General features: G+C 36.0%; 6 protein-coding genes across 7 annotated transcripts in view; 1 reads left to right on the top strand and 5 right to left on the bottom strand.

Moving 5' to 3' along the window:
• Positions 1 to 1,549, bottom strand: part of slc48a1b (solute carrier family 48 member 1b) — a 3,674-nt gene extending 2,125 nt beyond the window's left edge. The window contains exons 1-2 of the mRNA XM_019095808.2: positions 1,375 to 1,549; positions 1,128 to 1,277 (exon numbers count right to left, since the gene is read on the bottom strand). Of these exons, the coding sequence (XP_018951353.1) occupies positions 1,128 to 1,257 (130 nt within the window). The 5' untranslated portion in view covers positions 1,258 to 1,277; positions 1,375 to 1,549. The remainder of the gene's footprint in view (positions 1 to 1,127; positions 1,278 to 1,374) is intronic.
• A 688-nt stretch (positions 1,550 to 2,237) lies between these two features.
• LOC109080786 (bridging integrator 2-like) lies at positions 2,238 to 9,389 on the bottom strand. The gene is made up of 12 exons (XM_042758521.1): positions 8,957 to 9,389; positions 8,341 to 8,421; positions 7,504 to 7,558; positions 6,463 to 6,557; positions 6,283 to 6,378; positions 5,828 to 5,935; positions 5,643 to 5,728; positions 5,418 to 5,493; positions 5,113 to 5,195; positions 4,144 to 4,753; positions 3,959 to 4,057; positions 2,238 to 2,963 (listed from the first exon to the last, which is right to left on the bottom strand). Exons 1-12 carry the CDS (start codon positions 9,059 to 9,061, stop codon positions 2,850 to 2,852), a joined length of 1,608 nt encoding a protein of 535 aa, XP_042614455.1. The 5' UTR covers positions 9,062 to 9,389; the 3' UTR covers positions 2,238 to 2,849.
• Positions 9,390 to 12,285: 2,896 nt separating this feature from the next.
• stk35l (serine/threonine kinase 35, like) lies at positions 12,286 to 23,214 on the bottom strand. The gene is made up of 3 exons (XM_042758520.1): positions 22,408 to 23,214; positions 17,099 to 17,847; positions 12,286 to 14,700 (listed from the first exon to the last, which is right to left on the bottom strand). Exons 1-2 carry the CDS (start codon positions 22,868 to 22,870, stop codon positions 17,123 to 17,125), a joined length of 1,188 nt encoding a protein of 395 aa, XP_042614454.1. The 5' UTR covers positions 22,871 to 23,214; the 3' UTR covers positions 12,286 to 14,700; positions 17,099 to 17,122.
• A 10,439-nt stretch (positions 23,215 to 33,653) lies between these two features.
• Positions 33,654 to 39,985, top strand: cnga3a (cyclic nucleotide gated channel subunit alpha 3a). Of its 2 annotated transcripts, XM_042758518.1 has the most exons (9): positions 33,654 to 33,921; positions 35,359 to 35,496; positions 35,949 to 36,065; positions 36,312 to 36,488; positions 36,873 to 36,932; positions 37,231 to 37,383; positions 37,534 to 37,635; positions 37,715 to 37,821; positions 38,322 to 39,985. In XM_042758518.1, the coding sequence occupies exons 2-9, from the start codon at positions 35,396 to 35,398 to the stop codon at positions 39,725 to 39,727; spliced, it is 2,223 nt and encodes a 740-aa protein (XP_042614452.1). In that variant the 5' UTR covers positions 33,654 to 33,921; positions 35,359 to 35,395; the 3' UTR covers positions 39,728 to 39,985. The 2 variants fall into 2 exon arrangements, with proteins under 2 accessions (XP_042614452.1, XP_042614453.1); XM_042758519.1 differs by lacking the exons at positions 36,873 to 36,932; positions 37,231 to 37,383.
• An 876-nt stretch (positions 39,986 to 40,861) lies between these two features.
• On the bottom strand, positions 40,862 to 52,476 carry ube3a (ubiquitin protein ligase E3A). Its single transcript, XM_042758517.1, has 11 exons — positions 52,318 to 52,476; positions 51,272 to 51,354; positions 49,344 to 49,657; positions 47,194 to 48,440; positions 46,937 to 47,081; positions 46,491 to 46,696; positions 45,314 to 45,478; positions 45,054 to 45,209; positions 44,882 to 44,955; positions 44,281 to 44,424; positions 40,862 to 42,292 (listed from the first exon to the last, which is right to left on the bottom strand). Coding segments are annotated over exons 2-11 (2,574 nt in total). The 5' UTR covers positions 51,274 to 51,354; positions 52,318 to 52,476; the 3' UTR covers positions 40,862 to 42,171.
• A 14,158-nt stretch (positions 52,477 to 66,634) lies between these two features.
• Positions 66,635 to 109,534, bottom strand: atp10a (ATPase phospholipid transporting 10A). The gene is made up of 21 exons (XM_042758516.1): positions 108,784 to 109,534; positions 100,019 to 100,223; positions 99,375 to 99,460; positions 96,219 to 96,325; positions 95,344 to 95,475; positions 94,619 to 94,749; positions 94,141 to 94,393; positions 92,986 to 93,203; positions 92,694 to 92,888; positions 89,918 to 90,479; positions 85,312 to 85,415; positions 84,255 to 84,381; positions 83,625 to 83,809; positions 81,288 to 81,639; positions 79,187 to 79,263; positions 76,407 to 76,532; positions 74,639 to 74,839; positions 74,053 to 74,133; positions 73,489 to 73,593; positions 71,674 to 71,861; positions 66,635 to 70,800 (listed from the first exon to the last, which is right to left on the bottom strand). Exons 1-21 carry the CDS (start codon positions 109,209 to 109,211, stop codon positions 70,065 to 70,067), a joined length of 4,599 nt encoding a protein of 1,532 aa, XP_042614450.1. The 5' UTR covers positions 109,212 to 109,534; the 3' UTR covers positions 66,635 to 70,064.
• Between the last annotated feature and the right edge of the window lie 34,645 nt (positions 109,535 to 144,179).

Genomic DNA, 144,179 nt, shown 5'->3' with positions numbered 1-144,179 from the left:
TCATTTCAATTTTAAATAACTATTTTCTATTGTAATGTATTTCAAAATGTAATTTATTGCTAAATTCAGTTTTGGGCAGCCATTATTCCAGATGATATCTTCAGAAATGATTCTGATATACTGATATGCTAAATATGTATTTTATATATATATATATATATATATATATATATATATATATATATATATATATATATATATATATATATATATATATATCAATGTAAAATTATTTACTGTCACTTTTGATCAATTTAATGCATCCCTTCTGAGTAAAAGTAAAAATCTTACTGGCTCCAAACTTCTTAATGGTAGTGTATGTTATGCATTTCAGTATTTAGTGATCCCACCTTTTTCATCTATAGATTTTGGGTAGATTTTTCATTATAAAATGTGTTATTGTAACTGTAACTGTTGTTAAATAAGGGAAAAGGTTTGGTCAGCAGCATTTTAAACTACATTGTCCATATTACACACAATGTTTGAAAACTAATTCTGGACCATTAATAAAAATGTGTTAACTACTCCAGGAAAATTACATATGAAGCAACTTGTTGATTAGTCACTTAAATACAGGTTAAATATTTAGTGTATTAAACCTGCATTCATTAACACACCATCCAACAAACATGTTGATAATTTACTTACAGTGGACACAGCTTTGATCACTTCCACTAAAACTGATAACAAATTTTAAATCTATAAAATTAATGATTTTTTTTATAGATTAAAATATAACATTTCTTGTGCCGCACATTTGACAATTAAATAAAAACAATAAGTTATAAGGGAATAATAGTTCCCTTACAGAAAAAAACTGAATAATAATAATAATAAAAAAAACTTCCCCATCTCAGAACTCGAAAGAATACTTAAAAGTTACTTTAAGTTTCCTAACTGGATGAAAGGCACACACAAAAAAAAAAAATAGCAGCAATAATTACTTTAAATACATTTCAAAACACAACAAAATTATGTTTTTCGTCGTGTCCTAAAACTAGAGCTTTGCCAACCTAGAAAACATTTAGGCATCAGAGGCGCGTTTATGATGCCCAAAAATGCTGTCTAGGTAGGCAGCTCACCTGCGTTTGAAACACTACCAAAGAATTTAAATTACGTTGATTTACCGGATAATCCACCCATCGCGGCTGTCCACGGCTGTTTGTAAGCGATGTTCCACACCAGAAACGCCGAAAATCCCATCAACATCCCAACACACGAGTAGCCCACGCTTAAATATGTCTTATTGATCGCCATTCTTGCCGTCAAATCCAAACCTGAATGAATAAAGAAAATATTATTTAGAAATCCCAAAACAACAGAGAATTATCCAGATACTAAAAATAGTTGTTGTGGAGCCTCCGCTCTTTTGACCTGGAGACAGCGTTGATCCAGCTGCAGCAACAGCTGATGAATGTCATTCACCGGGCTTTTATGAAGGAAAGTAAGACCGCCTCAAACGATCGATACACATTTACTGCTCCATAACCCGCCGTGTGTTCTTGTTGCTCTTCGCCGAGGTAACGTTAAAGCACAAGAGCAAAAGTGAAATTATGCCTCCGTGTAACAGCGACCCCTACGGGGATGGATGAAAATGACACGTCTTTTACGACAGATTGATGTGAGGCTTGAATGTGCAAACCAATAAGCGAACTAAAATGTTCCAAAAATGATATGTAACATTAAGAGAAGCTTGCATTAAAATAGTTAAGATTAAATAATGCCAAATCAGGTTATGTGAGAAACAGTACGTTCATGTAAGATTAAATTTATATTATCTAAGTCTATTTTTTATTTATTAGTCGTAGTTGTATCAGTGACAGAATTGCATTAGTGTTAAAACTAAAAAAGTAGTAGTGGTATTAATAGAATTTATAATACGTGGGACTTAGAAATATAGCTAGTGGTTGCAAAAGCAGTATTTAAAAAAAAAAAAAACTTCAGGTTTTTGACAGTTTACATTTATTCCATTTAATAATATTTATTTTTCTACACTTTTTTTTCATATACTCAGTCAAATGTTTGGTAATTCTACTATGTCTGCACTGGAGGTCACCAAAACTTTAAATTTGGTACTGTCATGCACGGTTTCTCATTCTAATTTATTATGTCTGTGGAGTAGTATCAGTACTAATACAGCCAGTCAACTTTAGTTTACCTGCTACTCATGTAAACTTGCATTTTTCCGCTTTGAGCACTGGACATACATTAACAAATCAATATAGAATTTTTATTTATTTTTTTTTCATCTGTCAACTTTATTGTAGAAAACCAATAATAGATTTTCTCTGTACATTTAAAAAAACGGTTTCACATTAATACTCAACACTTTTTTGGGTCCTGTAAACATTGTGAAATCTTGGTAGTCAATCTTTAACACTGAGATATGTGAGAAACATAGACATCAACATTGGCTAACACACATAGAGAAGAGACCATTGGAACAGCCACACTAAAAAGTGTTTTAATACTCATTGCTTAGAAAATGTTTTTGAAATATTTTTGCAAAATAAACAATATTTTCCTGATATACAATATGTGGCTACATTCATGCGAATGAAAGTGAAGATAGAACTGCAGAACTATGAACAATGTATAAATCTAGTGATCAGCATTAAGATCTATAAAAATCAGAATGACACAGAAAATCTGAAAACACAGACTGTGCAGCTGTCAGGAGTCTTGAGGCTGCATCAGGAAGTTGTAAAGACATTGTATACTAAAAAAGTCAGAGTGTCTTTCATGTCTAGAGAAAAGGGCAGACAGAGAGTGCATATTACAACATCCAGTCACAAGGGCACTTAAGGGACCTCTGGTTCACATGCCTGCATCCCCCACATCATGACGTCTTAATCAGAGGTGATGCTCTGGATCATGGCCTCCTCAACAATGCCAGAGAGAAGTGTTAGATCCTTGTACTGGATCCAGTCCTGCTCTCTCACACCCCATACAGTGCTCTCCGGCTGCAATATAATATTTCCACAACATTACCAGAATGTTGATGAGCACTAGATTACAGACTGGTTCATTAAAATGAACAATGAATTATTCATAAAAGCTAATAACAATAAATGATAAGAACAAATTCACAAAAAAAGGACAGAGAAAGCACTAATCTCGTCCATATGAGCTATTCATTGAAAAACTTCCCCACAGCCACAAATCAGTCTCTAATTCTATTTCAAAATGGCACCGCACACTAGGTTTGAAGGCGAAGCTAAACACAACTAGTTTTTTAGAACGTACGTGACTTGCAAAGTGTGAATATATACGAAAGCATGAATGAGCCATAATGTAAAGCATCTTATCAATATATATTACTATTATTTACTACTATAAATTCCTATTTTTGAAAAACTCTCTTATGCTAAGGCTGCATTTATTTGATCAGAAATACAGTGAAGCAGTAATAGTGTGCAACATCACTATAATTTATAAGAATTGATTTATAAGAATATATTTGAAAATGTAATTCAATCCCTGTGATGCAAAGCTGAATTTTCAGCAGTCATTATTTCAGTCTACAGTTTCACACGATCCTTCAGAATTCATTCTAATATGCTGATTTGTTGCTCAAGAAACATTTACTATTATTATTATCCATGTAAAAAAAAAGTTGTACTGCTTAATATTTTTGTGGGAAACTGTGATACATTTTTTCAGGATTCTTTGATGAATAAAAGGTCCAAAAGAACAGTATTTGTTTGAAATAAAATAATCTGAAGCATTCTAAAATGTCTTTACTTCCACTTTTGACCAATCTATCCATGCTGAACAAAAATATTAATTTCTTTCAACAAAAAATAAAATAAAAAAATTACACAGTGGTTTACTTAATGGTGATAGAACCACCAAACTTCTGATTTCAAGCCCTGTTCCAAGTTGCAAGAAACTCCTTAAGTTAGGAAAACCCTTAGACTGCTATTCCATACAACCTTAAGCAAACTCTATAACTCACCGTTTCTTCTTCTTTGTCAGTGTATATAAGGATCACATCTCCCTTTTCAAACTGCAGAAGCACACCTTCATCTGAGTCCTGACTCTGCAGAGCAACAGCCTGAAAACAAAATCCAAACAAATACAAATGATTACCTACACAAATACAAATCAATGACAGTCTCAACCTCTCCAAAGACACTGTACCTTATAGAGGAAGCCAGGAGGATTTTCATACTCTGTGTTTTGGACTTTCACATCTTCGCTGCATCCCGTGGTATTTTGATCAGTCTCTCCTTCATTTTTCTTGGAGGTGCTGGATCTTCGAGGGGTTGGAACAGGTGTAGATTTGTCTGTGGTGTCTGATAAGGGCTTTCCCTCATTGTCTCCATCTGTAGATGTTTGGTGGGTTTCTTCCGACGATGCTGCTGATTTAGTTTCCTCCTCTTCTCCGTGCTCAGTGGACACTGAATCTTGATGTTCCTGGCCGTTCGCTTGCACAGACTCATCATTGGTAGTTTCTGATGTGTTTTCAGTGACTCCTTCAGACCGAACCCCTTCACCCTCAGAACACAAAGACCGCCGCTTGGGTGTGTTGGGTTCACTGTCAAAAGAGTTTGACTCCGAGTCTGATATTTCAGACGCTGTGCTTCCTGTGCTCTTTGAGGGAGTGTCTGAGCATGTGTCCGTGTGTGTGAGCGTGCTGGGCATGCTGGGCATGCTGAGTTTGCTCAAGGCTGGATGATCAGGAGGGAAGGCGGTGTTACAGGGGATGGGTGCAGAGATCGTAACAGACTTTCTCTTCTTTGATTTAGAGCTAGACACAAGAGGAATAAAACAAGACACATAAAAAGACAATACAAACTATGAAAATTCTTAGATTTGCCTTTAATTGGTAAAATATCTTCCTGCTTTTAAGGACATGCAATATACAATAGTCAGAAAAAGTATAGCATAGATGATGTTCATCGTGTTTCATTAAGCTGGGAACCACAGAGTGTACAAATACTTTACCCACAAATATTTTTCAGAAAAAGTGCTTTTGCTATCCTTTTTAAAATCATTTTCTTCTTTTATGCAATGCCATTTATTAATTTTAAGTAGGGCTCAATAGTCTAAACTTTGGGGCCACTGTAGTAGATCTTTATAGAAATTAAGTATTTGCAAATACATTACCTGTCAAGGCCTTTGATGATAAAGGGTTTGGTGGAGTGCTGATCCTCAAGCTTCTTCATCATATTATAGATGTTATGATTCAACTGAAACATGAAATTAAATTGTCAATCAGCAACAATGTACTCATTAAACATTAAACGGTGTTAACTGAAAAGCAATATCGTAAGTCACACTGAGGTGTAGTTTTTAAGTTAAATAAGTTAGACAGAAAGAAAGTCCATCCAAGAAGTACTCTAGGCTTATAGTTTGCTGTTGTAATGTAAAAGAATGAGCATCACAGTAAAATAATAATGATATATTCATACCATACTCATTTCCTTGTAGAACACATCCCGTAGGTTTGAGATGTTCTGGAACATGGTGACATAGCAGCTTATACGGCTGAAAGCAGGAAGAGAGTGTAGCCAAATTAAGTTACCATCAGTATATATACATTTTTTTTTTTTTGGTGGAGACCTCAGCGACAGGAAGGAGTTGTCTGAACGCATTCATCTCTTTTATCTCATTTTTGTTAATAAAGCTGTACTAACCTCTGATAAAGAACAGGCAGCTCCTCTCTCAACTCTTTGTTAATGTCTTCAAATACCTCCTGCGCTTTATTGAACTCCTCCTCAGCCTGAAAATAATCAGCATCAACGGTCATACAATTTAGTTGAGCTCTAACCATAAACCATTTCTAAAATGGGATATTTAAATTGATCAAATGTTGGCTGACCTTTGATATTTTGGCCTCATCTCTCTTCTTGGCGTTCTGTAGCGCCTCCAGATGATGTCGAGCTGAATCGTAGTCAACCAGCTTCCTTCCTCGTTTAGCCACTCTTTCCTGCAAGATCACAATATTAGAAAAAAATTTAAAGCTACAGTAACTTTTTAAGAATTACATTTCAAGTACCATGTAAACACCATGTGAATTTGCTATTAATTCACCACCAAGATGCCATCACTAAAGCTGTAACTAATGAATATATAATATAACTATTAAGTATTTTCAGTATCAAAAGGCATGAGAAAACTTCAGCTAACACCTAACTTGTCAACGTTAAAACCGTCATTAAATACTAACCCTGACAAGCTTGCAAAAACACTGAACAGACTTAAACTATAGATAGTGAATAAATAATTGCAATCATTCTAGCTTATTCAGGTCTGTAATTAAGCAATTGCACAAACTTTGACATCATTGAACTGTCCGGTATAATTCTCCATTGTTCGAACAACTTGATCGCTCAGCTTCTCCTCGTAGTCATTCCACAGGAGATCCTCACTCTGTAATTTAAAGCCAGAGAGATGGTGAAGACAAGGAGGGCAGAGATTTTTACTATGAAATGTCACAAAAGAGGCCTGGTTTACCTCCATTATGACAGTCAGATCTTCTACACCGTGCCAGTCTTGTTCATAGATATCTTTAAGAGTCTGGGACAGGCGCTTGGATGATTCATGCATCACTGAGAAACAAAGAGTGTACAAAACATCATGTGACAACTTCTTTTTAAACTGTTACACAATCTGGCAGTAGTCCTAAAAATCTGCATCTACCCCTGACAAGTCATTATAAGTTACAGAGATATGACTATATATTAGCAAGAAATTATGAAATCAACAATATTTTATAGTAGTCATCAAGCACTGAAAAGCATACACTATTTCAAAGAAATTCATTATATTAATAATTCTATTCAATGAAAAGTCCAAATGTGATCTTTATACACATTCTCTGAGAATCCAATCTTTAGCATTACTAGTGCCATGCTCTACCAGTTAAGATACAGAAAGATACTCTACACCTTCAGAAACACTTAATGCTTATTCCTTTGTTTAGTATATGGATGAATAATAAATGAACTTTTTTTTTAGATAGCAAAATTCAGAGAGGTAGCACTGATTTTAGATGCTGACAACCAATTCATCTATTTAGAACACCTGGGGGCTAAAAACACAAGCGGTGGCTTTGGATTCCATCAAAACTATGCGTATGGTTTGAGCAATAAGACCACAAACTTCTTTAGTCTTCCTCAATCTCAGTATCTCTTTCATATTTGCATAAACCTCTGCAAACTGACATCTGGGCAGTGCGCCCACAATTCAAGAAGGAGCGTCAACTATTCTTTTACACAATAAGCATTTTCAGTTCCATTAATAAGAGACATTCACTTCCCCAAATGCTGAATCAGAAAAACCCAACCAAAACTATTTTTGTCGATTTATCTTCTCATGCTTAAAACAAGACACCATCTCACTTTTACTTTCACCCTGCCGCCAACAGGCCAACCAAAATATATCTGAGCACAATTAGCAAGCAATTATAAACTGTGCTATTCACTTAATCGGAATCTTTTTTTAAAACAAGTATCAAGATTCATGGCTGTACTTGATCAATTAAGAGTGAAGTACCTTTAACAGCATTGTGGTAAGCTTTAACATCCTTATAGAGTCGGATGCCATCTCCCTGGGAAGAGAAAAGAAATTACTTGTTGTCTAAAGGCAAAAGGTTTAAGTTTTTTTAAAATATTTTTTGATGAAAGTGAATTTTTAAATATGCATTAAAGACCTTTAACAGGCATATTTTGGGAAATGGAAATTTTTCAGAATCAAAATAGAAAATGTGTAGGTGGTAAGGAAATTACTTGCTTTAGATTTGATGCACTTTCAGATGCCATGGATTTTACTATTGAGGGTCATTAAAGCTGTTGTAAATGGTTCTTTAAAAATCTAAAAATTTTCTATTCTATAAACTATTTTATTTATGGTTTAAAAAGAAAGCTCTTAAATTATTAGGTTGATTTGATTGCATCTATAGAGCGTAAACCCATCTAACATAATTAAACAAATACAATACATTCTTAGTGGAGCAACACATCCAAGACATGGAATAGAATGGAATGTTGTCAAGTGAGAAACTAGGTCAACGCTAGACTAATATGATAAAGTTTGTGAGTGTTAACAATGAAATGTGGTACCAATCCAAAATAGAATTTTAAAAGGGCTTCCTGGAGTTGGTTGAGAGCATAAACCTTATCAGAAAAGAGCCAGAAAAGGTCAGCCTCTGCTACTGTACTGCACACAGCAGCAGTAACATTAACATTTTCAAAAGGTGGAGTTTCCTGTGCAACTTTCAATGATAATTCTTTCAGTGTTCGTATAACACAATTCACCTAATGCAGTCCCGTTAAATCAAAATCTAGGTGGGTGCATGTTTGTCCTTCTCTCAGACATATACTGTTGAAGTACCTGCTGTTTGTTCAAGTTGGCAGAGCACTCCTCAAACTGCTCATCTTTTGTCTCCATGGTTTTCCCCAGCTTCTGCAGGACCTACAACCAACACCATCATCAAGACTCACTACTGATCAATCATTTCAAATGAACAATCAAACATGATATCAGGCAGAGGAACAAGAGTTGTCACTGTATGGCCACTGAAACGTGACTCGCCAAGCGGTTCCACATTTATTCTTGAAATATCAGTTGCAGCAATTGTTCCTTGTGCTCAGGAAAGGTCAGAAATGCCCAAGGGATGTATTTAGCAAACATAAAAAAATAGTGATTTGAAGTTAGGAAACACTACTAAAGTGTGCAGTCTACTAAACAGTATAATTTAGAAGAGGAGGTAAGCTTAGGGAGGAAGTGAATGAGGACAGGAAGTGGCAATCTTTGTGTTCACACCAGTGCATTTCAGAAAGCTCTACAACTCACAATATTGTCCTATCTTGTGAACATTTGTACAAGTTTGCTTTAGGGCTCTAAACATTTTGGAGCAAATGTGTTGGATACTCACACACAAAATACACATTCAGAGCAGCATGACATGAGAGCCAAGGTCCTGAGCTCACAAAAAAACCCCACCTACCTTCTCTTGTGCTCGGTTCATTGATTTCTGAAAGCGTTTGGCCAGGATGCCTGCTCCCGTGCCAATGTTGCCCCCAATGTTGGCACCTAGTTTTCCCTCTGCCATGTTCACTTCTGATCTGCTGTCACACAAGCGATCCTTCTCTCTGATGTCTCAGCGCTTCCTTCTATAAACTTACGGTTTCTGGGCGGAGTGAGCAGAGCGAGTGGGTGTCAACGCGTGATACAGTTAGTTTGTCCTTGAACAAAAGTGATTCTGGTAGCTACACTAGACAAATGCGTACTAGTTTTAAAGACTGAAACTTATAGGACCCCACGTCACGGCGGTAACAGTTACATTAACTGATTGTGCAACAAAATATTATTCCACCGTCTGGCCAAACGTGTTTGGTTAATTGTCATCGACGTGCGACTGCATCATGAAGAAGTCAACTTGTCATCAGTGTTTCCTAATAAAAGTGACGGCGACGTTTGGATAAATACGTGTAAAACAAAAAACTTCTGCCTGCACTCTGAGTTCTTCTATGAGTGCTTGACACTTTGGAACTGTTAATGTTATCACACCCGCTCGAGCATTTTATACAACAATATAAAACTCCTTATTAATTGACTAACGGTGATATAGCCTAGTTTCTAGAGTGTAAAATAGAATTCGGAATAGCATACTAGAATACTTTCTACCATAAAGCAGTTAGTATAGTAGGCTATGTTAGTACGCAGTTTTTAAAATATTGAAAATAAATCATTAAATATGTTAACAATATAAAAAAGACCCACACAGTATGTTTGTTTAATATTCTTTCTTTCAATTTCTCCTGTGTTTGTTGTAGCCTACGAGATATTAGGCCTACTCCGTTGCATTACAAATCCCATAAATACCACTCCATATGCAAATAACAAGCCAAATCTGAGATGAGATCTACATTAAACTATTTGTTGTAGCCTAATCTACAAGAAGCAGATAGAATTTCAGCTGTTATTTGCAGGCTAAGGAACTCTCTAGTTCTCTGTTTCTCTGCGCTGAAACATTATACTGTTTACACTATATCCACAGACAACAATATTTGTATTGTTATGGCAAAGGTGTGGGAACAATGTATTTGCGTTGTAAATCATTTGGTGTCATAATGATTTAAATTCCCCTTTACTACATTACAATGCGTAGAATCTAGTATATATATATATATATATATATATATATATATATATATATATATATATATATATATATATATATATATATATATATATATATATAACTAGATTCTATGCATATATATATATATATATATATATATATAAATCAATCAATCATTGTGTTAAAATATAATAGTCAGACTCCAAACTCCATCAACTCAGTATTAAACATAGACTCAAACTGTAGGCTACCATATCAGTACAAATAAATATTTATTTGTGTGAGAGTGGCTATTATTAGTGGCTGGGCATTCTGGGTCTCACAATTACATAAGCAGCATTATATAAGCCTTAAGCATAGTCAGCTCCCCATCAGTTATTTAAACTGCTCAGGGCTTACATTTTTAATTCAATATGATAGAGCATAGCAGCTCTGTAAGTCTTTACCCCGCACTTTACCCTACCTTTACTGTTACTGGGGCTGTTAATAACACTGGATTTAAACAAATACAGCATTAAGTACTGCTCTAAAGTCACCACAAGGTGGCAGTGATGGTCATCTTTAATTGAATACCATTCATTTACTGTAATGTAAAAGCAATGTGATTTTTTGGATTTAGATAATTTATAAATCATTTAATTGACAAATCACACACATGCATGTTTTGTTGTATTTAACATTTGATTCAACAGTACAGTGCCCGTCAACTGAATAACTTTCCACTTGCTAATTAGATGATCTGTTCCTTTTACCTAGAAGCATTCAAGATGTGAGACAGAGAGAATGATGAGTCAGGGCGGTGTATCAGATATTTCACTTGGCACAGCTGGTTTCTCTCCTCTGAGCTTCTGTGAGGCTTAAGGACACAAAAATGGCAGACGCAGATCATTCTCTGCCTGTAACCAACCTACATCAGAGAGAACATATTCAATGTTGTTGTTTAGACATCTTAAGTTAGTAAGTAGGCCTGCAATGTTAACTGTCTATCAAGGGTTAAATGAAAAGCAGCTGACACTTTTTTTTAGAGTGACCTAAATCCAGTGACGCATCACTCATGATGCTGCATTCTAAGCTTCCAGAAAAGCTCATAAAACAAAACAAAAAACAAGAAGCATATTTACACAAAGTGACATTTACTTGTCATATTTATTATTTAAACACTTATTAGGGTGTTTAGTGGAGGAGCAATCAACAACCATTATTCGGAGACATGCATGACCAGTTATATAATAACCTGAGCTATTTGCCTTCCATCCTCGGGGTCAGTGAGTACAAAGACGCCCCTGTCATACAATTCTATCCTACTAACATACAAATAGAAGATCCTCTCTCAGTACACAACATGAGTATAGACTGCACATTCCCATCCCCCATGTCTCCTCATGCTCTTCAAGTCTCTTTCTGTCTGTCACCTTATTCCAAGCTTAAATATGCAGCAATTGGACATGATTTCCTCCTCTGGTGCAGCTGATATACTTAACATTTTTCATGACAATGAAATGGCGTTATTGTGAGATTTGACACTAGGTTAGGCCCAAAATCGGCAGAACTGATATTGTCGGGCTATACACCCAGGCAGGTGTTTGGGTGCTGGATTGAACAAAATGTCCTCTCACGCATGACTGCCTAATACAATAGAAAACAGCAGTCTATGGAGGGTGATCATTTTGTTTTAAGAGGGATTTATCTTGTCTGAACTGATTAGTGTAATGTGGCTGTTTGTGGTATCAGACGACAAAAATCAAACAAGTATTTAGTAGGTGGACTGTGGTAATCAAACTGAAGTCTGATCACAGTACCATGACTGTGGACTGAAGAATTACATTAGGATTTATGTTTTGTCTGTCAAGACTGAATGTTATGAGACTGAAGGCTTGAACAAACATCTAGTATTAATGAAATGCTTTAACAACAAATACATTTCTATTTAATGAGTAGAATTTACAGCCGTTTGTCTTTAAAATGTTGAACAGGATGGTAATATTTTTACACTGCATCTTTAAAACAACTTTCTCTAATGTAAATATCCAAAACTTGATAGCAGTTTGTAAATTATCATCTCATTCTTATAAAATCTGTAAATAAAACAAAGATCAGGGTATGTGTTACAAGGAAATATAGCTTCAATCTTAACTTTTGTAATTATTTTGTTAAATTTACTTCAGTGTCACAAACATTAAAAACACATGTAGTTTATGCTTTTACATGGTTTATTGAACAAAATCAACATCAAAACAATGAAGGATGACACCCAAATGAGTGAAGCATCCGAAAGCTCTAGTGTGCTTTACGCAAAGTAAAGTCAGTTCAAAAAATATTCAACATTTGCACACAAAAAGCACAAAATGCTCCACAAAAAGTCATAAAATGAGCACAAAAAAGCAACAAAAATGTCAAGGTCTAAAGAGGAAGCTTAGCAGAGCAGCATCATACAGTGTCAGAAAAGGAGAGGTTGCATAGAGTGTGCTGTATGCTCAATGTTGGACAACAAGGAATACAAAGAAAAAACAGAATTTGAGTAAAAAAGATGATAGAACAGGAAGTGAACTCAGTTCACTCTTCTCAGTGCCATTGCAGTCTAATACTATGGTTTGAATGACTGCTATGACAAAATTCTCTGAAAAAAAAAAGCTATTTGAAACATTCAAACTGAAAAGATCCCTAATTAAGAGGATAAAAAGCAAATGTGAAAACATTTACCAACTCTCTCCAGGATTAACTGACCCTCATGAAAGATACAATCATTTAAATAAGGGGATAACGAAAGTGGGTTTAAAAGAATCACAATGAATGTTCCCATTAAAAATAAAAAGAATTAGCTGACAAATTGAAAACATAATTGAACATAAAAAGTAACAGAACACTTTTTGTTCCCAAGAGAAGAACCATGCGGTCCAGAATATTACAGCTCAAAGTACCTGAAACCTGAGGGTGATTTAATCTTAAAAAAAAAAAAAAGATCTTGATCTCACAAGCCTCAGCTTTCTTCTACAGTAGACAGCAATAAGCAGTTGCAAATGGAAAAAAGGGAATAAAAAAGAACTAAAAATGCTTGACACTAAAAAAAATACATAAATAAATAAATCCTTCTGAAAAATACTGAACTAGTCTCTCCAAAAAACAGAAAGCACTGCTAGTTAATTTAGTGAGTTAGTAACTAAAACACAAGAGTGCTGAGGTAGAACTATAGCACGCACAAACTGTCCGGCAAAACCACATCTGGAAACACACACCAATTTCTTCTCTATGAAGCAATTAGGATAGAGATGAAAAAGAGCAATGGTACCACTACTGAGCTCCCGTCCTGCTTTTGAGAGCATCAAGGAGTCAGTTAACAAAAAGGAAATACTGGATTTTAATAATAATAATAAAAAAAACAACAACCCCCCCAAAAAACAAAAACTGTTTTACAGTGGAAATGCATTAGTAGATTTTATTATATAAAACACAAACAGCACTCACACAGTCTTTAACTGCTCCCTTCAGTCAGAACTAAATCCATATCTTAATATGTCAGATTCAAAAAACACTACACCATGAAACTGTATAAGTGTGCGTGTCTGTGAGAAAGGGTTGTTCACACCGTTTTTTCCATAAGTGACAGCAGCATTGTAAAAGGGGCACCAGAATCAATCAATTTGTTTGGCCAAAAAATAATCTCACACCATGTAAAATCTAGCACATGAATGGGTAAACTGAACATGGCTAATATATAAAGTGTTTAAATATTAAAAGCTCTAAAATATTTTTTAAAGATTAAGCTGTAAAACAAAACCCTACAAGAAATCTCACTTATATCACTAGAGTTCAAGGCATCAGGATAAATCTGCATTCAAGGAGAAAAATATCTCAATATTGGTTTTAGGCTTAAGATCATGAGCATTTTCATGGCAAATGAAAACCAAGTTCTAAAAGTCTGTCTTGAAATATCAGTTATTGTGTTGTGACAGAGGAAAGAAAGATGATCAAGTTCTGAGGAGTTTTATGTTTAACTCAAGTAAGACTATGGTAATGACATGATTTATGACATGTGAGGAGCATATATGTAAAAATGCTTGAACTCAAAATGTAGTCAAGTATCTTGTGTATGTATTTGTACTGCAAACAATGTTTGTACATGCAAAAGCAGTTTTCAAAAAAAGAAGACTAATGTGAACTACTTGCTCACTAAAACTGAAAGCTTCACTTCTCATAAAACTAGATAAAATAACTAAAATACTTTTCTTTATTTGTTATGGCAAAAGATTGTTTTGAGAAGATGAACAAGTAGGGAGGATCCATGAACAGAATTTTAAAGTCCCAGTCCCTCAGTAAGACTAATAAAGAGCTTGCTTGTTTTAGCTTGATTGTACTCATTGCATCATAACATTGTTGACTCTTAGTGATGTAACTGCTGACTGATTTAGGCTGAACACTTCTGGGCTTGCTGAATGATTCATATAAATTACTACTGTAAACAAAAAAAGTGAATGGTCAGGGGAAAATCTATTTGTGGCAAACTTTGTATTGGTGTTCAAGTTGAGTACTTTGTACTCTTCACATTAAATCAGCAATGGAAGATTCACAGTTTTCCAAGTCCCTTCTGGTCTGTTATGGAAAGGGAATACCTAAAACAGAATAAAAAAATACAAGTCATTAGAATTAGTACTTGAAATTTGATTTACACACATTTGACTACTGACATTTAGTGAGAACATTAAAAAACCTAAAAACGCAATTTTTAGCCAGAAATTCCTAGCTAATTAAAAAATAAATAAATAAATTTTCAAAACAATTTCCAAGCCTTTTCCTGATTTTTCCACTGACCGTGGGAACCCAGAAGAGAACAAGCAACACTGGACACACAAAATGAACAGAAAAGAGGAGCCATGTATTTTATAGCATTTTCAGTGACAGTCTAAAATGATGTCATGATGGCTGGCGCTGTTGCATAATGCCATCAGACGTGCAATCTGGGGTATATGAAGCGATGGAGTATTCTGACAATGACTTTCATACCTTTTATGAACCTTGACACTGTTATTTACTTAGCAGTCTATGGGACAGTCACAGGCCTCCAGGTTTTCATCCAAAATATCTTAAATTGTGTTCTGAAGACGAAAGGAACTTTTATGGGTTTGGAACGACATAGGGGTAAGAGATGAATGACTTAATCAGATTTACAAGCATTCAAACACAACACAAATAGAAAAAAAAAAATCTTTGCAGGCTATGCCATTAGTCAGCATGACTGCCGCTTGATCTCAGCTGCATACAGTATTAAGAGCCCCCCCCCCCCCCATATCCTGCGGCTCAAACTATCTGCTGAGTCAGGAAGAGCTACTAACACCCCTCTTCAGTCACTCAAACTACACAACGCACGCTGTTTCATGTGCAAACCAACCCTCTCTCACGTCCCACACATACACACCAGAGAGAGAGCAAACCAAGAGGCTCCATTCAGTATTCTTTTCCTGTCTGAACATAGCAACAGAAGGAGAAGGAGAGGGGGATGGTGAACAAAAGACGACTGGAGTGGCAAACAGCTGTAATGTCCTCATAATGCCTGGGGAACTCATGAGCCCTCCAACCCTAAAATACATCACTTTAAATGCTCTGCCAAACTAATCCAACTGCAATAATACACACACACAAGAACCAGTGAGGTTTGTTTTAGCATATGGTGTACAAATGAGTTTTGATTTGCTCTATGTATATCTGTTTATGTGAACAACAGCCTAAATTAAATCTGCTCATGATATAAAGCAATCGAATCTCTTCATAAGACTTGTATTAAACCAATTGATTCATATGGATTCGTTTTATGAGGCCTTTATAACCTTTCTGCATCTTTTAAGTTTTGGTTAACTGGACTTTTTATGGAGGGACAGAAACCTCACATCTTAATTTGCGATTCAAAGTCAGGAATTTAAGGGTAAGTAATTGATGGCAATTAAGATTTTTGGGTTAACTATACCTTTAAACATTCAATATCAATACCAATATTAAATATCGATATTTAAAAAACAAAAAAGATATCTAATTTTGGTTGATAACATAAATTGTGACAATACATTATGCACCCCAAAAGCAATAACACTTTTAGATTAAACTGATCTTTGCAAGGAACTGTCAGTTATGTGTGGCATGCCAAAACAAAAAATCTTTCCATTTCAGGACTAGGAAGAACTCCCAGTCACCTGGTCTGCCTGATGAGGGTTGTCCCCTCGAGCAAAGGGTATGGAAAAGAAAAAGAGACGAAGGGATGGGGAGTGTTACAGGAGGGGTGGTGGTGAATGCATGCGGTTGTATAACAGCTATCCCAGCATGCACTTTTAAAGACAAGAGAGGCTGTTATATAGCATGCAAACAGAAGCTCTCTGAAAGTCATGTCATTAAACAAATCATATGATGATAGAGTCCTAGCAGAGCACTCATAATAACCGTAAAACTGATATGGTCAAATAAAACACTAGCAATAACACGATAATGTCAATTTGTCCTTCACTGCTGTGGGAAAGATACTGATGCTGTTATCCAATACTGATAATACAATGAACTTGTACTATTTATGCAAAAAATTGCATGATTTCACTTGGATTTAAAGCCTTATGCTTAATCTCGTGTCATATTGTTTTCCACTCGCCACCCATAAGCTTCCTCAAAATAATCAACACCCCTGGGACGGCTGTATGGAAAAACACTTGATGACTATTTTAAGTATGCATTGATACTGAAATTCTGGCTGATATGCAGCTGGTAATAATTAATGTTATAAATCTATACTACTTTGTTGAAAAACAACTTTAAAACACTAAAAATTTACATGCACACTTCAAGAAGCAGTGCTTTCTTGATAGCAATTTCAATATCACAGCAAAAACTAATACTAGTATAAAAAATAATGTAGGCCTAAGTAAAAAGTCCTCAAGCTTATTGAAAACAAGTAAATAGTAATAAGAATGAAGAAATTTATTGCAAGCAGTAGGACAGCTTCAGTAGGAAGCTTCCCTGGCAAAGGCTCACCTGTGTGGGCATTTAGGTCAGAGTTCACGCTGCGCAAGTGACCTGTCCCATCCTGCTGTGCAGTTCTAATGCATCTGGTCGGTCCTGAGGATTGACTGCCAGCATGTCCTGCAAAAGTTTCCGGAGTGCCTCAGGCATATGCGAGCGCCTGCGCTGAGGAATACTCAACACCATCTTTGGGTTCTCCAGAAGCGCCTCTCCAACCGGGACAATGTCAGAACCCTGCCGCACATACGTCCCGAGAAGCTCCCGTTTTGAGTCGGCGTCAATGAATGTGATTCTCTCTATCATGGCCCAGATGATAATGCCTAGAGCAAAAATGTCTGCTTTGGCTGTGTAATGTCCTTCCCAAACCTCCGGGGCCATGTAAAAGTCTGAGCCGCAAGCTGATGAAAGCCAGAACTTATTGATGTTAACACTGTTTTTGTTTTTGTCCCGTCCCTCCTCTGAGTCCCGTACTCCAGCAGCCAGACCGGCACACACTTTACTCAGTCCAAAATCTGCCACTTTCAACACAGGCATGCCAGAACGCTCCGAGATGAGGATATTATCTGGTTTAAGGTCTCTGTGAACAATATTGTTTTCATGCAGGAATGCCACAGCGCTACTCAGCTGCATCATGAAGCTGGCATTGGTGCGGGGATTGGGCCGTCGCGACAGGATGAACTGATTCAGATCCCCTCCCTCGCAAAACTCCATAACAAACCACAGGTAGCAGGGCTCATCAGGGCATGACAATATACGCTCACCTAAAAAGACACACATGAAAAAAAAAACAGATGCAGAGATGAATATACTTTCATTTGAATGTTTTGGAGGTGTTAGTTAATTGGTACGAAACATATTAATAAAACAAAAAAAAGTGACTAATAAACAACAACCACAGTTTCAAAGGTGAGGATCATGCCTCTTTCGGAGAACCTACTCAACACTGTTGTTGACTGGTGGAAATCTTAAATGACTTCACCTTCAACAGAAATAATATGGTTTAAACTACCAGTAGTTGCTTATTGACTTTAAAGGGGTCATGGACTGAGAAATCAAAATTCCCTTGGTTTTTTGACATAAGAAATCATTGTACTTTAAAAACATTCTGTAAAAAAATTGTTCATATTGAAGCCAATCTGCCAAAATGACAGGTTGTGGAATGTGTCATTTAATGACATAATAGTGTGACTAATCACCGCCTCAGCATCTACATCACTGCCTGTTTAGCTCCGCCCACCGATACGCACATGTAGTGTAAATGAGGAAAGGCAAACACAGGTCTACACAGAAACCAAATGATAAAGATGCTCCAAAAATAACAAGATTCTGTGCAGTGCCAAGTTGTGGAAAAACAGACTCTGCATTCCCTTCCTTCTGATGCCAACATTAGGAAAGAGTGGATGAACTTTATGATTAATGAAGTTCCAGACCACGTCAGTAAGAACTTGGTCGTTTGTTTCTCTTCATTTTACTGTGAATTCATTCACAAACAAGGCTCATTTCGATGCAGGATTTTCAGAAAGACTGAAACTAAAATGCGATGCTGTGCTGACTATATTGGATCTGACAGCAATGGCGCACACACAAGAAACTTTTTTTTATGTGGTTACTATTGCTCTGTTATTACAGATCATTTGATATGTTCTGAGTATTTATGTGTTATTAACTTAAATCACAGCAGCGTCCATCTTTGAAGGATATAGGCTATCAGACAAACACAACTGTTAGCCAATCATAGAAGTGGGAATTTACTTCAGAGTCTACAATCTGCCACGCCTATTCAAACAGAGCATTCAGATGAGGGTGGTCAAAACAGAAATAGCGTATTACTTCTAAATTATGATGTTTTAGGTAAAAATCTTAACATTATAAGACCTCAGAGAACAGTACGAAATATAAAAGGCAGTTCATGACCCCTTTAACTGGCCCAAGTTAGATTACATATGATGTTTAAAGTAGGCATGAAATCAAAAATGGAAATCTGTAGCTTTTAGTACATGCATTTTTGGCTTTGATGTCATTGATATGCTACTGCATTCCTATAAGTCTGAAAAATCTGAAAAAACAAACCAAACATACTGATGAAATAAAATGCTCTATTAAAATGAGAATGTCCTTTGCCCTGATATTAAAGGGGTCATATGATGCTGCTAAAAAGAACATTATTTTGTGTATTAGGTGTAATGAAATGTGTTTATGCGGTTTAAAGTTAAAAAAAAAAAAACTTTCCACATATTGTACATTATTGTTTCTCCTCTATGCCCCACCTACTGAAACGCATAGATTTTCACAAGGCGAGGTGTACCGTGATTGGCCAGCTATCCAGCGCGTTGTTATTGCCCGAATGCCTCAAGCGTGTGACGGAAATGTTACGCCTCTTAACATATTGTGATGCTTTGTCCGGCCGGAGCGATGAGACATAAACATAAAACCCATTATAAACGTGATATAAACATGAATTCTAGTTGTGTCTTCTTTTGGAAGGCCAAACAAAGTAGTTTCACTTTCTGAACAAAACAGCGTCACACACCGCGGCCTTGAGTGAGCAGAGGCCGGAGGCCTAGAGTGAGCCGCGGCTGGCTTGAGTGAGCAGAGGTGGGCGGCTTGAGGCGGATTCTACAAGGCGCGTACCTTGTGCTTGCGGCAACCACGTGACGACCCCGGGCTGGACACCGCTTCGTCCACGGTGAAAGCCGATTCGGTGATCCACAGTGCCTTTTAGAAGGCCAAACAAAGTATTTTTGCTTTCACAGTGAAACACACAGCGTCTATACGACATGGTGGTGGTGGCAACAACAATACTACAACAAGAATAAAAGATACACCTTCTTTCTTTGCGTGAACATCTGGGCGGCGTTATGCAAATATTCCCACATAATGACGTAAATATGTGGGGGCGTGTTAGAACAAGATGTTTTAGGGGGACGTGGACGAGTCTCAACTTTTATAAAGAATATATCTTTGGATTTGAGACTTTAGTATTTGCAACTACACAGATGTCTTCTTTATTCACCAAGAGCTTGTAACACTCCTAAGAGAAGGGAAATTTTTTAATCGCATCATATGACCCCTTTAACTTGCCTCCGACTAATATAAAGTATTAAATCATGATTTTAATGTAAACCAGAGGCTGTGTAAGGCAGAGAAGATCCACTTGTAGATAAATTGTAATGCTCAATATGGCAGCTGCAGTTTCGCCTTACAGTTAAATCTACCAGTGTTTTTTTTTTTTTTTTTTTTTTTTTTTTGCAGGAATGGAAATTAGGAAAATGGAAATTAACTGCCCTGCAAATAAAATTACGTAGTCTGCTCTAAAATGTGAATGCACATTAACACAATTTATGAAACCAGGTTTTGGTCTTTCACCATTCAAGTAGACAAGAGCTGTGCATGCATGCCTGGAAGTAGCTGCTAGAGGTGTTACAAATACAGCTATCAAGTGAACCAACTTGTCTTAAAGGGACTTTGAGATAGACTAAAGTCTTTAAAAAAAAAAAGGGGTTTGGCCCTTCAATATGTTATTCCCCCAACCTTTTTTCTGCTTTAGGAAAAAAAACACAAAAAAAAAAAAACAACACAAACAAAAACTGTGGAAAAACTTTGCATATAACATATTTTTGTGTTATAGCAGGTAAACATAAATAGATAGAGAATGAGAGCACCAGAAAAACAGTGGAGTTAATGTAATGGAAAGAATTGCTTTGTCATCAGTTTCAGAGGCTGGATTGCTGTGGAACCAGTTTGAAGCTGTTTAGGTTTCTTTACAGAGGACTAGACTAGCTCCCATATGAACAGCAAACACTGACTTGTATCTCCTGATACAAGCCAAAATGTAATTTTTAAACTTGATCCTGTGTTTTCATGGGCTTTATTTTTATCGCTCTACCTGGTTTTGTTGAGCAAGCACGATGTGAATCTGCACATCTGCTGTAAATACAGCATACTGTGAATGTCACAGGTTTTTTTAAGTAGGGGTGCTGCTAGCATCACCAACACGCAGACAGACAGTGAGACACACAGTGTCTAAAGCTATATCAACTTGATGTTTTTATTCACACTATGAAAAATATGTGAACTCATGTTAACATTGAGAAAAAAGCTTGAAAACCATTTAAATCTGCGACAAAGCAGTTTTCTTTTCATACAAAAATAAAAGTGCACTACATTTCTGTTTAGGTTTAGCTGCCTCTAATTCCATTGGTTTTAAACGTTACGCTAACACCTATTTGCCTGGATGTATGTTTGTTTTGTGTTTTTGCTATGTAAACAGCCTTGAGTACTGTCTGGAAGCACTACATTAAGTTACTTTTGCCATTATTGTGTTCAGTTACTTTGTCAATGCATGACACAGTCGGTCACATTTTGACAACATGTTAGGTTGAAGACATTGGACTTTTCAGCTATTTCCACATAACCAGATGCTTTTAACCCAACATTTTCAGATATACATTTACACAAAAACTCTTCACTACAGCAACATTTAACAATGTAACCCCCATTTATTATAATCAGTAGCCTATATATAATCAGCTATACTCAAGTAGACAGACAACTACCTCATCTAAACTCAATTCAAGCCTATACTGTCTCGTGTTCCCACCAGAGATTAGGTGTGTCAAGCATTTAAAATCATTTCTTTATTCATAGTATAAATGTTAAACATCTTTTCCTACTTTCACTTCCATTTACACTAAATATAGACCAGACCAACAGCTTTCAAGTAAATGCATCTAGCAACACTACTGCATATAATACAGTAGAAAAACCCACGTGATGATTTGGAAGATAGGAAAGCAGTCACACAAAGAAGGTACCCTAACACATTGAGATTAATGAGATCAAATTGTTCTCGATTATCATCACTGTCTCTTTTTCACTTTAAGATAATTAACACAGTTGTCATGTAAGGAATGACAATCTTTCTTCATTGTTATTACTTGGTATAGCGGGTTTGGAGAAGGTTTGACCCCAACACCAGCAACCGAGAGGAGCATGGGGGAGGGCATATCTGACCGACATTTGTCACATTCTTACATAAAATGTAAACAATCTTAATGTAGAACACAGACATGCGCAATATCAACGTCCGGTGTCATCGATGAAACGCCACATGACTCATTGCCAAGCAATGGATTCTCGCAGTTTTGTTTCAGATTACAAAGAAAAACAAATAAAAATTGATATTACGTAGATTTTGAGTGACCAATATGTCATTGTTACCAAATGAGTGAACTGTCACAAACAAAAAGTTAGTTCATGACAAAGCGTTCTTCCAACGCTGACCGGAAAAAAATGCCAGAGCTTGAATAAAAACATCTTACCTTTCAACGAGGTCTCCACCAACCTCAAATACTGCTTTGAACGCTTATTGCCATGGCTCATTTTCTGGGCCATCCCGTTCCTTTGGAGAACACACTCCTCCAGCTGCACCACATTCTCATGGCGTTTCTCCAGACTGGTCAGAGCCCAAAACTCCGCCAGCGCCAACTCCACATTCTCAGGCGCGTCACAGCGCAGCTTCTTCACCGCCACTCTTGCACCTGATTTACGGGCAATGGCTTCATACACAACGCCATAACTGCCCTTGCCAACTTCACGGAGCAAACTGTACCGCGGTGCAATGAGTCGCCGTTCAAGACTGCCATGTTTAACCAGGTCCAACTCGTCTGCCATTGTCTCATTATCGTCTACGTTATCGACGCTGAGCGAGCGCAGGACACTGGAGCTGTCGGTTCTTTTGCAAGCGTTCCGTGTCCGTTGCCGCTCTCTGTCCTTTGCATCCATCGCGCCTCCTCACGTTTTGTGCGTGCGTTTGGAAACACCTTCCGCGTTCATATTCCTCTAAAGCTCCAGGAAGTTCAGCAGCGCTTACATATTCGTTGACACCTGCATTTGTTTTCATTCAGTGGGGTGTAGTTATTCAGTTAACGTCGACCTTCCGGTCTGAACTGAATGAACCATGAATGAAGTGAAAACTTGACTGGATCGTCCCACTTTCCCGTACAAGGGGATTCTTGACCTATGAGGACACACGTACACAGCAAACGCCTATTCTGACCTTAAGTTAAATTAGTGGTGTTAAAATGGTGAGGTGAACCGAATATGATAAATGAACTTCTTGTGTAAACATGTTTTTAAATAAAAATAACTTCGTATGCTTTATCTGCGTTTGTTAGTTTCATGCATTCGAAAATGTACGAACGTTTGTACCATTTACACATGAGAATATAAAATCAGTATTTTCAAATATCATTGTTTTCAAGCAACGGTTTATTTATTAATTTCAAATATCATAATTCTTTGAGTCATGAATATCAAGACTAGAATGGTTTAGTCCCTCCAGCATGAGCGTGCATGTGCTCTATAAAGCTCAGCGCACACACGTGCTCTGACACGACGGAGAGCATCTGGGGTTTTTGAGGTTACTCATCAGTAAAACATTAATGAGAAATTTTGTCATTTTAATATTGTCACTATTTTATTTTTTCACAGTTCTATCTATGATTCATATACACATTAATTTTTTTATTTATTTATATTTTATATTTAACCATAAAAAAAAAGTTTTCAATAAAAATGTGTGAACAGTGAGGGAGAATTAGTACACAACCAATATCATCTGGACCACAGCTTTTTAAAGTTTATAATTGTATTGATTTTTGTATTATTATTCTTTGCTGGTTATAAGAAAAGGGTAAGCTTAGATAAGACATCAACATTCAAATATTAATGTACAGGATTTTTCATGGATTACATAAGATGACAGCATTATGAGGCAGCTGTTACTGCTCACAATCTCCCTTAAGAATAAAAAAGCAACACTGTCTGACTCACTGTCTTTTTCAGTGATAAATTCTGAAAATATTTGTATAGTTAGCTATTTATATGCACCTGTACATAACAGTGATATACATACATATATATATATATATATATATATATATATATATATATATATATATATATATATATATATATATATATATATATATAGAAGACGACGACCATCCTGAAACAAACCTCTAAAATGACCTCAATTGTCATCATCCATCCACATTCACATACAGGCATGAGGGCATGTCTGAAAATGCTGCCAACATCAATGTATCACTGCTTACATGGGTCAATGTTTTGTTTGTTTCCAGTGAGGAAAGTATGAAACTGCACTTTGTATGGGCTAGCTAGTTAAACGAAGCAGTTTCTTTCGTTTGGCAGTTCTGTTTAAAACTTGCAGCTTGCCTCTAAGGAGAATGCATGTTTTTCACTAAATGTTTTCATTTAAATATCGTAAGTGTTAACAATTGTACAGATAATGTAACTTAGGTTCCTGACCAGCTGGCGTGCCTTATTGTTGATCTCTGATCTGACCATCCCAAACCATTTCTGAAGAAGAGGCAGAGAGTAGTGAGAATCTGAACTGATCTAAAGTCAACATGGCATTTACAACCCATTTTACTCCCGCAATAGGGAGGGAAGCACCTGATAAAGATAAGTCAGCTCGTAAACTTCTGGTGAAATGTTATTTGATGTTGTGGTTTATATGTGACCCTGGACCACAAAACCAGTCTTAAGTTGCACGGGTACATTTGTAGCAACAGCCAAAAATACATTGTCTGGGTTAAAATTATCGATTTTTATTTTAAGCCCAAAATCATTAGGATATTAAGTAAAGATCATGTTCCATGAAGATGTTTTGTAAATTTCCTACTGTAAATATATCAAAACTTCATTTTTGATTAGTAATATGCATTGCTAAGGACTTCATTTGGACAACTTTAAAGGCGATTTTCTCAGTATTTTGATTTTTTTTGCACCCTCAGTTTCCAAATATTCAAATAGTTGTATCTCAGCCAAACATTGTCCTAACAAACCATAGGCTATATAAATGGAAAGCTTATTTATTCAGTATAAATATGTATTTATCTCAATTTTGAAAAAATTGACACTTAAGTTTTGTGGTCCAGGGTCATATATACATAAAGACTATCACTATTGAGACACTATTAAGACGTCATAATTTTGTTTTAGTTTTTATCACATTTTGATAATTGATAACTTACCTTTCATAGTCATGAATATAACTGTACACAGGGTTGCCAACTTTGGTTGCCAACTTTGTTTGCCTGGCTGGAGTGAGATAAGTTACAGCTGTAAAGTCACTTTAAAGATTAATTTTTTCTTTCAAATGTGCCAAAAATGTGTCTCCTGGCGGAAAACAAAGACTTTTAAGATGAAAATTACATGAAATTCCCCAGTGTGTGTGTGTGTGTGTGTGTGTGTGTGTGTGTGTGTGTTTACGTCTTGCTTTTAAATTTATTATAAAATTACTATTGTTACACATTTCAGTACTTTTACTGTACTGTAGTATAAACTTTACTATACTATAAAGTATGGCAAGTCACAAAGTCATTTAAAAATAAATAAATTAAGCCCAGACACCAACAGCCTTGAAGGGTTAACTAGGCTACAGATTAAATAAGTTAATTGTTAATGGTATAACAATTAAATAATAGTGCATTCACTATTTTGAAATATTTTTAATTTAAAAATTAAATTTTAAATTTCTAAATTTTAAGTTTTGTCTTTAACTGCAGAAGCTGATAAATACATTCAACAAAAACAGGCTTGCTGCTGTAGTTTTATTACTCTGAATTTTGTCCAAATCACTGAATGCACCATGTCTATTTTGACATGTTGATGTCAGATATTTCGTTACGTCCATAGCTACAGTCATCACTGTCAATCAAAGCAATGACTCACAGAACTCGCTTAGTTTTTGTTTTTTTTACACTCGCGTTTGTTATTCCTGAAACAGTATACGGTAGTATTAAGTATGGTCCTCTTGGACAAAAATGAATAAATAAAATAATTCATTGTTAATGAAATAATATAGAGAAAGGGCGCTCCCCTTATAGCAAAGATGATTTTGACAGTAGACCAGAAATGACTGAACTGGCTTATCTATAACCAGGAAGTAACCGTGACTATAAAAGTCCAAGTTAACAATGGAGTGAAAGAAAACTTGATTAAAGAAAGAAGAAATGCATTTTCGTTTTAAGTAAGTCAGTGGGAACAAGGAATAATGAGTAAAAGTTACACTACTTAGTCTCTTGCACCACCTACTGTTGTAGTTTTAAATTACATCGTTAAAACTTCAGTTGCATATTTTCATAATGCATACATTTACGTATTTATATATTATGTATTTAGTCTGAATAAAATGTAATTACATTTTAAATTTAAACTAAAATAAGTAAAATAAATAAATAAATAAAAAAATTCCACTTTCAGAAATAAGGGTACAAACTGTCACTAGTCAGGTAGGCTACCCTTTAAGTATTAATGTACTTTTAAAGTGCTTCTCCACGTTTCAGAAATGTATCATTTAGGGATAAATAAGGTACAAAGGTTTTTATCTTTTTTTTTGTACTTTAGGATACCACCCCAGTAAGAGTTTTGTACCTTTTTTTTCTTAGAATGTAGCTACTTTTTTTAAAAAAAATATATAAAATTACAATTTCCTACAACTCACTATTAATGAAAAGGTTATCAAATATGACGTCGTATGATTAAATGGTTGGATACAGTCGAGATTTTTGTTTTTATTTTTATAGTAAATCAACTTTATAGTCAGGTTGAAATTAAATATCTTAATAAAACTTCTATAAAGAGTAGAGTGGTAATCTGGAATGGCTTCAATAATAAATAAAAATCTCTATGTACTGTAAGTTGTAAATCTTATCCATGCTCTTTATTATTTTGCAGAGCATCCTGTAGATGGCAGTGATGTTATTTTTGTACAATTTGTCCTTCTGAAGAAGTGCTGCGGTCATTGAATGAGTAAACATTGAATAAACCTTGAATCTTTTTCATGTGATAAATAAATATTTGTAAGATTACACGAAACATTTTCAAAGTGAATACATTTTTAAACGCCAGAGCAGGCTTAAATGATATAAATAAAACAAATGACATTCCTGTTTAGTGAACCTTAATTTTTGTGAAGGATCTTGTCCTTCACCAGTAACAAAGGATCCAAGGTTGTATGTTGTATCCTTTTTTTTTTTTTACACAGATACAGCTAATATCTACTATACTAATGTGTAATTATGCAAATGATGCGTAGGAAAAACAGCTCTAAATCATTGCAACCTTATTGCTTTGCATCTCTAAAGGAAAGAACATATTGCATCACATTATGGCTGAAGACAGAGACCACCAACAAGTGGCGTAGAAAATGAGTGTGCGGTACAATAGGATTTTGTATGCTGCTCTGAAGTGGGCAATAGGGTGCAGCTCTCCATGCTTTTGTGTGGCTGCCATGGCAACTTAACAATTATAAAGGCCAGCTACATTTCTGCATGTTTTTGTGAATACTAACCTCTTGAGAAAAATAAAATAAATAAAACAGTAGTTTATTCTAATGATGTAATATAATGGCCAAGTCCTGTTTTAACTATTCCTTCAAAAATAATTAATTTGAATACATTTGAATTATTTTTAAACCAATAGGACCTACCCCGTCATTGGGATTTCATACTATAGTATAGGCAACAGATTTCTAAGATCAACATAAGCTTGTGCTTTAGATCTACTCAATTGAATATCAAGCTGTTAAGAGAATACGTCCCCCCCACCCCCCCACCCACAAAAAGTGCTGAACATGTAGAAACAAACTCATCTGACCTGAGGGTTAGGAAATTTTCATTTCTGAAGTGCCTTATTTCCCCATTTTATGTTGTAAATAAGGGTTATTGTTTTAAAGATTTCTGTGGTAATGGAAAGACATGGTGCTGTGAGGATGTTAAGGGATCTGACATTGCTCTTGCCTCTGTCCACCACTTCAGCACTCCGCTGAGAGATTGTTCAAAACACAATCACCAAAGGAGTAATCAGGACACAAGAAGTAGAGAGAGGCTTGATGCTGGTGTCTAGGATTAGGGTTACACACCCACCCACCTCCACACACACATCACTTCACTGCAATTACTGTCCTCTTGAATTTGAAATGCAGAGTGATTGGCCTGATTACATTCATTCCTTCATAATTTTACCTATATCATTACTGGAGGAGGGTCGGGGTTCTTGTTGGCCTCAAAAAGAGATAAAGAGCTCTGATTTATAGAGACATCTTTTATGTCTGTATAAATCATCTCCTTTGGCAACTGAATTCACGATTATATTGTGTAGCTTGTGTGGAGACACAACACACAAGCAATGAATGTCTGAAACAGTCCCCCTATCCCCCCGCCCCTTTTTATTATTTCAATATTATGTGACATTTCAATGCTATATTTCTTATATACACAGACACACACACAGGATGAGATTTGTTTCTTCTTAGAAAATACAATCTATTCATGCTCTCCTAAATCTCATTCTAATTTAGATATTCATTCTCTGTGTTGTGAAATCTAATAGATTTTCAAAGCCTTAACTGCAGGCTTCTAATCAGCCCAGCTGAAATGAATCCCTGTGATGAGTTCCTTTTTGCTGCTGTGGGAAGGTTGAGGCAGGTGATCATACAAGCCTTATGGTTGCTATGGCAACCTCTCATCACCCTAAGAACGCTGTTGTCATAATCAGCAAGTCCATCAAATGAGGAAAAGCTGTCAGACTGAGGTTTGCATGGAAATGCCAGACGCCAAAACACACGGGTGAACCATTGCAACAAAAATCATATAAGATATCCTAATTCAATGAAAGATTCAAAGCTCTGAAGGAATAGTTTATCCAAAAATAAAAAATATGCTGAAAATGTACTCACTCTCAGGCCATCCAAGATGTACAGTATATGAGTTTCTTACTTCATCGGAACAGATTTGTAGAAATATTTGGTTACATCACTTCTTCACCAACAGATCCTCTGAATGAGGTGCCATCAGAATGAGAGTCCAAACTGTTAAAAATTTTGCAATAATACACAAGTTATCGACACAACTCCAGTTGATAAATTAATGCCTTAAAGTGAAAAGCAGCATGTTTGTAATAAACAAATCAATCATTAAGATGTTTTAAACTTCAAACTGTTGCTTGTTTATATATATATATATATATATATATATATATATATAATATATATATATATATATATATATATATATATATATATATATACATATACGTATTGCTATCATTTGTAACATTTTCATAATGGGCAGGTACTGTATGTGGGTATTGCTATCATTTGTCATAATTTTGAGTGAAGCTGGTTACACAACTCTGATTCTGGTTGCAGGTTTGCATGAAGCACACTGGAAAAAAGTTTTAGAAGTGCACAGGGTGAAAGCTGAGTGAGCAAGAGAGAGAGACAAAGATAGGCAGACCGAGGAGAAAGATGTGTTTAGAGATAGTGATTACCTTTACCTTCTTGCTAAGAGGCTTTTAACTGAGCTGAACGTTTCTGTACGTGATTCCAACCAAACACAATGAGACTCTGTAATAGTTTTATTATCATTAAATAAATTCTCAGTTATTACCCATGAAGATGTAATTCACCCCAAAATTAAATTCTGTCATTTACTCACTCTAATGTTGTTTCAAAAATGTATGTATTTCTTTGTACTGTTGAACACAAAAAAAGACGTTTTAATGAATGTTCAGTTTTGGTTCCCATTGATTTCTAATGCATTTTTTGCCACACAATGGAAGTCAAAGGGAACCAAAACTATTTGGTTACTAACATTCTTCAAAATATCATAAGAAAGAAAGGCATACAGGTTTGGAACAACTTGAGGGTGATCAATGTTTGGAAGACTTTGGAAATGTAATAGGTTACAGATTACAAGTTACCCTATTTAAAATGTAAGAAGTAGTGTAACTATTTCGATTACTTTATTAAAGTAATGTAACTGATTACATTTGATTACTTTTTAATTACTTTTCTAAATTTCTAATGAATGTTTTCAACTGTAAATCATTTTGAAACATTTAAAGCAGGCAGGGTTAACCTTACAGTAGGACCCAAATCTGATTACTGTCAGACTTTCAAAATCCTTTATCACTTGAAATAAGATTATAATAATTTAAAGGGGTCCTGTTATGCTCGTTCACAAAGTCTTAATTTTGTTTTGGGGGGTGTACTAGAACAGGATCTCATACTGGGTTGTTCGAAAAAACACATTATTTTTCACATATTTTACATTATTACAACACCTCTCTCCCCAGTCTGGTATGAACGGCTTGAATAGTTCCTGTATCAAATGAAGGCCCGCCTTCTAAAATATGAAATGTGCTGTGGTTGGTTAGCTGAGCCAGTGTGTGTTGTGTTTGGCAGCGCTCGGCACCTGGTCGGGAAATGTCATGTCCCTTACCATAGCCGCCTGCAAGCTTCAGTGTAAATATTGCATCAAAATAAAATAAATTTGAGCACGATTTAAACCTGGATGATTGTTATCACTCTAAGTTTGTCTGCCTTGGGAAAGCTAGCATGTCTTCGACATAGTGATAACACTCATTGCCTTCTCTTATGCAGCTCAACCAGGTCTCATCCCATATGTCGATATTTGTGATCTCACAAATCCCTGAAAATATGCGTTATAGTCCAAACAATTTGTTAATTGTAGTTTAACAAGCATAATAGCACCCTTTTAATTTTAAAGCACAGCCACCACAAAATCAGACTACGTCACCACTTTTTACTTTGAGATCGTTCTGAGGTTAAATACAGATTTGAAATCATAATAAGATATAGTTTAATAGCTACGATACTGTTTTTGAAATCAAATCTTTGCATAGAAAATGTCAGGAAACACTGGCATCTAACAATGCCTTGGAAACAACAGATTATCTTAAAAAAATAAAGCTATCGAATAAAGTTATTGAATAAGCATGTGTCCTATTTTGTGTCCTAAACTCCTTAAACATTGGTGTCTCATATTTTAGAACAGTGAGTGCATTTGGGAAATAAATAAATTACATCTGTGTGTGTATGTGTGTGTACTGGTTTAACTGTTCACACTTAAATAGTGAAAGATCATGACAACCCACTAGTGAGGACATTTTTCTGGTCAAAAAGGCTTATAAATTCTTGGAAACAGAGAATCATGTAAAACAAACAAACAAACAAACAAACAAACAAACAAAACAAACAAACACAACAACAACAACAAAAAACACTGGATTTAAATAAAAACTTTTTTAATCTAGTGTTTTGCACAGGTTTCTGTGAGGGGTAGGTTTAAGGGTTGGGTTAGCTGATAGAAAATATCATTAACCTGAAATAAAATCAACAGAAGTCTATGAAGTGACTTTACTAAGATAGCAAAAAGTTTGTGTATGTGTAAAAATATTCATATGTAACCCGCTTTGTAATTGTTAACATTTTCATGAGTAACTGTAATTTAATTACACTTTTTTTCAGTAACTGTAACAGATTACAGTTACATTTATTTTGTAATTAAATTAGGTAATTCTGTTACATGTAACTAGTTACTCCATAAAACTGAGGGTGAGTAAATGATGACAGAATTTTAATTTTTGAGTGGACTATCCCTTTAGTAAATAATAATTATTTGAGTATCTGATTATTGAGTATCTGTTTATTCTGTCCACAGTTTAACAGTTTGTTGTCTGGAATATAATCAATAGACAAAATGTGCATTTTAGATCAGTTAAACACTACTTTAAACGGGCATCCACTAATTAATAAATAGGTCGCAACACTGACTGGAATAGGTGTTGACTTAATCTGTGTGTAAATACCGGCTGCAGTAGCAACACTGCATTAAGCATCACCAGAAATGACTTCAGCAGGGTTTATTTAGAGGTATTATGCAAACAGTTATCCAGCTAATTATGGAACCTGTGTGAAAAGCAAATCGGCATTTGTCCACTCTGACATCGCAGTCATAGTTGTGTGACTATAGAGAGATTTTATTAATACAAGTTATTTATTTTTGTAGGTTTGTATTACAGTAGGTTACATCATGGTGTTTCCCTAAAGGCTGCAGCAGCGACATGCTACCTCTGTCATTCAGTGAAAAGCTTTGCTGCAGCTGAGCTGAAGACACTTAGCTTCCCTTGAGATAAAAGGAAAGAAGACTAGACTATAAGGGTTGCATTGCAGTAAACAGATTGATGGAAATTGATTGGTTTCTGACTGAAGGCTGTGCCAGATATTATTCTATATTCTATATGGCTTCCACTTGAAAGAAAGCTAGTGTGAATAATGTGTAGTACATTTTACTTGTTTGTACAAAATTGGTTTCATGGTGTGAATAAATTAATAAATAAATAAAAATTGAGAGAACACAATCTCTCAGAGCTCAAAAGTGTGTCTTTCTAGATTTCCATGAGGTTAGAACAAACACTGATATAGTAGTTTATTTAAAGTTATGAGTTACAAGGATCTACAATGCTGCTTCTGCAATACCAGATATCTGAATTTCATATATTCCAAATATAAATATATAAAACATACAAATTTTCAATTTTGTCTTTAGTACAAATGGGGCAAAAACAAATGTGTAAATGAGGGGATAATGTGAGACAATTGCAGTTATTAGCTATTGAAACTAATTACAACAGGGTATTTTTCATGAACCCTTAGCTTGAATTCAAATTTTGTATTTTTGTATTTTGTTTTTACTTAAGATCAGATCTTATGGAGATCTGTGACAGATGGCAGATGTTAAAGGGCATCTTAGGTCTTATAAGGGGAACTTAGAAAAATGCCTTTGGCAGGTGACATGGCATCGGAAATTATGTTGTCATTGCAAATGCTGCTATATATTATATTGTTTGTATATTTGATATAGGTATCAGTTTCTCTCTCTCTCATCTTACACCCACTCAAAAGCACAGAGATCCCTTGACATCAGGTCTGAGTTTTCGTTCTGTCTTTAGCTATGGTCCTCTTTGGTCCCAGTCCAGTTTAAATAATGGGGGAAAAAAAGAAAAAAAAAAGCGTAAACCCATGTATGAAGCAAGTGCTATGTGAGGTCAGCTCAGTTTAACTGGCGAATACATAGTATTTCAAGGGCTGAGGCCAAGAAAGAGTATTAGGTGGCTCAGATAGGTGCTCAGGCCTAATCTGGGATTAACAATGCAGCTCCGCAGATTGCCTTAAGGATTTCTCAGGTCTCATTAGCATGGCTGGGACGACCATGTTGATGTCAGAGCTGGTGATATCGGTATAGTGCCACCAATGCTTGCCACTTTTTTCAGTGGATCACTAATCTCTGAAAGTGCTGTTTCATCAGGACAAAAATACTGCCTGGCAGCATAGAAATGGTGTTCTCACAATGCAGTTATACACACGTAAATAAATTAAGATAACAAATAACATATTTTAACATTATTTTCAAGAAAAAAAGGTGAAATAAACAATGTCAATTACAATGAATCATAAAAAAGAGAGAGAAAAAAAGTGCTATTTAGAAATAAATATGTCCTAAAGACAAAAAGAGGAATTACAAACATTAACGTAACGTTCCAGTCTGTTGTAAAAATGGCAGCTCCATTAGCCATTTGTCATTGCTAATGAATAGTAATGAGAAGACGAACACTACGCCCCGCCCACGTCCACACTGAAAGCTCGGAGCTGTCAGTCATCTGAGGAGCTGAGGACTCCTGGATGGATCCTTTAGCTGTCTATTAAAAATCGGGACATCTAAGAATCACACATCTCAGTCTTACGAAGACTGGTAATAACATCAAAGTGGGTGAAACCTGATGGCCAAAAATGCAAAGTCGAATTAATTCTTTAAAGATGGGATTTGACATAATACTGAGCAGGATCACCAACTGCTTCAACCAAAGAGGAACTTGAACAGGAATTTTGCCTGATCTGGTGCCCTAAATCTGTTGGACTACTAAATATTGTTTCTTCACAGGTAAGTTAAATAAATTGCATGGTTACTAGATTGGATAGTGTAAAGGATATATATGTGATATGAAAGTGTCAGTTTCCCATACGAGTGCTTATTTGTTGCATTGGTGTTGGTGTTTGCGTGAACTGATCGATGAGACGATAAATAAGTCGTCAAGATACTAAAATATTGCATAGTGTTATTGCATTATTGCATTAATAATAACTAAGGCTCGTAACAAATGTAAATAAGTTAACATGATTCTCTCTAGCCAGAGCGTTTCTGGCGCACGTGCAGCAGTGCTCAGCTTTCCAACTAAACCGTTTAGTGAAAATAAACCAGTCCAGATTTTCACTCGTTGTTTGCGGGAAAGAACGATACAGTAGTGACACTTTACATTACAGTGCCAATGGTATATATATACTGTAAAAAACTGCCACCTTGACCGTCAATTATTATTTTTACTGTAAAATATTAAAACATGAATTAAAAAGACTATATACTTATACTTAACGAAGAAAATGCATTACATTATTGTAGCCTACTATTCATTTAACAATAAATACACAGTTAATTTTTCCTATGATTTAGCATAAACACTAAGTATTTACAACAAAAGGATAAACAGAGACTGTTTGTCTGTGTTAAATGTATGATGACAGTACAAATTATTGAAAGAAAGACCACACTTTATTTAGGGTGGGCAGTGGGGACTTAAGATCCTCAGATAACAGAACCCTGGTGGGTAGAAATCAGGACTGCAAACAAGAAGTTGCTGGGTGCCCTCAGGATAAGCATCATTCTGGATTTGGAATAGATTACACAAATAGCGTTGGTGCGTTAGTCTAATTACACTAATCTTCCCTCAACAATACGATAAAACTAAACATCATTAGATAGAGAAAGCGCAGCATCACCCTTTTGGACGCTGAAAGCACACAGCAATAGTGTGGTGTATAACCGGGTTAGGAAATTTCTTACCATATGATTAAATAAACATAAAAAAAAAATCAATTTACCACTCAGTTTAACCAAAAATCAGTTTACTGCCAATCCTTGCTATATGCAGTCACACTTTTATGTAAGAGTTCTGTATAAATGGTGGCTTGATATCAGGTGGCTTTAAAGTACATCTGGGTCACGATCTACCAGAGAGATGATCTTGTTTAGTGTGTAAGCAGCGAGTATTTTTAGGCGACGTGTTCAGATGGCAATGCTCTCAGTGTGAAAATGAGTTTGCAGAGATCAAGTTAAAAACAGGTTCTTGTAATCTCTTCAGATTTTAATTCCACTGGTTCAGATGATATAACATTATTATCAGCAATAACAGTAGCCCATTGAAAGCCTTATTACATTATGCTTTTGAGCATTATTTCTAGGATCAAATACATGCTTTAAATTTTTTAATAATTCATGACCTTTTGTTATGGTGTTGTCCTTTGTTTGAAATGTCTTGTCAAGCGCTGGATGCCTTGAATAGGCAAAGAGAAGAAAGACAATGGCGAAGATTTGTACAGAACAGTCTTACCCATCCCAACACAGGCTTCCGGTCCGAGCCTCTGAAGATGAACTGGACCGGACTGAAAATGGTGCAAGCAGGTTAGAATAACAAGAGGATCTTAAAGGGGTCACCTTTTTTTTTTTTTGAGCACCAGATAAGATGTTTTGCACTAAAATAAAGTCAACAATGAAAATGAATTTTCAGACTTTAATTTAGTATTTGTTTTTACTTTTTCCAAACTGTAAGCTGTCAAGCACAGGATGTGGTTTTGTCGTCAGACAAATATATTTTTGACTCCCCCAATTCTTTAATAACACCTTTTATAAGATTAGATTGAAATGGTCTGGTATTTTGTTAAAAATAAACTTAGCTAAAAATCTGAATGTTTGGATTCTTCAGGAAGATATGTGGAGCTACAAGTGCTACACTTTGTTTTGTTTGGAGAACTTTATCGTGTTTTATTCTAAGTTCTGGTGATTTGATGCTTAGTTTCAATAGATGGTCTTTTTGGAACATTTTTGAAACATAATTTACCCCCAACTTTTCCCAGGGCACATTCTCTATGTGAGGACACTTCCTCTGACATGCAGGGGATCATTTCTTCTGCAGCCAGCCAGTTGCAGGAATCCAGGAGAAGCTCATTCACAGGTGCTGGGGCTATGGCAAGGTAACATCAAATCCATCCAAACCAAAGCTCGAATGTAGTTTACAATGTTAACCGTGGCTACAACTATGCTAAGTCAAATGCACACTCAGCCTAAGTCATTAAAACATTTGATTTTACCAAACAAACTTTATGAAGGGAAGTGAAACACATCAACAAAACTTGAAAATGTTAAGTGTGCATTTGACATGGCTTGAACAGAAAGCTACATACTGTATAAAGTATTTTTGACTTCTTTCGGTCTCACAGGCTCACCCAGTTTCTGGTAATGCTGAGGAACTGGGCATCACACAGGCTTCACAGAGAGGATGAGCGTCCCGACTCTTTCTTGGAGCGATTCCGTGGACCTGACCTCAAAGATTTATCTAGTCGAGGAAGTAATGCCCAAACCTCTATAGGCCTTCCTGACAGGCCTCATAAGAGGAAGTAAGTCAAGAAACAGATTTTCTGTATGGTTTCTTTATACAGGCAGAAATGCCTTTGGTATGGAGTCCTTGAAAATGAAAAAATCATGCAAAGAATCACACTGCATCTGTGCAAAAATACAGTATATCCATACTGTGTGCAGATGATTCATAAAACAGATCACAGAGCTGAGAATGAATTTAATAATAATAATAATAATAATAATAATAATAATAATAATAATAATAATAATAATAATAAAAAAGAAAACTGGGTTGGATCAGAGGTTAAAATCTGAAAACAGTATGTAGATTTCCATGTAGAAACCCCCTTCAAGTAAAACAGTATCACAATAAATTGTAGAATAGAAACAAATGAAAACACTAATGCCTTTTGCTCCTTAAGAAAAGCCAATCACTGGCCTCTGGCAGCTTACAATATGAACAACTGCAACAACACAGATGAGTAAGTACCACGTAGAGACAGCTCCTTCAGATATAAACCCCTATATAGTGCATTATAAATCGCATAATAGTGTGGATATGATAGATGCTAGATTGTAGAATCCTAAATAATAAATGTATCTCAAATATGAAATTTATAACAACAGATGATAGTCTGACATGTTTAGTACATTGCCTTAATAGAGTTCAGTGAATATAGGTGCTGCCCTCTGCAGGTTAACATGAGAGTTTACTAGTGGTAGTTCACACTCACTAGTTTAGCTAATTCAAATAAAAACAACCCAAAATATTACCTTCAGCAAAAAGGAAGACAAAAAGGAAGACATAAAAAAAGACGAAGACAAGAAGGAAGAGAAAAAAGATGAAAAACAGGATGAGAAAAAAGATGAGAAAAAAGACGAAAAGAACGATGATAAGAAAGATGATAAAAAGAAAGATGCTCCTCCTCCGCCGTGAGTATGCCACAAATGAAACTTTTAATGATAGTGTAGTTTTAGTACTATTTATCAGACAGTGATATTGATTATTCACAGATGAATGCTGTGATTTAGTATGTGTTCATTTTTGAAAGTGGCCAGAAGATAATCTGATATGTGTTTTAGGAAAGAAGTGTGGATCATGGATCCAGCCTCAGACAAGTATTACAGATGGCTTTCGGTCATAGCAGCCCCAGTGTTTTACAACCTGATGATGCTGGTGACAAGGTCTGTTCATGCAGAATCTCTCATGAAATCAATAGCTTTAGTAGATGTGGCAAGTGCTTCATTGTTTATATTTCTTTAGGGCCTGTTTCAATGAGCTTCAGAACTCTTACACAGTGCTTTGGATCATCATGGACTATACCTCAGATGCAATCTATTATGCAGACACGTTTGTCAGATCAAGAACAGGTAGGGTGATTTTTCAGAAAGAATGAAAATATTTTATGAATAAAATTATATTTAATATTTACTATAAATGTTAATAAATAGTATTGATTTAATATGCCCATTATATATAAATATAAAATATTATATAAATATATAATATACAATAATATATAAATGCAGTTCTATCATAGAACCCCGAAAAAAGGAACTGTTTTCAAAGCTGATAATCAGCATAATAGAAAGATTTTTTTTGAAGGATTAGTTGACACTGAATACTTCTGAAAATTAAGGTTTGCATCACAGGAATGTTTTACATTTTGAAATGTAGTATTATAGAAAATATTGTAATAATATTTCACAATAATTGCTGCTCTACTGTATTTGTAATTAAATAAATGCAGCCTCTATGATACTTCTTTCAAAATCATTTTAAAATATTAACAAGCTAACTCTACTAGATACTTCAAGCTTGTCAAAATTTTATTCTTTTTATTTTTACATTTTTATTTGGTCTTTTTCAGGCTTCTTGGAGCAGGGTCTCCTCGTCAAAGACGCTAAGAAGTTGATGGATCATTACAGGAAAATCCCCCAGTTTAAATACGACATGATTTCAATGATCCCGACGGATTTATTAATGCTGAAAGTGGGATTCAACAATCCTGAACTTCGCTTTAACCGCCTTTTCAAAATGGCACGTCTCTTCGAGTTCTTCGACCGCACAGAAACCCGAACAAACTATCCAAATATTTTCCGTATCAGTAACCTTGTACTTTACATCCTGATTATTATTCACTGGAACGCTTGCATTTTCTTTGCTATTTCCAAAACCATTGGCTTTGGGACTGACACATGGGTATATCCGAACATCAGCCACCCTGAATACGGCCGCTTGGCCAGAAAATACATCTACTGTCTGTACTGGTCCACTCTAACTCTCACCACCATCGGAGAAACACCACCTCCTGTTAAAGACTTCGAATACTTGTTTGTCGTTATGGACTTCCTCATCGGAGTGTTGATTTTCGCTACCATTGTCGGTAACGTCGGCGCCATGATCTCCAACATGAACGCTTCTCGTGCTGAATTTCAAGCCAAGATCGACTCCATCAAGCAGTACATGCAGTTCCGGAAAGTCAGCAAAGATTTGGAGGCCCGGGTCATCAAATGGTTTGACTACCTTTGGACGGAGAAGAAAACTTGTGATGAGAAGGAAGTCTTGAAGAATCTCCCAGACAAGCTCAAAGCTGAGATAGCCATCAACGTCCATTTAGATACACTGAAGAAGGTGCGAATCTTCCAGGATTGTGAAGCTGGACTTCTCATCGAGTTGGTGTTGAAGCTGCAGCCTCAGGTGTTCAGTCCTGGAGACTACATATGTAAAAAGGGTGACATTGGCCGAGAAATGTACATCATCAAAGAAGGAAAGCTTGCCGTAGTGGCCGATGATGGCGTCACGCAGTTTGTGGTGCTCAGTGACGGCGCTTACTTTGGAGAGATCAGTATCCTTGGAATCAAAGGCAGTAAAGCCGGAAACAGAAGAACGGCGAACATTCGTAGCGTCGGCTATTCGGACCTCTTCGCACTGTCTAAAGATGACCTTGTGGAAGCGCTTACTGAATACCCAGATGCCAAAAAAGCCCTGGAGGAGAAGGGAAAGGCCATCTTAAGGAAAGACAACCTTCTTGATGAGGCAGTTGCAAGTGCTGGTGCTGATCCCAAAGATCTGGAAGAGAAGATTCACCGTCTAGAGAACAACCTTGAAGTCATGACTGGTAAATTTGCCAAGCTTATGGCAGAATACACATCCCACCAGAGCAAGATGAAACAGAGGATCACCAACATGGAGAACAAAGTGAAAACACTACGGGTAGAAGATCTGTCTGAGGTTGTTGAAGACAAAAAAGAAGAGGAGAAGAAGACAAAATAGTCAACAGCATAGACATTGGGCTTAATGGGGTTTCCTATCCATGTACATATAAATTACTTTTAAACTGTTTATACTTATCTATTTATAAATTTTACATGACATTGTACCAGTTGCCATATATGTGTGTTAAAACGTAATGCTGATGTTGTATTTATTCAATATGTGCAGTAAGAACAGCTCAGATGACAGAAAGCAGTTCATTCAAAAGCTTGGGGTTATAAATATTTTTAAAACAGTAATATCCGAAAAATATTATTACAACCGTTTTCTATTTTAATCTGTTTTAAAATGTACTTCCTGTGACGCAAAACTGAATTTTCAGCATCATTACTCCAGTCTTCAGTGTCACACGATCCTTCAGAAATCATTCTAATATGCTAATTTGGTGCGCAAGAAAGATTTCTTATGATCAACGTGGCCAAAAAAATGTCACTTTATCACAATGTATGAGGTCTATATTTGTAGTTCAGAAGAGGAGGAATAATACCCCAATTGTTCATTTGGCACAAGTATGAGAACATAAATTCTAAATTAATATTTAGGTCCTTTGATGATGTTCTGATTCTGCTCATTAAACATATACATTTTAATATGGCTAATAACGTTGCTCGAAAACCAACTTAACATGGACAATGTTAAAATCATTCCAGACACAATCCAAAACATTTTAGTATACTATCCCAAGAATACCCAGATGTGTTCTTTAATAAACTTTCTAACAAATGTTGTTTGTTTATTTGTTAAGAGTGTTTCATGTAAAATATTTAATTGTACTATGTAAACCAGAAGATGAACTAGAAATGCTCAACAGACTAGGTATGTATTGTGTGTGTCATGTAAGGGACCACAAACTGTACTTTTTTTTTTATTATTAAAATACCAGTTTGATGCCAAAGTCCAGGCAACCGAATCCTAAAGTGTGTAAAATCTTTGTTATCCAAGTTAATCTTAGAGCTAAAAAAAAAAAAAAAAACTTTTTTTTGCCTTTGATATGGTGTTTAATGTGTTAAAACAGATGTTTGTTAAATTTGTATGCATTTTACATTATAAATGGTTTTGTGTAAACTGCATTGTGAAACCACAAAAGACCCAGGAGCTGAAATCACAATCTCTTTATCACATTTCCACACTTGGTTTGTTTTTCAGTTTTGAATTTATTTAAGAATAACTTGAAACAATCAAATGATGTCATTCTCAATATCAAGTTCTGTTTCCCCCTTTTATGTTAGCGCCATCAGCAGTGGAACAAACCACAGTCACATTTAATAAGCAAGAGGGAAAAAGGAAAAACAAAAAGTGTAGAGGGCATCACTAAAGTGGGTTTCCAGCTATGCCTGGACAAACCGGAGCGGCGATTCTCAGCATATATGTTTGGCACGACAAGATAGTGGTACAATCTGTGCCAATTTCCCCTAATTTTCATCCAACAGTATAGGGCCAGACATTCTGCGGAGCACAAGAAAAAAAAAGAAAAAAAAAAGAGCAACTAAAACAGAACCAATTTCTTCATGGGGCACTGTCAATTAGCATTCACTGACTAAAAGTCTGCCATCCTGATTTAAAACAAGACAGATAACAAAAAAAAAAACACTTGTAGGAAGCCTTTGAGAGAGGTTTATGGGAAGGTTAGATCTCTCTTTTTTGTAACACTACTTGTTTTTGTCAGGAGTGCACCATGAGTGTGGACTGATTTTAACAAACAGATCAGTTCTTTGTGAGAGAGAAAGAGCTGACTCTGAATTGAAATGCAGAACACTGGCCATAAAAGAGCAGCACAACTTGCCAAGCAGCATTACAAACAATGCAGTTCCTCAATAAATACAGGTTCCTGGACATGAAATTGAGACTGGAGCTGCTCTGTACCTTTGAAAGCATTGCTGCAAATGCAAATGGACTAGGGAAGACCTATGAAACAAGCCAAAAAAAGTCAAAGGGCGGACCCCCCAAAAAAAAAAAACACCAAGAGACATTCTGAATATTGAGTTAAGTGCACTTTCACAGTTCAACCATAATACATCAATAAAGTTCCACTTCCTCCTTTTGATCTTATTAAGTTTAGATGGTGATCAGTCCTGCAGGTGTTGAAAACTTCTAACCGTCTCTCCTTTTTATGACTACAAAAGCAAAAAGTGAGTGGACTTCCTGGCAGACATGACAAGAGATTTCATCCCTTAAAATAAATAATGGTATATCTCAGTGCATACAAAAAGGGAACCTTAACACTTACATAAGAGGGACAGAGAAAGCCAAGAGTCCAGTGTGGTTTAATCTACTGTTTAGGCACAGGCACACGGTCACCAGAACTTTCCCATTTTACCCCATTTCACCTTGCCTTACATTTAAACTTGATATTTACTTTTAGTTGTTGATGTAGCTGAATTCTCCTTTCGATGCACAAATGAGACCTCTGAGGACGAGTGAGTTCTTTTGTGGATCCCGGTGCCTCAGAGCATGCCGAAGCCTTTGGCGTAAGTGATGGCTTTAAGGAGTCTCTCTGTAAGTTTCTCCTTGGTGGAGTATTCAGGGAGGAGCAGCACGTTGAAGCAAGTATGAGAAGTGGGTAACCTGACCATAGGAGGGGAGGAAGAACATATTACTTTAAGAAGACTTTGCATATTTATTGCTGTAGAGATGTATATAGATGGACAATGTTATTTACATATGGTAAAACTGTAATTAGACACGTATACTTGTATGCTCTTAGTAAAGAGAATGTAATACATCGTTGCAACTAGGGATGCTCATTTTAACCGCTTAACCGTTAACTGACAGTAGGAATTTTGACCGATTAATACAATCAGTTAAAAAGTCATTTATTTATTATTTTTTTCAGAAATTTAATCAAAATATTTAAAGTTTGCTGCTTAAAATACGCTACGGGTATAAAATAAAGTGTGTTTTATAGAGAGGAAAAACAAAAACAAGTCGCGTATAAGTCGTATTTTATAACTTCATTCAGAAATAGGCCTAATGCCGAGGCGAAATGTTTACAAACTTTATAATAAACAATGTAAACATAGCTAGGCTATTTTAGTTCCCCTCACTCCACAACAAATCCTTTCAATTGAACAGTATTTAGAAAAGAACAAGAATTAAAAATATAAGAAGCTATAGCTATATAAACAAGCCAAAACAAACTAATTTAGGCTAAAACAAAACTGAAACCAAGGTTGGGTCTCTCATGTGACAAAATCAAATGTTCCTGTATTTGTAATGTATTTGAATGGCAAAATATTATTTATTATGTAGCCTACTTCACTCTCATTCCAATGTCCCTGTAAAACAAAATGTTTTGCATAACATCACAGCGGTATGGTGATAATGCTTAACGGCACAGATTTTACTAGTGTGATTAAGTGTTTTTTCCATATGTTTGACTGACTGTAATTTTATATGATAATGAACAGACTACATTGTCAAGGTAGTAAAGCTTAACTGTGTGCACACATGCGGCGCTGGTGCAATCACTTGAATTTTTTCCTTCTAACAGTGGAAGCAACTACTACTTTTAGTCATAAAGATAATAGGAATTGTAAAAGGTTTGCTTTTATTTGTGTACATTCATAATAAAAACAAATCTTTGTGCTTTTGTAAAATAAGCCTAAAGAAAAATAGAATGCCACTTTCTGCCGTCTGGTTTCCTTTCGCGCAGCACAAAAATGAACCGAAACTTTGCATACTAGGCTACTTGTTGCACAGTTTTTCTTTCGTTCTCTTAATTTATTATTTAAGTAAAAATATATTTCTCGTATAGGCCTATTTATTCGTTTTTTATATATATATATATAATCCTCATGTTCTGCTGTTTTAATTGTAAATGTAAAATTAATCTGCAGGAAACAACTGTTAGTATTTTTAACAGGTCACAGGTACTTATCCTTTCAATTCTAATTTAAAATAATCTTGTTGGTTAACGGTTAATAATCGGTTAACGAGTGTCGGTTAGGAAAAATAACTGAAATGAACATCCCTAGTTGCAACTTATTTGTTTTGTGGATGACGTTGTTTAGGATTTGTTTCCGAATCTGCATACCTATGCTACTGTATTTTTTTTTTTTTGTAAACAATAAAAAGCAGGTTTAGATTATTGAATTATGACATTATTTTCATGACAATTAAGCATGTCCGGAAGGTAGAAGTGTGGAGAAAAAACGAAAAACAATTCAGATGCATGATGACACAACCATAGGACTGGTTCACACAGAATGCAGTTTTTTCATTACACTATGTTACTTTTCCATTGTTTTTCTGTGTAAACATGATAGACAGATCTTTGTTTCTCTATGTAAATTTGCTGAGACTGCTGTGGTCACATCTTTTGTAGCATCTTAATAATGAGTGCCATGTTTTCAGATTGCATTTTTTCTCCATTCCACTTCCCACGTCTCACATTTTTCAAAGTAAAAACGCATTTTGAGTCAATGGCCCCATATTCTGACTCAAGATTTAATCGCTCCGATACATGATCGTACAACTATTTGAACAAGGTATGATGTCAAAAAACCTGAACTCATTATTGAGCAACAGTGTATAGAGGCAGAATTTGAGTTTACCTGTCTGAGTCAGGGCCATTTTTGGCAATAATCATCTTGAGTTTGCCTAAACCTCCAACTGGAGCTCGATCTGTGCCAGTGGTGAATTGAAGAAACAGCCTCTTCTGCTCCTGCCCAAATGAGTGCACAGTCTCCCAGAAATCCCTGATGTGTGTCAAAAATATAATTTTTTTTTATACACTTTTAATTTCACATAGGAAGTAGTATTTAGAACAAGTGGTCGACTGATATTGTGCTTTTAAATGCTGATGTGGATGTCTGGAGTGCAAGATGGCTGATGCGTAATATAACGCCCATAATTAAATGACAACAAAACAAATTAAAAATTGCTCACATAAAAATGAATCATTAACTTGATGCTAATCTTGTACAACATTTAGTCGTGATATACCTAAAATACAATTACTACCTGAAAACAGAATATTTATTATCCATTGACAAAGCTGTCAGTAGGTTTTGTAACTGGAGAAACAAAATCCAAATGGCCAAATATCAGCCGATCACCACTAGTAACTACTAAGTCACAGAGAAAATAATAATCCACACAACATTAAAAATTGTATTATACATAATGTAATTATTTTAATAAGCATCCACATACCTAATAATGCGAGAGTCTTTGTTGTATCCACCATCATATTCTGTACTGTCTTCAAGTGCTTGAAAGTCAAGATTCTGCACAAGACAAACACAAAGTTACGGGTTTATATGTATGGCTCTCCCACATGTGTAAGAACAGCCTGGAAGCAGGTAACAATCTGTAGCAAACTCACCCTGCTACCACATATAAGCAGCTCAATTTCCTCTGGTCGAAACAGATACTTCAGTGGAGATTCGTTAGTGACCATGTGGAATCCTCTTCTGAAGGCCTTGAACTGTTTCTCCACACTTTTGTTCAGCATGTACTCTGCATAGAGTGCAACAAAATCCTGCAGAGACCCAATTCGTGCTGTGTTTACTGGCAGATATGAACATCTTTGTGTTTTTAAATGCTGAATGAATGAATGTAATGCTGGTGTAAAAGTGGACTAACCTTTCTGTTCTCGTTGGTAACTGGGATCTTATCTCCTCCTTCCTTTAAATCATACATTAGCGGGTTTCCAAACAGGTCTGTTTGTGAGATCTGGAAAGTAATCATCATGTCTTCTTCCACATTACCTTCATACTCCAACAGGTCCTTTAGACTCTGATAAAGAACCTGAAGAAACAGATGATCAGAACAATTATGAGAGATTATCTACCTATCTATCTATCTATCTATCTATATATATAATCATTTTCTGTAGAGATGGACTGATACCACAAGGTTTTCTGCTAATCCTGTCCATCAAATAATCGCTATGTGACAGGGCAAGAATCAGCTCGCCCCAAATATTTTGATAAGCAGTCACCATGTGCTAATGTCATAATGACGGGGTGTGCCACTAAAGTGTTGATGTACCAGCCTAAATCTCCTTCCAGACACAATCTATGCCCTAAACCCGCCTGTATCCTTTACAAGTGCAAACAGACAGCTGCTTCACAGCATGCCTCCAATATGAGAACAGGACATACACTCCCACTTGAAATAATGCTGCTCTTTGTAAATACATAATCTTATTGTCAATGTACAACATGAAGTTGAAATGCTGTGGAACAAAATGAGCATATGCTTCAAGCAAGCCAAAAGGCCTTTATCATTAATATAAGGCCATGTTACCATAAGATGTGCTCTTGAAAAAAGTTCTTGTTTGGAAAGGCATTACATAGTGTCTTGTTGGATTTTGCAGGATTTGAATCTACAATCAAGTCTGTCTGCATGTGAAAAACATACATGCCACTATTCCTAAAGTGTCATTTAAATGTATACACAAGCAGAAACTTCAAAAATGTACATTAGTGTTCAAAAGTTTGGAATTCTAAAAGACTTCTACCATTGTTACAAAAAATAATCAAAGAATTCTTTAAAAAACGTATCATGGTTTCCATAAAATATTAAGCAGCACAGCTGTTTTTAACATTGACAACAATTAGAAATGTTTCTTGAGCACCAAATCAGCATATCAGAATGATTTCTGAAAATTATATGTGGCTTACTGATCTTACTGATCCCAAACTTTTGAATGATAATGTAATCTTGGTGTTACATTTATATTTCTCTTCTAAAAAAAAAAAAATGTTGGACAGGGAATACTGAAAAACATAAATTTAATTAATCAGGCAAATATTACCGGATGAGAGTCAGCAAGGTCTCTAAACGTTCCTTTCTTTCCCATTAGTTTTCTGTAAACCACCATAGGGAAGTGCACATCGAGAATGCAGTTATTGTAGATCGCTAAGCCCAGGACGATGCCTATCAAGGTGAACTGGCCTTCATTTTCAAACGATGAAGGGTTGAACCAGAAAAGTTTTGTGCTTTCATCATAGGTAAACATGCCTGCGGGTGAAACAGAAAGAGAAAGTGTAAGACAAGAACGCAGACAGATCTTCATCTCACAGTCACTCAATCAATAAGACTCAATAAAACAAGCTCTGAGAGGAACATTAAGTCTGCTAGCGCCTACAAATAGTGCATTAGCCATTCCAGTATCAGTGATTAAACTTTGTGTTAGGATGCTTAAAAGAAAGCCAAAAAGTAAACTGAATAAATCAGGCAGGAATAATTAATGATAATTACCTATATCTCGGTTAAAGATCTCCTCTACGACCAGTTGAAAGAACTCTTTGGATACTCCTCCTTCATCCACTCCCTGCTCACCCTCAAACTCCACATACAGCTGTTTCTTCAGGTCTGCTGGGTTTTCCATGGCGATCATCTCCAACTAAAACCAAGCACATATTCATTTTATACCCACAAATGCTCTTCAGAAATGAAATCATTCAGGTATATTTCTATGAAACAACATTCATCTTTGCAAGCTCTTCAGGACCTACCCTGACAAGTGCATCATCTATGATGTGGTCTCTGCGCACTTTGAGTCGCAGGTAAGGGTTCAGCTGTTGTCCCTGCACCAAACTGTAGAGAGCAGTAATCCTGCGCTCGCTGTACATCCGGATCCGGTTGTCGTAGTACAGGCCTAGATTCTTAGTCACAGGGTTAAGAATGAACGGGCAGGTCATAAAGGAGAACTTGCTTTCTGTCTCCACCTTGAAGAAGGTGTAGTCTTTGTCCATTTCCAGCACATCATTGAGTGGTTCATTGATGAAATCCTCGAAGGAGATGAGGGGTTTTCGACAGTCCGATGAACGAATGCCCAGTTCAGTCTCCAGCGGATCCACCCGAGGTCCTTTCTTGTTGCGTCGTTCCTCGCCGAGCAGCTCCTGCAGGGTCAGCTCACTGGACTCTGGGATCGGTTCATCGTCGTCCTCCTCGTTGTGATCCATGTCTAGGTCGCCGCCCAGCACATTTGCATAGTACACGATTTTCAAGCACTTGGTGGCTGCCACCACACCGTCATCCTCATTTACCAGGTTGTCGCTGCTGAACTCGTTGCTGATAACCGTGTAGGTGATAAGCTGCTGGAAAGTCTCGACCAGACGTCGGATCTGGTCTGCGCTGTACTGCGACCATAACCGCGCAAGCTTGGCTAGAGCCGGAAGAGGTAGCTTGCTCATTGCCTTGCAGAATTGTGGCAGGGCGATTTCTAAGTATTCTGGACTGTGGAGGTTACTGTTCTCCATGACGATGATGAAGACGTTCAGGTAATTAGGGTCGGCGGCGTACACGTTGTGATAGGTGAGGTCACACTCTACATTGGGCGACAGGTAGACTAACGCGTTGAGGAATGCTGCTTCAATCTTCTCGTTCGATAATAGTTTGTCGTACACTCTTCTTACAGCCTCAATGTCTACAGAAACTTCTACAGGACCAAACTTTTGGACGTTGTTTTCTCCGTCAGAAGGCCTGTCTGCACTTGATGCAGAGGCTTCGGGTTCCACCTCCATGGCTGTGGATGAACCGGAGGCCGTTTCTTTCTCATCTTCATCTTTGTCCTCATCCTTGGCCTGAAGGGACTTGAGCTCTTCCTTGGTGTGTTGTTTGGCCTTGCGGAAACTCTGGACCAGACTCTCCGCACTTGAGAAAACCCTACCGATGACACGGATTAGAGGAGAATAGTCCTCGGTCTCACTGCAGAGGCTCAGGATTTCATACACCTTCTCCTCTGTCAAGAAATTCAGATCTGCCGAAGAACACAGTAAAGAATATTTAATCATTTGCGTGGTAAGTCAAAGATACGATTCAGAAAGTAGTCTGAAATTGGATTCAGGATTAAGGTGATGTTTTGACCGAGACATTAGCTGTTCCTCAGCAAAGTTGTGTTTTTTATTATTACTATTTTAATTGTAAACTTCCTTTGTTTATCTTTTTTTCACCTTTCATAGTGTGCAGGCCTTTTTTGCAACTTTTCACCAATCAGAAAGAAGTTTGAAATTGGAATTGGGGGAAAAAAAGACAACTTGCAACACTTCATTTAATTTCTTTATTCTTCAAAACTGAATATTTACTAGAAAAATGTGATGCTCTGTTTACCTAACTGAGAAATACTTCAATAATGACTGTTAATTGAATTAATAATGAATTTACTAAATACATACTAGTACTAAGGTTTTAAAAGTGTGTTCAATAGCACATTTGTGTTATCAAAAATCATAAAATGTCATATTTGTATATATGTGGTTTGTTTTCAGTATTGTTATTCCTTTTTTTATTATTATTATTTTCTTGCTTTTTTTCTCATAAAAAAGCATTTGGAAATTACATGATGTGTACGAGCTTTCGCAGTGGCTGGCCCAAAGTTGTGGAACAACTTACACTACGTTTTAGAACTGCTTCTACATTAGCTATCTTTTCACTTGTGCTTTCAAACTTTTGTAATTCTATTGTGTTTCCTGTTTTTACTTTTTGTGTTTTACTGTTATGTACAGCATTTTGGCCAACCAAGGTTTAATTTAAATGCGCTTAATAAATAAAATTTGACTTAATTTGATATAAGAGCTGTTGTTTATGAGTGCTCTGTATATAAAAAAAAATTCAAGAAATATCAATTCTACTGAAATTCGGCAATTATGACAACACTGTTCACCTCTAAAGTCCTCCCTTGCGGGTTGTAGGTCCTTATGGTTCATCTTCCCGTTGCTGCAAGCAGAGAAATTGTGAGCTCCTTTGGCACTGTTCTCTGGAAAGGCTGAACTGGCTCCTTTCTTAGAGGGATGAGGATCACACAGTTTGGCATTATTCTTATATAACTCCAGGGCCTTGATGGCCGCTGCATTGTTATCCATGCGCTGGAAACCCGGAGAAGAGCCACAAGCCTCATTCGTGCAGGCCTCATTTCCACAGCCTTCTGTTAACTGGTGGTAGTAGCGCTCAATTAAATGCTTTGCAGCCGCTCGCTTCCTGTATCAGACATTCAAACAGGGCAGCAAGGGGATTAGTATGGTTCAATCCCGAAATAAGTCCACAACAGTGCAAATATTTCTCTACTAATGAAATTCAAATAAAACCAATCATTTGAATTTCTCAACAGCCTTCAAAACAGGTTGACTGTTGCATGTGCACATGAAGATAATTTCAAAATGATAGAAAAATCAAGCATTATACTTTAATTTTTAATTTTTAAGAGAATTATTCATCTGAAACCGAATGATTGGAATATCTATAATGCAGCTACTTATTGTTAGACCATGCCTCCAAAATTCTTTTTGCACAGACAACAAAATATCATGCACTGATATGTCACAACAGAAAACATTCAATGCACATTTGCATCTTCATATCATCACTGATTTAATGTCAGTCTACTATAAAGGCACACAAAATATTTCAGGTTCAATAAATTGCTCTATTATTGACAGCATTTGTGGCATAATATTGAACAATTCTGAAAATAAGTGACTCACCTCTCAGTTTACAAATAAATAAATAAATAAATACAAATCAGTAACAGTAAAACTTACAGAACTTACAATGGAAATAAATAAAAGTCAGCCTTTCTTGGGGTTTACAATAATATTTGAAATTTGTATTTTTATTACAGCTTTAACATGATTAGGTATTTGCAATACCTAAAGCATGCTTTTTGGAATGACACAATGTTGAGGTCTTATGGCTATACTTTTAAAACGGTGCATTTATTTCATGTTCATTGCTTGGCTTTAGGTACTTCCAAGTGTTTTACTGTAAACATGATTTCTCCTTTTTGAACTAAGGGACCAGAAACCAATGCAGTTGACTGAGCTTTTTAAACCTGGAATTATTCCATTTAGAACAGACTGAAGAACCCTTAAGGTGTGGTCACATTAGTAAAGTTATGCTGGGAAATAATGTTTATTGTCAATAGTGTAGAAAGGCATAAATCACCCCTCACACAAAAATCACTTTCACACCAAGCAGCTTCTAGATGGTCAACCTGGCGAATTTGCGTGAACAAAAGTGGGAAACTTTTTCACCCTCATGTGACACTCCTGATTGTGCAGATTCTGGTTGAAATGAGTGATTTTTGACTGTAAAATTCTTCCTAGCATTGGTAAATGTGACCACATCTTTGTGATAATGAAGAATTAGCTAATTCTTAAATGGACAGTTCAAACAAAAATGAAAATGCTATCATCATTTACTCAACCTCTAGGTCTAAACATGTTTTTTTTTTTCAGCTGTTGAACACAAAAGAAAATATTTTGAAGAATATTGGTAATCAAAGCTGATGATAGCCATTGACTTTTATGGAAAAAAATATTTTGGAAGTCAGTGGCTACTGTCAACTGTTTAGTTACCAACATTCTTTGAAATATCAGCAGAAGAAATAAACTCATACAGGAACAAGTGGAGGGTAAGTAAATGAGGACAGAATTGGGTGAACTATTCATTTAATGCAATGCAAGACTATGCATGCTGACAAAATGTGCGTATGTGGGGGGGGGCGGTGAGTTTGGTGAGTATTTCAAGTTAAGGTAGCCATTAAATACAGAAATTTTAAGTTGAAAAACACAAGGTATAAACAAAGAAACTTACATTAGACTTGCTTAAAGTTTGCAATATCACACTCTTCTGCGGCTCTGAACTGAAAGAGACCAAAAGGTGGTCAGGCAGCAATCCTGCAGATGAACAGAAAACAGTCATTCACACACATCAATAACTTTACTGCTGTACAGACAAAATCCACAGATGACTGGGAGCAGTTCACTTAATAATGACGATAAAATGGATGGTTCTTCCAAAAATAAAACAACCACATTAACTACCGATCATAACTGCTCAAGATGATTGAGAAACATTATACTGTGGGTAAACACGAGCCTAAACATGCATCACGGGGCAGAATGTCACCATGGACAGTGTCTTAAAACCAAGCGAGCTGCCTACCTAGACAGTATTCTGCAACCCTACGATGTCCAAAAATGCTGTCTAGGTAGTCAGCGCACTAGTTTTTGACACACAGCCCATGTGACCGCAAGAAGAGAAGCAACATAAACCTAAACACAGGCCCGAACTAAAAACACACTGTGTGATTTCGCAACGAAAACATCCTGTGTACCGGTAAACAGTCGAGCATGAGGTGAGGCCGCAAAGGGGCAGGCAGGGGGTATGACAGTGCACAAACAACTTCAGCCTTGCACACATTCATACACACAGCCAATCTCCTACAGCTCCTTTTAAAACGAACGAACACAGACCTTATGCTCATGATTACAGTGAGCTGATGATCGGCGCGCTTAATGCAGAGTGAGAGCAGCAAATCGTCTAACCTTGCAGTAACTGCCATGGGGAGGAACAGCAGAAAAGAGCTGAGTAACTAGTTAGCCTAGCTGCAGCTAACCACCGTCTGACATTTCGAAGACACAGACGGATTTTACTTAACGGTTATTGTTGCGTAATCGAAGGCGAGGAAGTATTTAGGATATCAGGACTAAACAGATTTCGCTTGTTTTTCCAGAAACCCTCTCCGTCCCTCCCCGGAGCTGTTAGCAGCGCGGCTAACTGGCCTAACAGCGTTTATTCCGGCTTCGAATAAGCGCGATCGGGGCGGGAGAGGCGTGATTCGTGTTTTGACAGCTTACTTCTGAAGATGTTCTGATGCGGACGAATGAATCTGGTCTCTCAACATCACAATCACTCCAAATGCGGCGTGTATTCAACTCAAACCCCTCCACAAAATATTCTCGGCCATCTTGATCAACTGAGGCAAACACGGAGAGCGATCCCACAATGCAGTGCGGCACGAGGACGACCATCAGTATAAACCCCACGGCACGGCGTTCTGGCAGTTGGTCAAGATCTGAGTGAGATGTGTGGAAAAGTGATAAAACGATGAAAATTGTATTCATGAGATCAAATGAACAAAGTCTTGAAACACTCACGACATTTTTTTTTAAACTAGTTTTTATACATATATCAAAAGCGAAAACATTGTAATATTAATGTTCATCAGCAGATGGCAGAATATGAAAGGAAAACTTAAGTTAACTAGATTTGCATTTGCTGAAGGAAATACCAGTGCTTTTCTTGCTAGTAGTGGGATTTTGATTCATCTCAGTGATTCGAATCTTTTTTAGTCAGTTCACCAAAAATATTCATTTATTGATGATGCTCAGTGGTACCTGCAGGTTACATGGGTACGCCAGTAGGGGGCGACGGTCACACCATTAATGATAGCTACAGTATAACTACAAAGTTTTATCAATCATTCTAATTCTAGGAGAGTAGGAAGGTCCACACCACCGCTGTGATACTGTTGGAATCCCTTTCAGATTTTTCAGATAAAACAACTGACAGTCTATCAGAACCCATCAAACCCCAAAGAAGCATTTAAAGTGGCATAACTGCATTTTTGGAATAAAAAAGGTTATCGTCTGTTGGTGTTGAGGCTGTTATCGCTATAGTTATGCTATAAATATTCCCATAACTTTCACTAACATTATTTGACAGATATGTAAATGTTAGGACAAAATGTTCTTAAAATATTGTTATAATAATGGACCATTCTTGTTTACTCAAAGTTGTTTTAATTACAACTTTATTATGTTCTCTTGATGCTGAGAGAAAACAATTTTCCGAAAAACATTTTCACGCCCATTTGATGTTATTTGTACTTAGGCCTAATGAATGTGTGTGAGAGAGAAAATTTTCTTGGAACACCGTTATGATGTTTTATTGTTCTTGGTAACGGCTCTTTAGTGAGTTTTTTAATCATTTATTCAACCGATTCGCTAAAAAACGTCGTTCACAACCCTGATTGCATTACATCACAGAGATGTCTATTTGATGTCTGCATTTATATCTGCAAGATGTATTTTTTTAGAGTGTTTGCTCATCTGCAATACGTCATTGGACGTTTCCTATCAAATGTCAAATAGAAAGATGTCTATTTGAAAGATGTTTATGATTTAGAATGTATGTAAAACTCACATCTTAAAGATGTCTATCAGATGTTTGTACACAGCAGATGCTTTCCAGATGAAGCGAACTTGTAGACGTACGTGTGCTATCTGGGAAGAGAAGGAAGTCTTTGTGTATCTTCAAATCTTCTGAGACTTCAATAACAGGCCAGTCATAATTCAGCATGTAAATACTGTGATGATATCATTGCTGTTTTGAATGTTGAGCATTCTGTCAGTATAAAGGTGCATTCAAACCAAGAATGATAACTATAAAGACAATTAAAACAATAACTCTATCAGCTCTGTTTATTATAAGTGTGTGCTGCATTTATGTCATCTGCTAGCTGCTTTAAATGCTCTGGTAGATTTTGATTGGCTGCAAGTGTTTTTATTGTTCATCAGCTGAAAAAAAAAAGGTCCAGAAATATTGATCCTATGTGTTGTTATTGTTATGGTTGTTGTGTGGACATCCTCATGAACATAGAACAATTATTTAAAAAAAATTAATAAGCCTAAAATTATTTAATAAACAAATTTTGAATAGAGACTGCACATTCAATTATTCGGGCTGAATTTATTGCAGAAGTTTAAAACTTATGTTTACGGGTTTAGAAAAAAACCCAACCAGAATGTTTGAAGAATATCAATACAGAGCTGCCTTGCAAGCACTGTAATAAAATAGCTGTGAATAACCCAGCTTGAATAATGGAAGCACAAACTGAATAGCTATCTATTTACTGGTTTCCGAGACACTGAAGCCTGTTCCTGTATTGACAGCCTATCACAAGACCCTATTCACATCTCACTAGCCTTTTAAAGCTGCAAGAAGCAGCAGCAGCAGCCACAGCTGTAAAAGACTTGATTACCATTTATTGATCCAAGCTTTTGTTCTTTATCTAACAGTGTAACACAGATTTATAAATTTGCTCAGACGTGTGAGAAAATTCTCCGTTTCATAACAAAAAACACAAAGCATATGCCACAAGCCATTAATGAATACAAGATCTGTGTATCACAATAACATGGTACGACTGCAGTGACTAGGAAAATTTTTAGAGTCAGCACTGCTACAGTGCAACATGGGGAAATTGTTAGATCTTTGAACATCTGACTCCTATCCCAAGCTATTCATCACCATAAAATGCATGAACATCACCCGTTAAATTACACATGCATCCCGCTGTGTGTTTTGCTTATCTCACTGACCTGCAAAAAAAGCACAATTTTCTTCTGAAAGAAACAAGAGACATCCTGTAAATTCAGAGGAAACTCTTGTGGGCTTGAATAATGGAAAAGGTGACTGTTTATGATGATGCAGCTGTGGAGAATGAGGATCTCATGAATATAGACAGCTGTTTAGCTCGGAGTCAACACGGTTTGAGATCCCACCCCACTCATACAAATCTGCCGAAACATTATGAGATAGAAAGACTGAACTAATCTAAAGTTGTCGTGCACCATTTCTATTGAAAACAAGAGGCGAAAACAATTTGTATTTTTTAACACACAGCCTAGGAATATGTTCACAAAATATTCGTGAAACTAGCATGACTATGAGATGCCCGCCCTTAAGATTTCAAAAATATTTTGTCCTCAGTTAAAAAAACAACAACAATTTTGATTTGTAAAATTAAGTTTTGATTAATTTATGAAACATGCTTAACAACAAAACTAACCAAAGGGCAAAACATATATAACTACTGTTCACAAGTTTCTTATGCTCAACAAGGCTGAATTTATTTGATAAAAAATACAGTAAAAAATGTAATATTGGAAAAAAACAGCAAGGCCTTGCGACACTCACTACAGAACATAAACAAGCTACCAGTGAAAGAGAAGGTCATTATTTGATACACAAACGATCTATTTCACATGCTATGTAAGGGTCCAGTTCAGCCGAGAGTAAGTGACCTCCACAGGGACTTCTGCACACATACACACACAGCTCACATTCCAGTCAAGGTCTGTGGTGAGATCGTGTTCCCTTTCTAGACTGATGGTAGGATTTAGGGCATAAGGTGATGGAGCTGTTGAATGCATTGATTTGTGGGTTTGGAAATTCAGGATCACAATCATTTGACAGATTTATTTGAAACCAGACTCATGTGTTCGTATACATGGCGTATATTTGAAACTTTTCACTTTTGAAAAACAGTCTCAACAGAACTGTTTATCTTCACATCGAAGAAAAAATAAATGCATCACTGTCCTTTTATCCATTCATTTAATTTTCATTCCTGCAGCCTTTTCAAATACCAGAGGTCTAAAAAATTCATGACTCTGCTATGCGTTGTTGAATTAGATTTTTAAAGTAATTCATAACAAAATGGAATGCTGGGGGAAACTTCTGTTGCTGTGGAGAAAAAAAAAGTCATATAATCTTAAAGGACATCGCAGAATGAATGGCTACATACCTTGAATGATTTAATTTCAAGGAGAAAGAGACATTATAGCTCCCACAAACCAATAAACAAACAGTAAGTGAATTCTCAGTGCCTGATGGGGTCCTCTTCTTTACCTCTCTATGTGTGTAAATAGTATCAATCTTCCAAGCTGTACCCTTGAGTCACACACATAAAAAGACTGAAACAAACAGGATTTGTAGCAAGTGTGCTGACCGAACAAATTAAGAAAACACTGTGGTAACAGTTCAGGTGATTTAACCATCAATATGTCAAAAGATGTCTTCTGCTGTGAAATGGAACAGTTGGCTACACAGTACATGCATGTGTCACATATTACTGTAAATATCATGTCATATTATATCGTCATGTCATATATCATATCGTAACGTATCACATCGCATCATATCGTATCATAGCATATATCGTATCGTATCGTATCGTATCATATCATATCATATCATATCATATCATATCATATCATATCATATCATATCATATTAGGGATGTAACGGTATGAAAATTTCTTATCACGATTATAGTGACCAACATTATCACAGTTATCAGTATTATCACGGTATTGTTAAAATGTCCTGGAGATGTTCAAAAAGTATGGACATATAAATCACTTCAAGTTTTATATTTAAAAATCAACAAACAACAAATAAAATTATTATTATTATTTTTTTTTGCATAATCACTAAAACAATAACATTACCAATGATGTCTGGATTTTAAATGACAACTTGACTGACAACAGTTTAATAGCATGTTCAAATATCTAATGTATATGTTCAAATAAAGCTTTGAAAAAGTTTCATAAAAAGGCAAACCTCACATTTCAGCCTTTAAATAAAGAAAAGGGTTAAGTCAAAATGATAATTGATTAATAAATAATTATATGTATTTTATCTGCTCCATAAATAATTCTAGATAACTTATCTGAATTGTTTAAATGTGAAGAATCCACATAAGCTTGTTTTTCATCAACCGGTCAAAATTTACCTCAGGGCATGCAAATTCGGTCCGTTTTTGGCCAGACAGAAACTGCACACAGGCTGAGTGTAAATATAAGTCTCTGTAAATCCACTCGCTGACAGCAGGTGGCGCTTATGGAAAAGCTGAATTAGAGCTGTTTCCCGTAACCTCCGTGGACAAAGCAGTATTGCGATTAAGGACACTTCCTTTAGGTATAAAATGGAGTAATCAGAGGTACATTCATACAATAAATAAATTCATTCATATATTCATTTGTATAATTCCCTTAACATTCTTTTAAAACCTCCCAGCTTTTCCGCCCTGTTTTCACTCAAAACGAAACTACTCTGCGCTGTGCGCACGTGAGACTGTTACTTAAAATTGGGCTTTGTGCTGGAAAGTATTTATTCATTGTGAGTTGTTCAAATAGCGGTAATCTGATACGGTTTTAATGATAATTATAATATAAAACGCCAATACTAACCGCGGGGAATTTTATCATGATTTATCTCAAACCGGTAATTGTTACATCCCTATCATATCGTATCACGTCATATATCATGTCGTGTCATATCATACATTATATTAAGGGGTGAGTTGAATCATTTTAAATAACAACAACAACAACAATAATAAGTTATATAACATAGAACAGAACAGAATAATAATAGTATATTTAATATTATTCTATAAATTTTTATATGAATATTAACAGTATTACGATGAATATTAATAATATTATTGTGTGATACTGTAAAGGAAACATGCATAATATGCATAAACTAAAATAGACGTCAGTTAAGCAAGCAGGAATATAAAATCTAATGGATCATATATTGCCTGAGCTTTTAGAATTTGGTCAGCTGTTTAGGATAAGTTGGCATGTGTCAAGATGGAAAAAATGACAATGTCTTTTTTTAAAGAGAATGAATAATAATAATAACTGAAAACAGCCCACTCCTACTGACCACTCTAGAAAGTACCCTTGGGATTCAATCTTCCTCTCCTGTCATGTTTAAAAGGCATACGGAATACGTTTCCGCTGACCTTTGGAAGAGAAAGAAAGTATAGTTATATTTGTCATATAGCTGTCCCGTCAGCGCCTCGCTCCCCGTGACCTTTTCAGCAGGCCTGTTTAACGGAGTGATAAACTGCTGCATTATAGGAGTAATGCTAGCTGCTATCGTTGGCCTTGGAAATCATTTTAAAAAGATAAAGAGAATTTAGAAACTGTGCTGGAGAATATTTCGGTACTTTCTTTACAATGTGAATTTGAATTTACTGCCTTGCTTGAACTTTAAAAGATTTCACAATGAAAGAGTGATAAACTGATTAACTACTTGTTTCTACACTGTGAAAAGATTATTTGACTTTACTTTATAGTACTATTTTATTACTTTTTTAGTTTTTCTGCTCAAGATTATGTTCAATTCAATGTTACTTGCTGTTTTTTTAGTTATTCTTTTTAATTTACTAGCAATTTCTGAGTGAAATTATTTTTCAGTCTATTCGGCTGATTTTAAAGTCTTGTGACACTGTAAAATTTACATAAATTTACACAATTAATTATCAACTCACTATTTGGTTTTGTTCAATTTCATTTTCACAAAAAGCAAAAAACAAAAAAATAAAATAGAAATAGAATACATTTTTAGCAAAATCTAAATATCAGAATGAGGTGTTGGACAGCAGAGTTTTATTTATTGGCATCTATTACAACTATCACAGCAAGCATGCATCAACAACAAAGGTTTTTATTTTATTTTTATTGTTTTGACAGCAAAGACATTACTTCATGTTCACCCAGTGCGTTTGCTGTATTTAAATGGATTTGTCTTCCAGAGGAAAACCATAAGTAACTCAAATAACCGGTAGAAAGCATTTTCTTGGGTGATTACAACGAAAAGACATTTTATCCAGTCTCAGAACAAATAGACATAATTAACTTGGTGAGATACTAAATAGTGCTTCATAGTGTTCTCAGCATGGCTTAATTGACATTTGATAACTGAACATGACAAATTATGCATGGACACTAAAAGCAGCATCTGTCCTCTCTTCCCCTGCTAAAACCTCAAAACAGAAGCACTCTCTTCATGTCAATAAATGTACTACAAGGGTCAGAAGAGATTAAAGTGTTCTAATCACCAGACTCATAAGTTAATTATGGCTCTTTAACATGGCGGCGGCAGCAGCAGTCTTCAGTATGCACATGATAGCTCATCGCTCAGTGCTTTCCTTCTCATCAGCTTTAGAATCTGGTTAAATGGCACTGACGAAGAAACGCTCATCAATCAGCCAGCCCCTGAGCCTCTCTGTCTTAACAATTCATTTTAATCTTGGACGGAAGCCTTCAAAGTCACTCTCTCAAAGGCCTAATTGGCAAACAACTTTGCTAAGATCAGCACAAGACCTTTTTCAAAGGCAGAATGATACTGTTGTTGTAATCAACTGGGTGAGAAGAAAAAAAAAACACATAAAGTGTTGATTCTTTATGTGTCCCTTGTCTGTTTTAATACAAGGTAGAGTGGGGTAATTAGTGACACTTTTTACTTAAGTTGTCCTCTAGGCAAAGAGAAATTAGGTAAACCGAATGTGTTTAATTATATCTCAGGATGCCTGCTATAAAACTAAATTTGGATTTCTGTTTTGTTTGGAAAATTGTTGAATCATATGTGAGCAATTCACATAAAAAAACAAACAAAAACAAAACAAATTAGTTGGGGATTGGCACACTTTACTTCAAAGCTGTGATTTCGAAAAAAAGGGTTAATTAATAATATATACATATTAGTTAATCAATAAGTTAATAATTCAAGGCTAATCCAAGCAAAATAGTTTTATACAATGCCATTTTACCATCTATGATATATATTTTTAAAGATAAATAGTGTATGCCAACACAAATTTTTATTATGTGTGGTTTCACTGAGCTGATGTACGCAGTTCCCATGTGGCCTTGAGAGTGGCATTCTGTAATTGTATCGAATTGGAATGGAGTTGTTCATTCACTGTGCTGTGTGGTTTAGGTGTCATTTGTATATGTGGCTGAAAGACAGACTCTAAATCAAAAGACAGAAATCATACAATTTGAGTTATACATTACAAAATTGGGGACTGCTGAACCCTGATGTGAGCAGCAGCTCATACACATGCTCAAAGACAGACATCTTAATCAAAAAAGAAGCAGACTAACAGCATGGAATATTAAATAACATAGCCTGAATTATTGCTTATTTGATCTATTACCACAACTGAATTTATAGTGAACAAAATTAATAGATATACAGAGCACAGTTGAATTTAGTGTGCTCCAAGAGTGAAGAGATGCCTTTGCATATTTCATCAAACTGCAGAACGCTGTGTTTCTGCTATTATTCAGCTGAACACTGGGAGTCTCTGTAATCTCACTGATGCATTGTTATACCTGCATCCCTTCACTCATTGTCTGCTTTCCAGTTATTGTGCTCCTTTAAAACTGACTTTGTATTTTTTTCTTTAAACAAAGAGAGAACAGAAAAAGTATAATTACATTTAGCTGTATTTGTTTTGCTATTGCTTATATATTCTTACATAGAGTAACTATATTGTGTAGCCTTGAAACATGACTGCTGGACTAGTGTAGCTTTTATAATAAAATAAATAAAAAATAATAAAAATAAAATACAATTTAGGAATAAGCATGATAAAAATGGACAATAATTTTGAGCCAAATCCTCCCATATTTGTAAAATCAGGCATTAACAGATTATATTACAACTTGTTTGGTTATTTTAATGAACTATCTGATGTAAAGTACGTAAACAAATGCAGGCTTTAGTAAAACAACTCATGGGACTCATGGAGTGAAAAAAGGAGGAGGAGGAAAAAAAGCAGATTCTAACCTGGAGTTATACAGCAAGCAAAATATGATGGTTTATTGTATATGCTGTTAGTACATAGTCTGTCCTTGAAACATTGATTCAAACAGCGTGAGCAATGCAGTTTGCAATGACTGTGAAGTGTGTGTTCAGCATAGTTTTACAAAATAATAAATATTTGATTAAAACGCACAAGCAGCAGAGTCCAAGTAGAAAAGTGCAGAAAATTACAGTTTTGCCAGCTGTGGCAAAACAGATGCTGTAGATACAATAACAGCCCAATGGTGTGACATTTAAACGGCCTTGATAACATTGTTATACAATTTTAAGATTTAAAAAAGCCCATGTATACACAAACCATAGATTCACTTATTATAGCTCCCCCATATGACTAATTCTGACTACATTTGGCATATAACTTGCATGTTTGGCTTATAACATGATGAGCCATAATTTAATTTACTGACTTTGAAATATGATTAAAATTTGGCAGCCATTTTTGTTGATTTACTGGATAAGAAAAAGTATGTCAAATTTGAACATCCTTGAGTTGAAAAAAGTAGGTGTTCCCTCCAATATTTAAAAAAAAAAAATACTGATTGATACAGAGAGTTCTTTTGCATGATAATCAGCATAGTTCCTGAGTTATGCAGAAATGTAAATTAGTTTCTCAACCAGCAGAACATAGTGTTAGCAATGCCCAGATCAAAAATCAGATCAGACTCCGTTATATCTGTATGATTTCAGGGGGATGTCTGAAATCGTCCTCTAAATGAAGGCTTTTGAATATCATTCAACACCCAAACAAGCTTAAAGTGATGAACTTGGGGCATTATTTAAATTACTTTTCTTTTCACACCAGTCTGGCGCAGCAAAACAAGCCAAACTGTAACCGGTTGCTTTACTTGTCCATCAGATACTCTCTCTCTGTCTGAATAGGCAGTTCTTGATAAGAATTAACTGCAATGTGGACTAAATCTCGCTTTTTAATCAAAGGCCTGTCCACATAAGTCTGTAACCGGATCTTTTAGATCTGGATTGATAATGTTGCACACTTATGTCTGTTACTCAGTCATATAATAAGCTAAATTCACAGGCTTTGATGGATAACTGTACTGGAAAATCGCTGACGTACCTTGGCTGATTTACGGAGGTCTTTAGCTAGCCTGCTTGATTAGTAGTGGGCAAGGACACACCGTATGAGGAAGGGCTAGTACAACACTTTCAAATACTACTTTCATGTATTATTTACCGAGCATGTCTAACACCCATCACACAACCTGATGCACTGACCTCCCAAGTGCAGGATGCACATTAAACACTAAAAAGCCAAATGTCCCTGCATGCATCTAATGAATATTCATGAGCCTGCCCATCATGCTCCACCCCCAGGGGTGGGGTACGGTAGGGGAGTGTTAATGAAGGTTGCCAAACGGGCTTAGAAAATATAAACAGCTCTTCTGATCATTAAGTGAACTTTGGAAATGTGCCACAGTTACAGTGAGAGAGAGAGGGAGAGAGTGTGGTGAGGGACAAAGAGGCAATTAGAAGAGTGTCAGCGTGTGTCATGATCTTAATAAGACCTTCCCTTCCACATACCTGAGGCAGACTGTCACTCAGCGGGTGTCCTGTCTCATTTGTCTAATTGCAATCTCAATTTAAGCTTAAAAACATACTCACTGCCATGTTTCAAGCTAATTCTTTGTGGACTCTCATACCCTTGAGTTACAATGCAGTGCTCTGTAACTAGTCTGGAGTAGCAGGCCATTAAATAAATGCAATAAGGTCTGGTCTACACTGCAGCTTATTCTGTACCAGGGTTATTATATTTAACTAAAACCATTAAAAAAATACATTTTTGTTAATTGAAATAAAATAAAAACTTAGTTTCCAAGGCGATATGCAAGAAAATGCTATTTCAGTCTTTCTACTTTTTCTAAATTTTTAATTAATTTTTTCTTCACAAATCATCTTTCTCCAATGTTATGCAAGCAACTATTAAAATATAAATTGCATATTATATATTTTTGCAGATGCCTGATTTTTTAGGGTATTGCAAGTTTTTGGCCTGTGGTTACATGCAGTAAAAATGGCAGATTTGCCTTAGCAAGTACTACTAATAATTTAATAATGACAACAATTAATTCATACTTAATGAAATGATTAGCAACTTTTCTAGAGATGTCTTAAGTTATTAAAGCGAAACTCTGACTGTGAACTCAGGATGAGCCCTACATGAGCTCCCAAGTGAACTATTCCTACAGGCAGCCTGAAGGGAAACTGTAAAGAAGACTCAATGCAGCAGTAGCTTGTTTTACAATTGAAGATTCACACCTGTAAAAGAGATGAATAATGAATCACTTTGCATTTAAACCTCACATTTCACAGCAAACTCTCAGTTACCTCAAGAACAGAAGAACTGCAACATCCATCTTCTTTTCAATATCTATTAACAACCCAAATTTTATGCAGGAAGGACTTGTTAAATTGATAAAAATGGCAGTAAAAAAACATGCTTATACACATATTAAAAAAAATTAAATTAAAATGTATTAAATGATCTGTTAATCATTTGGTAATGTTTAATAAGTAGATTAGTAAACATTAACAATTACATTATCTCACATTACATTATCTCATATTTCTGCCTATATGAATATATATTAACTTATGTTCTGTTAGTATTATAGAAGTATTAAATAATGTTTGTTAATGATTTATTAATGAAAGTTATTATAAAGTGTTATCTTGTTGGGTAAGTTAAAAAAAAGTTTTAATGTACAGTGCAGTAACCCCTTCAGGACAATAAAAGACACCTGCGCTTCACATCAGGGTCCCAATCTGTCTTTTGGGGTTTATTTTGCAAATAACAATCAGCCGACTGTAAACATTATCCCTTACTTAAGAGTTTAGTGGCAGTTTATGACAAACTTCATGACCCTCTCCAATCCACATATCACAACTGGTCTCTGAGGGACAACTAATAGTGGCGCAAACTAAGTCAAAACAAACTTCATCAACACAAATGGACAGTGCACAAGAGAGAACGAAGGAAAAAGACAGAGGTAAGATCTCTAGTGTGAAAAGAGACCACGTTAGCAAGTAAAGAAAGATCATTATCTCCTTGTCTGGATGACAGAAGTTGATTTTGAAAAGTGCAAACTAAGGTGGCGGCCAGTAATTTGCCAGTGGCAGGGACTGGAGGGAAGCTCTGTACAGCAGCATCAGCACAACCTCCCTCACTGCTTCGTGCTTTAAAGGAAATTCATTAATAACCTCTTTCCTGACTCCTGAAGAGGGACCACAGATGCTAAACGCACCACCCAACGACCAGCAATAGCAACTCTGGGCTATATCATCCATCTTCCAACTTCAGTTCTAAAGGCCTTGCCAACTCTTGCTCAGGATATAGCTGTATAGAGTTTTCTCCCAAGTAAATCTTGAGTCATGAGAGAAATGTTGGTTCAGCAAAAATCAGAATAAAAATCAGGTTGTTTTGAATAGCTGGGCCTAATGCTCAGGCCTTTTGTAATACAAAATAGAACTTGGATTTCACTTATATTTTATAATTTGAACTTACTAATGTTTTATTTATATCGGAAAAATTATTAGTAAAGTGAGCAAATCCAAACATATCTAATGTTCATTCCACTTAATTTTGTCCAAAACACAGACAATGTATTAAACCCACTTTTTTTCTACAGATTGATCAACAGAAAGTTAGTTGATAAAAGTTTGAGACAAAAAATGCTGATATTTCATTTACATAGTCATTTGCCATAACACTGTTATCTACCAATAAACTTCCAGCTCTGTTTAACATATTTATCATGTTTAAATTAATTTCACAGAAACTGCAGATTTTGCCTCAAAAATCAGCATGGAAAAAAATAAAACAAAAACAAACAGAATAATCCAAAAATAAACTCAAATAAACCAAAACCAAAAAAAAAAAAAAAAAAAAAAAAAAAAAAAAAAAAAAAAAAAAAAAAAAAAAAAAAAAAAAAAACAACAACAACAACCCGAAATCAAACCACAAAACAACAAAATAAAAACAAAAAACAAAACCAATTCTGAATGGGCGCAGGTATGGCTAATCCTACAAATTTCACTCTGAAATGGCCAAAGAATTAGATATATTGGGAGTTGTCCACCCATATGACATATTTTGCAGAATGTCTGCTCTTTTCTATGCAGCAGAAAACAATGGGCACAAACAATGTCAAGCAAGAAAAAATATCAGTGAATATGATTATTTAATATGGTGCATCAAAATGCAATTGATTTCAATGAGTCTCATGAGAATAATAAATCTGCTATGAATGGATGAATATATACACTACCGGTCAAAAGTTTGGGATCAGTAAAACTTGTAATGTTTTTTTTTAAAGAAGTCTCTTATGCTCATCAAGGCTGCATTTATTTGATCAAAAATACAGAAAAAAAAACACATTAGTCTTGCAAAATGTTATTACAATATAAAATAACGGTTTCTATTTTAATATCCTTTAAAATATAATTAATTGTGATGCAAAGCTGAATTTCCATCAGCCATTACTCCAGTATAAAGTGTCACATGATCCTTAAGAAATCATTTTAATATGCTGATTTATTATTAAAATTATCAAAGTTGGCAACAGTTACGCTGCCAAATATCTTTTTTTTTTTTTTGGAAACTGCAATACTTTTTTCAGGATTCTTTGATGAATAAAAAGTTAAAAAGAACAGCATTTATGCAAACCATACATCTTTTCTAACAATATAAATCTTTTCCATCACTTCTTAATTTAACACATCCTTGCTGAATAAAAGTTTTAATTTCTTTCAGAAAAAAGAAAGAATAACAATGTACTGACCCCAAATTTTGAACTGTATTGTATATTGTTAGAAAAGATTTCTATTTTAAATAAATGCTCTTCTTTTTAACTTTTTATTCATCAAAGAATCGTGAAAAAAAGTATCAAGTTCCAATAAATAAATAAATAAATAAAATAATAATAAAATAAAAATAATAATAATAATTGAGCAGGATAACAGTTTCCAGCACTGATAATAAATCAGCATATTAGAATGATTTCTGAAGGATCATGTGACACTGAAGACTGGAGTGATGATGCTGAAAATTCAGTTTTGCATCACAGGAATAAATTAGATTTTAACATATATTAAAAAAGAAATATGTTATTTTACATAAAAATATTTTACAATATATTTTTTTCCCTGTATTTGTGATTAAATAAATGCAGCCTTGATGAGCATAAGAAACTCCTGTAAAAAACATTAAAAATCGTTCTGATCCCAAATTTTTGACCGGTAGTGTGTCAACAGGATTTTGCAACTACAACATATAGAAAACTACTTAAATGAATAATGACAAATATGGATTATTCCCAGGGATATTATTGGTAACTAAAATTATATACTAAAAATATATGTATATTTTGTTACTTGAAACAAATGTTAAATTAAATAAAATAAATTTATTTATTGTTTAACCTAGTTACCAGGTAAAAAATTCTCCCAAAAATAAATACATTAAAAATCTACTAAAAATAAACATGACTATATAGTTAAAACCTTAACTTAAATTATAATCAAAATGGAAATTAAAATATTAATCACACCTATCATAGTATCTCAATAATACTAAATAACACTGCGTTTTCCTCACATGTATGCTCCAAAACACTTGGAATATTCACTTGTACTTTAGGAGAGTTCAGGAAGAAAATCGAACAAGAGAACGGGAGCACAACAAACATTTTCTTACCATTTATTTCAGTTTTATGACATAAAAGAGTTGTGTATCGTCAAGAAACAAACATAGAACGAGTGAACAATTTAAGAAACCCCTCCAAAATGTCAGAGAACCACTTGAAACAGGTGTTTTCATGAAAGGCTGGCAATGTAGTGAGCCTACAGCGAGACAAACTCAACCTTTGTGTGACTACAACAAACACCAATTACAGTACAATGAGCCAGAAACAGTCATGGCAGTGACAGTGATAGAAGTCATGCTGAGTATCAAAAAGTCCACCCAATGCTTACATGTGTGCTATAACAAACTCTGAAGGACAGCATTCCTGCTGGTGATCTGGCCTGAAATTAAGGAAAGGCTCTGGAATGCAGCTGTGAATGGATTCTATTACAGCATGTGATGCTTGGCCAAGAACTTGACAGACAAAGTACTGGCACATTCCAATCTAAAAACAACAAACAAATATAGCATGGAAAAAAAATACAGCATAATCTCTTCAATTTGTTAAAAACCAAACAGATTTTTAAACTTTATTAAACCTCATTTATTAATATAATTCCAAATAACTTTACATATACTGCATGTATATAAAATTCACTGTATGTACTGCTGTCTACATATGTCTTCTCCAGTGTTAAGGCACATAATATATATTCTACATCGTATAAAACCTTTTTCTTGCATAACTAAAGCACATACAGATGTTGGCATTATCAAACAATGTAAATAAAACAAAACTTTGGATGCTATAAACATGTCAAATGCAGCGAGACGAAAATATTGCTCAAAGCGGCGAGTGCTGAACCTGAGCTGTGCAGAAGAACAACTGACGGGACAAAGTACTAGTGTGCTTCATATTATCTTCTTTAGGGTTTTACTGTAGTATCCAGACATATACAGAGACAGTCAGTCGTTTTTTTCCTGTCTCACATCCAGCTTAATACTGCATCGCCCTCTATATACACCCAGTTCTCTCAAAAAACATGAGTTTTTGTGTTTATGAATGCCAAGGAAGTACAATCGAGAAGCTTTCTAATGTAACACCCCTGTTTTTTTTGGTCTGAGCACATTCTGTTCACACCATTCGTTGTGTAATGAACACAATAGATCTCATAATCCTCCTGGTAGGCTGTTCATAAATCAGCGGTTTTGATAGCGACTGCCCAAATGAGATCCCGAACGAACAGATTGGTGAGGCCTTGAGGTTATGTGAGCACAGCATGACAAATCATCTCATAAAAACTGTTTTAGCATCTCTCTAGGGGACTCTATAATACGGCACACCCCTGACATTTGCGGAAGCGTGGAATATTGTCTTGTGGAACAAACGGATAACCTCCTATGTGCTCGGCTGAACAGTTCATTACACATATTCCAGCTTTAAAACAATGAGAAGTCACAAAGTCATGGAATAGTCTGTTAATTCCCTTAGAATAGACTGATCAAAATGGAATGCTATTATGAACATATGTTGACATTCCTGAGGGTGAGCGAGACACAAATGCATACAATACATGATTCTGGTCATGAAAAAATAGGACCAGTTTGGGTATAGTAGCTTGAGCGGTGAGGGCAAAAAGACGGTTAAAGAGATAGTTCAGCCAAAAATGACATTTCTGTCATTGTGTTCTCACCCTCGTGTCGTTCTAAACCAACATGAAGTGTCATTTTGCCTGAAATATCCCTTTAATAAAAGAGTAGCTGCCCTGAGCCAATTAAATTGCTAACTGATAAAACGATCAGCCCGAGCAAGCCGTTACAGTACAAACGCTCCAGCGGTCATGTGCTTCTTGCGTCTTTGGTCAAGGATCATGTATAGAGTAAACAGCAGAAAAATACAATCATAGCAAATAACAGAAGAAGCATATATATCAACAGATCAGGCCATAAAAATGCCTAAAGAAAACAGAGTCAAGTGGCATATCAGCATGTCTTTCTGTTCACACATGCACTGAATCAAATCTTCTAATGCCACGTCCCAGGATCCTTTGCTGACAACAAACACCAATTAGCTTAATGCATCGGCTTTTATTTCCTAAAGCCCTCTGCACAATGACTGAATGAATAGAACTATATATAAAAAGGCAAAGTGAAATCCTCTCCAGCAGAAATGTGTGTAGAAACAAAAGCAGCAGCAAAAAATGAAGAAAAAGACAAACATATACTTGAGCTGGAATCTACCACAAGCACCATCTGTTTATGAAAACATGAAAAGCGAGAAAGCCCCATTGGGCTCAACTGCGCTAGAGGACTTTACACGGTAATGTTTGACTCTAGTAAATCTGTAATGATGTTCGTGTGAGACATCTTAACGTCTGGTAGATGTCTAAGAGCTGCAATAGAATAAAAGTGTCATGCATAGTCCTTTAAACAGCAAAAACTTAAAATCAACAAGAGTAGAGAGCATCTCTTGCTCAGCACTAATCAAACTCGTCAGGGGATCGAAAAACACAAACGCAAATTTAAGGAATTTCACTAACACTTTACAAATAGGATACCTAAATCATGTATTAATAATTGAACAAATAGCTGAACTTATGGTGAATGAACTCACAGACTAATCAAGAACTAATTAAGCACTAGCATGACTGGAATCAGAGGGAGTCATGTGAAAAATGGCCACTTTAACAACATGTTTAAATAAGATTGATAGTTAATGCATTAGAATGGCTGTATGACAAAGAATTTAAAGAAGTTTGGTTATTCAGGCATTATAATGAATTAAAATCATGCATGTTTAATTAAAGTCAGATTAGAGTTTGCCACTTCAAATTCTTTGTAATATAAATCATTTGATTGAAAGTGTTAATACATTAACTAAAAGTAAACCAGATATGTACTAACATGATGTTAAGGCTGTTATTAAAGACTCCCGTCGCACACTATTAGTTCTTGATTAGTTCATGCCTTTATTCAAAACAAAGTATTAGATCAGGACTTCTCTTGTTCACTTTTCGTAAAGTGTTACTAAAATTTCTGTAGATACTGACAATGAAGGGTACCATGATTTTTTTTTTTTAGTACTGGGATGGCGAAAATACAAATGTAGTGCTATCTGCAGTGTCTAAAGGTAGGAGAGGAAGGTTCTTTAAAGTGCGCCAGAACATCCAGGTTCAAATAAACAGATAAAGGAATGTCTCTGGACTGCTTCTGCCTCGAGAAACAAACCGCCTCCACTTTTGAGATGGATAAAAAAAAATTAAAAAGTCAAAGTAAATCATAAAACCATCCAGTTTGCATGTGCTGGCCACTCTTTCTTAAAAAAACAAAACAAAATTTTATACATCTAAAAAATTTATTATTTATATATATATATATATATGTGTGTGTGTAGTACCAACCTATATCTTCATAAAATAATCATGAATATATAATAACATTTCTTAAAGCTAACGTGCAAATTTGAATCAGCGTAACGTGTAGAAAGCATCATAGAAATGTTGTTTTGAGTGAATGTTCCTGTAGGCAGCTAGTAGAATGGGTGTGATCCACATCCCCGGCCTGTTTCAGTAGGGACTTTTGGTTTGAATGGTCCTCGTCGTCCAGCTTTTGTCCCAAAAAACAACTTCTGGGTGGCGACATGAGATGCATACTCTCGGTTTGAGGAAGCAGTGGAGTGGAGGTGAGCAACTCGACCTGACAGAGGTCTGTTGGACTCAGCGGGGCCTCCAAGCCTGTGCTATCCAAAATAGTCCTGGAGCCAGGAGTGTCTTTGGTGTACGGCAGAGTGCCTGAAATGGGACTCGAAGGTTCCTTCACGCAGTGTAAGTTCTCAGATAGGGGGCTGTCTGAGCCCTGTCTGCAGGACTGAACTTCTTCCTGCATTCTGAAGTTGAGTGTGATATGGTTGTCAGAGTTTTTTGAGCTTAAAGGTGTGTCCCGCATCTCCATGCTCTTTGATGGGATGGGGTTGGCTATAGCTTTCTCCTTCTGTTTGGTGCCACTCATGTGGGTCTGTTTTACCCTGGGCCTGTAGTCTTTCTGGAAAGGCCCGCAGAGAGGGAAAAATGGGGCACGGGGGGCAAACAGTGACCCGAGGGAGCCCAGCTTCATCTGGCTCTGACTCAGGAAGATCCTGCGCATGTCCACTGGCAGTTTGTCCAGTTGTCTTCCCATGTGGACAGGGTTTGGAAACAGAGTTCCCTGACAAGCTCTATAAAAGTATCTGAGACATGAAAACAACAGAGAGTCAGCAAAAACTAAAACTCCCATGAGCTCCATAGTTACATTGGCATTAGACACCAGCCTGAACATCATGAATTTAAGACACAGATTTTTGTGATGTGTTTGTACATAGTTAGATAAATATTATATTCGTATAATTATATTAATATTTTACAAAGTGTGATGAGTAGATTTATTAATAAATTTAATATTCAATTCTGAAATACCATTAATTGAATATAATTTTTTTATAATTTTTAATATAATATTAATGAGCATAAAAAAGTATTTAATATTAATAAACATACTCTACATGTACGTTTTAAAATGCAGATTTTAAGTTAATATTTAAATAATATTTTTTTTATTATGATCCTTTTTATTTTTAAAATATTTAATAAATATTTAATAAATATTTATTTCTTTTATTTTTGTAATTTAATTAATTATTAGCTTATTAATTTTTTAACTCCCTGCAGTGCCCTCATGAACACCTGTTTAGGAAACCCTGTTTTAAAATAAAATAAAAATAAAAATAAAAATAAAAATAAAAATAAAATAAAATAAAATAAAATAAAATAAAATAAAATAAAATAAAATAAATGAATTTATCTCTGGAAATAAAAAGAAAAAGGGAAAAATATTCATAAGAAATATATTTTATTTTTCTTTTAACTGTGGCAATGTTAATAGCCAGGAAAGCTCCTTTTATGCTGAGCTATGTTATAAGTCATGCAACAAAAAAAAGTGCAACTAAAAGAAATAACAATAATCCCTTAATTGAAATTTGAAATGACAATATGGAATTTGACATGCAAATTAAATAAATTTGAATTAGACCAAATACTTCCAATTGGGTGTAGGTTAGATATACCTGGGAAGAAGAGCGGCAATAGGTGTGACAACACACAGCAGGTAGAATATAGGATCTCCCAGCAGCTTCTGCATGATCCAATAAGTGTTGGATGGAGAGAAACATGTTGGGCAGGAAGCATTGTAGCACAGCGCCACAGTAAAGAAGAGAGCTATACTGAAGCCAATCGACATCCAGTTCATCAATGTCTGTGAAAGAATTAAAGACAATCAAGACAGAGTTAACAAAGAGTTTGTAAATTGCATGAATTAGATATTACGGAACTAAAATGGGTTGTGCACAAAATTTCAGGTTCACTTTGAATGCGCACAGGGATGACAACCTTCCCACATGTACTTGGCCTCCACACTACCCTCACCTCAAATGACCTAAAAGGTGTTTCACTCGCTTTCCCTCCAGTACGTGTGTTCATTTTCCTGAGCAGCACGTGGAACGATAAAGCTGCCAGCCCAACTACTGGAAACGTTTACTCTCTACTTGAGCCATTTACTGTGAAGAACAGCCTCTTTCACACCAGAAGCCATCATCATGTCTGGAAACACAGTGAGGCTGCAGAGGACATTTTTCACGCACCGTAACGTGTCAGCTGAAAATTTACAGCGCCGGTGTAATGGAAAAAGCTCTAATCCAATTCACGCTCATAAATCTAAAAGAGCTACTCACGAAAAGAGGGAAAAATAGAGGAGAATCAGATACGGGCTGCACACATACATAAATGCAGTTCAGAATACGCCACGGGACATGCGCAGGCAAAGACAACTATCAGCTTCAGCAACCCTGTGTGTGACGGCCATGCATACGCCAGCATGATTAGCGAGAGAGATGAGCACAGTGGGCTGGACTGAGGCTGCCTGCACGGGGCTGTCAGGCTGATGTATGGCTCCTGATGGTGCAGTATCTCCCAGTTCAAACCAATCAAGGAGGCTCCCTGCATAAATGTCCCTGGCCATGTCAGCATCATCCTGGTCTTCCTTGCCACAGTGTTCAGCCTCATTTCATACTTTGAGAAAGAAAGGAAAGGCTTGCTTTCTCTACCCCCTCGTACATATGTGTGAGATGGGTTTCTGATTTCAGCTGAAGCACTTCATTATTTCCAAATCCTATACTTTGTCAGATGAATTGTACACAAGATGTGTATACTAATACATATTGTGACACGCTAACAGATTTTCTAGAGGAAGTTTAAGCAACAATGAAATTGGAAGAAAATGGGTTAGCTACAAAGAAAGCAGTACAAAATCTGTATCAGGGTTGCTTTTTTTTTGCCATTTATGATCTTTTAAAGTCAATAAAATAAAATATAATAAAACAAGGTATCACAAGTATAAAATACTTTAAATATATTTATTTACACTAAGTGGAAGAATAATTATCTTTTAATTATAATTTAAAATTATGTTAGAAATGTACATCACATTAAAATCATTCTAAGTACTGTATCAATATGAATACACAAATAAACGACATCTACCTATATACATGTAAAATGCCATGCAGGGATTCCCTTGACTATTTCTAACGGATGGCGTTAAACAAACTACTCAACCGATTCATTGAAATGAACATTAATCAGATTGAAAACAGACTTCACTACTCTTATCGGCATTTTTGCAAATGATGTTTATGATAAGAAACAGAATAAGCAGGTTTAACCAGAGACCCTCACCAATCTTAACAAGTGCACAACTGTCTTTACACTGCAAAAGCACAGTACAGAAAAATCATGAAGAGTGAGTTTTAGAAGTGATTTTGACCGTGCTTTAGCCAATACATCACACCATCCTATATTACATTTTGCATATTATAAAGACTCACCCAGGTTTTGGTTTCGATGCCCAAGTGTAGCAAAATGGTGAAGAGTGCCAAGGTGGTGATGGGAGTGCCCCATGTAAACAAATCCACATCAGAGTCAACGTAAGCCTGCAAATATATGACATTCAAACAACACTGTTGCTTTCTTACAGACCCTACTTAAGTATTTTCACTTCTCATGCACACTGCAAAAAACCAAAGCAAGTAAATTTGCAGTTAAATATCTGAAAATTCTTGAAACAAGACATTTACTTTGAAGCATTAATTATTAACAAGCTAAAAATAAAAGATTATTATTATTTTTTTGCCAGCACAACAGACAAAATATACAAACTGAAAAGACACTATGCAAATCAGTCTTAATGTCCTATGAAGTCTTGCTTAAAGTATTTTTTTTTTCCCCTTATTTAAAGGATTTTTCAACATTTTTACTGGAAAACAAGTGAAAACTTTTTTGTAGTGCATCTGAACTGTACATACTGAACTAAAAAATTCCTATAAGATCAGATGGCCCCCAACTTAAAGGGATACTTCAGCGAATGCTCAAAATATTTAAATCAAACTTACAAAGTAAGGGATAAAGAAACAGATGAGGCTTTGGTAGAAGGCATCAATCATGTTCATCCAGAACATGTAGGGTTTATATTCCTGTATAAGAAATTCAAACAATCAGGTATAAAACACAAATAAACGGTTTGTGAATAAATCAAAGTAAAGGAAGACCTCTGCAGAGGGATATGGTTAGCAAAGCAGAGGCAACCGCTGCAGTTTAATTATCCCAGGTTGGAAAATTTCAGCACTTTCAAGATGATTAGTTGCTTTTATAAAATATTAGCTCCTGCTCGTGCTGTTTTTCCCTTTATGAAATTCAGCAGAGAATAAAAGACCCATTTTGAAACGGGTCAGCAAAAAACAATCAAAGCAATAACTGTGGCAACCGCTGCATGGGTAATATACTTCATATGCTTATAGAGGAACTGCTGACGGTGCACACCACAGGAAACTCAAGTGTGAATACATGTGGCAAAATGCTGTTCATGGGTTTTTATTTACCATTTACATTACACTTTCAATAGTCATTTTGGTCCCAATTATAATTCAATATATGCAGTTCATGGATGGTGTAATTATGTTCTGCCCAAACAGCATGTACCTCTGAGTTTTGCCCATTCATGTAAAGCTGCGGCAACTCCTGCAGGGTTTCTGCTGACACATCTTTGTCAAGGGTGCCGGTGATGAGCTGAGGGAATGCGGAGAACATCAGGTTGAAGAAAATCAGGTACCACTGATCAACCATGGCTGACCCAGAGAACCCACAGTAGAACTGATACCAAAAGATGAGGGCAACAAACATCTAGGGTGAGAAAGACAGCACAATAGAGGAAAAGAGGTGAGAGAAAGATAAAAAATCTATAATAAAAATCTATAACAGGGGTGGCGAATGTCGGTCCTAGAGAGCCGCAGCCCTGCAGAGTTTTGCTTCAACCCTGATCAAACTCACCTGAACAAGCTAATCAAGGTCTGAAGGGTTACTAGAAAGCTACAGGCAGGTGAGATTTAATTAGGGTTGGAGCTGAACTCTGCAGGGCTGTGGCTCTCCAGGACTGAGTTCGCCACCCCTGATCTATAATGAAGTTTGCAGTTGTTGTTGCCTCATAAGTGATTCATCTTCATTACGTCCAAGACATTTCTAGGACCTCCTCAATTCATCAAAGAATATATGAAGAACAGACAACAACATTTAAGAGCTTCTAGCTATAAACAATTCACGTCATGAAACTTCAACCTGTTAAACTGGATGCATAATTACACGGCTCTCTGGAATATGCTATTTGACTCCAGGATTGAGCAGATTTTTTTTTTATAATAGCTAAAATATATGTTTAAAGGAATTAAGTTTAAAGCATTACAACTTTTTTGGAAAAAAAAAAAAAAAAAAAAAAAGACCAATTAATTGACAAACCAAATACACAAATTAATATTTAAAGACAAGGTAGGTGATTTGAATTGAAAACATTATTTGTTATGTTGGTTGAAAGTCCAAACATTACGATAGGTTGTCCTACCTGCCTGTCAATGTACATATTTGCATACCTCCATGCACCCTGTTCGTGCAGACATGATACGTCATCAGTGTGTTCCACCGAGTGAGAATGGAAGGCGCTATTATTTTAATATTATGCACTTTGCACTGTAATGATTTCTCACTGGTGAATGAGACATGAGGTAATCTTGACAGCTTTGCATTCAATCACCCACCATCGTGTCGCTGATTAGCCTCAGGTCTGCCTGTGTGTGTTTTGGAGGAGGTGTGGCTTTAAAGAGTGATTATGCAGGGAAGGTGGGATCTTGCTTTAAAAGCTAGCTTGCTATTGCTAGCCTTTCCGAAATCACCTACCCTACCTTTAATGATTACAAGTATAAAAATAAATCAGAATGGTCATTTGAACCTTAAATCATCCAGCACTTATCACGATTTATAGAAGAAAACTAACAAATATATTCAAAAATTGAATTTGAACATTTTAATTCTACAGGATCCACAAACTGTAAACTGTGCATTTGGCCATCGACCCTGACAACTAATATCTTACTTGTCACTTTTAGCACTCACTCTTTCCCACACAATCAAATATTTTCAACTAAAAATAAATTATTTCATTCCTATTTTTGTATTTCGTAGCCATGTAATAAGCAGGATAACATAAAGCAAGCCTGTCATTATCATAAAATAAACCTCATTCAGTATGATACAATACTGATCACCATTTAAGAGTTTATTTTTGCAATACAAACTACATGTACAGTATATGTATTATTCCTGCCATATTGTTTTTCAAAGTCCCTTTACTGTAGTTCAACTTCAACCTATATATTAATGGTAATTATAATCAGGAAATGAGCAAACTTCATGGTCTCACAGCGTTTTTGTAGAAGAAGTAGAGGATCATGTTGGCGAGACGAGAGTAACACCAATGGCCGTGAACCAAGAGCAGCTTCTGCAGGTATCGAAATCGTGGCAGGGCAAAGTCACTGGCCATTACAGCCTATGAAAACAATGTGAACAGAACAGAGAAGACAGTAAATGTTAATAAAGGTTTGTCAATTACTGTGCAATTAAAACTATTTTCACAAAGCAATGGACAGCACTAGTGCATAAATAGGCGATGCTATGAATAACATCTATTTTATTTTAATAGCATATTTTTAACATTATTAAAAAGTGAAAAAAAAATCAAATATGCATTCCTTTCCAATGCTGTTACATGTTGGCCTATTGAGTTAAAATGTTATAAACACGTTTATATAAAATGGATTTTGACGACATCTGGCTTGAGGCTCAAGATCTATTAAGTGAGACACACACGCGGCATGGCATCTGTATATATTCATAAGACAAAAGATTAACATCAGCCTAGTGACAAAACATTTGTGAGGACATTTTTGCATAAAAGAATTATGAAAAGCCTTCCTGACTGTGGAATCTGGTGAAAATGATCTCCCGTCCTTCACCCATCTATTCTTTATCATACACAGTTAACATGTCATCTATCAGCATGAAAGATACCGCCTTGTTGCCTCTAATGGCATTTGGGATTTTAATCAGCAGCATCAGCCATGTTCTCCATCCTCGTTGTCATTCTCTCCACATCAAGCAAGCATAAAAAAGCAGGTGAGATCAGTTATTACCTTACTATGTTTGGCACATTTTGGTCTACGGGACAGAGTCATAAACAGATTCTCATTAGGGTTGTTTAATACTGAACGCTGACCTCAAGAAGAGAACTTTGGCACACAGCGGAGAGTGGTGCCTCATTACGGCCAGATCTTTTGCTGATGTCATGGCCTAATGGTTAGAGAGTTTGACTCTTAACCCTAAGGTTGTGGGTTCGAGTCTTGGGCCGGCAATACCACGACTGAGGTGCCCTTGAGCAAGGCACCGAACCCCAAACTGCTCTCCGGGCGCCACAGCATAAAATGGCTGCCCACTGCTCCGGGTGTGTGTTCACGGTGTGAGTGTGTGCATTTTGGATGGGTTAAATGCAAAGCACGAATTCTGAGTATGGGTCACCATACTTGGCTGTATGTCATGTCACTTAAAAAAAACAAAACAAACAACAACAAAAAAAAAAAGTGTCACTTTCACGTTTTTTTATTTTTATTAATCTGCTAATTTATGAGACAGAGCGTCAAACAGATGAGCTCATGGGGCTTCCTGTTTCTCTTCTCACCTTAACAGGATGTATATTCTGTAGGCCTGCCACTGAAAACAGAGCAGAGGGGGGTGGGAAGCTATTTGTGGGCAAAGTGGAGATTTTCTGAGAAACCAGAACGAAATAGGCAGTTCCCAGAGACGAACAAGTGGAGGGCGCTTTATACAAATGAACTGCTGAAGGAACCATATGCTGCGTATCGCCCAAATAAAGCAAAACTGCTACCACTGCATATAGTGCATTTAGGTTAAAACTGTCCTTAAAAAAGGCATGGGTCAATATATCAGGAGAAGAGTCAATCTTTCAACTGGTTCTGCTTTTGGAGCCAGATTTCAAGTTACTACAGTACCAAAATTCTTTATTGCAAAAACAAACAAAATCAAGCATTAAATTTGATGAATATGGAATTGTATACTTCACATTTTTCTGGTCCTTGTTTAGTAACTTTCTAGCAATTTTTTTTAAACACAGCAGTTTCAAAATTCATATCCAAGTTATAACTGAGTGCAATTTATACTTAATACATGTACACTCCCATTCAAAAATTTGGGGCCAGTAAGATTTTTATTTTTTAAAGGAAATTGATACTTTCATTCTAAAAAGATCTATTAAACTGATTAGAAGACATTTATAATGTTAAAAAAGTAAAATTCTTCTGTTTATTTGAACATTCAATAAATACATAAATAAATAAATAAATAAATAAAATAAATTTCCATAAAATTAGTTAGCAGTCAAAAATAGTTAACTGTCTTCAACAATGATAAGAAATGTTTCTTGTGTAGGAATAAATCACTTTTTAAAATGTTAAAAAAATAGAAAACATTTTAAATTACTGCATTTTTGCTCAAATAAATGCAGACTCAGTGAGAAGACGACTTTATTAAATAATAATAATATCTTACCGCCCCCAAACTTCAGTGCATTTTGCCATCTTATCATGAATCTACAGCATTGATTTGTCAAGCACATATAATCCCATTATTGTGATTATATACACACACAGTGGTTTTCTAAACTCCTATTTATTTTCAAACTGTGTAATTTATGCTGTAGGACAAAACAAAAATTTGTAACTATAGTCAATAATACTGTTAACATTATTAATTATTTGTATTTAGAGTTGTTTTCCCTGTTGCTGACCCTATCAGGAGAGACTGCAACTCATAATTGGGTTGTGAACCACCAGTTGAGAACCACTGGTGTAAGGTACCATTTATTAACTGTCTGAGTACAGGCTGTCTCTGTATCTTGGCAAAAAAAAATCTTTATAAAACAATTTATGTATATCCAGAATTGTGGTGCATTAACTCTGCAATCCTGCTTTACAATGCTCATTCCTCTCGTACTCTACACTTAAGGCAGAGAGTAAAGTGTAGCCACAATGTATGGTTCTACAATTATCCAGAATACAATCATCTCCACCATCCTCTTTCAAACACCTATGTCAACATCAGTTCCCCTTGATCATTTCAGTGTCTCCTTACCTGCATGCCCTCCTGTCCGGAGATTCCCACTCCTACATCAGCCACTTGGATCATACTAACATCATTAGCGCCGTCACCTAGAATGAATGAAAAAAAACAGACCAAAAGAGGGTGAGAAAGAGGCGAGTGAGTTATCAATTCCATTTCACTTTGCACAATGTCAGCCTGCATTAATGCAAACATCGCATCAGCAGCAAAGTGCTCTGCTGGCAAAAACAAACAACATAAATTAAACACAAAAGAGCCCAGAAACAAGCTGCCGTTTCTGAAATGAACTGGAATGGCATTAGCAGGGTGACATGACTTTACATCAATGTCACCTTTTACACACCTAAATAGTCTCAAAAAAAGCTTACTAAGTCAAATCGCACAGGAACCCAAATGGGACGGTCATGCTAAATTTAGCATTCCATTCATCAGTTCAAGTTTAGTCAAGTCTGAGCTGCAAATATTTTGGCTTGGTTTCATTCTGTTCTATATAATAGAAGTTTTAAACTAAATGAGGCACCTTGTTAAACTATTAAACACAAACTTCAACCAGAAAAGGGTACAAAGACAAAAATGTTGGCCCTGTCTGAAAGTTAAAAATTTTATGGTTATATAGCAGTAAGCAAGGTTAGACAGATAAATAGTGAGAGCGGAATAAAGGAATGTTTGTGTTTGATTGTTGAGTTTAAAATCAAGAACATTATGAAACAGACTTTAAACATAAACTCTAGAATATTTATGATTGTCTGCTACATGAAAAGCCAAAGTCCAAACAGAAGAAATAAGTACACCAAGTTAGAACAAAGACACTATATTTCAGAATATCTGATCACAGGAAAACTTAGTCCAGTTAGAGAATAAAAGGTGAGGCCATTTAAAAAAAAATCACATGATTATTATGAACTGTAAATTGACAACATGCGGCCTGAAACTACTGTATGGCGAGAGTGTACTTCAGTTAATACATAATGTGTGTTCAAAGGTGTTTATCTTGGACCTTTGAATCTGCCTTGAGGTGTTTTATAAAATCATTCTCTGTTGCCTGAGACAAAAGGTGTAGTGCTGACTTGACCCCAAGCTATCATCAAAAGCTGACTTTCCAGCTAAAAAGCTAGTAGGCTTTGAAGTATACACAAAAGTAATAACCCGCTGAGACTGTCAGTCGCCTTTGTCCAAACTGAAACAAACAAACGTGGCAGCCAAATTCAACAAGACCACCTTTATTTGAAGTATGCCAAAAAAGCAAATATGCTTAGCATGAGAACCGGTAACATCTGCTGCGAATGTGTCTGTACACCATAAATGTCCATTCATTAGAGTCATGCAGTGAAGAAGACAAGGCTCTGATTCATTCTGTAATGAAGTCTGTCAATTTCAAGGCAAAGGAGTTTATTTACAGCACCGCCGAGGGTCGTCTGAGCACTCGCTCTCTCATTCCCCTCCAAAACGACAGTGTTAATGTTTTAAGCATGAGGCATAAATGAATTACAAATTATTTTATTCCAAGGCAGGGGGAAATGACCTGAGGTAACCTGCTGTTTCTGCAGGCAGGTGGCTCAGTCTCGATGCACCTTGCATCTCTCTCTCTCTCCCTAAAGCCATCTGGATAATTAGCTAGAGTGCTGTGTAGGCTTGTAAATATGGCATTCTGCACTGAAGAAAGGACAGACACGTGCTGTCCAGTCACCACTAAAATGTTTACTTGGCAATACCAGGGACCATTAATCTTCAAATTCGACTTGCCAAGCAAAAAGTACGAGAAACAACAACAACAACAAAAGAACATCTATGCTACCCATTTTGTGCTTCTATTAAATTAAAGAACCAGTTATTGTTTAAAGAGACAGTTCAAGCAAAAATGAAAGTTCAGTCAACATTTACTCACCCTCATGTCTTCTCAAGCCCATTTGAGGACATATTTTGTACTGGTTATACTTTTCCATGCAATTAGAGTGAATGGAGACTGAAGCTTTCAAGTTTCAAAAAGGATGCAAATTTTCATGCAACAAATTCAGCTAAACTAAACTGTTAAAAACCCACTTGAGAATAAGCATTTGCAACAAACACTATATAGATAAATCATAAAAAACGACCAAACAAATCCACCACTTACCTATTGCCAGCGTCATGACCTTGAGCTTGTTACGCACTAACTTGACCACCATGCTCTTCTGCAGGGGCGTCGAGCGACAGCATAGAACGGACCTGCAACTTCGAGCCACAGCAAGGAACTTGTCTTCCAAACTCTTGTCCAGTGCGTAGGCCAAGGTCCGGCCGTCGATCACCAGCCCTAGCCGGTGCACCAGGAAGGGACTGGAGTGGCCAGAGGAGGCCGGGGAACACACCGGAGAAGAGAAGTGGATGCCAGCATAGTCTCTAGCTGCTTGAGGATCTGGTCGAGGGTTGCAAAGGAACTTGGCCTGGATGTAGTGCAGACTGTTCTCGAGCAATACAGCACAGGCCTCCTAGTAAGAGTTCACATTTGATGGAAAAAAAAATAAAAAAATCAGGAAGGTTGTAAAAGGACACAAAGATCTCATGAGGGTTAGGCAACATCTGGCAAACAGAGAAATGTAGCAAAAAAAAAAAAAAAAATGATGACTCCAACACAACAGATCACAATTATGGTATGAATTATATAACAAATTTACTGTGCCAAATCACTTTTATTAAATGTATACTCCACCCAAAAATATAAATTTTGTTATCATTTAGTCACCTTTATGTGATTCCAAACCTCTGACTTGCTTTCTTCAGTAAAACATAAAAATCACTGACACTGAGATTCTCAAAATATCTTCTTTTTTTGTTCATTTAGTTATCCAAACAGCTTGGTTCCCAACATTCTTCAAAATATCTTCTTTTGTTCCACAGAAGAAATAAAGTCATACAGCTTTGCAATGACATGAGGGCGAGTAAATGACAAGTTTTATTGTTGGGTGAACTATCCCTTTAAGCAAGGAAAAAGTTCTGACTAATACAGCGAGTCAGTGATTAAGACATTCCTGTAAGACAGCTCTTTGCCAGTCTGTTTTTTTTTTTTAAAACAAAACTCATGTGGAAGCTTCACGTGTTCTCCAAGCAGACAAAATGAAACATCATGAGAGCTCATTCAAGCCAGTCCAGCTGTTCTATGGGGAAACACCTACAATCTAATAGTGGACAATGTCATGCAGGGGAATACGCATATAGTTTGTTATATGGGTGTTTTTTCAACTATAAACACTTTTGGCCCTTTAGGTCTAAATAAATTACCTTATAAAATATTTTCATTTGTGCTGGCCTAAGAAGGACTTTTTAATGGCTGATGCTGTTATCTTAGAAAGCAGGTTGGCTGATATAAATGCAACATATGTAATATCACTTTATTTAAAGTTATGATTAAAGATTACACGGGCACATAAATCTAAAAACAATAATAATAATAATAATAAAAAAAGATGCTGAGATATTCTATAAATAAAAATGGGTCAATTTTGATTTCATGGTGACTTTAATTTAAAGACAGTAAAAAACACATGCTACAACAAAATTCATATTAATATTTACTTTATTAGAACTTGAAAATTAATACACATAATTGTTTTAAAATAATTTATTATGTGCCTGTGCTGAGCTGCTTTCACATAGTAGATATCTGACAAACAAATAACAAAGGAAAAGTGTTGAGATCAATTAATAATAAATATAATAATAATAATAATAATAATAATAATAATAACAACAACTATTAAATACAATATTATCATATAAAAAAATAAGTAATCAGCCCTTGAAAGACTAAAAAGCTCATAGTGGAAAAAACTCATATGGTAGATGAGTGAGGGGGAAAAAAGGTACAGTTGTGGCAGAAATTGAACTACAGTTTGTGTTTTCAACTGGAACAAACAGGCCTACAAATTATGGGCAATACCTTCAGACATTTCTGTCATTCCTGGTAGCAAAAAGCAAAACAAGAACAATAATCATATCAGAGAAAAAATAAACAAGATCAAACAGAATCTACTCCAAAGATATAATAAAATTATAAAAAGGCTCTTGTGAGAACTGATATTAAACATTTTCCAAACTCTGTAGTTGTAGGCAAGTTGTCAGCTGGAGTGGGCAGCCTGAGAGTAATAGTTATTTTTTTTAATAAGGCATATGTAAAACACATGTAGTGTTGGGAATTCTGAGACATTTCAGCAAATAAATTCTTTAAAACATTTCAAATTTAAATGAATTAGTTCTTAAATTCAGTTTAGTGATAGTGTGGCCTTAAGATTCATATTGTTTGGAGATGAGGAATCTGATTACACAATTAACTCCAGAGCTAATCAACAGATCAGTTGTTTATCAAAATAGTCATCAGATGTAGGCCGAAGCCTCACTCAGTCAGCATTCAGAGGGAGAAGGAAGTGAAGTGAAAAAGCGGAGCAGCTTTGACTGCAGCAGTGCATGCTGGGTGTACCTGTGAGTCAGCATTAAGAGTGATTATCTCCTCCTCTGGGTCCAGCAGTTTGCAGGCGTAGGCAATGTTGATGGCAGTCTCTTGTTTATCTCCTGTCAGCACCCAGATCTGAAGGCCCGCTTTTCTCAGAGAGGCGATGGTCTCGGGAACCCCATCCTGAAGTCTGTCCTCAATACCTGTTGCTCCTATTTAAAAAGACAGACAGACAGAGAGATTTTATGCATGTACCCACTTGTGTGTGTGGTACTAAGCACTTGTGTTTTGAATTCCGAAATATAATAAAGGAATAGTTCCCCCAAAAATGACAATTCTGTCATCATTTACTCTCCTTCAAGTTGTTCCAAACCTATATGTCTTACTTTCTTCTGCTGAACACAAAAGAATATATTTTGAAGAATGTTGCAGGTAGCCACTGACATCCATAGTATGAAAAAAAAAAAACATACTATGAAAGTCAATAGGGACCAGCTACTGTTTGGTTACTTGCATTCTTTAAAGTATCTTCTTTTGTGTTTAGCAGAAGAAAGAAACTCATAGATGTTTGAAACAACTTGAGGGTGAACTATCGCTTTAACACCAGGTGCAACTTAGTACTTAATGGACTAAGAGTGCTTTAGGGACTATTATTACCCAGAAGTTGGAGATTGGTCTCTAGTCGTAATGCAGACTCAAATAGCAGCTCCTCCCTCCTCTGTATAGCGGTCTCAGCTTCCAGGTGATGTTGTAGCCAACTTGCATACTCCTCCTTACTGAGAACCTGGACCAAACAAATACAATCACATCACATCAGCTCAAGGAGTTCAATAAATATTATTTTCCATAAATGAGTTTTGATAAAGCAGTGGTTGTCACACTGTAGTACTGTTTCAAAAAGTTTTTAAAAGAGATGTGTGAAAAAAAGACAAAAGAGAGAAGAACCCAATAAGGTATTCTGGTTGCTGGCTTAAAAAAACAAACAGGTGGAGAAAATAAAACTAACACAAAAAGAGGCTTGTTAAACTTTAAACAGCTCCATTTATGTATGAATTCACACTTAACCGTGTGAAAAATAATTGTATGCAAGCTGTTCAAGGCTTCCCTTCTGTTAAGGTGACTATTTAGCAACAGTGGTAATGAAACATGCCAAAAAGAAGAAAAGCTAGAATTCATACTTTTAAAATATATAAGAAGTGTTAGAGCATAGCCGGGCTTTAGTGAGAAAAAGGGGAAAAAGTAGTGTGTTTTGTTGGTTAAAAATCTGATTGTCAATGACAGCTGAAAGCTGCTTCAATAGGTTCATGTGAGCATGTGGAAGCTTGTTGAAAAATTAGAGAGAAAAAACAAAACAAAAACATCTCACAATATATGGCAACCAGACTCCCACAAGGAACTTACTGAGTTAAGTCAGAGAAGAGAGTGAGGGCATATATTACTATTCATGAGATATGGAGAGAGAAAGAGAGATCTCTCTCTCAATATAACCCATATGAAGGTAATTCAAAAACATTATTCGTGTAAGTGCATATTATATTTTATTATAACACAAAGAATGTGTTGCCCATTTAACTGTCAATTTATTAAAATTGAATATAGAGTCACACACAATTTTTTTATGTTTTGTATATAATTGTCATTAATACATCTAAACTTATTAAATTGTCACCCTTAAAAAAAAAAAAAAATTATCTAATTGTTGAGTTAGTGTTACCTTTTTGGCAATACAGAGTGTTCTGAGACCATCTGCAGCATAAAGATTTAAATAGTTTTGAGTTTTATACAAGATTTTCCTTTGTCGCTTTCCTTTGCAATCATCTGCAATACAAAAACACAAAGAAAACCAAAAAGAAAAATTAGACAATCCATTAAAATATTCTAACATTTAGAGTAGGATTTACTAAAATAATGTTAAACACACACACAGTGTAAAAAACACATACTATAAGTAGACAGCTAAACTAATCACGCCAGCCTCTTCCAAGTTGGTTCTCTATGTTGCCAATGGCTTCCTCAACAAGGCCATTAGATTTAATCAAGATGGCAGAGTGTTTTGAAAGGTTGACTGGATAAGCTGGCTACAGAGCATTTTGAGGTTTATTGCTCTTGTGTTATTGCTCAGTGCATTTCTTCCTGACAGGAAGAGCAGAACAAATTGTTTGGGATGATCACTTCCCAACATGGACGACCGTCAGCCAAGACGAGGGGGCGAGTGCGCCAAACCTCACATATTCACCGAATGATTCATCACCACCTCTGCAACTGTGGGACGACTGGACCTGTTTTTCCAGAGACTGATGCATTGACTCAGGAATTAAATGTTCTTAATAAACATATAGGTAAACTAAATCCCCATATCATGCCCTGACATGACCCTTCAAAGAGTGAAAAGGAAAATTGTACTGAATTCTTTCATTATATAAGTAACAGTATTTAAAGGGTTAAGTGGGCAATTTTTAAACTGCTAGCAACACAAATGGAGTGGTATCATTCATGTTCATAGCTCATTCCGTGTGGGACGACCTATGAACCGAAGTATTTGAGTATATACAAAATAAATATTTCAGTATGTACAAAAGTAAGTAAAAGTATGTGCAGAGAATCTTGAAAGCTTGACTGAGCCATAGAAGATAAACAAGCAAGCAAACCAATAAACAAAATAAATAACTAAAAGTCTTCACCTTTAAAATAAAAACACAACTACTTTACCTTTAAAGCTTGCCTAAAAAACAAAACAAATCAAACAAACACCCTCAAAAGAACTAAAAAAAAAAAAAAAAAAAAAAAAAAAAAAAAAAAAAAAAACAAAAAAAACCCCCAAAAAAAAAAAAAAAAAAAAACACAAAACACCAAAAAAAAAAAACACAAAACACCAAAAAAACAAAAACAAAAAAAAAAACAAATCAAAACACAAAAAACGAACCAAACCCAAACAAAATATTTTTGATGTATTATATAATGACTAGCAAATTTAGTCTGGGAATTCAACCAGAGAGACGGCTACTCGGAGAAATGAAAATTACACACCAGTTTCATATTACTGAAAGACGGAAATGACTGCCATTCCCCTAGCAAAAACATGGTGTCTTTTCCAAGATTTGTAATGGAGCACACTTTGGAACTTTTTTGTCTATGTTCTTCATTTCAACACGTTACATAATGACTGGAAACACACGTGTACTGTTTGGGTTTCCAAATCTTTATGGTTGCCTGGTCAGGACAGCTTTATGTCAATGAAGTTATAACTTCAAAGTTACAACAATTTATTGTTAAAGATTCGAAAGCTGTGTGGCTCAGGCTGGCACCTATAGTCTGTTTTTTTTTTTTTTTTTTTGTGCATTGTGTTATTAGACAAGCATGGCAAACATCCCACTGCTCTGAATGGAGTTATTGTACCTTCAGTTGGTCTGCTGTGCTAATTGAAAGTTCACACCCAGAGGTGAACAGTGGTCCAGAAGTACAGGAATATACACCAAGCATGTGTGTCTATATGTGCATGAAACAGTCCATAACCCGTAGTGAGGAACAGACTAAGTGTGTGTTTGCAGTTTTATGCTAATTAACCGCAGCGTAGGCTGTACACTTAATAAGCCTGGGGTCTCTAAACATATTTCCAGACTGCCAGCTAAACACATGGCAGAAAGAGGAAATGACACAACTTCCCAACTACTTGCAATGGCACTAGAAATAGTTTTGTTCCATATAGCTAGAAAAATAATCAAAATCTCAATTGTATAAATCTTTAATGCACTTTCAATGCAATTCTATGGGGCAAGATATTCCACCACTATAAACTTCAAAACACTTTTTAAAATGTACAGCAGCACTTAAACATGTTAACAATTAGACTAGTGTGATATAATTACATGACAACACTTTGTATAAAAAAATTCAAATAAAATAAAGTCGCAATGATAATAAATGATAATAAATTAACATTTTTTTCTGTATAGTGACATCCTTTTTTAGGGAAAAAAGCCAGGGAGTTTTATCTTTTGGGGACTTTTAACTAGTCTTATTTATTTATTTATTTTATTTAAAACACTGAATATCCTTGAAACAAGACAAATTCACTTTAGAAGAAACACTGCAATTTATTAAGACTTGAATTCATAGACTGGCCTGAATATGTGTTTGTCTTACTCCACTGGCCTTAGGGTTAGTGTTTTTTTTTTTTTTAAATAAATAAAAAAAACGACACTTGTTTTAAGTATAAATAAATTAAACACAAGGGACAAAATCTGTCAGTGCAGTAAGATGAAATACACTTAATATCTTATGCAGTGTTGCTTCAAGTAAATTAATCTTGGTTTGAGTATATTTAGATATTTTAACTGGAAAACATGACAAAATGTAATATGATTTTTTTTTTTTTATTTAATAAAAAAAAAAAAATATATATTCTGCAAAATATTAGCCAATCTTTGAAACAGACAAGAAAACTAGCACTGGCAACACCAGAGGTTTGTCTGTTTAGAACAGTAGCCTGTGACAATTAGACAAATATTACTGTTCAATATTATATAACATCCTTTACAAAAGTATCAGCTTCACATCTCTGCTTTACAAACTTTTTCTACTGCTATACTGACTTAATGCTAATACATTACACCACATGTGAGTTTTGTTTTTCATAAAACAAGTGATAAATCATTCTCTTTTCTAATCTGTAATATACTACACTGAAAAATGCTAAAGAAAAAAATAGAAAAGAACACTGAAAAAACCCATGTTCTAATTTTTTCTGCTCTTTCCTTCAAAAAGATAAGCAAATAGACCACTTGTGAACTATTCTAAGCCATAGTTTTATCTCTTTCTTGGCTGTCATCTTGACATTTAGATATATAACACAGGGCAGTACATGTAGTACTTCTTTTCAGTCATTTGTGTACACAGCATTAGCGAAAACTGCAACTGGAGCTGTTCTTTTGCCTGGAATACTAACAAGCAAGTCTACCTATGCAAATAGGATAGTTTATTACCACTAAAACCCTTGGCTACATCAAGAGCCAAAAACAATCTGGAAGCCATCCAGCCATGTTTGGGTGAAGGGGATGTATTGCCCTTTCTATGCTGACTATGTCTATCAGCATAGATCAACAATGTCAATCAAAATCCAGAGGCTACTTTAAGAACTCCAAAGACATGAAAAATTCAAAACATTTCCTTGAAAATCACACCATCTCACTCTCTGCTCTCTTTCAATTTCTTGGAGACATAAAAAATGCATTTATTCAATGTCCTAAAGAAATCAGATGTATTTTGGTCATTTGGCTGTGAGCCGTTATTCATTAATTCTGCTGGAATAAGCCTCATGTGCCATCTAACTGGGGCATGGAAAAAAACAAAAACAAAACAAAAGCACAGACTTCATTAAAATTTTAGTATGTTCAACAAGCATTCTAAAGCATAATCAACACTGAACATCAAAATAAACTAACCCAGAATAACTGATTCATTTCATAAGGGGGAAAGGTTGACAGGATGCCAGGTGTTTGTTTGTTATTCTGAATTCCAAAAAAAAAAAAAAAAAAAAAAAAAAAAAAAAAAAAAAAAAAGAGGACAGCTATTAGAAAATAAAAATAATAACATTAAAAGTTACAGACAGTTAAAATTATAGATTGTGAATTCATAGAAAGGTGTCTTTTAGAAGCTACAAGACTGTCAAAACTGCAACTTCAAACTTTGAATAAGATGAACACCACTTAAGGTGGTTATAAACTATTTTACTTTTTAAAGAAATACTGTATAATTTTATTCAGGAAGAATGCATTAATTTGACCAAGTGACAATAAAAAATGCTTCTTGTGCATTAAATCACAATATAAGAAAGATTTCCGAAGGATCATGTGACACTGAAAGACTAGTTTAATGGCTGTTGAAAATTCAGCTGTTGTCATCACAGAAATAAATTAATTTTTAAAATATATTAAAGAAAACTGTTATTCTAAATTATAATATTTCATTATATTTTTACATCATATTTCACAATATATATGAACAAATAAATGCATCTCACCGACCCATGAAGCACAATCTTTTGAATGACAATACATGCATATACACACATACATAAACACAAACACATACATGAAACCGAGGAAGAGAAAAGAGCATTGGGATCAGTACATGATACAAGCCAGACTCAAACCTGCGTCACTGTGAGCATATGAACTTTTTCTCAAATCTGAGCTTCATATTTTAAATATACAATGCAATGCATCAGTATTTCTGAATTGGACTGTCCTATTATTAAATGCATTGGTGCAGCCAAAATGTTATAAAGTGTGGGAACAATGTGCTCATCAATGTTGACATACCTGTGGCTGGTCTGATCAAATCCATGATGACTGAATCAGCACCCTTGGAGTAGACCGTGATTTGCTCTGTTAGCGGGTGTTTTACCACCACCGACATCCTCTTTCTTGTGGAATCAAAGCCCAGTGTGTGCAGAAGCTCGAAGCTCAGCTTGCCCAAGTGTGGAAGCTCCACGGTTACCTGATCCGGTAAACGACCGACAAGAGCACACTTGTAGGCCCGGGCTGCATAAACCAGCGCTGCCTCATCCGGTGATTCTGCCTCATATCTAAGCTCGCATTCATCTTGAGCCAAAGCTTTTGTTTTTTCAAAGTTGGGTGGGGTGGGGCTGAAGGCATGCTGCAGGTCATGCTCTGGACGCTTCTCCTCGTTCAGCTTGGTGAGCGTGCTCTCGGCCGAGGGGGAGGACAGCAGGCTGCAGCCCACTTTATGGGAGGACGAGCGGTTGGTGGCCAGACTGGAGGAGCTGCTGCTGTTGGAGCCAGAGGTCAGACGGCTCGGAGTGAAGCGCTTGATGAAGTCCTCGATGGTCTTCACTGGAGACTTCAACTCGTAGCGACGCACTTGATAAGAACCAAGACAAATTTGTCAAAACAAAGCTCCTTAAATATTTGTGCGCATTTAATATTGCAGCCAACTGGGAGGTTGATTTGTAAATCATTCCATAATAGATTGCAAGAAATTTTTTAACCGCATATACAGTGACCCCAAGAAGTTTTTGAATACTTAAGCATACTGCAGCCTGAACTCAATTGTAGGGCCCTATTAAATCAGTTTTATTTTTTCCCCAAATTCAGTTTTATTTTTTCCCAAATTCTGTTTTTTCCGGATTTTAAATTGCATTAATCTAATATCATGTCTAATTAATTAAAATCACAAAACGTATTCAGTTTCACATCAATTTATTAAAAGTTTAACAAAAATTACATGTTTAGGGCCCTATGAAATGTTTTATTTTTTCTTCACCATATGTTTTATTGTTACCTTATTCTGTATTATTATTTAAATGCATGAAAACAACTTAATTTATTCATTTTTTTCTTAAAATAGCTTTATGAAATGTTATTTTTTTCCCTCAGAAATTATGTTGTGTATTTACATTTTTATGGTTATCAAATTAAGGAATTAAACATTAATTTAATTTATCTTTTAATTATTGAAAATAAAGCAAACTTTATTTATTGGTAAACAAAAGGGAATTTACTATTAAAATTTAAACATGGAAGGAATGTTGTGTGATTATTCCTTAAAAAAATAATGTTTGTTTCTTTTTAGTAGTAGAAGGCTAGTAGTAGGCTATGTACATTCTGCTAAACAACAGTAATGCATTTCTGGCAAATACTTAAACCAGACTTTTATTTTGGCAGGTTGCCATGAATACCTTTACAGTTCTGTGTATGTGATTCGACGCTAGTTTTACTCAAATCAAACGGTCAAATACTCATGAAGTGACTCTCAGAGCAGTTCTGGAGATGTTGTTCATGTGTTTACGTCTTCATTTAGTGAGACGGCAGACGCTGAAATCACCGCGAGCGTCACACGCGCTTCCATGCGCCATTCATTAACAGATAAGTACACGCAGAACATGCAGGATTCATATTTAAATCGACTTTTCCAGCTTAAAATTTACAGATATTAGTCCATATCGCGATTTGATATGTGTAATGACCTACTTTTGATTAATTCATTCAAAATTTGACAAATTTCGTGACATTCCGCGTTAAACTGTAAATTTGTCAGTGACAGTCTGAAGTCACAGAGTAGTACCAGAGGAGTACCATCCTCAGGGAAGTTTGAGAGTAATTCATCCAACTCCTCCAAGAAGTTTCCCAGTTGACCTGGAGGATAATAAACAACTACAAGGTGGATTTTAACTGGGTGGGTAATAGAAATTCAAATGAATTGTTGCCATTTAGAGATGGTAATTAATTTCCATTAACCTGCAGTTTCTCTATCACAAGTTTTTTTTTATTTTTTTTTATTAATCATCCCTTTTCAGAGCGAGTCTTTGTGCATAAAGATTGTTGAGTGTTTTATAGGGTGAATGTGACATGAGAAACACCATTATTTTGACCCTTTCTATCAGAGCAGGTCACACAGCTCCTTGTCCAAGCTCTTGTTCTCTCCAGACTGGACTATTGTAATGCTATCTTGGCAGGCCTTTCGGCATATACTATCAAGCCTCTGAAACTGTTCCAGAATGTAGCAGTGAGAGTGGTCTTCAACAAGCTGAAGAAAAACCACATCACACCTCTCTTCATCAGATTCCACTGGATGCCAATAGCTGCTTGCATCAATTTCAAGGTACTGATGTTTGCCTACAAGACAACCACTGGCTCTTCACCAATATACCTAAACTCGCTACATTGCACATTTGAAGGATAAACCATAAATATATTTTAGACAGAAACAGGAAGTTGCTCCAACTCTACATAGCAGAAAAGCACCAAAGGAAGTTAACTGCGGCCAGAAAATACCACAACCCACACATAAGACATTAAGAAATTTGTATGACACAAGATGCTTCAGTTGTTCTGAGATTAAAACAAATCTCAATCTTAAACCTATATTTAACTGATATCCATGACATCAACGGCTGTTAGTGAAGCATGATACCTGACAAAAAAAGGCACCAGGATTGAAATGATTATAAAATTGACTATTTACTTTGTGCACTGACTTCTTCTCAACAGAATTTCCTGAATTGCGTCACATTACTGAAGTAAAATAGGTTGCGAATGTCAGTTTCAGCTAATTCCTGGTGGTCGGTCTGCCTACCTTCTGTCGGGGTTGATTGGGTGATGAAACAACCACAGTGTTGCAGATAGTGAGGGCGATGAAAAAGTCAAAGATGTCACACAGGTCAGGGGGAATTTGGTTCAGGGGCTGACTGTGAAAACGCATGAACTCCATCTGACTACTACACTCATTGACTTTATCCATGAGCTGGGGATCTGGAGTAATGTCCTTTTCCTGTCAAACCAATTAAATAAATGTACAAATATCATTAATCATTGGGTTACTGAGTTATACATGAACAGCTTAAGGTGGAGAGGAAGTGTTTGCTAACCATGGGACTGCTGAAGGCAGTGTGTTTGGACAGAATGCTGGCCCGTTTGGCTTCGGCTCTGCTCCCGGTGCGACGGTGAGATTTGGTGCTCTGTGATCTCAACACCACTTTTCCACTCTGGTGGCTGGTGACGCTGTCCCGCCGTGGGAGAGTCCCACCATGAGATGTACAGTCCTCCTCCTCTGAATCCATTTCCTGGTACATAGCAAGCCTCCTCGCTGTGGGAAAGACACTTAGTTTGTCACTGTTTGAAACATTTGGGCTGTATATGGAAAACCTAAGGCTTCTGGTGCCTTTTCCTCATGCTAATCTTTTATCTGAGCCACCCTAGAGAACTACATTTGATATTAAAATATATATCTATTATTTATTAGGACTGTCAATGTATCATGTTAATTTAGAAGCCCAAACTTAGATATGTTTACATAAAAACGTGTGTGTTTGTGTTTTTTAAATATTTTTAAAAGATTATTTGTAATATTATGAAATTCTATTATTACAACTGTTTCTATTTTAATATTTAAAAATGTAATTTATTCCTGTGATATCAAAACTGAATTTACTGCAGCTATAACTCCAGTCTTCAGTCACATGATCCTTCAAAAAGATCACTCTAATATGCTGATTTGGTGCTTAATAAAAACATTTCTTATTATCATCAATTTTGAAAACAGTTGTGCTGCTTAATATTATTGTGGAAACCACAATCCATTTACTCAAGGACTCTTTTCTTGGGCAATGGACCCTTTTCACATTTCCATGTTTCTCAAATAGACTATGTATAGACTAAACCAAATATATTTTTGGGGTTCCCATTTGCTCAAACAGCAAAAGTAAAACAACATTATAATTATAATATCTTTGCAAATTTTAAAAAGTTTACTTTCTTGCTGAATAAAAGTATCAACTTCATTCAAAAATAAATCTGCTACATGTCTTTGAATGATCTTCATTTGAGGGATTTTTGATATATGCCATTAATTGTAATAACTGAGATTAGTTACATTAATTGGCATATCATGTAATTAACTAAATTTTATATTGATTGACAGCTCTATTATTTATACAACATTTTACTCATATACAGTTAATTAATGGTTTAAAAAGAACTACAATGGCCTTTGTGTTGGCACTGCAGACACTGAGAAATCTAACCATTGGCATCATGCGAGTACTCGACTCCTGCCACAGTACAACGGCGAAACACCATCTTGTTTTCTGTGAGCGTGCCGGTCTTATCAGAGAAAATGTATTGCATCTGGCCCAGGTCTTCTGTGATGTTCAGAGCCCTGCACTGGAGGTGAGAGTCTGTTTCCTCATCGTACAGCTCCATGTCCTGATGGATGAAGTACACCTGGCATATCTTCACTATTTCAATGGAAACAAAGAGCGAGATTGGGATCAGCACCTGCACCAGAGAAAAAGAGAAGTAGAGAGGTTTGTTGTAAGTTCGTGCAGTGTCATCATTTCAACTACCGCTGAGCCTACAACCAGATGGGAATTAAAGGAACCGTTCATTTAAAGTTAAAAGTGTATTATTATTTAATTGAATGGTTAAACTCTTCTACATAAGGAGCATCAATGTTAATCTAAAGCACACGGTAACAATCCCCTTACACCACTTGCTATTCACCTGGAATACTATAATCATGGTCAGGAAGAGATAAATGGCTGAGACCACTGGAGACAAGTCTGTTCCTTCTGGGCTCAGGACGTCAAAGACAGGCCTCTTATCTCCATACTGAAACATCCACAGGCCATGTCCTAGAGGAGGTTTCAGAGACAAACACTTGACAGTAAAAAGCATGTTAAAATGGAATCATGGGTATTATTCTTCAAGAGACAATGAAGATGTTTGAGGAATCTAAAAATGTTGAATGAAACCAAAACAGTCCAATCACTGCTTCCTCAAATCAGATAAATTCATCAGTCACTGTAGGAGTATTTTTTTATCATGGTAAAAAGCATAAAAATAATTAAAATTAAAAATAATAATTATTTTTGCTGAAAAGGCAGTGAAAAATGGTTTAAATATTAAAATAAAGTTATCCAAATTAAACTAACTTCATTTTGCTTGATTATTTTTTTGTTTTTATTAGGGACTTGATGGATGCAAAAGATAAGAAAGTTCATAATAAATGAATTTGGCAGCAAAACAGCTTCACATTATGTAACACTTTAGTTAAAAACAAAAGACTCAAAACAGTAACTCAACAGTAACTAATATTATATGGATAGTTCTAACTGAAGGGATGAGCCACATCTGAAATTTTAAAATAGCCAATATATGAACACCTCATAAAAATTTCAGGCATGAAAGCATTAATAAATACTGTATTGATGCAAAGTTTTACGTACCAATGGCAGAAAAGAGGCACATGACCAGGAGGATGACGACACACCAGAACACGTCTACGTTCATCTGCCGCTCCAGTTTGCTGCGTTTATAACGAGGGCCATTGTTGTTCAGCATTGCTTTTGTCTCATGACCTAAGAATCGGTACAAAGCAAAACACTTTCTTTTTGTAAAGATAATATCAGCTGCACCAGCCAGATGACCAGTCAAACAATTCACCCTTCACCGGGAATTTGATTTACAGGCCATCTGACCAATCAAAATGCAGAATCTGCCATTTTGTCCGACAAAAGTGGTTTGAAACTAGATACCTTCTGATGTTCATTCATGTTTATTTCGTGCTATAATTAGTAAAGAGGAAGAGATCCGTCATGACACAAAGAGTCGCAAAACTGTATTTATTCTCTTCATTTCTTAAAAAAAAAGTAACCTGCTCTGTCTTGTCTTTTGGTGTGTTGTCAGTGTCCTCTTTGCTCCGCAAGGTTTTTTTTAAACTGTGTGAGAACATGGATGTGTGGCATGAAAGCGCCATGGCTTGTCGGACGTAGCAACAGTAACTAAGAGGGGGAGGCAGGTCTTTGCGAATGGTCAATCACGGTATTTGTATGTAAACATGAAATCACAAATCACACAAAATTTGTGAATTAGTTTTTTTTTTTTCATCTTAATACTAAGTATTTAAAAATGTCTTTAAACTTCATTCTTGATGAGAAGCGTGTAAAATAAAAAAAAATAAAAAAAAATAAAGTTAAAATGTATTTTTAACAGAACATTTAAAACTATGTAATTTCCAATAAAACAGCATAATTTGCCAATTATGCATAGTGTAAAATACATAAAATGTAAACATTAAAAAATATTTTTGAAATGGTGGTACCTGCATAGATGACGATTCCTACAGCCTCCTCTGTGTTGCGAATGGTGCAGCCCCTGAGCAGCAGATTGTCTTTGTACAGGCCGTCTCTCCTACCACTGCGATGAATTCTGTCATACACACCATGCAGGTTCATTCATCACACTTGTAACACTACATATCTGTGAGGGCTATACATAGTCTAGTTCCAATCTGAATTCATCCATCCTCATTTGCTAGAACTATATTAGATTGGCCTTTATAACCATATGATGTGGATATTGCCAAGGGATATCTACCTAATTCTGCATCCCTTGTTGTTGACCACAACGATCCATCATATTCGACAGTCCACAGGGTTTCCCCCAGGATCCCTCTTTCAAAGCACAAAATCAATAGTAAAGCCATGACCTCACTAAAACGGCTCTGTACACAGGTAAAGCCCTGAGGCCAACTGGATCTCACGTTCAGTCAATGCAACACTTTTTGTGAAACCCCAAAGCCATGTCATAAAAGAACTGAACAAAGTGAAACGATTCCCAGGATAAATGAGAGTGAAGGAGTGGCAAGGAATGAAATCTTAAATCCGACGAGACCTCCTATCTCAAGGTTGCTCGCGAGTCCAACAACAGGTAAAAGTTCAACGGGCCCCAGGACTAAGTTTCCTGATAAAAATGGTGTCAAATGCAAATTAACTTGCACTGAATGAGCGCTGAATGCTAAACACCTGTGGATGGAGCTCAGTAAGCTTTAATGGAAGCACTAATCCCAGATCTAAATTCAGGATTACATCTGTTAGTTAAAAAGCTGTTCGCTGAACTTTTCCTTTGTCAATTATCTGACAACGCCTCTGGCAAGTTTTTTCATCCCATAGTAGTGCATTTGTCTTTGAGCTTTACCCTGTTTTGTACCCAGACCTGATATTTTAGCTGTCTGAACACTATAACATACAATATAACTAGGCCTATGTATATCATATGCCTGCAAAAAGCATCTTTCTCTAAGGTAATTCATATGTAATTTATGTACTTTGATAGAATAAAATGTATTTTAAGTTAAGATATAAACTGCAATATATAAAAATGCAATATACAAAAAAAAAAAAAAAATTGTTTAGGGGGCTTGTAAAGGCATAGATTTTTAAAAATGCTTCAGAAAAAATCTCTTATGCTCACCAAGGCTTTTGTTATATATTTATTATATTCAAAAACACAGTAAAATATTAATACTTATTATACTTTTCTGTTTTAGTAGATTTTAAAATGTGATTTGTTCCTGTGATGGCAAAGCAGATTTTTTTAACAACTATTATATACAACTATTATAACAACTATAACACAGAAGTATTTTGTGAACAATAAGCCAAAATAATTCAAAATGGCGAAATTACTGAAATACAGCATGTAAAATTAAACACTCGTAAATTTGCTTGGGCATTCATTTGCTCAAAATTATTATATTTTTTGACTCCACTTGAAGGGCACATTAGTTACACAGTATTTACCATTAAGGTGAATGGCTCAAATCAACATGCCCATGCCCTCCAGGTATCATCTCCTTGGTTTGCACAGCACATATTCACCAGCTGGTATGATATCTTAATGCAATACGCTGTCGCTCCAACAAGACACAGTCCTTGGCGCCAACCGTGCATTATGTTCCTACTTTTGCTCCGGTAAGACACTTTGTGGTAACTGGACGAAAAATGCTGGCATCACAACAGAAGCATCTGTTCTCCATCATCCAGGGAAATAAATGTCATAATCCTTCTGGTTCCTGTCGGCTGACTCACTGGCCCTGCTTTCATTACCATGCCATGTGCAGCAGGTTTTCATCAAAACACAGGAGATATACTTCAACCTACACAGCCCTGGCTTGGCTAAAGTTCTTGTTTTACTACTGCTACAGCAGTCTGCTCAAATGTATTATGTATGCTAATCTCAAGCCTTTGACCTGTATGTTTAGCCACCAATAAAACTTTAAGACTGCAAGACAAAACAAGTATAATCTTAATCCACACTTTGAATTTCTAAATATACCAGATTAACAAGCTTTTTTAAACAAGTGAAAATACAGGGATTCCTGGGATTATTCTATGAAACAGGAGTATTTAGTAATTCGATAATGTAATTTAAAGAACATTTTTGTAAGATTTTAAACATCCCATCAGCTTGACAGTAAAATTATTGACAGTTTTACAATTTAATTTGACATTACGAGCCATCAAGGTCAAGAAATTAATGATGATAATTCTATAAATATCCATTTTAAATGATCATATAACATATATTATAGCATGGTAATTAACCAATATCAAGACATCTTATCCCAAGACAAACTTATTGAAGAGATCACTTCTTGAAAATAATAATTTTATCCTTTTTTTTTTTTTTTAATTTAGTACATTAAAATTTTGTGGATATATTTAGAAGAGTCTATAGTAATACTTAGTAAAATTTGGCATCAATTATTGTTACACTCAATAAATATGAATAAGCGAGGATCACAATTATTTGCCCTTGTTTTTAGAAAGGCCCTTAAAAAATAATTTTTGCATCTAAACTCACCAGCTTACAACAAAGGTGGAAAAATATTTCACATACTTCAGCAGCAGCATGGCAGCATTATTTATAGCCTCCTTTCATCTCCCAACTCTAACACTAACAAACAAAAAGATCCATTCCTATAGTACTCCAACAGAGAACACTGCTGGTGAGAGGCTGTATAAGGTACAGTAGAATAATTAGGTAGAATAACAGGCTTGAAAAGTCATCAGAATACTGCTGGAGTAAGAGAAATACACACTGCTTCTCCATTAAAACCATATTAAACTGGATCTATGTGGGTCACAAAATAACCATTCATCCCGTTATTTGAATCTCAGCAGCTAATGGAATTTTAATCACTGCCGGCAAAATAAAACTGTGGAAAGATCTGCTTTGTCTAAATGGTTTATGGAAAAAATAATAATTGAATATAATTAAGGAATACAAATTTTATTATACATTAATAGCTATACATACAGGGTCAAACTTATTTATAATACCCAGATTTGTTAAAGTGAAGAGCTATGAAATTTCCATGGCATTAAGAAATCAATTTTCTTCAAATGATTAGGTTGGGTCATAAATTAAGCAATAATGTAAATGCCCTTAAAATGCATAAATGCATTATACTTACATGTATCCGCGAAATCTGTTGAGGTCATTGTTGGGCTTCTCACATTCAATAACACTGTTGTATTTGAATGGGTCAAACTCACAGTCCTGCAAATGAAAAACAGATTTGCAATTTGGGATCTGAACACTAAACATCTCAAGGGAGATAAATAAAATATTTAAAATTGAATGATTAATGGACAGTTTGTTCAAAAATGAAAAATCTGCCATCATCTAATCAACCTCATGTTGCAAAATTTCAGTTTGTTCCTAATAAAAAAACTTTTTATGATTTTAGAAGACTTTGAAAATATTGGGCACAAGACTTATGTACTACATTTAATGTGCCTTTTTGTATGAAACAATAGCAGCATGAACATTTTCAGAGATTAAGGTAATGAATTTGGGGTAAACTACTAATGTTGTCAACTCTCTTATTAACATCTTAAGACGTTACACATACAGGGTGAGCAGCGGCGAGGGAAATGATTATTTGAATTTGGTGAGTGGTGTGAAATGACTGAAGTTATCTCAGTGGACAATCATAGACCATCTGAATACACACACCATCACATTAACTGTTCTTGACACCAGGATGCTTCTATTCAGCTCTTTACTCAACTTATGGGATGTCACAACAAGCACACCACAGTCCTGAACACTCACCAGGTCGATAAAGCTGCGCACCACCTGCCTCTGCTTGAGGTTGGTTTCGCCGTCCAGTGTGGCCGTCTCAATGTGACACAGACGGTCCGGGTCGCTGCTGCTGAGCAGCAGAACATCCGCTGGCAGAATCTCATTGCAGCGCAGACGAATGAAGTCTCCGACCCTCAACTCTTTCCAGTATTTTTCCACATACTGTTTCTCATTCCTTCAAAGGGCAAAAGAAAACAAATGCAATTTACCCATCATCATGTCGCCAAGTAAAGAGGCTTTGTTATTTCACAGAAGCCACTTGTGTCCTATAGGCACGAGCCTTTAAATATTTAATATTCAAATCATTAAATTTAATTTTAATGTTCCATGTTGAGATTGACGGATGGATGGAAATTTTCTAGAAATCTACAAAGTCTCAGATTCATTGATTGAGATACCACAGACACAAAACATACCCAGACATTTGGTGAAAACGAATCAGAACTTCCTCAGGTCCGATTAAACAGACTAAAACATGTTACATTTTTACAATTTGCTTTATTTACCATAAATGTATTTTGACACTTTGCTGCTTGTGTTGTTTTCTGCATAAGCAGTGAACATATCCGTAAGCAGTAAAAGTGAAAAACAAGACCAAACAAACTCTACACAAGACTGAACAATAAACAAACCACATCAGTGCCGTGTTCAGAACTGGGAGGTTAGTGTTCATGGTGCTGGCTTAACTTGATGGGCAACATGACGCCTATTTCAGGAGGACAAAAATAATATTACAGGCCTTTGGCAAACATAGCTGCAGGGACTCTGGCTCTCTGAGCGCCGCTGCTAAACAAACCTTCCTTCTGTTTCTTTTCCCGCCTTTCCACACATAAGAGTGCTCTTTTACTGCCACATGGGAATGTGGAGCAACCTCTTATACAAACTCAGCTTCAAGAGATGTGTACAAAGTAGAGGAAGACCTAATTCTCGATGGTTTAAGAGAGGGAGTTGCCTGATGGGAAAGGAGGAAAGGTTGCCACCAGGAGGTTTCTATGAGTCTCTTGACAGACAATAGAGTGCTGCAGGAATGTACTTTTGTAGGCCGGTCAATGGGTCTATAGGGTTATCATTTTGTCGCTGGGTTCCTATTGGGTTGTTTTCATAAGAACAAGGGTGATGCTAACTCACACACAGGTGATATATCCCTCACTGCGGTGCTTTTGAGGAAGTCACATAAATGACAAAAAAAAAAAACATTAAACCACTCATATTTTCACCTGTTATTTTTGCAACGCTGTTTGGAGGCATGTGAATTACACAGTTCACCTTAAAATCAACTTTGGCTGATTACAGGCATATGACTATGAGGGTCAGTCAGGTCGGACAACATCCAGCTGTAAGTATATAAACACGTCATTGAGAGGAAGCAGGGAGAGACCAGGGTGGTCATGAGGATGTTGCACTGATAATGCAATTCACAATCTAGCTTATTTTAATAAATAATTCTGGTCACTGTAAAATCTTTTGAAAGTTAAGGATTTGCAGGAGTAGGCTTGTAAACATCCATAGGTCAGATAATGATACATAGATGAAAAAAGAGCAGCCGAAGAGGGAAAGAAAATTAAGTTTAGAGAGATAATAAATAAAGGAAACAAGGATGACCAATAGCACATTATTCACAGATTCAGTTTCAGGTTAGATCTAAGTTTTAAAGTTCTCCTTAAAAGTCATCAAATATACAAAAAATATCACATGTGAATATCATGAAAATGTCACTTCATGAAATCTTGAGCATTCAAATAATATATCTGACTTGCAATTGTGTCGTTTTATCAAGCTAAATGCATTTAGTGCTCCAGACCAAAATATATATATTAACTTAAGAAGCCATTGGCTTCTATAAGAAAAAAAAAAATAGGCACCAAACTATTTTAAGTGCTACGGAATAAATGTTTTCTTTCTCTTTCATTCTTTCTTTCTTTCTTTCTTTCTTTCTTTCTTTCTTTCTAACTTCAGTCATACTGTCATATGTTTATCAGTATTTTAATCCATCTCTTACATAAACATAAAACTTTCAGTCATACTGTCATATGTTTATCAGTATTTTAATCCATCTTGTAGATGTCCTGGGAACTAAGGTTCACTTAAAGTGGAAACTAAACATCTTTTCCAACTTGAGAACTATACAGTCACAAAAAAATGTTTATTACACAGAATCTGTGCCAATATCATTGGCCATAACTATATCAGCATCACTTGGCATTGAATGTAGTTTTGGCTCCTAATCAATGCATCCTATAAATGCTGTCACATGTCTTGCACACATTCAGTCTGTTTTTCTTCATTAGTAACATGCAATTATATAGGAGGTAGCAGGGTTGGGCCGATAGACAATGCCATCATCCATCGCCAATGGCTGACAGACATCATGACATGTCCAGGAAGTTACAGCACAAACTGCTTTAAGGATGAACTCTATTTGGCAGGACAGTGTGTGCATGTATCACATCCAGATCTATGATTTTGTGTTATTGAATTATTGAAGACATGTGCCCTAACTCACATATCACACACAGCTGAATTGTCTCTGAGAGAGGAGAGAATGAAAAAAAAAAAAAAAAAAAAAAAAAAATAGATACACTAAATTATGGCTGCATGTGGCATAAGGAAGAATATAATAAGCGGAGGTTAGAAAACATGACAAGTTATTTATAAACCTGCAACAAAGCTACAATAAAGAACTTGATTTAACATCAATAACTACTAAATAATGCATTTGAAAATAATGCAAAATAAATTCATTAAATGTCCATACCCCATATATCTTTATTAGATGTTTGTATTAATTATGAATTCATAATAATCATATTAGTCCATAAACACTGACATAGGCATTGTAGCACAGCTAAATCTCAATACAAGCATTCACCAAATGTAGGAAACACAATATATTCAATTCAATTTTATTATATGTGCCGACAGGGCTATTTCTTTGTTCATTTTTATGCATACTCTCACTCAAAGATAATCACCAAGTGTTGTAAATGTAAGAATTGGGATCTATGCTGAGCGCAGTCATGTGTCACAACAAACCCTCACGTGGAGTCAGTGATTGTTTTTATTTCACCTCTGGAGGTCGAGGTCATACTCTAGAACCCCTTAAGTGTTGCCTACAGTATTTAAAAAATAAAAAATAAAAAAAATAAGATGATCCGTTTTCATTTTTTGAAACTCCAAAGTTCTAAAAAGCTGTTACAAGCAATAACAAACAATACGTTATTTGAAAAGTAGCACATGACCCTGATGAAGAATATACAAAATATCATACACCAGCTAATTAAGAAAGTAATGTGCAAAGAAATGCAGTTGGGAATGGATATGGACTGATATTCGAGCACAGTCCTACAGGGAAAAGGCCACTGTCTGGAACTGAACTTTAAGGTCATTTCCTCTAGAAACACAACGTGGAAACGGTCCAGCAACAAGACTTCCGAGAGAAAACAAGCTGCTCAGCAGAATAAAAGCTTCTATGGGTGTATCTAGTCAACAGAAAGCAAAGGCTGGTCTCCTACTAATATTCCTTTAAATGATATTCTCCTGGTTGATATTCCTTTGATTTCTGTAAATCCAAAATGTCCCACACATACAGGTTAATAATGCATCACAAAGCTGAACATCCAGTATAAAATAAATAATAACTGAACAGTGTCAGACCACCCAAAGTAAGCCTTCGAAACACTGCCAGAATCTAGTGCGGAAAAACTGCGTGGGACAAGTGTGTCATTAAAGTGTTTTAAAACTGTATCAGAGATTAAAAAGTATTCTAGGTGAACCTGAGCCATTTGAGAGAGTGTGAAACATCTCACCCTGCAAAAGCTCTAAATTCCTTGAATTCCTGTCTCCTGTCCTGTCTCAACTCTCACTGAAGAAAACAAGCCTTGATATCAAAATCCCCCAGGAAACCATGTCACATTGTACACAGATTTTCATAAAAACAACACAATATTTTTGTTGTAAGCATTTGAAAAGAGCAGCAAGTAACACAATAGAAAGTCTTTTGATCCTGCTGCTGCCAGCAGAACACAGGAAAGGAGGGGACGCAGACAATTCTATTGTTTTCTTGATCCCTCTGTCTCTCTTGAAAAATTACTTGCATTATTTTACGAGTTGCATTTGATAGTGCTTTCAAACACACAATAGACCATAACATAAAAAAAAAAAATTTCAGGCATTTCAAATCATCATCAACCCAGTGTGTATCCTGATTAGGCAAATTATTTAACCAGTACACAGTGGGATCTGCATTTGCAATAATCAGTCCCTGTAACATTCAACGTTATTGAAACACTTTTTGTGCAGTATGAATAAAGGGGGAAACATTCAAGCGCTTGCAGGATTATTAAGTTAAATGTATAAAATGTATTTTATAAAAAGACCATATGTATTTCAGACCCTGCTTTAAAGGTTCACAGCTTAAGTTTACAACTGTGACATACAATGCCATAACATTCTGATCTGAACAAAATATAACATCTGCTTAATATCCATGAAAAATAAAGTTCTTGCACGATTCCTAAAGAAAACAAAATTGTAAAACAAAAATACAGATGTTGAACATTCTCAGCACCTTTCAACTTGGATTTCACAGGTTTTTCAGTATGTATTTATGCTTTGTGTGGAATCGCAAAAAAGGCCTCCATCACGAAAGAAAGCTGCATCCGCGCGGCGATCCTACCGCCCACCACGCCCCACACAAAATCACTTTACACGGGACGTGGCAAGCGGCGGAACCGAGGTGCCATCCGCACCGCAGTTCTGGAGTGGACGTTACAGCAAAAGTCCAAATGACATCACACTTCAGCTTTGTACACCGAGGCATGAACTGGAACAATTCTTTCATCCTCCATTACTGGCAGCGAAATGTATTAACGCTAACGATAGTGGCGTGCCTTTAATGCTAGCATTTCCTGTCACTGTTTAAGTTCAGAGATGAAGACTGCTATCTAGCGGACGGGATACGAAATCAAAACGAAACCGCCATGAATCTTGTATGATTTTTATTTTTATTTTTTTGATATCGATATTCCGTTTTTGAGAATCGATAAAGTATCGCCAAAGTATCATGCTATTCACGTGTATCGATATTTTCTTACACCCCTAGTCAATAATGCATCACAAAGCATAGAGACTTAGTCTAAACCTTGAGCCTGAACTAAAAACAAGCAATCAGGGATAAGATTCATTGATATTTGGCCTTCCTAACCAACAGACACCTTCAGAAAATGAAACCAGGGCCTTTTATAATGCTGCTGATACAATATTACACAGGAAGACATTGTAAAAATACCCTGTTTGCAGATAATTTAACAAAAAGAGGCCACCGCATGCAGAACAAAAAAGAAAGAAAAAAAAAAAAAAAACTTCTTACATAGGCCACTTATGATTTCCTTATAAGTTTGACAGATTTGGAAATCACGCAAGGGAGAACTAGAAACCAGACTAGAGATCTGCATTTGACATCAGCACGTTGCTAAACTAATAACATGACATTATAATAGTAAGCATAAAAAAACACTGCACACGCAAATATTAGGTAAGATACTACCATTCAAAATGAAAATTTTTAGGTTTTAAATTTTTTTAAAGGAATTAATACTTTCATTCAACAAGGATGCATTCAACTGATCACAAGTCACAATAAAGACAGTAACACTGTTACAAAAGGTTTGTTTCAAATAAATGTCCTTCAAATCAGCATATTATGATTTCTGAAGGATCATGTGACACTGAAGGCTGGCTGGCTGCTGAAAATTCAGCTTTGCCATCACAAAAATAAGTTACATTTCAAAATATATTCAAATAGAAAACTGCCGTTTTGAATGATAATAAAATGTATAATTTTACTGTATTTTTTGATCAAATAAATGCAGACTCGGTGAGCATAAGAGACGATTTTAGCAAAACATTAACAATATTACAGACCCTTTGAACGGTAGTGTATAGCCTATATGTACACACAACACACACAAACCCAGTTGGCCAAAGACAATGACAAAGCAACTGAAGTTAGAAAGCTTGTGAAATCATTTTAAAACAACCCATAATGTTATCCACATGGTTTAAAATAAATTACTTCTCTAATTTCTCAGCTGTTTTGAAGTTTGTGTGCAGTCAAACATTTAATCCATGGATGAGGCAAGATGCAAAGCATGATGAAAGACAGAAGAAATTCTGCAATATCCACATTCCTTTATCATTTTAACCACTTTTACATCATTGTGCAATAACACAATACAAAATGGAAAAATGTTGACCAAATATTTTCATATGCATCACTGCCACACACAACACTGCAGTGTTCGACAACAAACTGTTTTATACTCAGAAAGTATATCAAATCTCTCCTATAACAAGCTATTAAATCACTTGGTTGTTTCCATAACATCAGACAACATGACACTTGCATCAGATGTCTGTAGTTAGAGTGTAGTGCCTGGATGCCGTGCACACGTGGAAAACATTGTTCAGATACAAAAACATCCTGTTGAACCCAGAGGAGTTGCTAGAGAGAAAGAAAACTGTCTGGTCCCATTGTACAATTCACATTTGGAATGTTTAAGACATTATTCATTAGCACTAAAGGGAAATGAGTCCTTTACAGTGGCTAGTAATTGAAATGAGTCTCCGTGGCAAACTTTGCAATCATAATAAAGGTCAAATCAGGTTCAGCCAGGGTGATACCATACTGTGAATTCAATCTGCTGTAATTCAGTGTTGCTTTGTTAGCAACAGGAGCAGTTTTCAAAATAGAGTCATTTGTTTTGAGAAGATTCAATCAAGCCCATGCTTGAGAGCAACATTGACACAGCACAAGCTCAGACTGTGCAGTCTGAGAAACACTGTGGCTTTTGACAGAGCTGATACATGGCTTTAACATGGCTGACAGAGACGCTTTTCATCAAGAAATACAGTCTCCAGACTGACTCTCTGACTCCAAAAAATAAACAAGTGGAAGCCCTCAAAAGCAGAGATGAGAGATGGGCTGATCTCAAAACGTTTTTTTTTTTTTTTTTTTTAAATGACAGTAACAGAGAAAGCATGACAACGTCCTTCATTTCTGTACAAAGTGAACTTTCCTGACATGTTTTATCTGCTAAAGGGCCTGTAGATCAAGTGGATGGAGGTGAATAGTTCGTTCACACTATAAGCACACTGTGTTTATCCCCAAGGACAAAACTGAAATCCCCATTTTTGAATGGTCACCAATGGCACATAAAGCAACAAAGATTGCTAAAGTCAACAGATTTTACAATGATCAGATTATGATGCTGGCATCTTTCTGAAGTCATTTTTAACCCCCTATAATTTGGCTCTGAATCTCAGGTGGAAATTGCCATTTTGACCCCCTCTACAAAATAGTAGATTATTCAGTAAATATTAATTCATGACATAATATTTTGGCTTTTATCACTGTTTATCTTTCTTCAGAAAAAATATTAACAAAATCAAAAAATCAAGCCGGGGACCTCTGGTTGAGTTGACACATGATGACCCTATCACTTTTATTCATATATTGAATTTGTTTTTATTTTTATTTTTTTCATTTTGAAAATCAAACTGTTGCCTTGGCAGCTAACTGAAATAAAATGAGTACTTTTAAAAATAATTGTATTTATAAAAGTTTTATTTGTAAAGTTTTTGCTTACTATGACAACCCTGCATTCAACACAAAAAGAGAATAAAAGACATTACCTGAGGTGATCAACTACAGTTAAATAACATTCCTAATGCCAATAAACCTATACTTATGTTCAGACAAACATGGCTAAATATACATTAAACTCACTGGAATTCATTGATGACATAAATGAGTGACACTGAAGTCTGAAATACACACCCATATCAGCCACTCTGTGTGAGATGTTTCACACAACAAAATGTACCAAAATATAAAGACAGCACACTAATACTGATCCCAACCGGAGTCTCATAAATCCAGTGAGTTACCAACCTAGACAGCATTTGTTTTTTTGGACCCAAAGGCTTTTCATACTGATTTTAAACTCACGTTTAATCCAAAACAGTTCAATAAACCGGTAAACCATTTCAGTTTCTCACGTGTAATTGTCAAGGGGATGAGCATCACTTTTAATCCTGGGTTAATTAAACCTAGCTCCATACAAACAGTATGCCATGCTGGTGTGTAATTGGGAGTTGAGACAACCAATCAATCAACTTCACTCATTTAATATTTATGCACTTTAAATATGAATCTTGGAGAGTTTCATGTTGTCTATATCAAAGTCTGAAGGGAGACGTTACACATGTTAAACGAGAAAAAAAAAGAAAGAAAGAAAAAAAAAAGCTGATTTACGTAGCAAATGGACAATGTATTTGCCCAATCCATATATTATTAACCTCCTAAATAAGCAAATAAGAACGCTAAACCAGCGTTTCAGAAAGAAAAGTACTGACTGAAATCTCAGAACCTGATTACCAGATTGATGGACAGTTTGAAAATTACAAAACAACCCAGGATTACAACGTTCAAGCGTAAAAAAGCCCAACAGGTGCCTTTTCAAAACGTTGTTGCTTAAGAAGACAAAGCATTAGTTTGAGATCCGCCATAAAACTCTAGAAGATTAGTTTGAGATAAGAGCCACATCCCGAGAATCCTCGTTCAACAGGTAGACAGGCCCACAGATCCTTAGCAGCCAGGCAAAATCTGTGTCCGTTCTCGACGAGGAAAACTAAACAGACACATGGCTTTATGACACTTTCAAGCACGTGCTTACCTGCTGTAAACGAGACAGTCCATATGATTGATTTCTTTATCCGAGCGGTGTCGTCTGTAATCCTCCCATAAATCCTTGATAGCGGTAACGGACAAAATAAAAACCACAGGGGCAAGAGCCAACTCTGGTTGAAAAGCATTGACCACAGGCACGAAATTCAGTAAGGCTATGAAAACAAAATACACGTTGGCAAATCGGTGGAACTGCTCGAAGAGGTTCTTCGGTAGGAAAGAAAGCAGAGTGTATTTTGTGGTTTTGATCTTATTGTTTGCATAGTGTCTGTTGGGGTTATCCCCTCCTTTGGTATGGTCATATAAAATGTTGGCGTGCACAGTCCTTGTTTTGCTCTCCTTTTTGCTTTTCCTTCTTTTATGCTTTTTCACTTTAGTACTTTTCGTTTCTCCAGACTCTCCGGTCTCTCGCGCCATACTTCGGCCAAAACTTTGTCTCTTTCCCTTGAACCAATAAAGATGCTATCTATGTTATCATGCTGATCCTCCTTGACGACGAAGGGCCTTATGAAAAGTTCTTCACTCTGTTTTATCGTCCTCACCCATCGCTACCTTTCTCTCGTCAGCACTGAAAAGTTTTACAACGGCATCTTTTTTCCCTCAGTGGATAAAGATGCTTTAAGGCAGGTCCGAACAAACATTTTCGCTATATAAATCATTAGGATAAACCTACAGACGAGCATTCCTTGTTTAAAGTCCACCCGTATGATTGTGCATGCGGTGTTTTACGCAGGCCGTGTTGAAAAAACAAGCCAATCATGGGAGGTACAAAATTAACGTCACCGCCGACGCAAATAAACCTCCGCCCACCTACCAATGAAACATCTTAACTGGAAGTGCCACGCGTTACCATTGAGAAAAAGTGTTTCCCGTTGTAAGCTGCAAGCAATGGCGCGGGAAGGGGGGTGCTGCGGGGGCTGCAGCCCCCCCCGTCATAGCATCAGCCCCCCCTGGTGGGGGGCTGTGGACTAACCTAATATTGTACTTAAAAACGTGAAAAAAATAAAAAAAATAAAATAAAAAACAGACATAACAATGTGTTTAATGTGGCATTAAGATATAGTGTATAAGATATAAACTAATGATTAATTATTTTAATATTTCGTTGATAAAAGACTAACCTAGCCTCCTCAGGAATGCTTCCGTCACCGTCAGAATAATTGGCTTCCGTCAGAATAATGGGCGTTTACTAGCCGCTCTCAAGCGCACGACCGCATGCATAATTTTGCCACAAAGAACCGGCTGAAGAAATGATTATGAATTTGTCAAAAATAGCAAGGAGACATTTAATTGTTTATTAATAAAATGGCGTTTTCTGTGTCGCTGCAAAGACGATGCGGACTCGCCATGAACGCCAGAGAGAAATGCACATTTCATATGGATTAGGCCTACATATTCAGAGAGTAGCCTATTTATTTTCATTTTGAATATTTTCGTTTAAAAAGTAGACATTTTTAAGCTTTCTATAATAGATAGCCTATATTTCTCAAAACTGTCTGTGAGGCACAAGCTGAGTTTCTGCGCCCTCCAGTTCACGTGCAATACAAGTGATGTGCCGGCACCTTATTACATTGTCTGCTAATATATTTGCTTGTTTAAATACAGGCAATGGGTTGATAAAATATTGATCAAAATTAAGATACAATTTATACAAAACGAAAATCTTTTAAACAGAGTCTTTCTACAAAACAAAACTCAATAAAGTGGTCAAAATCATGTCTTACCTACTCCATGTCTCATAGAATATTGAGCATGATGTATCATATCTTTCTCATGCTGCATGCTCACTTTCATAATAAAGATTGATTAAATAAATAAAAAAATTACATTAGCCTATAATATTTAAACAAATATGAAACCAAATATGTTTTCTTTAATGGCTACAACACATAGCCTAAACAGTACAGAGATTTTTTTTTTTTTAATTATTTTTTTTATTTATTTATTTTTATTAAACATCAAAGGTACAAGTACATCAAGTACAATTTTTGTGTATAAAACAGTAACAATCACGCCAGGGGAGAAGACTAGTAGAGAAATTTCATGTCGTCAGTCACAACATAATGACGTCACATATTTTCCAACCCAGCCCTCAGCCCCCCCCGCATGAAACAGCTTCCAGCGCGCCTGGCTGCAAGTATAAATACACTTTGTTTTGTTGAACTCAACCGGCAACGGAGGTTGTGTCCAATCGGTTGTATTATGTTAAAGGGAAGGTTCACAAAAACCTGTCAGAATGATAGCTTCAGTCACAACAGACAAAAAGTACATTGTACGGACAAAAAGATTCTCTCATTCACTCAGTGAGTCCTTATCATCAGTTCTTTTGAATGAAGCAAAACACAATTTTATTTAATCAGACATCTGGATAAAGAGGAGCAGGGTCAGAATTAACCAGAATCTAGAAAAGGTTGATAGTCTGGATTTAATGTAGATGTAAGTTAGCTGTAGCAGTCAGATTTCTGCATTCAATTGTTCCATGAGCAATTGTTGTATGTAGCTAATAAGAAACTGTGAGAAAAAAAAAGTTCTGTGTCTAGTATTATTGCTGGCATTTTATTTGTGTTGTTCTCCTTGCCGTCTGCTTGTGTTGTCATCCCTGTTTAGTTTTCTTTTTAATAAGTTCTCACCATCTTCCAAAAACTCTGAATATTATTATAAAGCTCAGAGATAAAACCTATGGACTACAGCTTTAAGTTTACAGAACAAAAAGATAAATGCATCTAAAAGTTTAAAAAAAAAACCTCATTACTGAGAAAAAAAATCTGAATGTTCTATATTAGTTTACCTGTCCTAGTATCTATCAAATGCATTGCAGAAAGTTCAAGGAGAGCATTAACTTATAAAGCAAAAAATCGAGCTGAATGCTGGACGAGGAGGATGACACAGGCAGACGACACAAACAGATGACAAGGGAGGACGACAGATAAAACAAGAGCAATAACAGCAGATAAAGACAAATTGTACAATGCAGTCAATACTTTTTTTGGCACAAAGTACACAATCATTTTTGGAAAAAGTGTTTCATAAATGACAGAACAAGTCGATATAAATAAAAAAGCATACACATCAACATACTAATTTCTGAGATAACGACAAAAGTATAGTACAAAGCATTCACTCCTTTTTGGAACAAGCGGAACCTCATAAACACATGGACCAGACAAAATTAGTCAAAGTTGTTCTGTTTGAGTTACTGTTTGATATTGTGTGCACTATTTAGAGTTACTCTTGTGCTTTTGTTATCCATTTATTTTCCAAACAGCCACGATTGTTCAAATTAAGATTTTTTCCAAAGTAATTCTAATAACAAATTGACAACATTTGTTTATGTGGTTAAAAAAAAAAATTACAGAAGTAAAAAAGCTCAAAATAGAGTGATTTATATATTGTTTACTATTGTAAATTCTTTAGTATGGTAGTAGCAGAGTAGGTTTTGGGATGGTTGCCTTCCCACAGGACTATTAAACAGACCACACCAAAAATGTAGATATTTCAGTACAATTAAAAATAGCACATGAATGTTTCATTACATAGTGATCATAACAAATCTACGCCCTTTTGGTGGAGATTCCTGTAGCCATGAAACTATTAATGATTCTGTATGTTTATATTACTGCCACAAACAAGTTAATCGGCTTCGCTGTGACTCAGGAGCCTGCAATTAGACAAAAGCAAATGTGCCGCCTAGTGCAGTTTAATAAACTTTCTGATCTGTTTATCCCTTGTTATCTTCTGACTGAATAAGACCATCTGTCTTAAGAATGCAGAAAAACAACTTTGCAATAACTCTGTATGTTAAGTTGAGGCCTGAATTTAAAAAAGTTATTCATCCATTGCATAACAGACAAACTGAAGATTATTACAACTGTGTAATGTGAGTGGATATAAGACTGCTTTTGTTGCAATTGCATAAGCAAGTTGGCAAAGTTTGATTACAGGAATAGGTGGGTTAATACTACTGCTGATGTACCCTTGAGCAGAGAAGGGAACAAAGCAAGTTGTCTCTGTGCTCTGACATCTGTCTGCTGCAGCGTAAACCAGCTGTTGAATTTCTAGTTATCTATAGAATCTAAGTGATAAATCATGACAATGAGGTAAGATCTAGTTTTAAATAGATAAACCAGTTGCTATCGCTATTGATCAGGTGGAAAAACACTTTCTGACATCAACAGAGGCATACATTAGTAACTGTGTGTCGCTTTGTTCTTTTATGAAAATGCTGAGCATAGGTCATTTTTTTTCTTCTGTTTCTTCTGTTTATTACCTACTGGTGTAAATGAAGGATATTTCTGCAGGGAGTGTGCTGCATGATGATTTATGTGTCTGCCTGCAAAGTCACAGATTTTAAACTTCTATTTATCTTAAGGGCATTTCAGTGTACCATGCTTTGCTTTTTTAAACTCAGCTCAGGGTGTTTTATATACTCTCTTGGGTGTAAACAAAAAGCAGCACTGCATTTAGAATAACTCTGAAACTTCTTGTAGTAAATGTATAGTTGGCTGGTAATGGACTGGATCTGGTTTTTACTGTTTGGAATCCAGTTCAACACTAATTCAGTTATAGCTTGCATGGCTGTCTTTGATTAAGTAAATTAACGTTGCAATGTAAATTGCTTGAATTTGTCTGAATACATACATTTTTCTTGTTTGAATAAACACACAAGCAGTTACATTTAATACTTCATTCACAATGCAGGAATTCCAAGGCCAGCTCCATCAACATGATGGTTTATTCAAAATAGTCATGTGAAATTGGCTTTGGATAGAGATTCTTTAGCCTATGTTAAAGAGTTTTTTTTGTCACTACACAGTCAATTATGTCATAATTTCCCAGAAAAATTGTAAATTCCCAGAATTTTTTGACAAAAAAATGAAATAAGATGAATCACGTTCAGCCTTTTCCCACACTAAACAGCACATAGCTTTCTCTCATCTGTGAAAAGCGCATCATTGCAGTGGTTTTCTGGCAGTCGGTTTGACTACTTGGAAATGTTCCCTTATCTTGCTACTGTTTTTCAGGTCTGTGTTGGGTCTGTAGCAGTGTGCTGCAGTGTCTCAGGACCGGCACTCTTTGACCATGCATCACGGGGAAATTGAATTGTTCCCTAATGCCAAGATGCCACAGAGTCCAATCAGCCATTATTTTTTTCCCAAACCCAACAGCTGGACACTGGCACTGCAAATCAAGAACGACAGTGGGCTGGATAGGGGCCTGATTGATCTCCCACTGCCCCATGCACTCAGGGCTAAATGACCCAGCACTCACAATTCTGCTGAGATCTGGAGCTTTGGATAGATGCAGCCTCCACTTCCAATAAACCTGGAGAGTGTCCATGCCTGCCGGCTGCCTTTGAAACCTGATTCAGCATTTGCCACTGTTTTGCTGCTCTACATCATTGTGCTTAGCAAGTGGATTAAGTATTGTCATTTAGCAAATCAAATGAATCTTGAATTAGAACATTTAGCTGTTGATGGTGTTTATGGGTTCTGTCTGACGAAGCTGCCCCCTTGTGGTACGGCTGTTGTCATTTTTTTTTTTTTTTTTTTACAGCCTGTTTCATTTGTCTTGTTAAATTTCGGAGATTGTGGTGTCATCAACTGAAAATATTTGCATCACTTATCAATGATTTCATCGTTTTACACATCACCAGTGTTTGCACAGGCTAATTAAAATGAAAGCCAAATAATTCATTTGAGTCATCTAATCACAGTAAATCATACCTGAATGCATCTCCATAACCGTGATGACTGATGTTAAAGGTAGCATGATTTATTATTGACAAAACTTTTAAGATGATTCACATTATTTAGGCTCGATCTTATTCATTAAAGGGAACCATTTAACAGTTTGGGAATAACTTTTGTTCTTTTAAGACTAACTGTAAAAATGGCTAGCTGTACTGTAGATTTGTTCATTCACAATTTACTAAGAATACAATTTTCTTACAGATGAACCACCATTATATTTTGGCACTTATCCAGGAAACCTGTAAACACATACTGTCATTCACATCTGATAGTTTTTTTCATCATAATTCAATGTTTAATATCATTATCAACCATTACAATGACCTAGTGAGCCATGAAATTTATGTAAGTTGTCCAAATATCTCCACATTTCACACCAGAATGCAGTTGATGCTTTGCAATGTTTTGCAGGAAAGATAATCAACGAGTTGGTTGAACTTTGATATGCTCAAGAACAGTGTCACCAATAAAGTATGGAGTGCCACAAGGATCTGTCCTAGGTCCTCTGCTATTTTCAATATACATGTTACCCCTTGGTAATATTACTAGAAAATACTGAATTAATTTCCATTGTTATGCTGATGATACTCAACTATATATCTCAACAAGACCAGATGAAACATCTAAATGATCTAAGCTAACAGTGTATTAAACATGTAAAAGATTGGATGACCAATAATTTTCTCCTATTGAATTCGGATAAGACAGAGAAATTACTTATTGGACCAAAAAGCAGTGCACAGAATCTCTTGGATTACAATTTGCAACTGGATGTACTATTACTTCCTCTACAGTCAAAAATCTGGGTGCTATAATAGACAGCAACTTATCTTTTGAAAATCATATTTCCCATGTTACAAAAACAGCATTCTTCCATCTTAGAAACATTGCCAAGCTACGAAACATGTTATTCTGTTCTTGATGCAGAATAGCTAGTTCATGCACTCATTACCTCTAGACTGGACTTTTTTAATGCACTGCTAGGTGGTGGTCTTGCATCTTCAATAAACAAGCTACAGGTAGTCCAAAATGCAGCGGCTAGAGTCCTTATCAGGTCAAGAAAATATGATCATATAGCCCCAATTTTACAGTCTCTGCACTGGCTACCTATTAAGTTCTGTATCAGTTACAAAAAAATATTACTTATACCTACAAGGCCCTTAATGGTTTAGCTCCTGTGTACCTTACTAGCCTTCTACCACACTAAAATACATCACGCTCCCTGAAGTCGCAAAACTCTTGACTTTTGGTTGTACCTAGGATAGCAAAGTCCACTAAAGGAGGTAGAGCTTTTTCACATTTGGCTCCCAAAATCTGGAATAGCCTTCCTGATAACTTTTGGGGTTCAGACACAGTCTCTCTGTTTAAATCTCTTTGGCCAAGCATTCAAATAATGCATCTCATAATCTTGTACTGCAGTTATATCTGATTAAATGCACATTATTATTCCTTAGCTTGGGTTGAACAAATCAATTTTGCTTGGTTGGATCAGCAGCTACGCTAATTATGTCTCTATTTGTTTCTCTGTTTCTGCCATGGGATGTCAATAGGAATTACACAAGCTTCAGTCTGGATCCAGCCCTTACAAAGACCTGAGATGAATGAACACCTGAGAAGAGATGATGCACACCCTCAGATGATGCCAACCCCAAAACAACATAAACTATCAAATTTTGCTACAAGTTTGATTGCAACTTATAATCATTGCTGTTAATAGTGTTCATCATCTGTTTGATTACGCTGAATTTTATCGTACATTTCTGCCATATGTACATCAATTTGACATACAGTAGTCACCACTGACAAGCTACTAAATATATTGTAGAAACTTAATTTCCTGTAAAGCTGCTTTGCAATGATTTATATTGTGAAAAGTGCTATACAAATAAACGTATATTGAATTGTATTGAATTATTAAGCTATTTCTCAAGTCACAGTGCAGGTAATTTCAGGTTTTACTATCCTTTTGGGGATCTTTGGGTCTCTTTCTGCTTTGTGAAGAGGACCAGATGACATTGTGTTGAGTCCTAAACACAAAAGTGCTGGCAAGACAAAGGTGCTGTCCTCTGGTACCTTATTGCACATATAGCACAACTTCAAAAAATTGCTTTGTACATACTATTCAGCTCTATTTTGGTCTTTTGTCCAGCTCACAATCTAAGCACAAGTAATGAATCTGCAGTATAGATAGTGGTTTTCATTTTTCCTTTTTTTTGTCCTGCATGTTAGATTTTGTCCTTTCAGCAAATAAAACAATGTGCACACCCCTCAAACCTGTAACTAACTGTTTGTGAAATTAAAGGGATAGGTCACCCAAAAATGAAAATTCTGCCATTTTTGGCTGAACTATCCAGATGCACTCAGTAAATGTCTTTAGTACTAAGAGAAGCTTTAGCATTCTTATTCATCTCAATGGCAGTTTCTTGGCTGGGGCAGGGGTTCCCGGAAGTTTGTTCATGGGTACTCAGTTCCATGAACATTTGTCATGTGACTGATCACTCATGTGGAGAAAAAGTGGTAAAAAATAGTTTATTTCACACTTTCCATATTTGTATCCACCAATGCTAGTAGAAATGTCTCTCTCTAAAAAATCTTAGTGGGGACTTTGTCAACTTCTATTGTTTGCATACTGAGCTAATCATATTTTACCTCACATTTTTACATTTTTATTAAGACATTTTTTATTATGTTTACTATGCTGTTTATTTTTGTGTGGACTTTTGTCTGCCCTCACAATGTAGAAGGAGTAGTTTTATTTATAAAGAACCTTTCTGCAGCTCAAGGTCACTTTACAAAAATACATTTCAGGTACATTTCACAGGTACAAGTAAAAATAGGTAGGTGAGGTAGGTACTTAGGTACATTTGGTCTCCACAGTGTGAGTAAAACCTGAACCACACATACAAAAAGCAAACATTTGCCCCTCAAGAGATGATAAATGCCATTTTTATTTAGCTGACAGTGTGAAAAATAGAAAAAACATAAAATAGATATCTGCGACATCAAGCACATTCGTTTTTTCACACTGACAACAAGGTCAACAGTTCAACATGGTTCATCGTAGTCTTCTCTAGCTCAGTCTGTGTATCATGCGCAATGCTGCAGATGTGCTCTTTTGATAAACAATCCTACAAATTCAATACTTTTTTGTATCATGAGAGCCTATTTTGTTTTCATCATTTGTCTGTGGCTGTGCTGTAATGAGTAAAAGAGGACAGGCGGTGTTGATAGTAGCACACTCACATCCCAATCACTGCTGTTCTTTTACAAGCAGAACTCTGAAACACTGGGATGTGCTTTCTGAGCCATTCTCAAGAGGATGCAGCAGTATCCGTTAAAGATGAGTTATAGGGGAGCGGTCAGGTGACAAGAACAAAAATAGTGGGAGAGAGAGAGACACACACACTGAGGTTTGATCTAGAGAAAGAGTAAAAAACAGGTTGCCCATGGTTACCCTGAAAAAAAGGTTTAAATATAATCAAAAAAAATAATTATAGTAAAAATAATAATAATTATTTATTTTCAATATACTGGATACATTCTTTGAAAAACAAAGCAAATAACTCAAGATAATGCATTTCCAGTGTATTTCAAACTTTAAATGTTGACTTTAATGCATGTTTTTTTCTTCTTTTTCTATATTTTACTCACTAGCTTGGTGAAGTGATGTATAGCTGACTTCAGTTGTGCTGCAGTCTAGTAGAAATGACAAGTATATTACGCATACAGCTATAAGACTAGTCAGCAGAGGGAGCTAGACTCCATCCAGTACACTCACAATAGCACACTTTCTCAGTAGTGTTTGGCTGAATTAAGAATAGAACACTAGCGTACTTCTTACTGCATAATACACAGTATGTACTGAATGTTGTGCAATATTTCTGTGCAATATGCATTATGCAACAAACATTTATGTAAACCATAGTTTTACATTACATTCCTTTAAAATGTTATTTAAAAAAAAAATTAAGTTTAATTCAATTCAAGTTTATTTGTATAGCATTTTTTACGATACAAATCGTTGCAAAGCAACTTTACAGAAAATTAAGTTTCTACAATATTTAGTAGTAGCTTATGACTGTCAGTTTGTACATATGGCAGAAATGTACGGAAAAATTTATTAAAGATGTAATGTAAAAGTATAATGTAAAGTTTATATTAATTATTATTATTATTATTATTTATTTCTAATCAATTTTTGGTAAAATGATTATTGATAATTAATGATGATAAAAAAAAAGAAAAAAAAGAAAAAAATAAATATTTTGGTGGATAAAACTTCCGGTTCAATCATTACAGAAAATTTGAACGTATTGCATTGTGGGATTACAGTATTCAATGCAGTTTTTTTTCTTCTGTTGGATACACATACTGTATGCCCTTTCAGGTTTTAATATGCAATGCACAGTATACAAACTATATACTGCAGAAATACTGTAGTAAGATTACTATGCTAGCATTCTATTCAACAGCCCTTGCATGTGTGCAAGAGAAAAGAAGCAATTTAGTACTATATATGTGTGAGTGCTTTAAGACACAGAGCAATATACAACCTTAAAGTGTTAACCTCTTTAGCGAGATTCAATTCTATGTTGTCTCACTCATTCGCTGCAGACCATTTTGGTGCAGTGAAGGAAACAAGGTTATTTTGAACCCATCGGCACCATAAGTGTTACAATGTGAGGGGCATCGCATTTCAAGAACCCGACCACTCATTCCTTTTCTTGCTTCCACGATCAACAAGCTGTTGCAGGAGTATACTGAGACTATCACTGCTAGGTAAAAGCCAACTGTAATAGCCAGCATTGAGACAAGCTCTTATGATATTAGATTATTCTGGTGGGGAAGATCTAGGAGGAACAGAAAGTTCACAATCGGGCAATGGTCCTGTCAGACACCTTACAACGGCTCCGAACAGTTAGATAACATTCTCCTAAATCTGGTGCTGGTTGCCTGGAGACAGGAGTATGATTTGGATGGTGTTGATATGGGAGACAAAGTGCCACTCTCTGCCTGCACGAAGAAGCTCTAATATTATCTGAGGGTGCTCGAAAATGCCCTTTAAACTAATGAAATAATAAAATTGACTAATGGCATGGGAAAATCACACTGCTATTTCTTCCCCTTGTAAATATCAAGCATACATCTATTTTGGCTCTGATCATAAGGAGATGTGAAACAGCTCATCACAGCGCACAGAAGAACAGGTTAACTGACAGCAGTGATTCAAAAGAGACAAACTACATGGCGCTGATCTTATTTAACCGCTATTCTGGTGCCTAACCATGTAACATTTCTTTTCAGACAATGATAAAGAGTCAAATAAAAATAAAATCATCTGTACAACGCTCTCCACCAATCAGCCCACACAGCCATCTGCAGACATTTGATGGTTTCACAAGACTCACTAGGAGCATTTCAGCACCAAATGCAATTAACATCATCCAAAGCCAGTTGGAAGTAATGTCTGGAAGAGTTTTGCACTGGGGAAAAGCAGTTCATATTTTTTCATAAATCACTCTGCAGGGTGCTTGCTAATGACTTTCTTGTGACCATCACTCTGCATCTGATCAATTGTGCTGATTTCCATTTCTAAAAAGCTGCTGATGAGATTGAGTACCACGCATCAATCATGACAGAGATTTGTAATGAATGCAATTGATGAGGCCCTCACCCCCATAGAACTTTAACATGCGTTGGAGTAAGGGACATGAAAGTGATAATTCTCCCCCACCCCCAACATTTTCTTTTTAATTCTTTTCAAATTTTACAAATCTGTATGACTTTCATTCTCCCATGCACACAATAAGATATTTTAACAAATGTAGTGGTTGTTTTATTACAATGAATGAGGACTAAAGCTGTTGAGATTCAAATGCAAGGTTTATACGGGTCTTAAACAGATCTTAAAAAGTCTTAATTCGTCCTTCTACAATTTAAGCCCTTAAAAAGTCTTAAAGGGGACATAACACACACAGTTTCTGTCAATCCCATGTTAATCTTGAGGACCTATAGATTAGTACTGCATCCTTCAAATCTCCGAAGAATCTTTAGTTTTATCAGATTTATAAAAGACAGATTCTGCTTCATGCTTCTCTCTGAAAACGGTCCTGGAGGCGTGTCTTGGGCCGAGCTACAGAGTCATGAGCATTCAAATCTTTTGCGTAACAATCGTCGGCAAGCTGTGACATCAAAACATAAATAAAACAGAAACAAAAATATTATTAACTTAAATTTTATTAATTTGTTTATTTGTTTAATTTGTGAACTAACAAACAGACTTGCACAACTCCGTTGCTGCCCTAGCTCTGGTTGATGAGTGCACACGCTCTTCCGGGAGAAGTGCCTATACCAGGAATTCTGCCTTTTATGATGTCATACAAGGCCATACTCAAAAAAAAAAAAAAAAAAAAACAACAACAACAACAACAACAACAAAAAAATTCTTCAACTTATACAAACCCTGAAGGAGTGTATTTGGCACAGAAATACTCTGTCATACGTCCAACAAGTTTTTTTGTTTTTTTTCTTTTTTTTTTGGCCATGTTTATCACAAGAATCCAGCTCTTTAACAGTGTAAGTCAGAATGCAAATAGCATTAGACCTCCCCTTTAAATCATGTACGAAAGTCTTAAATTCATAAATTCATGGCATTAAATGTTGTATGGATTACAAAAAATGTATATATTGCTTAAAACAAATTTTTAAGTGTTGCTAGTATAATTCATTGTGCTCCCTAGACATTGACATTGACGTATTGTGTTCCTTTACTTGGTCTTATAAAGGTCTTAAATTTACTTTCATCAAACTTGCAGAAACCCTGGGATGCAAAGGCACCATAAATATATTATATAAGTGGTTTGTAAGACTTGTGTGCTGTATTTCAATTTTTTTTCTGAACTCATATGATAGGTCATTTTGATCAAAAGAAAATCAATTACATGAGGATGAGTAAATAATGATTCTTTTTGGGGGGGTTGGGGGGGGGGATATTTCTTTAACTACAAGCAATTTTAAATTCAATCATAAAAGCTGCTGCACTATCCCCTGACCTGTGACCTTTCCCCTCTCTGTCATTAAAGGTCACTGATTTGCACTTTTCTTACTGTTCACTTGTCTCTCCTCCTACAGTATGTTCACTAGGATTTAACCATATGGCTGTGTGTTAAAATGACAATCTCTGACGTTCAGAGCAGCGCATGGTAAATTGATTTTCTTCTTTTCCTTTTCTTAGTAGAGAAGGCTCATCAGAAATGAGAATGACATAAGCCCCGTATATGACATGTGCCACCCACTGTAAGGTGTTGTGTGGACACATTGGGTGAACGTGGTGTCTATTTTAATCCAAACAGTGGGCGATCTTCATGCTATCAACTGCTATAGTGGCATCCCATCTGGTCATATGTTCTAAGCACGGAACTTGTCGACATGGTTAACACAAGCTCAGCGGCTACAAACAGATGGGTACTCTGCAATCTGCGAGTCACATACTAGCCATACTTGCTTTCTTAGTTAATTAAGAATGGCTAATAGCATGACTAGTTATGTTTCTAAACCTAGCTGACTCTATGCTATTTCATTCAGCATTATTTTAGTATTATTTGTATACAATTATAGTATTTATAAGTATTTTGAATGAGCTTTTTTTAATTAGGTAAACCTGAACTGGGAACACTTCCCTTAACACCTGATGTACTTGCAACATCATTAGAAGAATGGCATCGACGCTAATATTAGTCTGTTTCTCTCTTATTCCGAGGTCACCGTAGCCACCAGATCCAGTCTGTATCCAAGTCAGAGGGTCACTGCAGTCACCTGGATCCAGTACATATCCAGCCCAGATGGTGGATCAGCACCTAGAAAGGACCTCTACAGCCCTGAAAGACAGCGGAGACCAGGACAACTAGAGCCCCAGAGACAGATCCCCTGTAAAGAACTTGTCTCAGACGACCACCGGGACAAGACCACAGAAACAGATGATTCTTCTGCACAATCTGACTTTGCTGCAGCCTGGTATTGAACTGCTGGTTTCGTCTGGTCAGAGGAGAACTTGCCCCCCAACTGAGCCTGGTTTCTCCCAAGGTTTTTTCTCCATTCTGTCACTGATGGAGTTTTGGTTCCTTGCTGCTGTCGCCTCTGGCTTGCTAGTTGGGTACACTTCATTTACAGCGATATCGTTGACTTGATTGCAAATTATTGCACAGATACTATTTAAACTGAACTGAGCTGCATGATGACATCACTGAATTCAATGATGAACTGCCTTTAACTGTCATTTTGCATTATTGGCACACTTTTTTCCTAATTATTGTTATTCAGTTGCTTTGACGCCATCTTTTTTGTTTAAAGCACTATATAAATAAAGGTGACTTGACTTGACTTAATTTTTTGTTTTCAGTTTTCATTTTAATTTTAGTGTAAGTTTTAGTAATTGTATTTTCCAGTCATGTTTACCATTTAAAATATTTTTACTGTTTTAAATATTTGTAATTAGTTTGAACTTTTTTCAGTTTTAGTTTTTCATACTTGAAACCTTGTACCAGAATTACTGCCAATATAGAACGTTTTCAAGACATTTATAATATACCATTTCAGATGCTGCCTCAAGAAAGTATGTGCCTATGTAGACAGTAGACAGGCTGCTTACTGTTTTGAAACTGAGCCACTGTCATATTAGAAAGAAGACTGCCACAATACAAACTTAGGCATAACTACAGAATCTCAGGTAGAGTGTAAAGTGTGAGGAAGAGTCCACTTTTGCACCCTGACATATGTGAAACCACCCACGCTGACACATCTGAGCTCCCTGTCACAAAGACAGCTGCTCAAAGTCCTAAAGGCAGCAGAGTGGCAGAGAAAGAAGGAAATAAATAACAGGTTACAGTTTTCACATTGCCTGCATGGGCAAAGTGATAGAGGGACCTATCATAGGCGTAGGCCTACAGCAGTTTTGGCACTGAGCCTTTTTTTGCCATGCGTAGTGGACTGAACTCAGCAGAAAACACATTGAAAAATCATTATAAACCTGTTTATCAACACAATAATTTCCAATATAAGCTTACATGAAGTAAAAAAATAAATAAAAATGGAATGCATCACCAATTATTTAAAAAAAGAAAAGTCTATCATGCTTGAGGCAAATTCTAATGCAGTGACAGGCACAAAAAAACAGCACTTCATATTAATTAAATCTGACCAGTCCAGATTTACAGTAAGCTGTTTATAGTCACAGTTTAGGGTGCGTATGGTGTGGAAAAGGCCTAAGAGAACTCAGTTTTTCTTTTTATAATTAAAAAATTACTGAGTGCACCTTTAAGAAAACAGAAAGTAAGCCTGGGAGAGAGAGAGAGTAAGAGAAACCCAATCTTAGACCCCCAGAAACTGAGGAGAGTGGGCTTCAGCAGATGATTGCCTGTGTGTGGGAATCAGAGGCACCACACTGCCACAAATATTAAAACAAACGCTCTCTAACCAACCAGAGAGAACATCTTAGAAACGGGACAACAGCTTTGAGACCGATTAGCACAGCAGTTGCACTAGCGCTCATGCTAATTACACTCCTACCAATAAACTCCATCCAGAGGAGGGTAATCATTCAGGAGGAGGGATGTGGTGGGTGAGGTGGGCCACGAGCAGTGGGGTTCAAATGATCTGGTCATCAGATGACAAGTACATCAGCGTTGTCTGGAACTTGGCTTGTTGATCCTGAAACTTTTTTTTTAAAAATTGCCTTCTTTTTACTACAAGATTTTATCTGTATAGTCAGAAATTGGTATGTGAAGTTAGCAAACATTGCAAGTCTGTTATCCTGCTTTAAGTAACAACTCCACTACTCAAGGGGGCAGTAGAGTTGTTAAATGTTGTTTCAATTATTCAAGTAACTAGTTATCCAACTTATTTTCCAAAGCAAAAGTAAGCTGTTTCCTGTAAATGTGTGAGAATTTTGATTCATTTTCTTCTATTGGTAAATAAATAGAATAATAACAACATGCAGTAAACGTTAAAACGTTTTGCACTACAAACCAGTGTATAATAATATGCCAACAAATGCCAGATAGCAATATCAAAGAGCATAAGAGACTCTTTTTGTACAGCTGAAAAAAATAAAAGCAGCTGACACTGGAAGCCTTGCACATTCAAGGTTTAAAAATGGGTAAAAAATAAGCTGAATAAACATGCCAGCTGTTTAACTAACCTTGACTAACTTGCTTGCTTCCTTGGTGGCGTCAGAAATGGAGGAATGGGGTGATTCTGGTGAGGAGCCCGAAGCAGCCCCTCCTCCTCAAGTGCCGAGGCCAAAGCCAGACGCCAAACTAATTCGCGTCCTTGCAAAGGCCATGGAGGATCTGGGCCTCGAGTGGTCGGCTCCGGATGAGCCCGCCCATGGCTTATTGGATGAATGGTTCCTGCCAGAGACCCGCCAGCACTGTGCCCAACACATCCCAACCCACTACATACCAGCCGTCCATGATGAGCTCACCAAGACATGGCGAGCCCCTTACTCGGCACAGGTAAACCCCTCTACTGCAGCAGCTCTCACCACCGCTGACGCCACTGACGAAAGGGGTTACACCAAACTTCCCCCCCTGGAGGAAGCGATCACCGCACATCTGTGCCCACCATCTGCCCTCGGCTTAAAGGGCCATGCAGCACATCCACCTAAGCCCTGCAGGACCACCTTGGCTATTGCCAACAGGGCTTATGCAGCAGCCGGAGAGACCGGAAAGCGGAAAATGGAGCCTGGGCTGAAACAGCTTCCCCTTCCCGAAGCATCAAGTTCCCTGCCCACGAGTTGTGCTGGACCCTGAGCTGCCGAAGCCGTCCTGAGGTGCTAGAGAGGAAAAGGAGGGGCCCCGTTCTCGCCTCGGCCGGAATGCCCCCCCCCCCAAGTCATGGGGAAGTTGTGGCCTAGTGTTTAGAGAGTTTGACTCCTAACCCTGAGGTTGTGGGTTCGAGTCTCGGGTCAGCAATACCATGACTGTGGTGCCCTTGAGCAAGGCACTGAACCCCCTACTGCTCCCCGGGCGCCACAGTATAAATGGCTGCCCACTGCTCCGGATGTGTGTTCACAGTCTGTGTGTGTTCACTGCTGTGTGTGTGCACTTTGGATGGGTTAAATGCAGAGCACAAATTCTGAGTATGGGTCACCATACTTGGCTGTATGTCATGTCACTTTCACTTTCGAAACAGCTCGCCTTCACTCCACAACACCTTCGAACACCTCTGAGAGATGGAGTTTCATTTTCAGTGGGTCACATCCTGCAGGTGCAGGTGCCCTAATATTTTACCGCTGTGATAGCCGACCCACATGCATTAAAGAGCAAAATTCTTCATCCTCTCTCAATCACTTAAACGAATGTCGACTCTCCGCTTTCTCAAGGCGAGCTCTCGTTCGAGAAAATAAAACCTCTCGCCTCCCATTACATGGCTTGGGCAGCCATTCTGGGAATCTCGAGATGGGTTTTAGAAACAATTAGAGGAGGCTACACGCTGCAGTTCGCTCGCAGACTGCCCCGCTTCAGAGGCATTGTTCAAACTTCTGTCCTGGACAACGAAGCTATTGTTCTCCGGCAGGAGGTGCAAAAGGCGCTGTGGAAATAGTGACCCCAGCGAACAGCTTTTTCAGCAACTATTTCCTCGTCCCTAAGAGAGACGGCGGGCTCAGACCCATTCTAGATCTCAGACATCTGAACAGCTCACTTACGCGCCAGTCATTCAAGATGATGACGGTCAAGAAAATTCTTGCGCATATTTGCCCCGAGGATTGGTTTTTGACTGTGGATTTGAAAGATGCTTACTTTCACATCCACATAGCCCCCCGTCACAAACCGTTCTTGAGATTTGCATTCAAGGGAGTGGCCTATCAGTATGCAGTCCTTCCGTTGGACTGTCCTGGGCCCCACGCACTTTTACGAAGTGCATTGTCCCCTCTCAGGCAGATGGGAATCCGCGTATTGAACTACCTCGATGATTGGCTGGTTTTAGCCAGATCAGAACAGGAACTGAACGCTCAGAAAGAACTCCTCTCACTAAGGGCGGTTCATGTGCCGGGCAAGATGAACCTGGGAGCAGACATGCTGTCCAGAGGCAAGGTAGCCCCGGGTGATTGGGCGCTGCATCCTCAGATGGTACAGCGAATTTGGGCAGTCTTTGGGAAGGCAAAGGACGACCTCTTCGCCTTGGAAGACAACTCTCATTATCCAACATTTTTCTCGATACGGTGAGACGCCCTGGCCCATGACTGGCCCAGGGCTCGTCTGTATGCATTTCCGCCTATCACCCTGATTCCCCAAATCATCAGGCGAGTCAAGGAAACTAAATGCTCCATCCTCCCAGTACCTCCACTCTGGAAGAATCAGGCTTGGTGTCCAGAGCTGATGCAGCTGGTGACGGTGACCCCGCAGCACATCCCGTTGAGGAGGGACCTTCTCGCGCAGGTGAAAGGCATGATTTGGCATCCCCACCCAGAGTTGTGGAGCCTTCATGTTTGGTGCCTCGATGGGAGTCTGGCTCCCAGCGAGAGTAAGCAACACCATTCTTGAGGCAAGGGCGCCGTCCATGAGACTGCTCTATGGCCAAAAATGGTCAGTATTCCTCAATTGGTGCTCTGCATGGCAAGTGGACCCATTTTCATGTGACGTGTCCTGCGTGCTGACTTCTCTGCAAGAGCTGTTGGATAAGGGATGCGCCCCATCCACACTCAAAGTATATTTGGCCGCCATCGCAGTGAATCATTCTCTCGCGGCCGGTCAGTCAATAGGCAGAAACGACTTGGTTGTTAAATTTCTGAAGGGCTCAAGGAGACTGAATCCTCCTCGCCCTCATACTGTGCCATGCTGGGACTTATCCATGGTCCTAAGGGCACTAAAGAGGCCCCCATTTGCGCTCAGTTCGGCTGACTTGCGGCCCTTATTGCTTAAAACGTCATTGAGTTTGGGCTCAATGACTGCAAGGTCATTTTGAAACCGAGACATGACTATGTTCCTAAGTGCTCTCTACTCCCTTTACAGCTCAAGTAATAAAAAGTGAAAGTGAAAGTCGTGACATTTGCCAAGTATGGTAACCCATACTCGGAATTGGTGTTCTGCATTTAACCCATCCAAATGCACACACACAGCAGTGAGAAGTGAACACACCGTGAACACACACTCGGAGCAGTGGGCAGCTATAACCAGCGCCCGGGGAGCAACTGGGGGTCCAGTGCCTTGCTCAAGGGCACATCAGCCATGGGTATTGAGGGTGGAAGAGAGTGCAGATGGCGAGCAGGGACCGAATGCTCTCTGCCCTGTTAGGGCTCTGAGAGTCTATGTGGAACGTTCTAAACTGTTTAGGCAGTCTGAACAACTGTTTGTTTGCTTTGGAGGCCGCCAGAAGGGTTCTTAGACTTAGACAACTTAGATAACTTACCTACAGGCACGGATTCTATCTGTTTAAACCTCCCATGTGGGTAGTGATTTCTCATGCCCTCAGCTAAGCTTGGGGCGAGATAATGCCTAAGTCCCCTTAGATAATGCCTAAGGACCCTTATTAGTGCTCTAACACTGGGCTCGCAGAGCAACATGTAATTGTTGCTCATAGTGCGGCGTGATTGGATTTGTTCCCATACATAACGAGAGTGAACGTTCGAAAGGGAATGCTTCGGTTACTTAACGTAACCTCGGTTCCCTGAGGTAAGGGAACGAGTGTTATGTCGCTTGCCGCACTAGAAGCTGCATGAATCGATGATCGTTGCTTCAGTCAAATGATCTGATGAATGGCGCTTCGGAGCGACTTATATAGCGGTCGGCCCCGCCCCTTTTGGCGGGCTGAAGAACCATTGGTTTGTGCAGCTACACAAACGTGAACAAATCAGGCTTCAGCAGAAAGGGAAAAATGAGTTTTCCCATACATAACGCTCATTCCCTTATCTCAGGGAACCGAGGTTATGTTAAGTAACCGAAGCGTTTTTGTTATGGGAGTAGTTGACCTATATGAGAAAAGACTGACTGGAGAATAAGCAAATTTCGTGACAATAATGGCAAGGCAATGCATGCACAGAGCTGCATTTTGACACATTTTAAATGAAACAACATATGAAATCAAGCTTGCATAGGAAGAAGTGCTGACATGTGCAGAGAGTACACTTCAGGCCTATGACAACAAAGTCTGCAAAAAGGGTTTGCACAAAGTTATAACAATTTTGACATTTATTTATAACAATTAACAATTTTGAAATTTCCAAGCTTTCCAAGATGGTGAAAAAAATCAATCAATAAATAAGTGAATTAACATTTAAATAAGTAACAATTAAATAAAATAAATTCATAGTTTGTGGCAAAGTTAAACTGAAGTTTAAGTCAGTAGTAGTTTAATTTAGGCTAAAGTGTTTTTTTTTCACTGATGTCCCAATTAATTACTGTAAATAATGTAAAATCTGGAGCAGCAACTATTAAGACATAATGAATAGGACACTACATATAATTCAAAGCATTAAGTGGGGTTTCAGCAGTCTTTGAGATCACAATGCCTCCACTTCAGATTAGATTGTAATATGGTAAAGGACAGCCCTACTGATGGAATTTCAGAGTCCATTAAAGCAGGGAGGAACGAACCAGACATTAAATGATCTGAATCCAGAATGGAGAGACCGTATCAGCCACATCTGTTAAGAGTATTATTAGATTAGAACAATATGGTTGAAAAAGGCATACCGGCAAAGAGCAGATCAATCAATATAGGTGATTTTTTCCCCCCAAGCAAGTGCTTGGACATGCGGTAATACTTCGGCTCTCTCTTTTTCAGCTTTCTTTCTCAGTGTCCATCCTTCCACTTGCTCTCTCAGACTGATCCATCTGTGCGAGCCGCTCCCCCCACCTCCGCACTTTCTCCAAGTGAGCGGGGCTGGCTTTTATATAGAGAGAAACATGAGAAACCATCCGTGTTATCATTGCTATTGAGTATATTCCAGCCACTGTCAGCGTAATTTGGCCCTGATTTATGGTCAGTGTTTATCAAATGCAGCTTGGAAAAATATCAATCACCTCATGGATTTGTGTCTTTTAGAAGCCATGCTGAAGATTTGACTTTAACATAACCTTAAAGAAACTCTTAACGCTTCTCCAATGCTTTTTTTTTTATGGGATCATCCAAATTATTGGAATTATGTAGCACCCATTACCCTCACAAGGTTACTTATGGTATAGGATTTTTGTGTGTGTATTTTTATATATACTATGGTGCTTATGATTACCATATCCATATATGGATTTATATAACAGTATTTATATGGCACTCGGGGTATTTTAAAGTATACCATGAAACTATGTCCAATATCCATAGCACTATCATAGTACATGTCAAAAAATTGGTTTAGCTGGTTAGCTTGGAGAACCTGATCAACTCTATGTGAAGGAGATGTGTTGCACTGCGTGAGGCAAATGGTGGTCACACCAGATACTGACTGGTTTTCAAGCCCCCACGGACCCCCCAATACAGTAAAACTGCAAATTTTAGAGTGGCCTTTTAATGTGGCCAGCCTAAGGCACACCTGTGCAATAATCATGCTGTCTAATCAGCATCTTGATATGCCACACCTGTGTGGTGGATGGATTATCTTGGCAAAGGAGAAGTGCTCACTAACACAGATTTAGACAGATTTGTGAACAATATTTGAGAGAAATAGGTCTTTTGTGTACATAGAAAAAATCTTAGATCTTTGTGTTCAGCTCATGAAAAATGGGGGCAAAAACAAAAGTGTTGCGTTTATAATTTTGTTCAGTGTATTTATGTGGACATCATGATTTTCAGGATTCTTTGCTGAAAATAAAGTTAAAAATTGAGTTAAAATTAGAAATCTTTTGTAACATTATACTGTAAATGGCTTTTTTTGTACTTTTACTTACCCCAAAACTTTTATCATGGTATCCTCAAAAATACGAAGTAGCAAAAAACATTGATGTATTATATGTATTTTTTTGTCAATTATTTTATATTAATATATATTTATTTTAATTTTTCCTTTTATGGCTTTGAAATCACAGTTCAGGATAGTAGCTAAAGGGCTGTGCATGATGAATGGAAATGCTAGTGTTTATGTATCTCCAGGTGTTATAGAACACTTTGGGAAACACCATGGTACTTTTTAATATTTTAAGTGCTGTATAACTTAATATAATGAGATGAAAACCATAAAATACCCAGTAGTTTTGGGCATGAAAATCAGCTAACTTCACAAGAAATTGATAATTTGAATCAGATTGTTTATGGAAACCATTGTAGAGTCTCTCGAACAGAGTATACCATAAATTAAACCCCAAAACAACATTTGATTAGATGGCAAGTGCAGGAGCTGATTTATGGGAATGAACAAGGAGAAAGTGAGAGGGGGGAGAGGGACATACAGAAAGAAAGCGAGAGGAAGTGAGGAGGGGTGTAATTTGATTGAATGTGTTATGCCAACTTGATAAAGCAAATGTCTTCCGGCAGAGGTCAACAGCTGCAAAACTGCCCTCCATGGCCTTGTGCTTCTAACCCCTCTAAAACAAGAGGAATGCTGAAGCGTGAAAGTTAAATTAGTATTTAATGAGAAAGCACATCGGCTGATCACTTCACCCACCCAAGAGTTTATGAAGTAACCACTGGTCCAGTTAATTAAAGAACTACCAGCCCACTTAGATTTAGAAGAGTTGCAAAATTATCATAGGCTCTGGCTCGGAAACTGAAGTGCATTTTTCCAAGCCGTTCTAGAAAGTAGCAGTGGATGATACATCAGCATCAACCAAGAGAGAGAGGAAAGCAAGGAACAGCAAAAAAAAAAAAAAAAAAAAAAAAAAAAATGAGCAAGGAGGGAGGGAATGTGTTTGTGTACTCAGCAGGGTGCGCTGGAGATTGCTGTGCGTTTAGGTGACATTAGGATGGTGTTGTGTATCACAGTCACGATGGCGGTACCAGGAGTGAGGCAGTGCTGTCTAACAGTCTCTTCATCACATTCTGTGCATGGTAGTGTGGCTCAGCATCGCTGAGATACAATCTTGTTTCTTTAAACCATTACAGGCTCACATTATCCACACAACACAAATACATCTCAGTTTGCCATGGCCTGCTGCTTGGATATAAAAGTGCCTCATTTTATCAGCTCAAGACCCCTCTCGCTCACATTTTCCAGCTCCCTGTGCTCCTACTAGCCCAAAGCCCAATGTGTTTATAAAGGTTAACTATATTAAAATCAAAACTGAGTGTATAAAAATAAAAGCTAATTCAAAAGATGAATAAATGATAGTATATACATAATACTGGAATACTGGCCATAAAATAATTAAAATAACAAATTTAAAAAAATAAATAATAATAATGACCTCTATATTCATAGCACCAGGTTTAGCAGCAAGGATTATCAGTGAAAACTTATTTTTTTGCATTTTCATCTCACCAGTGTTATTTTAGTATCATTGATATACTATTATTGTTTTTGTTCATATTTTGAGTTAAATTTTATTTGTATATTTAATGTTTTCATTTCAATTTTAGTTTCATTTTAATTTTTCATTAAATGTTTTAGCATTTTGTTTTTAGCAGTTTTTGCATTTTTTGTTATTTGTATTAGTTTTTTAAAGGTTTTAGTTATTGAAAAAAAACTTGAACTATTAGAAAATTTGACATTTAGCTAAAATTGATTTTAAGTTATTATTATTAATATTATTTGAAGTAATGAAAATTATTAATTGAATGATTGAATGATTGAATTTTAGTTAATGATAATAACCCTGCTTCACTAAGAAGCACACAAATTATATAGACGTATTGTACTTTTATGCTTATTTTGTCCTCTTTAAATCACCATCCACGTTCATGGAAAACAAAATCTCAGACATTCTGGATGGTATCTCACTCTTTTTTCTTTTTCTTTTTTTTAACATAAAAGTTGAAAATTAAAAGGACTTGAGGTTAGTAAATAAGTAAAAATAAAGTAAAAATGAGTTAAGGATGCTAAATATTTCAAGAGAAACCTTTAAGATAGTAACGAGTTACTGTGAAACATCATAACCACTGGACAACAAGACGGGCCTGAACCCTCAAAGGCAGCTTGTTCTCTCATCTCATCTCCTTGTTGTTTACCTTCCTGGTGTTAAATGTTGGTCCCTGTTCCTGTTTTAGACATAAAGTGATAACATGAAGGTTGTACATGAGTGGTGAACTGAGAGGCAGGACACTGATATGCTTCTCTTGAAGGATGGCTAAAGCAAAGAACAGTCTTCTCCCAAAAGAAGGAAGTGAGCAGCAAAGGCAATGATACAATACTGCTATATATTCTTCAAGGGATGGATTAGTCCAGAATATTACATATAATATGATTTTATAAGTGGCTAATTGTATAGTAGCACTCTCCCTAGCAATAATCTTTTCGTAATTACATTTTTTTCTCTTGCATTTATTTCACTCAAAGGTCTCATGCATGTTTTCTCTCATTACAATTAAAGCATTTACTTAATGCCGTGGAGGATTTTGTTTTTGTTTAATTAACCAAACCACCTTTGTTCTAGCTGGAGGCAAGGAGAAAATGCATATCAAACAATAAATCACGAAACAACCAATGCATGTTATAGAAGCGAATGTGGGTTGATGGTTTGTGCCCCTCATTAAAATCTCTGTACTTTTAAATTATTCATACACTCCTGTTTTGTTATAACTGTTGATCCATAGCAATTGAAAAGCACCAACCAGTCAGTGGATTCGTGCATGATCTGTTTATTAAAAAGGAGTTTGTTCGCCTTGTGTTTCTGAAGGTATAATACAATTCTGGAGTTCCCGAAGCAGAAAACCCAAATAAATCAAATTCATTAACTCTGTAATTGATTTCATTATTTTTCATGCTCATAACAGACAGGCTTTTTTTAATGTATGCAGAAAGGGATGGAGGCAGAGCTTGGGTGCATGAGACAAAGGTTGAGCATATAAACAGTTTGGCCAGGGGGAAAGTCGCTCTTTAATTACATCACAGAAGCGATGTGAGCCATCGGCAACCCTTTCATCAGACCAGCAAAAGGGGCTGTACTGGATTAGAGAGTCAAAATTCAACCAAAAATGAAAAAAGCAAGAAAAAAATGAGACTATAATGGTTTTATATTAACAGGAATTGTAGAAAACAAAAAAGTGGTCAGAACACTGTGGTTAAAAAAGATCAAGGAATGTAGAAAGAAAAGGTAGCTCAGTATTTTTGTCTTGTTTTTCAGTAAAATATCTAAACATTCATAAATCAAGATGCATTTACATAAGATATAAAGTCTTGTTTTCTGACAAAATTATCAAAATGAAGTGACTTCATGGTTAAATCAAGAACAAATATTTGCCAGTGGGGAAAGACAAATAATCTTGTTTTGTCTTTGAATTAAGTTTCTTTTTCTGACCCCAATGGCCGATACTTGTTTTAAGTATAAATAGACTTTTGACGTTTATATGTTTTATATGTTTAAACAAGACTTCATACCTTAAGTCATTTTGCATCTCAAGTAAATGTATTTTGATTTAAGAATGTTTAGACATATGTACTGGAAAAAAGACAAAACATTCATTTTATATATATATATATATATATATATATATATATATATATATATATATATATATATATTTATATATTTTTGCTGACCTTTATCTGAACATTTGTAGCAGTGTGCACTGAGTGTATTTTTGTTTTCTGTTTCTGTCAATTCAGACTCTGAACACGGCTATTTGATATAAACAATGGTATTAATTCAGTATATTTAAAACATATATTTGGGGTTGGTAAGAATAATGTTTTTGAATGAATTCTCTTACCACTATTTATTTGATTAAAAAAAATAGATTATTTAAAATAGATGTTTTCTATTTTAGTATATTTTAACATGTAATTTATTCCTTTGATTTGCAAAGCTGAATTTTCAGACTTAAAGTTATTCAGTGTAAATGTTGTTCATTCACATGTTCCTTCAGAAATTGTTCTAATATGCTGATTTGATGCTGAAGAAACATTTCTTATTAGTATCATCACAGTTTTAAACACAGTTTAAGTTGTGCCACTTTTTTTTTCAGCAGAATGTTTTAAAGAATAGCATATATGATGTATTTTTTTGTAACATGTAAAAGTCTTTACTGTAACTTTTGATGAATTGAATGTCTTCTTGCTGATTAAAACTATTCATTTATTTAAAGAGAGAATACAAATACTAATAAAAATAAACACCTTACTGAACCCAGACATTTGAACAGTAGTGGGTACTGTATTATAGATTAAAGGGATCATATGACGTTGTTAAAAAGAACATTATTTTGTGTATTTGGTGTAATGCAATGTGTTTATGCGGTTTAAGGTTAAAAAACAAATTTTCCACATACTGTACATTGTTGTTGCTCCTCTATGCCCTGCCTTTCTGAAACACGTTGATTTTTACAAAGCTTATCATTCAGAAGTGAGGTGTGTTCTGATTGGCCAGCTATACAGTGCGTTGTGATTGGCCGAATACCTCAAGCGTGTGACAGAAATGTTGCTCACCTTACCATACTGTGATGCGTGTTTTGGTCAATACACCAGAGCCACAAGACAAAAACAATAAAGCTTATGACAAACGAGCCATTTGTTGCATCCAGTGGGGACAAAATGACTGATTATAATGACTTATGCTGTCTTTTTACGCATTGTGTATCACACCACGTAAACATAAAACCATGTCTGCATTTGTGATCTGAGAAACGGCAAACAACAAGCGCTACTCTACACTGCTCAAAACTCGCGTTTGAATAGTCAGTGGCAAATTCTTTAAATATGAAAACGTACTTACAGTCTGTGAGTCAGAACAGCCAGCATTGTAGTCTTCTCTCCCTGGTTCAGGAAATGGTCCTCCGTAAAATGTGCTACACATATCTGAATATTTGAGTTGAACTGTTCTGGAACAGTGTTGTAAATACAACTTAACTACTGATTTCTAGTTGTGTCCTCTTTTGGAAGGCCAAACAAAGTAGTTTCATTTCACAACGAAACACACAGCATCTTCATGACATGGCGGCGGCAACAACAATACTACAGCGAGAATCAAAGTTACTCCTTCTTTCTTTGCGTAAACATTTGGGTGGTGTTATGCAAATCTTCCCACACAGTGACGTAGACATGTGGGGGCATTTAAACGAGGTGTTTTAGGAGGGCATGGGCGAGTCTTAACTTTTATAAAGAATATCTCTTTGGGTTTGAAACTTAAGTCTTTGCAACACTCCAAAGAGAAACGAAATCTTGAAATTGCATCATATGACCCCTTTAATATACTGTATGCTGAGTGCATCTTTTTAACAGAATCTTGACTTTTAGTGTTTTTAGTATGGAAGACTGGTTTTAAACAAAGAAAATATTTAGAGGAGAGTTATTTGTTATTATTTAATAGCTGCCCTGGTGCACAATGTCAAAAAAGTGCAATCTGCAATAGATGCAACTGCCGGGGCAGGAATGGTAATCCAATAACAAATGTCTTTGAAACAATGATAAAGCCATGCCACTGTATTGATTTTGTCTGAATTCATTGAAAATCAGGCTTTGCTGTCATACTGCTTTACTGACTGCAGGCTGCAACTCTAAACACTGGCCTGATGAGCGTGACGGTATCAGATAATAGTATCCACCAGGAATGGATTACACAAAAGGTTTCCTTAACCTTGTAAAGCAATTTTATTTCAACTAGAAGTCCTGCACATCGTAATGGAGCTTTCATTTCCCTGGTATGTCTGAATGCTTTGCTTTATATGGTACAAAATCAGCCCTCTACACAAGTGGCTCATAACAAAAGATTTATTATTCTTGCTTTAGGTGGTTAAATGAATGAACCACAACAGAAAATTTATAAGTAAATCTAAAAGTAGCTGACATTGAACGTTTACTCTAACAATGTAACTTTATTCAGTTGTCAGGTTGTACATGTTTTTGCATGCTGTGCATGCTCTCCACGAACGATTGATTTGATTGTGGAGTAGTGATGGGTCGTTCTTGCACCTTCTCCCTGCTTTGTTTCTTTCTACACTTTTTACACTTTCTCTCTGTCTTTACACTCCTACACTGAATGATAAATGGTCACTTCCATGCTCCCACCTGCATTCCGTCATGCCATTATTGATCTTTTAAAAAGCCAGTCAAATGTTCCATTGAAAGCTGGCTGCACTTTAAATAAATATTCTCTAAAACCTTTATTAAAAACTTAATCAGTATTGGGAAAGCATTATTTTAATATTTTTAATTAAAATATTTAATATTGTGTTACTTATTATAAAAGGGAACTAATAATTTATATTATTACTTATGGAAAATTAAATGTTGAGTCGCTTTTGTATTGCATCTTCTGATACTGATACTTTCTCCTCCAAAGTGGAGGCACTTTGTTTTCTTTTTCAGGCATTTTTTTCAGGCTGGAAGTTTTTGATTGATTTGGACAAGTGTTTATTCTCCTGATCAAATCTATCATGGCTGAGGTAACACTCAAATTCTGTTATTTTGTCCATTACATATAAAAAGTACACAGGAGTCAACTGAAGCATCAGATTTATTTATGTGCTGTTTTTTTTTAAAACAAATCTTTAAAAGGGCTGAAAGAAAACATAATGCTCACACCTCCTATACTTTAAATATATACTCTTAAAGTACTTTTATTTTGGCATGGTCCGTCATCCTTTCTGAATCCAATGTAGTCTAATCCTGGATGAAATGAAGCTGTTAGAGGTAATTTAACTAAAATATCTGTTACGGTCCAGAACGTAACCTAGGTAGAAATCAGCCCAAAAAACACTTCTGAAACAAGATGCTATGGTAGGATATTGGGCTATTCTAGTCTCAAAAACATTCAATCCATTACACAACATCATGTGGAGGCTGATTGAAGGTAAGATTGGGCCTGAAACCAAACGCAGAGTTTTTTTTCTTCTTCATTACTTTGAAAAGAGAAGCTGCATCTAAAGCACATTGGAGTAAAAAATCTATTCCCTGTGTCACAAAGAGAGACTTTAATGAGCTGGCCGACTTCTCTCTCTCTCTCTCTCTCTCTCTCTCTCTCTCTCTCTCTCTCTCTCTCACACACACACACACACACACACACACACACACACACACACACACACACACAAAACCACTCTTGAACTTAGATAAACTGTGTCAATCTGGCAAGAGAAATGACAGGGAATTTATTCTGTGCTGATTTTTGAAGTTGTGCATCTCTATTTCATATGCACACCATGGATTCCATTCTGAATACAGTAGCAGCTCTCTTAAGACTAAAACACCATAAATCAATATAAATATCTAAATATATTTAAATATCTCTCTCTCTCTCTCTCTCTCTATAAACATATCAACAGTATATATAATTTAGATGTAATTTTTAAAAGTAATATTGTGTAATATTATTATTATTTTAGATTTTCTATTTTAATATATATTAAAATGTAGTTTATTCCTGGGAGGGAATGCTGAATTTTCAGCAGCCATGACCCCAGTCTTCAGGATCACATGATCCCTCAGAAATCATTCTTATATGCTGATGCAGTGCTTAAGAAAAAAGAAAATTTTTATTATCAATGTTGAAAAAAGGTGTGCTGTTGAATATTCCTTCTTCGATAAATAGAACATAATAAATATCTTTACTGACACTTTTGATCAATTGCTAAATAAAAGCATTAGATAATACACAGAATAAATATAGGAATGTAACATTGTTTTATAGTACATAATTGGTTGCTTATTGGCTGTGCCCAGTTATAATGAGGATGGATGGCAGTGCTGAGAGAAGCATTTTGTTCTTACTCAGTGTCTGTAACTAATGATTAAAAAATACCTTTCGTGATCTTAGGTCAGTAGATGGATGCTACATGGTGACAAAGGCAATAAATCACATTCTATCATGTATTTATCAGATTAATGGTCCATTTGATTCCTCCATCTGTAAGAACAGAGGGCTTGTTCAACCTTGTAACAACCTTGTAACCTTTCGCCCTACATAAATACACTGGTGGCCAAAAGTTTGGAGTAATATTGATTTTTAATGTTTTTGAAAGAAGTCTTTTATGCTCATCAAGGTTTAAAATATAATTCATAATAGTGTGTATTATTTATTTCAAATTTACAATTTGAAATAAATGTTTTATATTTGAATATATTGTAAAATATAATTTAATCCTGTGATAGCAAAGGTGAATTTTCAGTGAAAAATATAATAATATAATTATTTCTGAAGGATAATGTGAAAATGAAGAATGGAGTAATGGCTGCTGAAAATTTAGCTTTGCCACTGCAGCAATGTATTACATTTTGTGTATTAAACTTTGGGAGTGGATCTATGATGCCTAAAAATGCTGTCTATATGTTTGCAGCTCGGGTTTTGAATCAGTTCCTTTGGAAAATGCTGACTGTCTTAATTCTGTCGTTATTGTGTTACTCATGGGTGAGCAGTCTATGTTGTGGACAGGGTTGTGCATGATAGACAAGACTTTCTGCCTTCAGGCTCTGGGACCAAATATCTTCAGTGACAGGAGTAGGCAGCTTGCAATCAGAAAATGTATTGCTCCTATGTAATATGCCAATAACTGTAAATATACCTTTCAACTTGGGAATAAAGAGTAAGTATAGGAGGTTTGAGTTTGTGTGTGATCAAGCGGTGGACACCAGTGGATGTTTTAACTCTGTTGACATTCCCAGCCAGTGAGGGGAAAGAAAGGTTGTGTTTCAGCCTTAGGGGATGCAGCTTTATTCAGGGAGTCCTTCATCTGAAGAGTGTGAGTCACAGAGGCATGAACCACTACAAGTATACACTCAAACACACACATGTGTGCGTGCACACACACACACACACACACACACACACACACACACACACACACACACACACACACACATACATGGTGAGGGAGTGATATATGAGGACCTAAAATATGAGCTCACATCATAGACTTTCTGAATAAGATCGATGTGGTAGTTACAGCCCTGGAATGTTTTCACTAGGTCTGGGCTTTATGTATCTGTCTTCATGCGTTCTGTACCTGTCCCTGTATCTCTAAAGATACATACTGTACCAGAACATCTTAATTTGTTTTTCATTCTTCAAAGATTAATAGAATATCATAAAAACTGCTGTTCAAATTTTTGCGGTCAGTATTTTTTACAAAGTAAACATTTATAACATTAAAAAAAGAGAAAAATATCTGGTAACACTTTATTTTACAGTGTCCTTTCTTCAGGTTACATGAATTGAAAATGTAGTGATACAAGTAAATGATGCATAATTACATGAAACTAACCTGAAACCAAACCTTATTCATAACGCAAACCATATAAGTACATGTTGCTTACTATAACTCATTACTCAAACATATAATTACACTTTAACAAGTTCATCTTAAATTAAAATGTAACCAAATTTTTGATAACTTTTTGTTAGTGGTTACAACAGACTTTTGCATCTGTCTGAGCAGAGAAACAGTCAGAACTCCCTCAGCAGCAAAAACATGTAGCTCAGGACCTGATATTCTAATACCTCTCCAACAAATCTCCTCCCACTCTGTTTGGAAATGCTCGCTGACATTCGTACTAAAATGTACAGGACACTGCTGAAGAGACACCATACACAGCATTTGCCTCTCTCTGCGGTTTGAAAGTACTTTGAGTTGGCATGTGTTTTAGTGTACTGCTCTCGTCGTTGTTTAGTGGGATTTAAATTGGAGGCTCAAGGTCTGTGTATTGTTTGGAGACCCACAGAGACACAATGACTGGTCGTTTATAAGCATTCCCTATTAAACTGAGGGGTTTCTGGGAATCATGCCAGGCTTTCCAGGACAATATTACTATGATAAAACACAACATTTAGAGATATTGGAGTCCACCCGCCTTTACAAGAGAGGTCAGATGATTGAGGTTGTAATGGAGCTGGAAGTTTCAACATCATTTTGGCCTTTATTCTTCGCTTGCAGTTGTATATTATACCCTGTATATATATGGACTGTTTTGGTTACCATACTGCACTTTGAATTCACTTCAGGAATGTAGAGCTGTTCACCCAAAAATGAAAACTGGACAATTATTTACTCACCTTCATGTCTTTTCGAACTCGTATTGTTTTCTTTCATCTGTGAAATACAAATGGAAAAGTCAGCAGAATGTCCAAGCAGCGAAAATGAATGGTGATTTATATATTTTAAGCTCTGAGAAAAAATAAAAAATAAATAATAATATATACAGTACAGACCAAAAGTTTGGAAACATTACTATTTTTTATGTTTTTGAAAGAAGTTTCTTCTGCTCATCAAGCCTGCATTTATTTGATCAAAAATACAGAAAAAACAGTAATATTGTGAAATATTATTACAACTTAAAATAATAGTTCTCTATCTGAATATACTTAAAAAAAAACAAATTATTCCTCTGATGCAAAGCTGAATTTTCAGCATCATTACTCCAGCCTTCAGTGTCACATGTAACATCCAGTCTATCACATGATCATTTAGAAATCATTCTAATATTCTGATTTATTATGAGTGTTGGAAACAGTTCTGCTGTCTAATATATTTGATGAATAAAAGGTTAAAAAGAACTGCATTTATTTAAAAAATAAATAAATCTAATAATATATATTCTAATAATATCAAGTCAAGTCAAGTCAAGTCTGCTTTATTGTCAATTCTTCCACATGTACAGTACATACATACAGAGAATCGAAATTGCGTTACTCTCAGACCCCCGGTGCATACAGATAACACTAACAGTAGAGCCTTAAATCTAAATCAAATATAAAATATAAGATAAAACTATACAATAAGGATATATTTTCTTTACTATCACTTTTTATTAATTTAACACATCCTTGCTGAATAAAAGTATTGATTTTATTAAAAAAAAGAAAGAAAAAATTACTGACCAGTATAGTGTATATTGTTATTACAAAATATTTATATTCTAAAAACATAGCTTCTTTTTTTTTTACTTTTTATTCATCAAAGTATCCTAAAAAAGTATCACATGTTCTGAAAAAATATTAAGCAGCAGAACTGTTTCCAACTTTGATAATGAATCATCATATTAGAATGATTTCTAAAGGATCATGTGATAATGATCCAAAAAATTCAGGCTTTGCATCACAGAAATAAATGACAATTTAAAGTATAATAAATTTAAAAACAATGATTTTAAATTGTAATAATATATCACAATATTACATTTTTTTTCTGTATTTTTGATCAAATAAATGCAGGCTTGATGAGCAGAAGAAACTTCTTTCAAAAACATTAAAAATAGTACTGTTTCCAAACTTTTGGTCTGTACTGTATATATTTCTATATATATATATATATATATATATATATATATATATATATATATATATATATATATACAGTACAGACCAAAAGTTTGGAAACAGTACTATTTTTAATGTTTTTGAAAGAAGTTTCTTCTGACCATATTATACTTTGTCTGTGTGTATATATATATATATATATATATATATATATATATATATATATATATATATATATATATATATATATATATACACACAGACAAAGTATAATATGGTCCATTTCACCATTCAATACAATGAAAAAAGGTAACTGGTTTATTCAGTAATATTATTTAACATCACTGAGCCAAGCTATATACATCAATTACCAACAAAATGTATTTATATGTTAAATCAATTAAAAACAGTTCTTTAATGAAATAATTTCAGGTTTCTAATTAGTTGACAGCTCGAATATAAAGTAAACAAGGTCTTTTTTATTGTGAGTGGAAATGATGCATTTACAGTGTTGTACAGTGCATACAATTCACAATAAATATACATTTGTACTTTTTTTTAATTTACAATGTAAGTGAATGGGGCCAATTTATTGGAGGAATAAACATTTTGAAAAATTTGTATACAATTCTATAAAAGCACATTTTACAAACAAACTTTAATCAAATAATTAAAGTCATCAATGTTGTTTAAAGCCATCATTTTTAAAGTAATTTCAGGGTTTAAGGTGTTGTGTTGTCATGGTGACAAAGTTGTTAATTTGGATGTAACTTTTTTTTTTTATAACTGTTTCACACATTGCTCATATCTTAAGTCTACACTATGAAACACTGAATATTAACTTTATTATTATTATTATTATTATTTTTATTTAGGTTATTATCTTTAACTAAAACCATATAAATCTTCATTTGAAATAAAATAAACATTAACTGAAATAAAATCAAATATAAAAAACTGGTTGCCAAGGCAAAATTTCTAATTTTCCTTTAGTTTAAGCTAAAGTACAAAAATAACTAAAACTAAATAAACTAAAACTTAATAATAATAAAAAAAACTACATAGACATTTAAAACTAAAATTAAAACAGAAAAATACACAATTAAAATATAATTTAAATTAAGAGAGGATTGCAAATTAATATTTGTGGTAATTGGTATTATCTCACATATGCTGCCAAATGAACTTAATTTGTACTGAACTCCTAACAATTTCTTAAAGTGAAAACATATTTTCCGTAATGCATGTACAATGTGTTTATACTGTATACTGTAAACCGGGGTACTCAAGTTCAGAGGCCAAGGGGGCCACATTTAAACTGCATAAAACGTGAAGGGCCACAACTTACAATTTGCATTATAAGACTTAATTTAAGACAATATTTGCAGTTTTCCCGATTTAGAAGTGGGAGCTCTAGCACAAGTTCTAGCGGGAAGAATCTAATGTCACATCATACAACACTAATACATCAATACAAAAATCACTCTACCACTCAACAATACAATCACCACTGCGACTTATTTTTACGTTCGCAGATACTGACGCCAGCATTCACCGCCATCCTCCCCACCACCACCAGGCCTGTCCCTGTCCTTCATCTTCAGGCAGGAACAGCAAGTACAGTATCTGCAACCCTCTGGATTTGGACTATGGACTGGTGCGTACACCAAAGAACTTTATAATTTCATCTGTTTGCAACCAGTTTGCATACTACTTATTAAATAAATCTTATTCAGATGTTTTCTTGCCTTCTGAGTCTTTCTGGTAGAAATGCAGTTTATTAAAGGGTTACTCCACCGCAAAATCAAAATTTTGTCATTAATCACTTACCTCCATGTCGTTCCAAACCCGTAAAAGCTTTGTTCGTCTTCGGAACACAATTTAAGATATTTTGGATGGAAACAGGGAGGCTTGAGACTGTCCCATAGACTGCCAAATAAATAACAGTGTCAAGGTCCAGGAAAGTATGAAAAGCATCGTCCAACGAAGCTTGGGGGTAAGTGAATAATGACAAAATTTTCATTTTGGGATGGAGTATCCCTTTAAGTCTTGCTTGTCCTTGTCCTATTAAAAATAATACTGAACGGGAAAATGAAAGATTAAAAAAATCTGGAACAAAAAAAATGCTTTCACACCACTGATCTACAGTATAATAGAGACCGGAGTATTAAACAAACATGGAATGTTCAAACTCAAAACATTCTTGAGCAAATATAGTTCACAACTTTCTTTAAAGAGAGTCTTATTTTTTATTGTTATTTTTTCTATTTATGCCCAAAATAGGGCAGAGTGTGCATTACTGAGTGCTAAACACATGGAATTTCTGTTTCATTCATACTGGACTCCAGAGGGCACACTCGCACAGA

Source organism: Cyprinus carpio, chromosome A6 (assembly GCF_018340385.1).
Source record: "Cyprinus carpio isolate SPL01 chromosome A6, ASM1834038v1, whole genome shotgun sequence".
NCBI classification, from domain to species: Eukaryota; Metazoa; Chordata; class Actinopteri; order Cypriniformes; family Cyprinidae; genus Cyprinus; species Cyprinus carpio.
This window is presented reverse-complemented; position numbering and strand designations above follow the sequence as displayed.

Bases quoted from the DNA above. Each gene is read 5' to 3' on its own strand.
- LOC109080786 (XM_042758521.1), bottom strand. From the start codon at position 9,061: ATGGCAGAGGGAAAACTAGGTGCCAACATTGGGGGCAACATTGGCACG. The intron at 5,936-6,282 runs GTTTGTGCAATT...GTGATCTTGCAG, and splicing joins GACAGTTCAATGATGTCAAA to GAAAGAGTGGCTAAACGAGG. The intron at 2,964-3,958 runs GTGAGTTATAGA...ATTATATTGCAG, and splicing joins CTGACAAAGAAGAAGAAACG to CCGGAGAGCACTGTATGGGG.
- stk35l (XM_042758520.1), bottom strand. From the start codon at position 22,870: ATGGATGCAAAGGACAGAGAGCGGCAACGGACACGGAACGCTTGCAAA. The intron at 17,848-22,407 runs GTAAGATGTTTT...GTGTCTTTTTAG, and splicing joins GGTGGAGACCTCGTTGAAAG to GTGAGCGTATATTGTCATGC.
- cnga3a (XM_042758518.1), top strand. From the start codon at position 35,396: ATGGCGAAGATTTGTACAGAACAGTCTTACCCATCCCAACACAGGCTT. The intron at 36,066-36,311 runs GTAACATCAAAT...TCGGTCTCACAG, and splicing joins GGTGCTGGGGCTATGGCAAG to GCTCACCCAGTTTCTGGTAA. The intron at 37,384-37,533 runs GTGAGTATGCCA...TATGTGTTTTAG, and splicing joins AAAGATGCTCCTCCTCCGCC to GAAAGAAGTGTGGATCATGG.
- ube3a (XM_042758517.1), bottom strand. The intron at 48,441-49,343 runs GTGAACAGTGTT...GTTCTTCGGCAG, and splicing joins CGCAAGGGAGGACTTTAGAG to ATCTGAATTTCTTGACAGAG. The intron at 46,697-46,936 runs GTAATTATCATT...TTTCACCCGCAG, and splicing joins GATCTTTAACCGAGATATAG to GCATGTTTACCTATGATGAA.
- atp10a (XM_042758516.1), bottom strand. From the start codon at position 109,211: ATGGCGCGAGAGACCGGAGAGTCTGGAGAAACGAAAAGTACTAAAGTG. The intron at 76,533-79,186 runs GTAAGGAGACAC...TTGTTTTCATAG, and splicing joins CCGGACAGGAGGGCATGCAG to GCTGTAATGGCCAGTGACTT. The intron at 74,840-76,406 runs GTGAGACCATGA...TTCTCACCCTAG, and splicing joins ACTTCTTCTACAAAAACGCT to ATGTTTGTTGCCCTCATCTT.